The following is a 144,179-nucleotide window of genomic DNA, read 5'->3' on the forward strand; positions in this document are numbered from 1 at the left end:
TTTTGTTCTAATTCTGTGAAAAATGCTGTTGGTATTTTGACAGAGATTGCATTAAATGTGTAGATTTCTTTGGGTAATATAGACAATTTAACAATACTACCCTATGATCCAGTAACCACACTAAGTATTTATCAAAAAAATACAAAAACACTAATTCACATGGATACATGTACCCCTATGTTTATACCAGCATTGCTTGTGATAGCCAAATTATGGAAGCAACCCAAGTGTCCATTGATAGATTAATGGATAAAGAAGATGTGGTGTATATACAGAATGGAATATTATTTAGCCATAAAAAGAAATGAAATCTTCCTATTTGCAATGACATGGATAGAGCTAGAGAGTATAATGCTCAGTGAAATAAGTCAGTGAGAGAAAGATAAATACCATATAATTTCACCCATATGGGAAAAAGTTAAAAAAAAATTGTGAGAGACAAACCAAGAAACAGACTATGAACTATAAAAAAGACTAATGGTTACCAGAGTGGAGGTACAGATAATCGATTACACAATCAGAAATCAATTACAAAAACTACCAGTGAGAAAGGAGGCTTCTCTTAAACAAGACTTATGCCAATGGGGAAATAAAAACTGAAAAAGAAAACCTATTTATACACAATGATACTGGCCCAAAAAAGTATACAACAGAAGAAAATTTATATACTAATATCAATAATATTTTAAAAATGAAAATAAATTACACAGCTACTTTTTTGTGTATATGTAACTTTATTTTATGGTTTTATATAAAGTATTTGTGCTCAATGCTGCTTGCATACTAGAATCAACTCAGAATGTTTTGAAAAATGTTAATACCTGAAAAGAAAATATGTAAGAAATGTTAACACCTGGTTTCCAATTCTAGAGATTTGGATTCATGTAACTGTACATCAATAAAAATAAAATCCAAGTAAAATAAATTTTAAAAGTATAAACTTTTCTCTCTCCTTCTTTCTTTCTCTTACTCTCTTTTTTTAGAAAAAAAATTTAGGAAAATGTCTCCATTATCTCAAAATAGCTTGCATTTTAAGCAATATTTTAAAAATGGAACAATCCAAAAGAAGAGATAATTTGACATGTATATGAGGATTTTTAAAGTTTTTTTTATAAATGGTAAAAAAAAAATTGACAAAAATGGCCAATAATAGCAGAATGCTTAAGTAAATTATGTATATATTTTCATGTATACATATGCACATATACACATACATAGGAAAATTAAGAGCCCTTTGTACATTGTGAAAAAGGCTCAATATTTTTTATTTTATTTATTTATTTTTGTTTTGTTTTGTTTGGCTCAATATTTTTTAAATGTTCAAAAAATAATACTAAATAAAAATGTAAAAGATATATATTGTAAATCAGCTATAATCCTAATGTTTAAAATCCACATGCATATATTTATACACATAACAGAAGAAAGTAATATCAAAATTAGTTTAGTGTTGATTTGCAGGCAATGGAATGAGTGCTTTAGCAAGCACTCATTCTAATTTAGTTTTTGACTTTGTTTAGTTTCTTGTGTAGTTTTTGACTATTCTCTTTACCCCAAATTTCTCAAATGGCCCTGTATTCAGTCTGTTTTCTGAAAACTATGGACATTAGAGAGTGTGAGCTGTTCCACACGTTGTGAAGCAGTTCCACTTTGGCTCCACCTAGCCAGTCATGATGCTATATGATTAGATAAAACCAAATTCTGCCTAGATACAGTGGATTCTCATATCCATGAATTTGAGCCTCCGCTCTGCCAAGTGGGCAGTAAATTGTTATGTAGAAGACAGCCTGAAAGGAAGTGTGTTCCACTAGATAGAATTAAACACTGTAATGACAGGAACATGAATTATGTTCATAAGGTAGTAACTTACTTTCTGTTCAACTTTGAAAAAGTAATTTAACTTATGTGTTTCAGTTCCCATTAAATTGATGGTAATAATCTTTCTTTGTTAACAAAGTGCTTTGAAATCACTGTGTGACAAGTAATATATTACCAGAAAGTATTCTTATTTCACTCTGCATTGTAACCTCTCAGGAAAAGGATCTATGCATCATTGTGAGTATTTCAATGTACAATGTTGGAAAAATGAGGATATGATTGAGAATGATATAGAAAATACTATAATGCTCTTCTGTAAGTCAGCGTTATGAACTCACCTTGAATGTTGAATTGACTAATAGTACGTTTACATCAATGAAATGACAAATGTAAGGAAGTTTCAGAGAAAGCACAGTGGCACCCTATTTGTGAAGGAGGCAGGGAAAAATAGAGGATAATAGAACTTAGTACGCAAAAATAGGACTATATTTCAAAATAGGCAACAGAATTGCAGGGAATACATATAACTGAAGGGAAAGAAGGCTATTTCTATCCTGTGAAGACTTGGAAGTTTGATTGAGGAACTTTCAGTGTAAATAAATGGAAGTGCCATTTTACCAAGTTAGTTCCCATCTCTTGAAACTTATTGTTCAAAAAAAAAAAAAAAACTTATTGTTCCCATCTCTTGAAAAAGGAGAAAAAAATGTAAATTGTAAAGAAAGCTTAAAATATAGAGGTGTACACAAATATGTCTAACTCTGTATTTGAGTTGCTAGTGATACAGACTTCTCTCTTTGGCATGAAAGTCAATGGAGAAGAGTCATGTTTTATATCAAGTCATTAATTGCTTTGATATGTTCTTGGTAGAAATAAAAGCCCTGGATCCAGAAGAACTATAAAACTGAGCAGAAGCACTCTTGAATTAACTACATATCCCTATTGCTCCACTGGGGACTTATGAAAGTTAATAAATATTTATTCATCAAATGTGATAACATAGGACAAACAATACAAGATACCTTATCTGCAAAAGATCTGTAAAGCCTAAAATACTATATAAGTATTTCTGTACTCTTGCACAACCTCTTTTGGAAATCCAAAGATCACATTTTTTTATTTCGAAGATCATGTTCTTTTCCTTGGTTTGGTATGGGAGCTGCACCTAACATTATGAATCTAAAACATCTGTCCCACTACAGTTCTCAAAAACTTAGGAAATAGCCTTTCCTTCTCATTCGTTTGGTGTAGCATATTGTGTGACATAGTGTCACAATGAATTCTGATAGATTTGACTTCAAGTTCAACCCACCATTTACTATTCTGATCAAATTTCTGATTAATTTTCAGAATTTTTCTAAGATCCTGTTATATCAAATATAACATGAAAATAAGACACCAAACTTCAAGTCTGCTTGGAGAAGTAAATAAGGTGATATATGTATAAATGGCTAACAAAGTTGGAGACATTTAAGATCTGTCAATAAGTATCACATTTATTAACAAATAGGGGATTTAGTGGTTTATCTTTGAATAGTGTGCAGCTAATTACAGAATTGTCTAAGCAGCATGTTCCCTCATATGTATCATCAGGATAATAATAGCAAATTCATATATTTCTGAGATTATTGTAAATAAATTAGGGATCATCAATAACATTTATTACCACCTTTCTTCCTGCCCACATTCTTCACTAGTTGTACCAGTAAAGACAACAGCACCACGTTAAACATTTACAGATTGAATTAGTCACCAACTGCTTAGTGCTCAATCTGTTTTGCTTATTTTAATGTCTGAAATAATAAGACTTGGCAATTTTACACAAGTAAATTACATGAACCATTTAATGCTGATATAGTCATTAGTGGTCAACTTTTGTATAATAAGGTATACTGAACTCTCATATACCCTCAACATTGTGTTTTTATCTTTTATATGTCTATGGTTGAAGGAATAAAAACAACAATTTTGAAATACTTCCAGTTTCTGGTTCTGCATGTAAGGAGCTTGAATGTCACCATTCTGTTCTAACAACAAATAAAAAGCTGAACAGATGGGAAAATCAACCACTTTTCTTGGATCTGTAAGAGAGAAGAGGACATAGAGCCAACTGCTACTCCAGAGCTTGGGGAGACAGACGGGCAAATACAGGTCATCATAGCGTCCCAGAGCAGAGACTCACAGTGGAAACTGCCATAGGGACCAGCGCCAGCATGGGAAAACCTAAAATATAATTGATGAATTGCTGGAGGGTCAGTGTGGACACAACTAAGATTTAAAAACACCAGGAAAACCCAGTCATAGGGAGGTCCCCACAATCTTGTGAGATTTGTTTCCAGAATCTCAACCAGTTTCCCTGGTAAATATTGGAGAAAAGTCTCTTGATTCTTCTGGCAGAGGGAGGAAGAAGAGAACCATTTTGAAATTCTCCAGAACATTGTGTTCTTCTTAACAAGGCCTGCCTTCAGAGGAAACTAGTTAACCAGAGCCTAACTTGCCTGGGTGTTATCAGAACCTAACTGATATGGGGGAAGGGAAATACCCAACTCTAACCAGCTCTAGCCTCCCACATGGAAAGAGGGAAATACTGAATTTGAGCCTATTCCAGTAATTCTGTTACACCTAAGGGGGGAGGAAAAAAATAACCTGATAAGCAATTGTGAGGGACACCTGGATGGCTCAGTGGTTGAGCATCTGCCTTCGGCTCAGGTCACGATCCAGGGGTCCTGGGATTGAGTCCCACGTCGGGCTCCCCACAAGGAGCTTGCTTCTCCTTCTGCCTGTGTTTCTGCCTCTCTCTGTATCTCATGAATAAATAAATAAATAAATCTTAAAAAAAAAAAAAAAAAAACCTCCGTTGTGAACATTGCAGTCCAGAGGGATAGGCTCATTAAAATATTGAGACCAACTGTAACCACCACATTACTAAAGGACTATTTACAACAGTTATGTTTAACAGGGACACTATGTCTAGCTATCAAGAAAAATTACAAGTCATGCCAAAAGGCAAAAAACACAATTAGAAAAGACAGAACAAACATCAGAACCAGACATTCAGGGATATTAGAATTATCAGCCAGGTATGCTAAGGGCTCTAATGGATAAAGTAGACAGCATGCAAGAACAGATGGGCAGTGTAAGCAGATAGCTGGAAATCCTAAGAAAAGAAAACAAAAAAGAAATGCTAGAGATAAAACAACAACAACAACAACAACACAGTAACAGAAATGAAGTATGATTTTAATGAACTTATTAGCAAGAATACAGCTGAAGAAGTAATCTCTGAGATAGAAGATATATCAGTAGAATTCTTGAAAACTGAAAAACAAAGAGAACAAAGACTGAAAAATACAGGATAATATCCAAGGACTATGGGACAACTGCAAAAGTTGTGACATATGTGTAAACAGGGAAGCCAGAGGAGAAGAAAGAGAAAAAGGAACAAAAAAAAAAATATTTGAAACAAGAATGACTGATAATTTCCCTAAATTAATGTCAGACACCAAGCTAGATCCAGGAAACTAAGAGAACACTAAGGTAGATGAAAGCAAAAACTAAAAGCAAATAAACAAAATCCCATAACTGGCACATCACTTCCAAACTACAGACATTTGAGGAAAAGGAAAAAAATCCTGAAAGAAACCAGAGGGAAAAATACCTTACCTATGGCAGAGCAAAGATAAAAATTATATCTGACTTTTCAGAAACCATGTGAGCAAGAAGAGATTGGAGTGGAATATTTGAAGTGTTGAGAAGGAGTAAACACCAGTCTAGAATCCTGAACTTTGCAAAATATTCTTTCAAAAATAAAAGAGAAATAGACTTTCTTAGACAAACAAAAATTGAGGGAATTTGTTGCCAGTATACCTTCCTCACAAGAAATATTAAAAGATCTTTAGAAGGAAGGAAAATTATAAAGCTCAAAAACAAAGATCTATATAAAATAAGGAAGAGCATAGGAAGAAGAAATGAAAGTTCAAAAAAACCTTTTATTTTTCTTATTCTTAATTGATCTATCTCATAATAGTTTATTCAAAATAATAATGCCAACAGTATATTAGATCTTATGCTTATATAAGTGAAATGCGTAACAACAATGATATAAGGGATAAGAGGGAGGAATTAGGGTAATTTTGTTTTGATAAAGTATTCATACTACCTGTGAAGTAATATAGGTTTCTTTGAAAGTGAACTTGGATTAGCTGTAAATGTCTATGACAAACTCTAGAGAAACCACTGAAAAATGTTGAAAAAGAAGGGTAAATGATATGCTAAGAAAGGATAGAAAAAGAAATCATAAAAAAATGTTCAATTAAATCCACAGAAGGCAGAAAAAGAGAGAAAGAAAAAAATAAAACCAAGTAACCAGGCTAACAAACAGAAAACAGTAACAGTTTTTTTTAAATATTTTATTTATTTATTCATAGAGACACAGCTAGAGAGAGAGAGGCAGAGACACAGGCAGAGGGAGAAGCAGCCTCCATGCAGGGAGCCCGATGTGGGACTCGATCCCGGATCTCCAGAATCACGCCCTGGGCTGCAGGCGGCACCAAACCGCTGCGCCACCGGGGCTGCCCAGTAACAGTTTTTTTTTTTGTTGTTGTTGTTTTAAAAGATCTTATTTATTTATTTTTTCATGAGACAGAGAGAGAGAGAGAGAGAGAGAGAGAGAGGTAGACATAGGCAGAGGGAGAAGCAGGCTCCATGCAGGAAGCCCGATGTGGGACTCAATCCCGGGACTTTTGAGATCATGCCCTGGCCAGAGGCAGGCGCTCAATTGCTGAGCCACCCAGGCATCCCCCCTCCTCTTTTTTTAAGAAAATAAATTATTAGGTAATTAATTGGTTTACAACTGTACTAGAAAAATACTTTGTGATAAAATGAGAATCTTTTCCAGTCAGTCAAGATAATCCAGATTTGGCTATGGTGTATGCTGGAGCTGGCTCTTATCTTCCCAACCTTGTGTTCAGTGAATGATGTCTTGTTAGTAGCTTGAAATCCGTCACAGCAGTGGTATTTATACCGCAGAAATAAGAGGTTCTCTTTCCATTTTGAAGACCTGTTAAATATTTCCCAGTATACTATTATTATTCCTTTAAAATACAATTGAATTCTTTGTTCATAAGAATCTTATTTTGTATAAATATGGTAGATATTAACCCAACTACATCAATAATTAATTTGAACATCAGTGGTCTAAATGCACTAGTAAAAAGGCAAAGGTTGTTCAAACGGATCAAAAAATAAAACACACCTTAACCGATTTTAAAAGAATAGAAATCATACCATACCTATTCTAAGATCTCAATAGAATTAAGCTAAAATTCAGTAACAGAAAGATAAGTGGAAAATTCCCCAATACAGGGAGATTAAAAACATACAACAATAAGAACACATACAACCCAGTTAAAAAAAGTTGGCCAAATAACAAACACCTGACCAAAGAATATCTACAAATGACAGAAATATGTGTGAAAGATGCCCCAAATCATATGTCATCAGGGAAATGCATATTAAACAGTGCGATAACACTGCTCATCCATTAAAATGCCTGAAATCTGGAACGCTGGCAACACCAAATGCAGGCCTGTTTGTGGAACAATAAAAACTCTTACTCATTACTGGTTAGAATGCAGAAAGGTACAGCCACTTTGAAAGTGTAAGTAACATTTTGTTATAAAACTAAGCGCATACTTATTGTACAATTTAGCAATTGCACTCCTTGGTATTTACCCAAGGGAGCTGAAAATTGATATCTACATAAAAACCTGCACATGGATGTTTTTCACAGCTTTATTCACGAATGCCAAAACTTGGAAGCAACCAATATGTTCTTCAATAGACTAATAGATAAACTCTAGTACATCTAGACAAAGAAATATTACTCAGCACTAAAAAGAAATGAGCTGTTGAGCCACAAAAAAGACATGAGGAAACTTGAATGAATATTACTATGTGAAAGAAGCTAATCTGAAACTGTTACATGCTGTATTATTCAACTACCTGATATTCTGGAAAATGCAAACTTCGGAGATAGTAAAAAGATTAGTCATTACCAATGGTTGGTAGTGATGAATAGGTGGAGCATGGAGGATTTTATTTTATTTATTTTTTTATGTTTTTTGAGCGTGGAGGATTTTTAGAGCTTGAAAATACTCTGTATAAAACTATAATGCTGGTGCTTGTCATTCTACATTTGTCCATACCCATAGAATGTACAACACCTAGAGTAGACCATAATGTAAACTATGGACTTTGGGTATTATGATGTGTCAATGCAAGTTCATTGGTTGAAATAAATATATGACTCTGGTGGGGGATCTTGATAATGAGGATGTTTTACATGTGTGAAACTGGAGATATATGGGAAATACCTGTCTTCTTCAATTTTTCTGTGAACCTGAGACTGTTCTTTAAATTGTCTTATTAAATATTTCAACAAATTATGTGTAATGAGCATAAGTTTGCTTTTAAAACTGTAGGCAAACTATTTTGGCTGCAACACAGGTATTAATTGATTATCAAAATACCAAGTTATTTTAGGTCCATCTGGATTTGGTGTAAGGTTGAAAAAAAAAAACCTTGGATGTCACAGAAAAGTTTGAAGAAATTTTCAGAAATCTTTTAGATTTAACTATAAATTGTTTTAAATTAGAAAGCTATTTTAATATCATAGGGTGCTGCATTTTGAAATTCCAACAATTCTTCCTGGAGCATCCAATTCAGATCTCTGTTTGAAAAATAAACACCAAATTGTTACGGAATGGAAAATGTTCTTTAAGAGAGATAAGGAGATAGAGTTTTTACTAATTCCAAGCACTGCTTAGTGCAACATACGGTGAGCCTCCATATAAACCTGTTTCCCATTCCAACAGAATATATCACAGAAAGAACAGGTATAGTGTAAATGGCTGCCCTGTGCTTTCATAATAAATAAGATCGTTAGAGCTGTAAGAAAGAAAATGGCTTTCTTTTAAATTGTATGAGGTCATTTTCCTCTATCATAATACTTAGAGACTGTTATTTTATGCTACATGGATCTACTTTGAACCAAACATATTTTAATATAAGCTGCAATCCATACTTGCTTCTTCAAGACGGAACTCCCGAGATTTCCTTACTGTGGATCTCTTTGCAATTGTGTGCTCTTCTCTATTCGTCAGAAGGTGGATCAGTGTAAATAAAATGAAATTATCTCCAAAAGAACTGAAAACCAGTCCAAAGAGCTGTGAATTAACACTCTAAAGGATCCTAGGATCACCAAAAGTTTAGGCTGCCCAAGCTATTGGGTAGATAGCTTCCTATGCAATTGGATTTCTGTTGTAACAAAAAGTGTCCCAATTAAAACAACATCTGTCTAAAATTCCTACCATAAATTCTCTGATTGAGTGGCTAAGTCACTCTATTTCCTAGAAAGGACGGCAACTTATTTCATGTATTGCCAAAATTCGTTTCTCTGTTTTCAGGCAGAGTAGAAGGTGCAAGAAAGTGAAAGGATCTGAGAAAGGAATCAGGAAGATACCAATAGGTGAATGAAATATTGTGAGAGAAGGAAAGAGAGGTCACTGACAACTCAGACTGTACGAGGGCATTGGAATTTATAAAAAGAAAAGTACCAGCCCATTTCTGGTTCTAAAAGGCAAATGAAAATGATTCAAGGGAATGTGATCATATTTCATTTCATTCAGACATAATAGTTATTAAAAAGAAATAACAACCTTGCTTTATGACTATAGCAATTTATGATCTACCACCTTTTCTCTCAAGGAATTTAAAACTTAGCTGAATTCACAAGCATACACAGAGTTAAAAGCTAATGAAAGAGTTAAAGAGAGTGTAAGATATTTGCACATGTCACTCCATAATTAATGACAAATGAAGAATACAGAATACATGGGCTCCATCTTCATTATTTAGTGGCAAAGGTCAGGGCAGTCTTTGGGGAAGTGGCATTCCTTTTGACTCCTCTTAGAAAGCCAGCAACTGTAGCAGCTAAAAATAAAAGAAGAATAAACAGAAGAAATGTATTTTAAATTAATATTCAAATGATTTTGAAATATTCAAGTTGAGCTACTGTGAGCATCAGTAATTACACCAAAAAATGAGTAAATGTTATAATTATAACTGCAGTAAAAATTATCCAGCAGTTTCAAGGAGGAGCTCTGCACAGCATATTGATCAGCAGTTATAGGGCTTTTCTTAAGGATGAAAACAACCTAAAGATAACTTAAATTTAGTTTGTTCACATAGTGGAGGTTCCAAAGGCTGAGCCACAAGACCATACAAGTAGCTAGCTTCACAAATTCCGGCCCCTACTGTTTACATCAAATGTAATAATCTTATATTAATAAGTTTTCTGGATTATACCAGGGGGAGAAAAACTGCTCTCCATAGTTCTCTAAATTTCTTAGTTCAAACCAGTTAGCTAAGGAATTTTGGGTTAGAATCACAGCTCTCCATTTATTAGCCCCAATACAATTCTAAACGTTAATCACACTGCAAATATTACATCTAGGATTATAAATTCAGACTTATAATAGTGATTGGGAGAAGGAAGAACAAAACCCCCTGTTACTCTGCCTCTATTTACTACCACTCTCTGCACCTTGACTCCACCCGAATCCTGCAACTCACCCTAATCTTTAGCCCCAACCTCAATCTTAAAGATACCTAGATTGTTTTTATGTATTTGTTCATTTGCTTTTTAAGATTCCACATAGAAGTGAGATCATAAATAGAGAAAAAAAAAACTGGTGGTTGCCAAAGGGAAGGGGTTGGGGGATAAACAAAATAGATGATGGGGTTAAAGAGGTACAGACTTCCAGTTAATAAAGTAATTTAAGTCATGGGGATGAAAAGTAAAGCATAGAGAATATAGTCTGTAATATTATAATAACATTGTATGGTGACAGATGGTGACCACATTTATCATGGTGAGCATTCTGTAATATATATAATTGTCGAATCACTTTATTTTCCACCTGAAACTAGTATACATATGTCAACTGTACTTCAATTAAAGCAACAACAACAACAAAAATCTAAGCTGGCTGCTAGTGGTCCAGTAGACCACTAGCAGTCTCTGCCTATTCACTCTATCCCAATCTTACATTTTATGTCTTTATTTAGAAGGTGGTACACAGTTTCCTCTCAGGTTAAGTCAAACTCCTCAGCATTGCATTCTAGGTTCTCCATCAGACCCTACAAAAATACCTAATGATTTTCATTCAGATACCCTCAGATTTCATTATCGGCCCTATTTACTACTTCTACATATTCCCTTCCTCCAATCAAATCAGTCAACTCCCTATAGCCTCCTCACATTCAACACTTCTGTGACCACTTTCCTGATGACAACACACCCGATCAACCCCTGGTCTTCTGAAAAGCTACCACCATCTGTAAATACAACTTTGTGCTCTCATTTACACCTTCTTCTCAACTAATTTATTGAATTCTATCTTGCCTCCCCAGCTCTAATTTTATGTTCTCTGGAAGAGCTGTTTCTAACGTATGTTTGCAGTCCCTACACCAGCCACCATTCTGGAATGGGTATAAAGTTGAATATATTGAGCACAGATACACGGGGGAATTACTGAGTCTCAGGAGAGCAGAGGACTCAGAGATTCTTGAAAATTTAGATGTCTAATAATAAACATTGATGTATTGAGAAAATTTGCTTTTTGTATTTTATAATTGCTAGCCTGATTTATTGCAGCATAAATTCACTTATTTGTGCTGGATTTTTTTTTAAGATTTTATTTATTTATTCATCACACACACACAGAGAGAGAGAGAGAGAGAGAGAGACAGGCAGAGGGAGAAGCAGACTCCATGCAGGGAGCCTGACTTGGGACTCGATCCCAGGTCTCCAGAATCACACCTTGGGTTGAAGGCAGCACTCACTAAACCGCTGGGCCACCGGGGCTGCCCTTGTGCTGGAATTTTAATGGAGTTTGTAATCTAGTGGAGGGAGAGAGAATAAACAAGTAAACACCCAAATAAGATGATTATCACTAATTTTTGTTAAATATATAATACATGTTTTATATTACCAGTTTATAACATGTAAACTATATATCATTAATATATTACCAGTTTATTGATATTATCAGTTTATTGATGATTCTAAATTATGCAGTAACATTTCAATAGGAATCTGTTCCCCAACTACTGGTTTCAATGCTGCTCTGCTAAAACTCCCTTTCCTGCTCTCTAACGACATCGGGCAGAAACCACAACTTTCTGGTTGATCTAGCTATAAAAACTCAAGCCATTTAAAAACATTAATCTGTTTTTTAAGTTTTTATTTAAATTTCAGTTAACATACAGTATAATATTAATTTTAGGTATACAATATAGTGATTCAGCCTGTGCTCATAACAAGTGCCCTCCTTAATACCCATCACTTATTTCACCCATCCCCCCACCCATTTCCCCTCTGGTAACCTGCAGTTTGTCCTCCATAGTTGTTTCCCCTCTCTCTTTCCTCTCTTTCTGTCTTTGTTTCCCCTTTGCTTATTTGTTTTATTTCCACATATGACTGAAATCATATGGTCTTTATCTTTCTCGGACTGACTTATTTTACTTAGCATAATACACTCTAGCTCCATCCATGTCATTACAAATGGCAAGATTTCATTCTTTTTATGGCTGAGTAGTATTCCAATATAGAAATAGAGGTAGATAAAGATATATCCCACATCTTCTTTATCATCAGTTGATAGATATTTGGTCTGGTTCCATAATTTGGCTATTGTAAATAATTCTGCTATAAACATCAGGGTGCATATATACCTCTGAATTTGTATTTTTGTTTTCCTAGTAGTATAATTGCTGGATCATAGGGTAGTTCTGTTTTTAACTTTTTGAGGAACTGTTTCCAGAATGGCTGTACCAATTTATATTTCCACTAACAGTGTAAGAGAGTTCCCCTTTCTCCACATCCTTGCCAACACTTGTTGTTTCTTGTGTTGCTGATTTTAGCCTTTCTGACATACATAGAGTTATATCTTATTGTAGTTTTGATTTTCATTTCCTTGATGATGAGTGATGAGCAGCTTTCTTGTGTCTGCTGGCCATCTGTAGGTCTTCTTTTAGAGAAATGTCTATTCATGTCTTCTGCCCATTATTAATTGAATTATTTGTTTTTGGTTTGTTTGGTAGTTTTATAAATTCTTTATGTATTTTGGATACTAATCCTTTATCGGATATGTCATTTGCAAATATCTTCTCTAATTCTATAGGTTGCCTCTCAGTTTTGTTGATTGTTTCCTGGCCTGTGCAGAAGGTTTTTGTTTTGTTTTGTTTTGTTTTTTTCTTCCTTTTTTTTTTTTAATGTAGTCTCAATAGTTTATTTTTTATTTTATTTACCTTGCCTCAGGAGACATGTCTGGAAAAATGTTGCTACAGCTGATGTCAAAGCGGATAACTGCCTGTGTTCTCTTCTAGGAATTTTTTTAATGATTTATTTATTTATTTGAAAGAGGGAAAACACAAATGGGAGAACAGAGGGAGAGAGAATCCCAAACAGACTGTGCTAGGTGCAGAACCTGACATGGGGCTCTATCTCAGGACCCTGAAATCATGACCTATGCTGAAACCAAGAATCCAGAACTTAACCAACTGTGCCACCCAGGTGCCCCTCTTCTAGGATTTTAATGGTTTCATGTCTCACATTTAGGTATTTCATCCATTTTGAATTTATTTTTGTGTATGGTGTAAAAAAGTGGTTCAGTTTCATTCTGTTGTGTGTTGCTGTTCAGTTTTTCCAACACCGTTTGTTGAAGAGACGTTTTTCCCATTGGATATTCTTTACTGCTTTATTGAAGATAATTCACCATATAATTGTGGGTTCATTTCTGGATTTTCTATTCTATTCTGTTGATCTCTGTGTCTATTTACGGTATACCAGTACCATACTGTCTTGGTCACTGTAGCTTTGAAGTCTGTAATTGTGATGTCTCCAACTCTGTTTTTCTTTTTCAAGGCTGTTGTGGCTATTTGGGGTCTTTTGTGGTTCCACATAAATTTTAGGATTGTTCTAGCTATGTGAAAAATGCTGGTAGTATTTTGATAAGGATTGCATTAAATGTGTAGATTACTTTGGGTAGTATAAACATTTTGACAATTTATTCTTACAATCTATGAGCACAGAATGTCTTTCCATTTCTTTGTGTTATCTTCCATTTCCTTCATCAGTGTTTCACAGTTTTCAGAGTACAGGTCTTTCAGCTCTTTGTTTAGGTTTATTCCTAGGTCTCATTGTTTCAGTGCAATTGTAAATGGAACTGATTCCGTAGTTTCTCTTTCTTCTGCCTCATTATTGCTGTATAGAAATGCAACAGGTTCTGTATGTTGATTTTTTATCCTGTGACTACTGAATCCTAGCAGTTCTAGCAGTTTTTTGGTGGAGCCTTCAGGTTTTCTATATATACTATCATGTGAAAATTTTATTTCTTCCTTGCCAACTTGAATACCTTTTATTTCTTTTTGTTATCTGATTGCTGTGGCTAGAACTTCCAGTACTATGCTGAATAAAAGTGATAAGAGTAGACATCCCTGTTTTGTTCCTGACCATAGAGGAAAAACTCTCAGTGTTTCCCCATTTAGGATAATATTAGTTGTGCATTTTTCATACATGGCCTATGTATGTTCCCTCTAAGCCTACTTTGTTGAGGGTTTTTATTGTGAGTGAATGTTGTACTTTGTCAAGTGCCTTTTCTACATCTATTGAAATGATCATATGGTTCTTATCCTTTCTTTTATTAATGTGATGTAACACATTGATTGACTTGTAAATATTGAAACACCCTTGCGGCCCAGGAATAAATCCCACTTCATCAAAACTTTAATCTTAAAGTCAATTTACATCCCATTTCTTTCCCTCCCTCCAGTATGATCTTGAGCTGAGGATCTAGACTCAAAGAGTAGAGGAGACAAATGTATGGTATGGCTCTGATAGCCCTCAGCCTGTTCTGTTGCTGAGGTGTTTGTATGACTCAATCCTGGATACCTTTTCAAGTATATACTTACGTGGTGAAACTTCCCATTATTGCATGGTGAAGAGATTACTTTCTCTCCTGGCTCTGCCATTTCTTTCCAATTGTCTCCTCTGTTCTTTTAGACACAGGGGCAGCTCTCAAGTCTGTTGCCTAGGGATACATTCTTAAAGTAAACAAAGTAAACCCTATTTTATAGGATGGGTGCTTTTGAAGTCTCACTGGTATCTGAGAGGAAAAGGTAAACCAGGTGAATCTTTTCCACTTTGAACATATCATTCTTCTTTAAGAGCAGCCATCTCTGGGTACCTGGATGGCACAGTTGGTTAAGCATCTGACTCTTGGTTTCAGTTAAGGTCATGATCTTGGGGTCATTTAAACTTGCTATTTTTCTACCGTATCACTTCTCTGTCTCCCAGTTATAATCTCATCTAGTCTGCATGCAAGGAAAAAAATTCTTATTTTAAAAGCAAGCATTCAAGTATTTCCATTTTGTGCTTTATAGTTTCTTTAAGTCCTTGGTCCACTTGACAATCTTTTCTTCTGAGCTTTGGGCACTAGTCTTCAATGCTTTATCACCAGGAAATGCCCAAATCATTACATCTACTTTCTTTCTCCATCTTCCCTTCTTGTCAAGTTAGCAAAGCTTAAATTTCTCTTCAGTGTTGTTATTTGCATGGCTATCACCATGGTGACAGTAATCCAAGATACCAGTATATACAGACCGAGATATAGAGTGATTCAAGACCTTGACTACACAAAATTATCTCCAAAAAGCATCCAAAAAGCATCTCAGCCATACCTTCCACCATTCCCCCAGACCCATGGAGGCATCACTCTGCAGATAGGCAGCACGATTGGGAGTAAGAATCCTTTTGAGTCTTTGGGGAAACTTTGTTTTCTTGGGCATTTGTAGCATCGGAGATGATAACTGCCCAACAGCCTGCACAATAGTAGTTCCAAGTAACTGATAAAATCGCAAGTCATCACAGTGAAGCTACATGTGTTGAAATGCAGTCCTAGCCAGATTGCTGCCTTTCCATCCATACCAGTGCTTTCCGGCTGCCTCTCATGTAGTCCTATGTACCTTTACCATTTGCTTGCAGTCAGACTCATGATTGGTTTAGCAAGTACATTGTTCTTGGCACATGAAAAAAACAATGATGAACTTTTCAATAGTGGCAATAAGCTGACATTAAAGTGCAATTTTCAGAGCACAACTATAACAACTTCAGCCTGGAAAGGGATGACTTCTTTTGCTGTTTGTTAGAAGTAAAAGCCAAGCAAAGAAGCAGGTTTGTTTTTCTTACACTTATTTCCTCTCTGAATCTTTTCACAAGATCATAATCTGATTTAAGTGACATCATGTCTGCCAACAAAGGGATTAAGATGAAGTGAGTTACACATATATTAGTTACACACCAGAATTATCCAAGATAGAAAAACTGTTTTCCTCAAATGTATGAGCAGTTAAAATAAAAGCATGTGTATTTACCTTACTTTAGCAATAATAACAATTTTGTAGATGAGCACTGAATATTTTACATTTTGGGGGGACTACTTAGTGATTTAAGTAACTGGAGTCAAAATTGATATAGAAAACCAGTGAGAGGACACAGTCAAATGAGCAATTAATTTTTCATGTCTATTTGAAAATAAAATATCTGAATGGATGAGCACATCAAAGTAACATGTGCACAGAGGTTTCAGTATCTAGTATACCTCAACATTTTTATTAAGAAACGTGTAGATCATTCTATGTATGAAGCATTCTTATTTTGAGACGAGGATTGATAAATGTTAACTCATTTGATCTTTATACCAACCAAATGATTTTGGTATTATCATTACTATCCCCATTTTACAAAATAGGAAACCAAAGCAATAAATGTTAAGTAATTCCCAAAGTTCACACAGTGAGGGAAGCATGGAGGCTTGACTTGAACACAGATAGTCCAGCTCAGATATGCAGACTTTCACTTGTGCACTAAGCTACGAAAAGACCAGCCTCTCAGCCACAGTCTTGGCATTGCTGCCTAATAGAGTATGTGCTGAGCTGGGCTCTGAAGCCAGACAGGCATGTGTTTAAAATCCTGGCTCAGCCACACAACGGCTCTATGACCTTGGGCAAGTACCTGCACTGCTCCATTATGTATATTCCATTTCTTTTTCCTGAAAACAAGTTTTATTTGAATAAGGGTTTAAGTACATAATGTAAAGTTAAAACTGATGGAAAAAATAAACCAAAAACCAGTTACTTCACGTGGCATTGGACAGCTGTAGCGAATAAGTTGCAAGCTCTACAGCTAGCTACATGAGTGATACATCAGTCTGAAGTCTGTTCCCTTGTCAAAGTTTAACTTGGATAGAAGTTTGTTCTCACATTCTGGTGTTTGGACATTGATTAGCTAGGATATGTCTGGTCAAAAAGACCTTGGTGCGAGCCAGATGTCCTGTCACACCTCACTAGAGGGAAGGTAGTTTCTCTAAACTCTACCTGCCTGGTTAGTTTGGAGACACCAGGGATCTTTTTTGACTCCCTGTAGCAAGCAGCAAAGCTGCTGTTGCTGTCTCAGCCCATCCTGTCCTCTCACTTTCACTGTGGGTTGTTCAGGTGCTGACATTCTCTTAGGCCAGGAAACACTGAAGAGGGAGTGCTGAGGAACTGCTAGCCAGACATGGCCATCTATGATCTTGGGGCTTGACCAAAAAAAACATCACATTACTGCTTGGTTTGAGGTGGGACACGGCCAGGTGCCTACTGCTTGACCTGTGTTTAAATGAGGTCTTTAAGACTAGACAGCATGGATCTTTTCAGTTTATTGCATGAAGGAGTTAAACTAATCCAAGTTAAAAGCAGACCCCAAATGGTTACATTATACAAGCTGTGAGGTTTTTAAACTTGTGACCAAGGACAGAAGGGAAATTCTACTCATTGCAAGGAAATCCTCACTTAAGCTTCAGTGAGCCAAAAGCATTTAAAACCCATGAACTGGGTTTGGTCATCCTTAGCCACTCCAGTCTCTACGAGGAACTGGCATATGTTCTTCTTTTTTTTTTTTTTGGCATATGTTCTTGTGCTGGTCACCCTGTAGCTAAATTACTTCTCGATATTCTGGATGCTCAATTACAGTACCATTGCAGGCAAATTTCTTCTTAAATACCTTCACTAGTTTCTTTTTATTGTAATCATCAGTGATCCCTTGGACAGTAATAAGGGTCTTCCTGCTGTTTCCCTGGTGAATTCTTATATGAATATGATCCTCAGTGTCAACAAGAAGCAGATCATCACCCTGACTTGCATCAGCCAAGGACTTGAAAGAGTGGAGATTTCTGGATAGCAAGATATACTATACGATTCCTTTTCCTTGGTAGAAGTGGCCTGAAGAAAGCAGGAGCTGGAGAAGGTAGGAAAGGGTCAGTGAGTGGCACAGAGGGAACAGAGGGCCAGGAAGTGAGGGGGCACAAGAAAGAGGCCACTGAGTCCTTGGTGGTGGCTCAGTGAAGCGCTGTGTGCCTTATAATTCAGAGGGTTGGAGGGAGGATATAAATGCACAATACAGATAAGGCAAAGCACTTAGAATTATGTTTGGCACAGGGGCAGTAATAAAATGGGTTATTTATTAATATTTCTATTAGATAATAATAAAGAACATGGAGTATGACAATTACCACCCCCACCAGTCCAGTCCAAGCAATCACATCTGTTGCCTAGACTTCTGCTCCTGACTTCTAGTTTGACTCCCCACCTTCAGCCCTACCTCTGGCCCAAAGCAGATCCTTTTTAAACTGTAAATTTGATTGTGCCTTTGTAAGTTTAGGTCATTCAGTGATTTTCAAGATTCCTGTGTTGCAATACAGAAGCCTTAATAGGGCTTACATGATCTGGTACCTCCCCACATTTCAGTCACATTTCAACCATTCTCTTTCACGTACTTTGTGCTTATAGGTAAAGAGAGACTAGTGACTGACCCCAAAATCAACAATCTCCATATTGCTCATTAATTCTACAGGCATTTGTTGAATGCCCACTCAAGTTATAGGTGCAAAAAGTACAAAGTGGAAAGATCCAGGGGTCTGTTCCATAGATGTAAACATTAATAGAAATTTATACAGCGTTCATTTGTATGGCCCCATCTTTCCTTTCCTTCTCAAGTATACTTCCTGCCCATGTCTGCTTTTACCATATCTTCTTCTTCCAGCTGGCCCTCTTTTGGCTTAATTTTGGCTTTTGTCTTAACACCACCTCTCAAACTTTTCTCACTCAGATTGTAAATGATATCTGTGGCAGATTCCGATAGTTGTCTTTCTAATACCCATTTCCATTTTCTTTTTTACTAAGAGAGAGAGAATCTTTACAATATTGAGCCAGCTTAATTTAAAAAAACTACATTACCCACATTACTTGTCAGCTTTGAAGCTATAATAGGCAGTCTACAGAAGATTTCTGGGAAAGATGTGTTTTGCTGATTTATATTTTTTTAAAAAAAAGTATTACACTTTTCCTCTTGTTGTTGTTCCTTCTTCCTTTCTATTTGTAATGTAGATGTGAGGCTAGAGATAGACCAGCCATGCTGTGATCATAATATGACCTAAAGATGAAAAACTCTGGGTAGAAAAGAAAAAAATGAAGACACCTGAGACATTGATGAGGTTGTGAAGCCCCTGCAGGAGTCCTGGAACTTTCTATTTCTAGACTTTGTTACATGAACAACAGGTTTCTGTCATATGCATCCAAGCATAATCTATAACTGATACACAATCCCAATAACCAAGTGTCCTAGCCAATGTTTGCTTTTATATTTCTGAAGCATTAAGGTATTTGTTGCTGCTAATTATGTTTTATCCCACTTGAATCCATTTATACATCTGATTTTTGTGTTACAACTCTTTCCTAGATCTTTCCTTCCATCTTCCTGTGATGACTTTCTTAGTCTCTATTCTAGGTTCCTCTTCTTCTGACCATGTATTGTATATTGGTTGGCACTTCTCTTTTTTCTATAAGGTGTCATTTAACTTTTTATTCCCTGCAATTTTACCTGAAGAATGACATCTACATCAAGACTTTTACTGCAAAATACATATCTCAAACTTACAAATCTTTGTGTTTCTGGTCCAGTGCTTTTTTCTTAACTCTAGACTTAAATAACAAATGACTTGTAGAACATTTATACCTGGATATCTGTAGCAACTTCAAACTTAGAACTTCTAAGACTGATATTGAAATCTCAAGTTCTTGCCACAATTCTGGAAAGAATTACCTTCCTTTTTGTACCCTCATTATACCATGTGATTTTTATTGCAGCATTTACCAGATTTACAGTAGCATTTTATTATAACATTTACCAGATTTACAGTTTATGGCACACATAAGAAGAAAATGCAAGTCAGCATGGCTTAAACAAAAGGAAATGTATTATCCCTCAGAACAAGTAACTAAAGGTTGGGAGCTCCACAGTTAGTTAATTCAGCAGGTCAGTAATGGTATCAAGAACACTGGTCATTTCAATCTTATCTTTCTCCCATCTTCGTTGTGTCACCAGATGATTGACATGGGTTCAGGCATCAAATCCAAACATGTAAAATCTAGAAGAAGAGAACATGTTTTCCCTTTTTAGAACAAAGAGAATGTTTTCATAGAAAATACCAAGTAGACTCACCTGCATTATCCAGAGTTATAAATCATATCCTTTTAAAAAAATCGTTAGAAAGGAGGATGAGATTACTGTGAATGGCTCAATGAAACACATGGCAGATTAGAGCATGAGGGATTAGCCAAATTTAGTTGGATTTGGGGTTATGTACTGCATTTAGTCAGGGTTCTCCAGAGAAACAAAATAAACAATATATGTATAGATGGATAGATAGACAGAAACAAATATACATATATATACAAGAGGATACATACACACATACATATACATATGTACATGTACATATTATATATACAATATAACACATATATGCAGTTTATATAATAGGATGCATATATAAAGAATATATGAAGAGATTTATTGCAAGGAATTGGTTTGTGTGATTATAGAGGCTGAGAAGTACCAAGATCTGTAGCTTCCAAAAGGCAAAACCCGAAGATTAATGGTGTAGTTCCAGTCTTAACCCAAAGGCTTGAGAACCAGGAGAGCCAATGGTGAAAGTTCCAGTCTGTGGGCCTGGCAGATTTGAAACCTAAGAAGAGCCAGTGGTCAGTCCAAAGGCAGGAAAAGACTGATGTCCCAGTTCAGGGCAGTCAGGCAGAAGAAGTTCCTTCTTTTCAGCCTTTTTTATTCTCTTCAGGTCTTCAACGAATCTGGAGAGGCCTACCCACATTAGTAAGGGAAATCTGCCTTACAGAGTCTCCTGATTCCAATGTTGATCATTTCTAGAGACACTCTCACAGACACACCCAGATTAACATTTGACCAAATATCAGGGCATCCCATTGCCTTAGTTAAATGATATATACATTTGACCTTTAATGAAACTAACAGTATCTGCTCCCCCATTCTATGCTTCTATTGTGTATTTATGTATTTATCTATTCTTCCTATTGAATTCTGAGTTTCTCATGACTAGTTTTTATTTTTGTCTCGATCACATCTTGCAGTATCCCCAGACATAGTAGATATTGAGTAAATGTTGAATGAATTAATTTTGATCTGAAGGTCTGAAGAATAATCTGACCTAAAGAAATTGACTTTGGATATATATATATATATATATATATATATATATATATATATATATACCTGTTATCTGACATGGAACATTAACAAACTCAACTCAAAATAAAACAGTGATTTAGAACTCTAGAATTAAAGTAATCTTATCATAAAGAATCATAGAAGATGATCTTAATATTGCGTGATATTGGTGAAATATCAAAAACTATGAAATCTTTCATGGAATAGAGTACATCCTGACTGTTTCTTGTGCAATTCCATTGATGAGAAAAATGTAAAATAAACTTAATTTCAGGATGTCAGTCAATATGTATTTAGTGAGTACCTATTATTTTTCACTCTTCTATGCAGAACATCATTTGTTGTTATTAAGTGGTCCCTTTCTTCATGAAATGTACTTGTTGGAGTGACAGGATTGAAGCAAAGGTAAAAAGTTGAGTGATGACATCAAATATTGATAGATATTTATCAAAAACTTCTAGGTACAAAACATTGCACTAGGAGCTGTGGAAGTTCTAATGGGATGAGGAGATTGGCTTTGGACTCAGAACAATTGCTTATCACTTACCCTTTGCCCTTGGTCAAATTTTTCAACATTTCCAAAACTCAATCTGTCATCTATAAAATAAGGGTAATAATACAGGTTTTATAATATTTTCAACAAGTGCTATTTATATCTACTTTCCATCTCTATGCCAGAACCTCTCAGATGTGCATTTCCAGCACCAAAAAGATAACTCAAACTAAATAGAGGCATCTCAAACTAAATAGAGGTATAAAAATGAACTGTTGAGCTGGCTCCACAGTTTTATTCCTCTGGTGTCTCCTTATTTCCATATATTTTGCTACTAGAAGATCATATTGAAATATGTCTGTCACTCTTCATAGTCAATCTATAGTCAATACTATGTTTTCTTGTGCTCAAATATATCTGGTCTGATTTGACACTTCTCCATCTCTTCCAGCAGACTCAGAAAGTAGACTGGCATTTTAGTCTACATAAATATTCTGTCATTTTATTGATGAAAATGCCTTCATTAGCTCTTACCTAAACTTCTATAAAATATTCCTTGCCAGATAAGACAACTTTTCCCCTCCCCACTACCACCTTCTATCTCCAGACTACATAAGTTTATTTAATACAATTTTCTTCTTCTTAATCCCTATAGATTTTTATTTCACCAAAGGCAAAATCCAAAGCTCTTGGTATGATTTCATTAAAGCAGCCTCTCCTTACCTTCCAGGGCTAACCTTGAGCATTCCAAGACCCTGTCTGCTCAAACCTTTCACACCTGCTGTTTTACCACTCCCATGTGACTGATCCCTCCTTTTGGTAAATTTCCCTTTCTCAGAAGGGCCTTTTCTCACCAATCCTCTCCCTTTTCTCTCTCTCTCTCTCTCTCTCTTTCACTCAAATTTTACCAGACATTCAGTTTTCCTTGTCTCACCCAACCTTTTAGTCTTTCCTAGCAGTACTTATAATGATAAGAGTTTAAATATTTATTTGGTTATTTAACTGTTTCTCCACTGGAACCAGTGTGTCAGGGAGACAGACTGTTTCTATTGTTCACAGCTATATTAGCAATGTTAGAAGAGTGCCTGGCACAGAGTATTAACACATAATAAATATTCATTAAATAAATGCATTAGCATAGAGGAATCAGTGATTTTATTACAGATTGGAAAAGCTAGATTCTCCATTTAGATAATTGTGACTTACAGAAGCCAACCAAGCTCTATCTTGATTGTGCATTGGTGATTACAAGCATGCCACATAACTGGGAAGGCAAACAAACAAATAAAAAAATAATTTATCTGTATTTACCTAAAACAAAAGCTACTGGGCAATAGCCAAGGTAGTTTAGCAAAGATCACACTGTACCAGAAAAATTTAATTTTCACAATTAAAGACTTGTACTGCATTGGAGCCATGCACTCATATTCTAAAATGTAACACTTGAAAGTAGAACAATTGATATCTTGAGCAAACCACTTAAAGAAGTGCCTCACCATTCCAGTGAAAGTGATCATTTTACTATGCTTTAATAATTACAATAACAAGTACAATTCAAATAACAATAATTAGCTTATGTGTGATATGTTACAGTTCACATAGCATTTTTATTTCCATCATCTCATTACTAAGCAGGATATGTTTCCGATTAAATTTCTTTCTCAAAGAATACTGTATTCTCATTCTGGCACTTCAAAATACACATTCTTGCATAAATACATTTGCATGCAAACAAAATACATACACAAATATACACATTCACAAATACATATGTTATATACCATCTATCAGTAGCCAGTAGAATGCTAGGTTGGTGTTTTAGTCTACATGAATATTTCCTTTTATTGGTAGTTCTTGTCCTCATTAAAAGTTCTTGGACCCTTTCTTCCCAGTTCTCTGATACACACAAAAATACATTTTTTTTAATCTCTGGAAAAATGTTAAACAATTCTTGCCCTTACATTTTTTATCAAACATTTTTTATAATGGCAATGTATGAATATATGTATTTTAATTAAATAAGTCAGTTGACTATTCTCACACAAATATTTAAGTACATAAACAAACCACTATTTATATAAAATATAATTAATTTGAAAATAGAGGTTCATATTCCCTATGCCAGGGGGATACTGATGGGTATTAGCCGATTGATGCACATCAACCATAATTCATAACTGCAAACGAAAAGTGCAAAATGGCAATTTTCTCTAACATTAATCTGAAGAATTTCCTCTCCTAGAGTTTCAACATTACCATAGGCCAATTTGGAACGTTTAAAAAGTTTCTATATTAAGTGGAAGGAAGGATGGATCACTCTACTCTCTTAGTAAAGAGGATAGGGATATTCTCAGAGGGCAGCCTCTGGCTTTTGAGTGATGTGGTGATGATAACAGCTCAGAGTTGTCCTCTTTCTGAGTGAGCCAGGGACTCTAGGGCCAATGGACAATTGTGTTGCAGTGAAATATTTATTTCAAGACCCAATGTCCTGGGGAAGAAACAGCCTGCTTCAAGTTTAATGATTGGAAGTTCAGTTCTTTTTAAGTGTTTGGGGAAAAAGTCGAAATTACAATTCTTCACTCTCTTCTCTCATTTACCATTATATGTAGGTGAGTGGGGGATAGTGAACAATAAATTGCACTACTTAGAGATATAGGCTAAGCCGTTTTTTTCAGCAGCTGTGTCAATAAAGTACACATATAACATCAGTTTCCTATTACACACATCATTCAGAGTCATATATTACTCAGTATAATGGAAAAAAGGGAGACCAAAATCTAAAATGAAAAGAGAAATTGAAGTACAACCAAAGCAAGTAGCAGCTGAGCCAACAGCAGCCAGCACAGCGAAACATTTAGTCAGTTCTCCTGGAAAAGAAGTGCTTCTGGCATTAATGACCCTCCATGTCACGTCTCAGAAAGCTGACGAGCAGCTGGGGTGCAAGAATATTGGAAGCAAATTTTTCTTGCTATTCTCAGGTAATTGGAAATAAATAGACGACTGCCCCCACACATCGCCCTGCAGATTGTGATTTAGTTCAAGAGTTTTGAAGGTGAATGTTTCTGTCTGTTTGCATTGACTTTGATGTGGATTTTTCAAAGTGGGTGTGATAGGACAGTCATTGTGAAGGTATGTCATGGGTGCAAAAATGAGTGTTTCTTGAGACTCAGATTGCTGGTGGTGGGGAGGGTCATCTGTTCATCCTTCCATTTCTCTCTACACGCAAATCTCATCACACTTCTGCTCAGTTGTTGTCAGAGGCTAACACTGGTTCCAAGATGGCTGGCTGTTCAGTCAGCCCTGAAACCAACATCCCAAGAGTGGTGAGCCTTCTTCTGTTTTACTCAATAGATAGACTTGCAAAGAGTTGCAATTACTTATTTATTCTCTAACTATAAACAGAATCTGATTTTTTTTTTTTGCCCTGAGAAGGCCAGTTAAGAGTAGCATCTTTCTAGAGGCATATACAAAATATGCAACAGGATACTCATTTTGAGGGATTGCTATACTTTAAGTTTATAAAAAGGTTTGCAAAAGATGGCGCTGGGATTATTATGTCAGGTCTGTCACATAAATTTGGAAAGATCTCAAACATTGTTTGTGAACAAACATTGTTTCATTGTTTGTGAAAACCTGGATTTTTATAATTAGATTAAGAGGGTCTAATAAATTAAATTCTTATTTTCTAAAGGAATTTTCTGATAAAATTTAATTTTTATTACACTTTCAGTTTTCAGTGTTTCTTAACATATTAATGTCACTATATCATATGTGTTTTATTTTATATTTGTGAGTTTTCAATCTGTTTCTTTTCATTTTTAACTTTAATATTTCTTTTTATGAAGGAATGTTTTTAGCACCCAAATATGAATGACAAGTAATTACAATTTCCAATTACTTTCACATTCTTTTGTCCACCCTCCAAAATTAGTATTGTGATGGATTACATGAAGCTTAATGAATTTATATGAAAGTAATGTTAAGAATTTTATAGTATGGCATTAGAAAATATTCTTATGCCTCTGTCTTGGTATTTTTAACTTTATAAATAATTATTGAGACCCCTGTACCATAGAACAGAGGAAAACAAACCATTCTTTTCATTCTTACAACTCTTTTTTTCTTCCTTCATCTAAAACTTTAGTTATATGTATATGCATATATATAGTTATGTAGTTATAGTTATATACATATATATGGTTTTGTAAATATTTGAGTCTTTTTACCTGTAACTTTCAATAATATACCCATATTATTTAGTTATAAAATTTTTAAAATGTCTAATAGCTGAGTAATATTCCATTGTATACATAAACCACATCTTCTTTATCCATTCATCTTTCGTTGGACACCGAGGCTCCTTCCACAGTTTGGCTATCATGGCCATTGCTGCTAGAAACATCGGGGTGCAGGTGTCCCAGCGTTTCATTGCATTTGTATCTTTGGGGTAAATCCCCAACAGTGCAATTGCTGGGTCGTAGGGCAGGTATATTTTTAACTGTTTGAGGAACCTCCACACAGTTTTCCAGAGTGGCTGCACCAGTTCACATTCCCACCAACAGTGTAAGAGGGTTCCCTTTTCTCCGCATCCTCTCCAACATTTGTTGTTTCCTGCCTTGTTAATTTTCCCCATTCTCACTGGTGTGAGGTGGTATCTCATTGTGGTTTTGTCTATATGTCTATTGACTGTCAGTTATCAAAAATTACAAAGGAGTCAGCCTACTTACACAGAATCTGACCATTTCACACCTCTTTCTTCATTAGTTATATTTTTATTTCTACATTGCTTTCATTTATATTATGTAAGATATATTTTTCTCTAAGCCAGGGACAGATCTCAGTTTCATAGGTCCCAGAGCTTGAACAACTTAGCTTCCCAAAATCTAGGGACATTGTATATTTTTATTAACAGTCAGACAAATCTTCATAATACATTTGTTCTTTTATTTTTTGGCTACGTATTTTGACCACCTTTTCATGTGACATTGATTTTATAGTATTTTCTATAATATCAACCAAAATATAATTCATCTCTTTTCTAGAATGATCAAATGATATTTTTATAGCTAAAAAAGTTTTTGGCAGCTTCATAATTTGTTTTTGGTAATGGTATGCAAATTTATATTATATACTTATAAAATTTAGGATGATCTTTATCAGGTTATCTTTCATAATAAGCTGTACGATTTTAGAGCATTTACATTTTCTTGCGCTGTGATTAAGCACTCTGAAATAATAAAGTCTCTTATTAATCCATGTTTTGTTTGTGTTTTATGTGCTGCACCAGTGGCCATTTTCCACACAATTTCATCTGGAGCCCTTAGTGATAAGGGCAATATATGTCACTGTGTACACTAGGACACAGTCCAGCATCTGAGTTCCCACACAAACAGGTTTACCAATTTAGCATTGATATAGATAATGCTCTATATGAACAGGGTTTCTCTTTCACATAATTCCCATAAAAAATGTTAAAAATGAACATAGTGCATTTATAGTTGTGTATGCTTTATGAGAAAACATGCAGTTTTTTGACTAGGTGATGGTGAAAAAATGTTTGATGATTGAAAAGATTTTTCAGGAACTAGGCCCAGCCCCCATCTTTTTCAAAACTTGTCCTCTTTTGCTACTCACACACTTCTGGGTGCTTAAGCACTTACCTTGACAAAAGACCTTTAGCTTTACAACATTTTAACTTGACACTGAGTGGTGGGAGTAAGACAGTTCTACCATAGTCTGTGGAAATGACAATGAATCACATGAATATATCACATTAAACTCCAACTAAAAATATTCGAAGATCAGTTTTCCTTTAGCTGGTCCAAATAATGTCCATGGCTTTTCCAATGGAAGGGGAAATATAATAGAAAGGGAAACTGAAGTAGAGACCAAAGTGTCCTGTCTATTGTAGCCAAAATGTCGTTTGATTGCAAAATTTAAAATCCATGACCACATGTGAATACAAGACTAGAAAGCTCTGACCCCAAAATACATGTACTTGGCCTTGGAAAATTCATGAACAAGTAAGAGGTCCTGAATCAGGAGCAGGCAGTTGTTCCCACTTTCTTGTTACTTTTAAATGAATTCTCTGTTCACCATCTGTCCTTTTACGTGTTTTGCTGTTTACTTCTTGGTTGGATAAACATTTATTTTTTAGTTCTTTAATAAGATTTAATGACTAAAGTTTGAAAATATCTATCAGTTGACTGAACCTATGTGATAGTTCTGGCTGAAAAGAAGGCACAAACAATGTAATTTCTGAAAAGAAAATATAGATAATATAGATAATAATAGCTCTACCTTTGAATGTAAGGAGAGGTTTGCAGCCAGTTGCAGCCAGGCAACTGTTTCTGTCTTTACAGATTAAATTGATTTTTTAAATTGTTTTGTCTTATATGCCCTTAGGTTTCTTTCTTTACCATTAAAGTCCAGTTATATTACTAATATATATTAAATATATATATATATAAATATATATATATATAAATATATATATATATATATTTCCAGGGTGATACGTACCAGGTTTCCCTGGGACATAATTTTCCTTTTCAACTGGCATATTTTTAGTCTTTACTTTTCTTCTTAAAATTTTCTTGAATTATATCTTTTTTTTTTCTCATTCATTGGTTGCCCTTCTACCAGGACATCAATTATATATATAATCCTTTATTTTTCCTGTATTCATATCTAGCTTTATATCACAAATTCTTTCAACCTTTTTTAAAAATTTGATTTACTTTTAATCCCCTTTTCCAGCTTACTTTCATGCCCTTGGCTGTGTTTTTTAATAGTAGTCATTCTCCTATATTGTAGCTTCTAATATATTCTTAATTTTATTTTTTCCCATACCTTTCTAGTTATTAAATCTATTTATACTGTCTTAGTATTTTGTTCTTAAAATCATTTGTATCTTCTTCAAGAGTTTGTTTCACAGAGGGTATTTGTTTTGTTAAAAATCTTCCAGTTTTTTTCAAAATATGTCTTCACAAATTTATCTGCTCTGTGGAAATGTTTCAATTCTTGTTCTCATTTGTTTTCAATGGATTGAATTCCTGTCCTTTGTAGAGGTCCTGTAAGTATTCACAACTCTTGGCATAAAGGTCATTCTTCCTGGGCCTGATGTCTGGTGAGGGAACAGTGAGCCTCTGAGCCAGGTCTGTCTATGCATGTGTCTGACTGCATGTATGAGAAGATTGGAGACTGGCAGAGACAGAGGCAGAAAGAGAGAATAGGTTTACAACTTCTCTTCAATAACCAAGTGTGGCAGCTGGAAGGGTCCTCACAAAACCCCCCTGTAAAAACGGCAAGGTATTCAAGAATATCATATTGTTATGTTGTGTCTTTCTTCCTCAGCTCTTCTATAGTGCCAAGTGAGGCCCCAAGAATTTTCAGCAATCAGCCTGTGTACCCCTAAATCCCTTATTTCCAAGACAGAGATGTTCTTCCAGTCACTGCATTTTACTGTTTTCTGAAAAGAATGTTCTTTTCGTCAGCTCTTTTGGGGATACACAGTTATAGGTAGCCTCTCATAGCATCTTGCCCCACCAATCCAGGCAGTGCAAGGCTTGTGGTAGCCCTTTCTCCTACACTGATTTGGAATTACAGATGACTCTTAAATTCATTACAAAGATGCTCATTTTTCCTGTGGTTTTCATTTGTTTTGAGGGTGTAGAAGGAGAGGGAGCAGACATATTCTTACTGTGCCAAAATAAAGCCAGAATTCTCGATGGAATATTTTTGGGGAATAACCAAAAGACTCTGCTCTGGATCAAAATTCATAGAGAAACCTATCTTCTCCTTCATTAATTTTTTTCAAGAGTACATAGAGGTAATCACTCGATCTTCTCATTCATTTTGCAACAACTAATGAGAAAATATTATAGTGTTTTGGAAGTTCTTTTCTTTTTCCTTTTAAAATATTACTATGTATCTAAAGTAACTTAGAATGTCTATTTCTTTCATACCCTTTTGTTCTTGTCTAAGATTCTTATTTTCATCATTGATATCTTTCTAAAGAAATGAAGAAACAACCTTATTTTGTACATTGAGAAAGGTAGGTTCCATTTTAGTCAAATGTGAAAAGCACTTCAAGCACTTTTTTTTAGTTTAAAATAACAGTAATAAGTTAAGAAAACCTCAGAACTATTATACTGGATTTGGATGCAGTGATGTCTTCTGAATATGAGCAATGGAGACTTCAAGAAACATTTGTTAGAAAATTTGGATACTCACTTTGAAAATAAAGGATTAGATGTGTGGTTTAAGAAATTTAGGTTATATTTGCTAAGCAATTACATATGAAAAGTAACTAGAATAGTGTCTAATTTAATAGTATTTGATCAAGAGAAGCTAATTCCTTTCCCTATTTGGTGAAGCTTAACCTTTGTCTTTGGTGGGAAAAAAAAAAAAGAAGAAGAAGAAGAAGAATGCCAGAATTGGGTGATTCTGTCCTAGGATATATGATCAAATTTCAACATGATTAAAGAATTAGGCAACACTAGTAAGAACAGGGAGCACAGAAGAATATTCCTTGTTTCTTCTTACTCAGTACTTCAGTAATCTGTTTGCTGTGAACCTCTGAGCTCTCACTCTTGTATGCCAATTGCCAATTCACAGGCAATGTTAGGGTTGATGCTAAGAAGACCTGACAGCAGAGAGCAGAAAGGCACCAAAATAATCTTATGCCCTTGAGTGGCCCTGTGGACATAGACACTATAAGACGTAGAAATGAGGCCATAGAGCAAGAAGGCATCATTTCAGTGTCCCTGGGGCCTGTAGGAGTTGAAATAGAGCAACTGTCAGAACAAAAGGTCTTTCTCTATTGGCTTGTATGTGATGCCATGGCAATTTTGATTGTAATTTTTTGCCATTCCTAAGTCTGTATTGCAAAGAAAAAAATGTTGAACTACCTTCTCCTAGTATATGTGATCTTTTTTTTTTTTTTATCTGATACCCTCCTTTTCTTCCACTACAGCCTTGCACCCTTTTAGAAGATGCATATGGTGTTATAATTATTTTTGTGGATTTATTTTACTAAAGACTGAGGCTGGGTGAGCAGAATCAGTAGATGGGAGAAAAAGAAATACAAATCATTCTAACACCAGATGATGCTAAATGGGCTTATGGTCAATATCTTAAAATATCTTCCATGTGGAGACTTCCATTAAAGAAATGTATGTGACAATGAACAAACACTAGGACACCTGTTCTCTACCTGTTAAATATATGCAATAGCATCAAGTCATGCTAAAAAGACAAAAATTTTAAAAATTAAAAAAATTTGAAGTTATAACTCTCTTCTTCAAAGAGTTTTCAAACTATCAGTAGAGTCTAGATTAAGTATGCAAAATTATTACAAACAATATTGGGTAGCTACTCAGAATTATTTGATTCTCAAGCATACAGAATAAAAATGAAATGGTTATTGATATAAGCTTGACAGATGCATTGCATTTGCCTCTGTTTTTTTACAGTTTTAATAACCATTATTATATAATCAGAGAACCCAAGATTTCTGAAGGGTCCATTTGATAACCACAGTAACCCAAGATAATTGAAATATTCCTCAAAGAACAGTCATTTAGATATCACAAATCTCTGCTTACATGAGTCTAATGACTTGTTTGAAAAGTTTTAAAAAATGACCTGTTCTAGAAATAGATTTTAGCTCTGTCAGTCTAGCCAACCCAGTGCTTGTTATTACCTAAATAATTTCTTAAAGTTCTTGTGTGTTCTTCACATAATATAACATGCTATTAGATATTCTTAGAGTTGATATGTGATATATCAGGCAGCCGCTCATAAGCCCACAAATGGTCTGGATTTAAACTTAAAAGTGTGTGAAGAATAGGTCCTCAGTGACACCACTGTAGTGCTGGTTGGTCTGTGAAATGAGCAAGTAGCTTTTTGATTGAAAAATGTATTCATGACCTCACAAGATGCATGCACCAGGGAAAAAAACACCCTTTCAGATTATATAGATTCTAATTCAGTACATTAAGTGGGTTAGAGACATAAGCAAAACATGCCATCCTGTGCTTTCTGCATTCATGGGAGTGGAGGAGGCTAAAGGCAGAGGAATTGTGCAAATCGAGTTCTATTGCTAACTAATTGTAATACAAACTGGGTTGTATCACCCTTGATTTTATAAATACTTTGAAATAAAGTGTAGTGATTGCATAATAGCCCATCAAATGGGTGGTTGATTAGTTCAGTCAGTTTTATATGCAGTTTAGCTATTATTTTCTATTAGAATGGAAGAAACTGAGCAAAACTGTCACCATCATGGTGATGCTTTGCAGTTGGGTACCAAGGATCAGTCCCACTTGTAATATGCAAAATCTGAAGAAAGTAATAATTCTTTCATCTGATCCCTGATTTTCAAGTCAGTATCATTTTAGAACCGTATTTCCCCAATTATTAAGTCGGACACATAGAGAACATGACCCTCCTCACTTGAGTTACTGTGTCATGCAGGTTCCTTTATCTTTTATCACACAGGCTGTTTTGGATGTTATAACATTTTTGTTCTAGGAATTTTCTTTTAAATGCAATTCATTATTTTCTTTGAACTTCAGGGTGTCTAGAAAATGGTCTCTTCTCATTCCAACACACACACCCAAAATTCTCTTCCTCAGTAAAAGCCTTTAAGGTTCATGTCGTTAGTGTATGTTGCTTGCTTCTGGTGAACAAGGGACAAAGAAAGTAGTGACTAATATCAGAATCATGAGTGAAGATATGTTTTATTCATAAACTTTGTACCTCCAGTGAAATTAAAAGCAAAGTAAAGGGTCGAAGCTGTGAACCCTTTTTCCTAGAGCCTGTAAACCAATAAAGGCTTTATATTAGCTATCGATATCTATCTCTGAGTTGCCTTAATAACATCTTATTCCCTGTTTTCACCAGCCATCAATAATATTTCTGCCTGCCCGCTCAGGCCCCTATCTCTGCGTGCAATTGCATTATAAGGGTCTATAAGCCCAATTTGCTTCACATTCTTATTTTTGGAAAAGGCTGGCTGGCTTTTGTAATGAGAGCAGCTGCCAAGAAGGCTTGACAGAATTTGTGGCCCATCTGGCTTATAATCTTCACTCAATATCGCAGAGGCCTAAACTCTGAGACCTGCTGATAAGCCCAGGCGTCCAGGCAAGCGATGGCAGCCTTCTCTGTGATTTCTCATTAAGGGCAGGGACATCTCTCTGGGAATCTCTCATATCCTGGATATCACATAATTCCTTTTTTCATTTTCTAATAAGTACAAGAGAGTTGTATTTTTTTTTATACTATAGTATCTTCGTGTACCCAGATATGAGTGAACAGCCATTTGGAAAATTTTGACATTTGAGTGTTCAAGTTTCTGAAACTATTTGTTATTTTCTACCCCCCTCCCCCGCCACACACACAAAAAAAAACACTAAAGAAAATGCCATTAAATAGATCAGACTATATTAAATAACCATGTATACATTTTAGTATTTATAGCTGATTCTTTTTCCCACTATGTATTTATATACATTTTCTATCACAATGCTATGTCATGTGGCACCAGTAGTTTATGGCAAACGGGAAGAAAATCAATAACATAGCCACTGATTTACCCAGCATTGATTGGCCTGTTTTCTTGGTGATTGAACAAAAGGAGAGAAAGATAAAGAGGAGGCTGTTGAGGGTGGGGGGGTGTTAAAGGGGGTTGTACTGAAAGCACCTTCCTCTGCCTTGTCCCCTAACTTGCCTATTGAAGATGAATTTTAGAAATTATGTATAATGATATACTGTATAATAATAATAATCCTGCCTATCCTGCACATTTTTTTCTGATCTCTCATATTGTGTTTATTATCCTTTGTGATACACTGCTAAGAATGACAGAAGAAGGTGATATATTCCCTGCCCCTATAAGTTTGCAACTAGTGGGTCTGAATTGATTGACTTCTATGCTACAGTTGGGGAAATTGTTATGTCCTCCAGTAGGGCTGCAGAAAGGGATCCTGTCCTCTGACGGATCTACATCTACCATTGCGGTTCAGTTTTGAAGATTGGCAAGGCTTTATTTACTATGCCATTTATCTTCTCTTCCTTGCAGAAATTGCTTTCTATATTTCCTATATTTTACAAGTATTTTTTATAAACTGGAGGTGGTAGTGATAATATTCTAAACAAAAAAGATCCCATGAGAAGAATCTGAAAAAAATAACTCCTCAAAACAAAATCTGGGCAAGGAGTAGGACTGGTTACTTATAGGACAGAAGACTAGATGATTCCTAGAGTCAAGACATATCAGTCAATTTTTTTCTTATCAATTATTCAACAAACATTGATTAAGCACAAACTTTGCATCAAGTGTTATAAATGCCCTGAAGGAATGCAGATCTGCATGAGGTAAGATAACAACCACCTGTTTTGCAAAAATGAAAGAACAAAGGCTAATGGAAACTTCGAATTCTAGCTCTGCTGAAGTGTGGAACTACCCTTAACAAAATGCTGATGGGAACACATCAAACAAAACAAAACAAAAACTCTGAAAAGTATATGCGAGACATTTCAATTGAGAGCCCAGTCAACAAATTGCCCAGTCAACAAATTGTGTCCTGAGACCACATGTGAACCAATATATATCAAAGAGAACCTGAGGACACCAAAAGCAGAAAGAATGACCGACATCCTCAACCACAGCCAGAAACAACTTCTAGGAAGGACTAAGGACTCTGTCATCCTAGCATTGGAACCAACTCACATGTAGCAACTCATTATCTTTGCACAAATGGAGCTGGAGAAAATCTGATTGCTGAGTGGCAGAGCTTACAGGGACTTCAATTAGGTACTAGTGGAACCTAAAGCCAGATTTGCCATTGAGAACCAGTTTCTACACTTCTTAGTTTTATTTTACTCTCTCTTTTAAATTACTTAGTAAAAATAACTTCTAAAATACGTGTCTTAGCTGAACTAAAAACAAAAGGAATGTTACTCAGTGTTATGTTAGGGAGAACTGATAGAAGCTGTTATGGTTGCTGCCATCATTCATTGGTTAATCTCTCACCATTTACACCACCATCCACATTCTCAAAAACCTGGTTCAGAGGTCACTAACTCCTTTTGGTGTTCCAAACCATCAAATGCTCCTCTGTTACTCTGGATATTAACAGCTTATTTTGTTGGAATCATTCATTTTCCTGTCCCTTGAAAATAAGTTATTTAAAATTTTGTATCATGTGAAAAATAATTATTAGATTTTTCTTTTCCTCCATGTATCCCCTTTATATTCTCAATTAGACCATTTTCTATAGATAGTAACTCAGTATTTTGCCCTTAGTAGGTATACTGGAAGCAACTATCAAACCATTGGCTAATTCGCTGATTGTTTACCAAATGCAGAATATTCAATTTGTAGAGCTTTAGACTTAGTGAAGAGTCCCACCACAAAGAGTCCTGAATCCTCATTGTAAAAGAACAGCTTTCTAGTAATGACCACCTGCAAAGTTACTAAATGTAATTAGAATGATTCTGACATTTTACTAAATAGGTGTGTAAATAATAGATATATGGAAACATCCTTCCATACCTATAGGTAGCACAATTTGTATCATGCTCATATATATTCCACCCTGTTTTCTGATGTGGGTGTGGATGACATGGAAACTTTTGAACAAAGTGAAATATGAAGATCTTGGATGAAGGAGTATATGAGAGAATGTCTCTTCCTCTGTATGTATATAAGTAAAATCCAGTAGCATTTGACTGCTCAACCTCATGCTGAAGCATTAATTTCACACTTTATTTCCCAGAAATTGAAGACATTTAATTGACTTTTTACAACTGGTATTGAAACTTTTTTCTACTTCATGCCTCATGGGATGGGAAAACTGTGCTGTTAGTGGGGCTCAATGGCTTGTCCAAGAAGAGGTGACCACTCAGTAAATAGAAGACCCACATTAGATTCTATGCATTATATGCCCTGTTTTCATTTCTGTAGAGATTTATTGCAGTTGAAAGGACTTCAGTAAAGATCACAATTTGGTTATTTTTCTTCAGTGATGTAAATTTTCTTAAATTCACAAAAAATGTTGGAGCCTAGAGGGGACTTTAGAAAGTGACATTCAGAGAAGATCAGCTGTTCATGTAATAAAAGTCATCAAACTGGAATTCAAGAAAAATTCTCATGATCTTTAACCTTTTGCAAGATAAAACATAGAAAAAGAAAGAAAGAAAAGAAGAATCGAATTAGGGATCTATTCTGATATTCACCATTTGCCTACTGTGTGCCTGGCCCCACATTAGCCACTTTTATGTTTTTCAGATTATTCTTACCTTCTAGCTACAAGTTAAGTCCTAAGGTTTTCATTATTCAAATAAGGAAATTGTCAGAGTTGTGCATATTACAGGTAGGACCCAACATGACTAATGTAGAAATCCATAAACCAGCCTCCACTTACCCGATTAGTCTGAAAAGATTTCCCAAATATAGTAAACATTAGGAACTTACTAAATGAAATAAAAGAACTTTTCTGGCAAGTATTGTAAGAGTTTCAGAAACAAGTTGCTTTTTGACAAAACACTTAAACAAAGCCTGATGGGTATCATAAAGAATTTTTTTAAACAAATATTCTAGCTCTGCTTTCCCTCTAGGTATATGTCAATTTACAATTCTCCATACCCCTGAAGGAAGACAAGAGTGGCCATGGGACTTGCTTCTCCCCATTAAATATAGTAACATAAAGCAGATCTAGGTGGAAGCTCTCAGAGGTAATATATACCTTGCCACCTCCCTTTTCCCTGCCTTAGTCATGGAAAAGTTATGTGCTGTGAAGGAGCCTCTGTCAACTTAAGTCTTTGAGTGACGTGATAGTAGAGCTTAGCTGGTTCTGACTCATCTGGTGAGCATTCAGAAACTTGCCTTGATGGAGCAGGGTTTCCTAGTTGAAATAATGTAAATATAAAGAACACAGTTTTGGTTCCAGAGAATTTTGGTTTTTAATACCTGTTTCTGCCACTTATTGCCTGGGTGACCATGGAAAATTGGTTCCCTATCAGTTTCTTCACCTACAGTGTGGTCACAATGACCTCTATTTCACAGGATTATCTTAAATTAAATATGATGTTGATACAGTGCCTGTCACATGCCACTGAAAGTTTAGAAGTATCAGCAGTAGCAACCTCATCAGCACCCGCATCAACCAGAGGGGAAAGAAACATTCTTTCTCACCATATTTTCATAAGGGGCTTTGAAATGAAGGAGAAAAACTTTTGTGTCAAATGGAGACTGAGAGGGATTCACAATAATAGCTTCCAAATGAAAAGACAGGAAGAGCGACACAAACCACAGACCTCATACAGGACAGACTCTGTGAGTACTCAGCAAACTAGAGATGAGTTATAGGCTCATCTGTGGGAATAGGAGGAGGTGACCGTCTTCAGAAAAACATATGAAGTCCAAAGTAGTACCTTATAAGTATTATTTAGTTAAAGTACTATTCTTTTGGAAGAAAGAAAGAAAGAGAGAGAGAGAGAGGGAGAGAGAGAGAGAAAAGGAAAGATGTAAGGAAGGAAGGAAAGAAGAGAAGAAGGGAAGAAAGGAAGGAAAGAAAGAAATGTTTCTTTTAAGAAGGTGAATTAGAAATAAAATGCCCATATATTCCTTTGTCTTTTCTTCCTAAGCAGTTTCAGAGTCTTGGGAATGACTTGAAGCTGCTTCAGTTGGATTGAGCTGAAGACACGGGCATCTGAATATGATTCTGGTTTTGACTTTATGAAACACTAATGGAGGAAGATGTTACTAAAACAGAAAACAATAACAACAATATCATCAAGGAACAAGTGCCCTGCAATTGAATGTCAGAGATTTTCTCAGAGTTCACAGCAGGAAGCCTCCCCCAACAAGCAAAGACTGAAATCAGTTCCCAGGAGAGTGGCTCTGAGAACCTGGATGTGCTCTGAACAGGTGTTCCAGCAAGTGCTGCCAACTGTATTCTTCAAGTCACGAGAAAGCCTCTGTAATTATTCTGAAACCTTTAAAAATAAGGCATTCGACCAGGATCTGGGAGAAAGAACAGCATACAGAAGGAGAGAGAAAAAATCCCAACTTACATAAACTAGTAGACTATCTGTGTATGTATTCATGTTCTCTATGTAATTATGATTTATTACCACCATTTTACTCCCTTTGTTTTTTGAAGTTTCTCCCATTCTTTAGGTTTTTACTAATGGACCTGAAGCATAGAATAATTAAATATCATTTTAAATTCTTGAAAGTATCTCTAAAACTGTAGAATTATTTAATCCAGTAAGCAATTTATCTCCTAAAGCAAACCCCATATTTGATAATAAACCACCAAAGGTAACCTCTTCCTATAGATAGAATAATGTGAACCAGTCAGAAATGTTTGGTCACTTCCCATCGAATTCCATAGAGCAGTAGTAGGAACAAACAGGACATGACTTACTAAGAGGACTCTTATTCCAGTTAGATCTCCTAGTTATTTATGTGTCTCATAGAGATCACCAAACTGTCCTGAGAATCAATGTCTTCATCTGTAAAAAACAAACCAAAGCAAGACAAAAAAAGAACCCGTTGCACCTAAATTACACTTTGGTTAAAATAATCAAGTGGAATGATGTGCAAGAAAGCTTTTAAAAGCTCTAAAACACTATTATTATTACTGCAATCCGTTTTGAAATAAATGAAACCACATTGAACCTGTAGCACCTCTATACTGCATTTACTCCCCTACTCCCTCTTACATGTATAGTCTATAGTATACAATTATCGACGTCTTCCAGCATAATTCTGTAAGGTTCTCTGCTGCATAAGGCAAGGGTGAATTGTACTGTGTTTTGTTCCCTAATTATTACATATTATATTATATGTATATTATACATATATATATTTCCTTTTTTGCCTAGTGTTCAGAAAGTGCTCTCCATTTTAAACTAGAAACTAAGAAGAATATTGGGATGCCTGGTTGGCTCAGCAGTTGAGTGTCTGCCTTTGGCTCAGGGCATGATCTTGGAGTCTGGGGATCGAGTCTCAACGTTGGGCTTTCTGCATGGAGCCTGCTTCTCCCTCTGCCTATGTCTCTGCCTCTCTCTCTCTCTGTGTCTTTCATGAAAAAATAAATAAAATCTTTTTAAAAAGTAGCATATTGAGAAGATTAGATAAAAATATATAGAAAATATACAGAAATATGGTAGAAAAAGTTCCCCACTTGTCCGGATATAGCAGGGTGAAGTAGAAGATGCTCTCAAAAGAATACCTAGTTGTGAGTTTCTAGCTATGTTCCAATATTGTGTAGCTTCGTAATAAAGTTGCAAAACATGACAATTTTTAGTCAAGAGTTTTATGGGTTGTTAGCAGTTGTCAAAATGCATGGGGTCAGTTGGAGATTAATATAATGTATGTGTCGTATAGAAAGACTGTGATATCTTTCTTGGAAGACCTAAGAGATGAGGTAAATACCTATTCACTATTCATGATTTGCTGCTATCTTCCCCTCCTATCCAGAAACAGAAAATTAGAATACATAAAAAACCCTTTCTGTTACCCTCTCTTTCACACACAGACACACACACTGTTTCGACTCTTTAATTTGAAGACTAATTTCTGAATCAAACCCCTTTCTTCCTGTATCTTCTCACAAACACCAGTCTGTAGCCCTTTTAACACTAAGATGTAATATTTACAAGAATGGATGTTCCCTGTGCAATCTGTCTGTTTCACAGTCTCAAGTCTATTACTGATGGGTATGTCACTCATTATGCAAATGTGGAATAACAGGGAGTTGGTGACCTTAGGTCAAAGCTAAGGGTAGAACAAGCAGTGTGGCCAAGAACTGTAACCTTAGCCAAGCTTAATGAGAGACCAGCCCACACCTAATTGCCACGTACCTCTCTGCAGCATAAACTTGGCTGGGCATGATAGCAGTAACTTGTCAGGAAGGGCTCCCAGCTCAGCTGGTACGCAAAGACTTTCAGAAACTGTTATTCCTTATTTGCCTAAAACCTGTGGGAAGCAAGTTGCTAGAATTTCCAATTCTATGCCTCTGCCATCAAAGGGGAACTTCTACTAATACATACTTTTAAAAGGGTTTTGAAACTTACTGTGTCAATTGGGTTCTGTTTTAAGGGTAGAGAGATACTTAAACATGCTTTGAAAGAATAGTAATAAGAGCCATGATTTGAAGGCACCAACTGCAAACACACTTCATTAAAATTGCCACAAGACAAACTATTAATACACTTAATGGTAGTAATAGTCACAATTTATCTAAACCATTTATGTAAATGGAGCTGACATATACCATTTATGCAAATGTTAGCATATGATACCATCCAGGGCATATATGGATTTTTTTATTCATCATATTATTTTCTGTGATCATAAAATTTTACTGAGTTAAGATAAATTAAATTTATAGGTTACCATATATCTTTGGGTTCTACATGTTCATAAAATTATACTTAAAAAGAGCTTGTTGCAATTGTAAGGCATGCACTTACTTGATTTACCCAGTGCTAGTACAAGGAAAATGCCTTTAAGTGTGGGCACCTTTATGATGAGCATCTATGTTAAAAATATCCATGGGTATAAACAAATACTGTACTATAATACGAAAGTATGAAGAAAGTGATTGTATTAGAATTTTTTGTTACTCTAGTTTAATATGTCGTTTTTAATGACAATATATTTATCTTAGTCACTTTGGGCTGCCATAACAAAATACCAGACTGAGGGGCTTAAACAACATAAATTCTAGAGGCTGGAAGTCCAAGAACAGGGTGCCAGCATGGGTGGGTTCTGATAAGAGCCCTTTCCTGGCTTTCATAAGGACCACATTTTCACCGTGTTCTCACATGGCAGAAAGAGAGAGAGACAGAGAGACAGAGAGACAGAGAATGTATACTGGTTGGGGAAGAGGCAGAGGGAGAAGCACACTCCCCACTGAGAGAGTGCCCTACATGGGGCTTGATCCCAAGACCTGGAGATCATGACCTTAGCCCAAGGCAGATGCTTCACCAACTGAACCACCCAGGCGCCCCCAAAATAGAAATAGTTTTAAAGTGCTGCTGAAATCTAGCCAATTAGGACATTTCCATTTTAAAAATATATTTGAAATAATTTTCTTAAGGTGAGCTTTAAGCAGGAAGAGCTAAACTTAAGTATGAAATGAACAAATATTTCACTATTAGTAACAAAAAGTATTCAGCATATTTGAAATAATATGTAGCTTTGTTCTTACAGTGAGATCTTGCCAGGTGCTGTTTTCCAGCACCTCTTCAGGGAATCCCTATGGCAAATAGACATCATTATCCCAGTACTGGTTGGTGTCTATTTTTGCTTTTGTCATTCTTTTGCCACCTTACTGCCTCCCAGGACTATACTTCACATGATACTTCTGTATTCCACTAAGAAAGGCTGCTGGGAAGATAAATATATATTTATATATATATATATATATATATTTGTATGTGACTCAGGGAAGAGTTACAGTTCAAATCCAAAGACAGTCTACTAGCAAAATTACTTTTTGCTCTGGGGAGGTCAGTTTTTGTTCTACTAAGGCCTTCAACTGATTGAATGAGGCCCATTCACACTAGGGAGGGTAATCTGTTTTACTCAAAGTCCACTCATTTAAATGCTAATTTCATCTAAGAAACACTTCCACTGAAACCATCCAGAAGAATGTTTGGCCAATTACCTGAGCACTGTGGCCCAGGTAAATCAACACATAAGATTAACCACTATGGTCACTTCACCACAGGAACTGCCACTCCTCTTAATTGTGTTTTTTTTTTTTTCTTTTTTTTTTCTTTTTTTTTTTTTCCAACTCCAAACAGATTCAGGTGAATAAACATTTTTTTGAGCACTTATCATGCATTAAGTGCTGGGGCAGGTACTTTAACACTCATGATTTTATTGATGCATAAGCCAATCTTGTGGGAAAAACTTTAATATTATCTTTATTTTACAGATAAGAAAATTGAAACTCAGTTGGTTTAATTGATTATGTGCAAATCAATATCCAGGTTACAACTCCTGGGAGACTCTATTTTTATGAATTTCTGTGAATGAAATTCTATGTCATGGCACAAGAATTAAACACCTTCACATCCCATCAGGAAAAATGAGATTGTGTGTGTCTGGAAGCTACCATCCTTCTTCTCTCCACACATCTTTCCATCTTTCCTATCACCCTCTCCTTCAAACCAACTCTGTTATATTCTGGTTGTGTTTCTATTGTTATTATCAATTGTCACTATTAAAATGAATTAATAGCTGCCAAATTCTAGGATTCTAGTGCCTGTGTTATATATCATACTGTAAGTTTGAAATGCATCCTCTCATGTCATTCTCTGACACGTACATACACTGTCACACACATGTGTATGAACGTACCTATACAATATACCTATGAAGCAGGTATAATGTGCAAAAAAGAGAATTGAAGTTTAGAGAGTTTTAAGTAAATTTCTCCACATCTAACAAATAGTAAGTAATTAAAGTGAGGTCTAGCTACTGCCAAAATCCATGTATGAGACTGTTATTCTGTGCTACCATTCCACATGTTACTATTAACGAAAACCAGGGTCCCATCAACCTTCATGTCAGCTCATTTTCATCCCTATAAAAATGTTTATCAGAATGGAATATTCATTTCCAGAAGAAGATGGGATGTATAATTAAAATGACTGTTGTAGATCCAATTTGGGGCCTCAATAACCATTCTCCCCTCCTCCTTTGGGTACATACCCCGTAGATTTAAATGTTACTCTGATTGCATTCTTTGAGAATATTCCAGTTCCCCAGTGAAGGTTGAACCCAGGCTTCTTTTCCTAGAGATTGGACTCTATTCCTACTGACCCCTAGTAAGAAAAATTTGGAGTCTTGTTGTCTGTTGATAGAAATTATTTTATGAGATTACATCCATTTGTGCAGAAAATAAGTGCCATGGACACCAAAGACTTCTGTATTAACCTCTCTCTCTCTCTCTCTCTCTCTCTCAATTTCTATATCCTCAATGTTCATAACAGTGCCTGACACATGGAAAATACTTAATATATATTTTTTAAATGAGCTAATTTATGTATCATAGATTAAATGGATATTTACTGTCTTCCCAGAATATTATAATTTAAATAGTTGACTTTCATCCTCTTTGGGTCAGTGTCTTAGCCCATTTGGGCTGCTTTAATAAAAATACCATAGACTGGGTGACTTAACAGGTATTTCTTTCTTACAGTTCTGGAGGCTGGAAACTCCAGGATCACGTTCCAGCAGACTCAGTATCTGGTGAAGGTCTACTTCCTAGTCCATACAACCATTTTCTCACTGAAAAGTCACATGGCAGAAGGGGCAAGGGAGCTCTCTGAAGTCTCTTTTATAAGGACATTAATCCCATTCATGAAAGATCTATCTCTTTGACCTAGTCATCTCTCAAAGGCACCAATTCCATGTACCATCACATTGGACATTAAAATTTATGTAAGTCTGGCTAGGCTTTTATCAATATTATTAATTTTTTCAAAAATTCAGCTCCTGGTTTCATTGATCCATTTTTTTTTTTTAAGTTTCTATGTCATTTATTTCTGCTCTAACCTTTATTATTTCCTGTCTTCTGTTGGCTTTAGGCTTTGTTTTTTTCTTTTTCTAGCTCCATTAAGTGCAAGTTTAGGTTGTTTATTTGAGATTTTTCTTGCTTCTTGAGTTAGGCCTCAAGTTGCATATACTTCCCCCTTAGGACTGCTTTAGCTGCATCCCAGAGGTTTTGGATTGTGTTTTCATTTTCATTTGAATTTTAGGGAAATAAACATCCAGTACATGGTAGTCAGTTGCATATTCAGTCTAAACTCTCTCTCTTATCCACATAATCCTAGCTAACATATGCCTCTATGCCAACTCATATATTCAAGTCATGATTCAACCTGCCTTTTCATAGCAGAGTACATTCCGGGTTTTCATCTAACAATGTCATCCTCACTAGCTGTAGATCACTTTAAGCCCTGTAGAATCTCCTTGCACATAGGAGTTTGGAATCCATGCTCTTTGATACCATCCTGAATGACAACTGTTTGTCTTCTTGAAGATCTTCAGTTTCAGCTTCCATTTGGCTTCAAGGTGATGTTTTATGGTAGTCTATTTTGAAGTACAAGAAGGTAGAAAATTAAAAGAATAAAAATGCAGTGCTCTTTAGAATAGTACTCAGTATCCTATTCAGTTTAATCTAGAACTATCTTCTAACAGTGTCTTCCCTGACCATTCTGCAAGCACTCTCCAATTTCAATAATCTGAGTTTCTTCTTATTTTCCACAGTAATTGTGTTTCCCTTTTGCCCGTACTCATCCAAATCCTGCCTTATCTCTTAATGTCACTCCAATACCTCCTTCCTCTACAGTAATTTTCCTGATTAGGAAATTTCATTTGCCTTTTTTTTTTCCCTATTAAATAGGTACTTCCAATGTACCAAGATAAACTCTCACAAGTAGCAGTGGTAAAGCAGGCACAATCTTAATTTTCAAGAAGCTTAGAGCCCTAGGGCAAGTGTAAAAAAGTGAGAGGAACCACACAGATTCAGAACTGTAGGGAATTCAAAGGAAGGGGAGTTGCTTAATTCTTGACATTAGAAACCATCTTTGAGTAGAGTTGTGAAGAAAGAAAATGTTCTTGATTACGCAGATATCTGAAGGTCATATCAGATGGAACAGACTTTATGAAAAAAATCAAAGCAGAATTTGAGGGACTGCAATTCATTTGATTTGACTAGTCCTTTAAAGAATTCTGAGAAAGTGTCAGTCAAAAGGTTAGACAGGTTAACTAGAAGTAGTTAATGGAGGAACATTAATGCCATTCTAAAGAACTTGAATTTTGTTCTGGAGACATGAGGAAGCAGTGAGGAAACACCTACTTTAAAATAAATGGGATGATATAAAAGGAGCGGTGCTTTGAGTGAAAAATGAGAACAGGATGGAATAAACAGTAATCTAGCTTCAGGTTATAAAGAGTATCTAAGGCTCGCCAACTCTCCTAACAAGATTACCCTTGCAGCTAAGACACCCATAGTCTATGTCATTCCTGAAACCTGCATAAGGATTTAATTCTGAGGGAGATCATAAAGAAGAAACATTCCCTTGAGGTTTCAGGTATTGAAAGACAGTACCATTGAGTGTGACAGGTCTCACATCTCTTTCTTCAATACCAGCTGAAGTATGAGCCTCCCAGGTCCTCCATCATCACTCAGGCTCACATATGGTTTGCCTAATATATTTTACTATACAATGTAACTCTTTTCTCCATCTCCCATCTCTTTCTGACCCTCTAGATCATTCTAATACGTTCTTTGGAGAGTGCATGCTGCCTGGTATTGGATCTTACCTGGCTGCACCACTTAAATGTTGTGTGATCTTAAGCATGTTACTTAACATCTCTGTGCCTCAGTTTCTTCATCTATGAAAAAAAATCAACATACATGATAACATGTCTGCTGTAAGTATCCAAATTGTACACATAACACATTTGGAACAATAATAGCAACAACATAAAATTATAATAACATCCCCCTGCGATTGAGTGAGTGCCCAATGAGTGGTACTTACTATTATTAGTATCTTCCCCCAAAATTCCCATATTATAAAATTTGAACTTTTTTGACCTTAGTAAAATTTTACTATCTTCTGAGAATATTACTTACACTGTTGGAATCTCAAATGGTGTTTTGTTTGGCTTTGTTTTATTTTGTTTTGTTTTTCTTCTCACACACACTGCATATCTCAGGTGTCTTTTTTTAATCCTCTTGCCAGTTCCATATTATTTTTGTTTTGTACATTCTCTAAATCCCCAATCCTTTGAAGTATGAGCCACCATACTTTATTACTCACAACTCTTTCTCATTACTGTCTTCTACAGATCTTATAGATCACCACTCCCTCCTACACCATTAATCACTATGTTTTCCTGGCTTCTCCATTATTTCTCTAGCCATCATTCTTGGCAATTCAATATCTATATTGGATACTTTCCTGTCAACTCCTTGACTTCTTCTACTCCATGTTAGCCTTGCACTCCCATGGTTATAGTCTGGATTTTGCCATTATCAACTACAGCTACCCTAGAAACTGATTTCGAGCACAGCACTTTCTGACCTTTACCTTCTCTTAGCTACCTTTTCACTCTACATCCTCACTTCAACAGCTCATATGATATGCTACCATTTGCTCCAACAGTTCCTTCTCTTTTTCACAAATCTTTATTTTTTATGTATTTATTTTTAAAGATTTTATTTATTTATTCATGAGAGACACAGATTGAGAGAGAGGCAGAGGCATAGGTAGAGAGAGGAGAAGCAGGCTCCATGCAGGGAGCCCGATGTGGGACTCGATCCCACGTCTCCAAGATCATGCCCTGGGCGGAAGGTGGCGCTAAATTGATGAGCCACCCGGGCTGCCCCACAAATCTTTAGACAAATTTTTTGTCTAGAAAAAAATCCTTCTGAGAACCCATCCCTTACTTCACCATCCAAGAGATCTGCACTTCCCCTCATTCTCCTTCATCTCAATCAATGATTGTATGTGTGATTTTCGCACATTTTAAACATAGATCACCTGGAGTAAATGTTCTAAAGTGTAAATCATTTAATGGTACTTCTCTGTCTAAAATCCTTCAATAACTGGCTATTACATTTTGCATAGAATATTAACTCCTTTCTTTGACCTACAAGGTCCTCCATGGTGACTTCTGTTCACTCTTTCCCCTTATCCCTCAGTCACAACGACTCACTCACACTGGCCTTCCTGGTATTGGTAAGCAGCTTAATCCTGCTTTTTTATCCTGTCTAAAGCTTTATCCTTGAGGTTTCCTTACCTAGAATCATTTTCTCTCAGATTTTTTTTAAGCCTTCCTTTTTAGCCTCTCTCAAGTCTTTACTTAAATGTCACCTCCTCAGTGAGGCCTTCCCTGACCACTCTTGCTAAAGAAACCTGTCCTCTACCCCATTATTACTTTCTTTCCTCTCATTCTGTTTTTTGATCTTGCTCTGACTTTCGATCTAGCATTTATTAAAAGAAATAATACTCTTTATTCCTTCTACCTCCATGAGAGGAGCAACTTTCATGGTTTACCACTTTATTTTTGGTATATGCCAAGAACAGTCACTGCCACCGAATAGGGTTCAATTAACACTCTTCTTTTTACATGACTGACTTGCTGACTGGCTGAATGAATGAGTAAATGAATGAGATTATAGAACAGATTATTTAGGAGACTCTTGTTAATACTCTTTTAACTGTTACATCTAAAAATAATAGCTTTTTATTAATTAATTATATAAATAGCATTTTGTGACTTTTTCTGTATTATCATTAGTAATTAACTTGTTCTTTTTTTTTAACTTGTTATTTTGATCTGTATGTGTGCAGATCAAATATCTTCAGCTCTAGGACAAGCACGCCCAATATCTTTTTCTTCTTGATAACTTTAAATATGAGGCTTATACTCCTCTGGGCACAAGAAATATTTATTGAATAAATCAGTGATTAAAAATTGGATACAAAGACAAATTTGGAGGATGTGGAGGAAGTAGCATACAAAAGAGGAGCAGAAACATCTAAAGGGACAAAGAAACAGTTGCTAGAATTGAATTATGTGAGAAATAGAAAGTTATTTGGCAAAGAACAGAATCTTCTAGCTTTAGTACTATTGATGCTAGGGACCAGATCATTCTTAGTTGTGGGTAGGGCTAATAGCCTTCTCCCTCATTTGTAGCAATCAAAGATGCTTCTAGGTATTTTTGAATGCAATCCTAGCAGGCAAAAATCATTTCTAGTTGAAAACCACTGACTTTTGTAATAACTGTTGAGAAAGGCAGTCTTATGAATGTGCTATTTAGAACTCTGCTAGGTCATGTAAGAATGGCCCTTGAACCTGAACCCTTCCTTTAATAAGAGATAGAGTCCACACAGCCTGTGCCAGGCTTTTCACCTTGGTCAGGCTATTTCATTTTGTGTGGGAATGTCTTTCCCTATTTCAGACTCTGAGTGTTTCTTTGTTCTGATCAATTGTGCCATCCAATGACCCTCAGGCACACCCTCAACTTTCAGTATTTCAGACTCTATGGGAAAGAAGTGAGTCCTTCTGCCACAGCACCAGAGTGGTGCACATAGGACAAGGGACCTACATCAACTGTTGGGGATAATCTGCTTGTCATAAGGGGCCAGTGCACACCATTGAAACTGATCTTGCTCTCTCTCCTCTTTATTACTAAAAGCATTTTCCTTCTGGTGTTAGATGGTAGTGTATTTTTACCAGTGACTCCAATACCAAAGTGCTATGGGCAAAACAATCTCTAATAGCTGGTATTGTGATGATTTTTGTTATCCTCCATGTAGTTGAAGTTCTCTTCTGACATTGGTTATGGGTGCATAGTGTTCTGTTTGACAATAAGCAGCAATGGCACATGGCTCCTTGTTGCCAAGCACATGGTTGAGGAAGAATTTGCAATATTTACTAACTTCATATCACTGGAAATAAATATGACTTACTTTGGTAAATGAGATGAGACAGAAGTGATGGTGTTTCAGGGCCCAGGCCAGACCTCAGGAGGCCTCATTGTTTCAGCTTGCTCCCTTTCATCCCTACCAGTGCCATGAGAAATGCTTGCTCAGGATAGCCCATTGATCTAAGGAGAGGATGAAAGACTTGTAGAGCTCAGCTACGTGTAGCCCATTAGCCTAGGTCAGCTTAATTTTTTTTTTTTTTTTTTGGTCAGCTTATTTTTAGTGAAATATATGTCTTTTCATACTCATGGCAAGGTGACTCACCTAAGGACCCCATCTAAGTTGGTCGGCTATCCCATAAACTCCTTTGAGCCCCACATCTGCAACTTACTCTGCCAGTTAGACTTAAACACAAGTGGCAGCAAGGAGCATTTCACATCCACTTGAGACAAAATTGGATTTGGGGTAATTGTAGCATATTAACCATTTGAGTCAGGCCATGTTTTTATTCTACTTCTTTTAGAGTATTATCTCTAGACTATATCCCTTGATTTATGACCTCAGTTGCAAGGCCAAGACTTGAGATGGATAAAGCACACACAGAGATCCATTCTCAATTCCACCATACAGTGGAATCCCTGCTCTCTGAATCCCTAATAACAATTGTTACCAATACCTAATACTTTATTTTCTCCATTTCTTCAATTGTTCTGCTGGTCTCCTCCCAATTAGATGCCCTATTCTTGACACTAATTTTAAAATTTTATGATTCTCCTACATCATTAGTAGTATACCCATTAATTAGTACAAAATAGGTGCCTAGTATATAGTCTTTATTAATTTTATATAAGTGACTATAATATTTATGCAAAATAATCTGATGGAATAGCTACTGGCCTGAGTCAAAAAAATAAGATGACTCCATTTCAAGGTCACAGTGGTGACAAGGAAAGTATATATACCTAAGACTGAAGGTATGGCTGAATTTGTGTCAAATTGAGATGTTTGGGGAACCGCAAAATCTTAGCTATGTTATTATGGACATCTGCTAAGAATGCTAAAGGTAAACAATCACCTGAAAGATATATTTGCTTGCATGTAGTGGAAAACAGCAGCTCATTAGCTCTCTGCTTAGCTCGTTAACTCACCAGCTCGTTAGCCCTCTGCTCGTTAACTACTTAGCTCTGATTAGCTCTGCTCACTTCCTCCTCCTATCACTCACAGTGTGAATGAACTGTAAATCTGCCAGAGCAACAGATGGCCATTCCAGGTCCAGGGAGGGAGTTCAGGAGGTGGGGGATGAAGCATTCCCAGATTTTTCTGACCTTGAAAAGATTCCATTTTGTTGAAGTTTGTGAGTTATGATTTAGCTTCATCAATAAAGAAGCTGGCACAGTTTTATTTTAAGATGCAGAAGAGTTCACTTAAATGGATTCCCTGGGATGACGCAAATGTGCAATTACAGAGCCATGTTAGGCTTGTCGGCAGTGGTCTACACAATACAACGGACTTTAACCAAGAGTATTTATAATGAGTATTTATTAATGGCTTGTCCCATGCTCAGCCCTGTGCTGGACACTTGTGAGGAATTCAAAAGATGCTTTTTAAAAGAACATATGAAATATTTATATATACAAACTACTAAAGCAAAATAAATCTCAGTTGTTAATTAGGAATTCAATTGTATGGTATAGGATATATGCACTATGGGAGTTCAGAAAACATTTTGATTATCAATACAAAAAAAAAAAAAAGATTGCCCAATATGCAGAAATTACAGATGTGGCTTCCATTGCCTTAGTAAACAGATTGCCACATTATCAACATGGCTGTAGCCAGGCCAGCTCTTTAAGAACACATTTGATTACCTGCACAAATAATACCCCACATCTACTTGCTACCAGCTATGAAAGAGACTATTGATGATTCATGTATTTTATTTTTTTAATATTTATTTATTTATTTGAAAGAGAGAGCACGAGCAGGAGAGGTGGAGGCAGATGGAGAGAGAATCCCAAGTAGACTCTTCACTGAGCACAGAGTCCAGGGGTTTGATCTCAGGACCCTGAGATGATGACCTAAACTGACACCAAGAGTCGGACACTTAGCTGACTGTGCCACCGAGGAGCCCCTGGTGATTCATTAATTACAGCAAAGTTATTGTGCCTCCAGGTAGCCAAAACTTGAAAGGCATATATTCTCTGGAAATGATGGCAAATAAAACAATGTCTTGGAGTCTTTTTTTTTCATCCATCTGCATATCCATTTATCTATACCTGTAATAATTCACAAAGCAATTGAGATAGTATCTACTACTAATAGGCTATTCTAAATGTGTTAGTTATATTAGTAGGTCAAGTAAGCAGAGGTAGTAGAAAGGATAGTTAAGTTTGATAAGGTAGAAAAAGATACAGGAAATACAGAGCTAGGATTGGTATACTGGGAGAAAAAGCTGGGTAGGGCAGCCCAACAAAATTCCTGCACATTGAAGAACAATTGAGAGCCTGGACACCTAAGTGAACCTGTCTTGTCAGGGGTGGGAGACAGACAGAAGTGTGGAGGGTTCTGGTAGCCATTTTTATTTGCCTGGCCTTGCAGTGGACGTCTACTCCTATCTGCAGGGATGGGCTGCCACCAGCCAGGTCGCCTTTGCCTGCTCGGCAACCCCCTACTGATTTTCAGCCATGCAGATACAGTCTGTTTTGTTGCTACCTCATCATCACAAATTTTTTCTTAAATTAAAAAGAGAAAGTAGCAAAAATGTGAGACCTTTCTTAGATGCCTGGGGCTCTCTTACTTCTGCTGCAAGAACTTTTGAAAAAGAAAACATAAACAAAATATATTTCCTGTCTGCCCATAACAAACAGAGACTAAAAATACTGTTACAACTGTACAATAGTTTAAGGTCAATGTATTCCCTCTTCGTGGCTATGAAAACCTGACCCGCATAAGGCATTAAAATTCATAACACATGAAAATTAGGGAGTCCTGGAAGCACTTTCTTCTATATAAGTACAAATTTTCTCTGCCTACATCTAGCATTTAAAGGAAACCATCCAGATAATTAAAATGCCTATAAATGAAATGTCAAAGTTAAATGTTTTTTTTAAGTCTTAATGCTTAGGCAAAGTGAAACCTTTATTCTAAAATAATACACTTTAAATACTAGCAGTATCTTGTGAGGGAGTAGAATAATTAAGGATTGCCACAGAAAATGGGTCTACAGGTCTATGTGCCGCTCCACTCAGTAAGTAACCTTTATGAAGGAATGCGATAATCAGTGTGTATTTTTTGTCCTTAAATACTGCCATTATTTTAAACATGAATCTAGCTCCTGTGGATAAAGCTAACCATACAATGCACAAGAAGTAATTAATCACACAAATAGAGAAAACAGAGTTGTTGAGTTAGGCAGATTTTGATTTGGTTTTTGTGTATCTGACTTCATTTTCTTCCTCCCTCATATTGCATGATCATTGTTGTTTGTTTGTTTTTTTTTTTCTTTTTATCTTCTTGAGTGTGCCCCCGTCATCTGAGGATAGTCACTGTGTGAGAAATGCCCTTGTGAGCTCTGACTAGGTTTGGGGCATGCATGATACATCTGAGCTGGGAGACAGTTGTAGTATAATCCAGTCCCTTGGTCATGATGTAGATCAAACAGGCTGTAGAACAGGCAATCCCCTTTTCTAGATTCTATAAGGTTTAGGTCAAACTTTTCACACACCACACTAATACAAAAACCTACACTTCAACTCTATGGCTAGCCCTTTGAATGCTAGGATAATTGACCTTTCCACCCTTTGCTCCAGTAGGTGAAGCTCACTAACCATCAAAGCTGATCTCATTCTCAGCAAAGAAGCCTGACATAGGCCCAGGGTAGAGTCTGAGCAGAAGATAAAGAACTGGGATGGTGTAATTACTTAGATAGTTTGTTCTGGGATGACACATATCATCTCAGGCCCCACTGATATAGATATTGATGTGCTACTGCACTGGTGTGTCCACTCCTACCTCTCTGTGATGCCAATAAGACAAGACTACAACTTGCTCAGCTGCTAGGAGCCAATAGCAATTGACTTCTCCAGTGTTTTGTTCGTGGATAGTGGACTTCCCAATAGGAAGGAGCAAATAGTTTGGGGGACAGTCCTTAGTTTTTCAGAAGATAATCCTGACTAAAACTGGTTCTTTCTTCATCTAGACCATTTTCCAGTTTCCTCTTGATGGCAGCATCCTGGAGATCAGGTGTAAGACCAACATCTCTAGTCATCAGTGAGAGGATCCTGTCTCTGGTTGAAGCATGCTATATATATTTCTGCAATTATATTTTATCTGTTTGTTTAGAGTTACTTTCACTCACTCCTCCTTGAGTGGAGATGGTAAAAATGGTCAATTCTTCTTCCAGGCAATGCATTAAAAAGTGAAGTCAAGCCAGGTGGTTTTGAAAGGGAGATAAAAGGTCAAATATGATACCTAACTATTAGCAGTCTACTTGACGTGAGTAGTAAGGGCTGATCCTAATAAATAGGGACCCTCTCCATGGGCCCCCAAACACAAGCATTTGGCTGATTCAGCTCGAGGGGGCCATAAGTGGTACTGTGCATCTCTGAACTAAAGTTGTGCATGTTTAAACATGCGAGGGCACAGAGATAATTAAGTCTCAGCTTCTGGCCTCTTTTTCTATTGAAATCACACTTCAGTTTTGGCATGGAAGAGCCTAGAGCAGATATTCTTTTTTTTTTTTTTAAGATTTTATTTATTATTCATGAGAGAGAGAGAGAGAGGAAGAGACATGGGCAGAGGGAGAAGGAGGCTGTCCACAGGAGCCCAATGTGGGACTCGATCCTGGGCCCTGGGATCACGCCCTGAGTAAAAGGCAGACACTCAACTGCTAAGCCACCCAGGTGTCCCTAGAGCAGAGATTCTTAAGAGCAGAATGGTATCCCTTGATTCATGTGGAGCCTATAGAATGTCTCCTCATCTTTCGTGTCTCTACCCCACTTACTCTCCAACAGACAGGCTGTAAGAACTTGCAGTGAATACATACCCATGTGCCACTTACTACCTACTTTGAAAGACTGACTAGTGAAATCTCAAATATGAGAGGGGAAGAGATTATATATTCACAAAGAGTCTGGAGGAATTATCTTCCTTGTTAGGACTTTTAAGGTGGCCCTAATTCTTGGTCCCATTCATTATCTTTTTCCTTTTGGTAACATTCAGGAATGACATCCTTTGATATCTCTTCTAGAACAGATATAGCAGTGTTTTAAGATAACTTGATGGATAATGGAAAAATTAGTCTTTACGGGTTTTGTTCAGTGTTGAGAGGTATGGCTAGCATTTCAGAAAGGTCAAAATTCAAAAGAATTCCAATGATTTTATTTACTTATTTTTTTTAGATTGTATGTATGTATATATTTATTTGGAGCACATGCTGTGCACAGGGTTGAGGGGCAGGGGAAGAGGGAGAAAGAATCTCCAACAGACTCCCTCCCCACTGAGCATGGAGCCCAACATGGGCTCAATTTCATGACCTGGAAATCGTGACCTGAGCCAAAATCAAGAGTCAGATACTTAACCAAGTGTGAGCCACTCAGGAGCCCCAAAACAATTCCAGTGATTTTAAGGCAAACTGGAAAAGAAATACACAAGAAGTCACAGCAAAATCTACCTGCTTATGCTGCTCTTCAAAGACAGCTGATACAGATTGAAAACTGGATTTTTCTACCTTTTGTATTTGCGTTTTGCTTTAGTTTTGATTAAGGAGAGAGTAAAGAACACGTAATTACTCATAAGTTTTAAATTATAATTTTACTCACTATTTTAAACTCAATTATCACTTCAATTTTTTGTAAAGGCTGTTCCTCTTGCTACTACTCTGTGACACATGGTTCAGTAAACACTTGCTCTTCTAAAAAGTGCTAGAAGCAGGACACTAACGTTTAGATCATGACCTCTGCCAGTGGCTTATGAGCAAGCAGTTAGGTGATTTGGAATGATTGCATATTGGATGTCATATTGAAACCATCATCCTTCTGGACCTTCCCCCACTTCTCTTCCCGTTCCTTACTCCTGTTTCCTTAATTACTGAATTCTACCTACCCAATTTAAGCCAGAAATCACTACAATGTCTTTTACTTCTTAACTCCATACAACTCACATCTAATCAGTTACCAAGGCCTATAAGTCTTAACTGCCAAAAGAATCTCAGCCTTTTCCACTCGGTGTCATCCCTGTGACCAACATCCAATCCAGTGTCAGTCCATCTCCAGTACCATCACCAATTACTAGATTCTTCCAAGGCCTTTAATTTATTGCTTACCTTCCTGCTCGGCCCGCCTGCAGTCTTCTTTCTATAACCAGGGAAATCTTTCCAGTCTTTCTAAAATGTTTCCAACACCTGTCAAAGGTTTCCCAAAGTCTAGGAATCAGAACAAAACTTTGTAGAAGCATTTGTAGGACCCAGGCTTTGGTGTCCTACAAGATGTTATGTTTTCATATGTCTCTAGCCTCATTATTCGTCACTACTTATTTCACGCTACCTGATAACATACCATAGGATTTCATATTTCTCCAAAGAACCATATTCTTTTGTTCTCATTTATGCCTATGGCTCCCTCTGCCTGGAACACATTTCACCTTTCCATCTCCTCTGCTTTGCCCACTTCAGGTCTCGTATTCAGGAACTTTTCCCCTGAAAAACCTTCCTGATTCTCCCACTCTGCTTCATTTCTGGAGTAGCTACCCCTTTTATGTGTTTACAGGGTCCATGTGTTTCTCTTTTCATATTCACATTATTCATTGTAGTGCACCTGTGAACAGAGTATGTGTAAAGACCTTGTTATCCCATTTGCTCCTTGTATCCCCAGTGGTTAATCCAGAATAGATATTCACCAAATATATGTGTATAAATTAATAACCCCACTATAAGCTCAGGATCCGCCAAACACTTCCTTTTTACTGTTTTCTTGAGTCCTGAGAGAACAGACACTCTTCAAACCCAAGTAATTCTTGTTTACCTAGACAACCCCATTAAAACAGGTAATCATATAATAGTAATAATAATAATAATAATAATAATAATAATAATAATAATAACAGGTAGCTCGTATAATAAAAATAGAAAAATTATTGTAATCCTTTGTCAAGGATTACACTAGATGCTTTTGATTGTTCTATCTAGTGCTTAGTAGGATGAATGTACTCTCTATTTCATCTCCAAGTACTCACAGCACTTCTGCTTTGGAACTAAAACACAAACTCATCTGACTGACTCTGAAGCTTAGGCTTTTAATATTCTTTTTGCTGGGGATCAGCCTAAGTCCCCCTTCTTTTAGTACTGCTGACAGAGTGAACAAAAGGAAACATTGAAGAGCTACAAAAGCACAGGGCTCAGGATCAGAAGACCTAGCCTCTAATCCTGCTCATGAGCTGAGGTAAACATTCTCATCTCTTACAATATGAAAACTGAAAGAAACATAATGATTTTTAAAAATTTGTTCCTCAAACCATTGTTCTATATTAACTAGCCCAAATGAGACCATTGAAAATATTTATTGTCCCAAGCTCACAGGTTTCCTTACTGTAAGTTTCCAGTTTGGGCTATAGACAGTGTGTACCCATCCTGGGCATACTCCCAGAGCATGCCTTCCCTGAACCAATTTTTGGACACTCTGCTTATTGCTTTAGTATTAAAACAATATTGTTTATACCTTGTTGATCCACACAATTCTAGAAGGCAAATATGCTTATGCTTATGTATTCTTCTAACATCCTGCTAAGAGCTTTGTATTGAAGAAGTATTTATAAATATTTATTGAGATACTGATTATTAGTAAAGATTCTTTGAGTGCTAATATCGGCTGAGAAAAAAAAATGACCATCAAAATACTCTTTGAGCTCCATTCTTGAAGAAAACCAGTAGTAAGAAAGCAAAGCTGAAATAATTTTTGAATTTAATGTATTAAAATGCCCTCAGCAGTGATCAGATTTCTTGGTTTCCTGAAAGCTCCTTAGACTCTGTCATTTGGCATGTGGAGGCATTTTGCTAGGCAGGATTTGCCTTGTTCTTCTGCGATAAGCCATAAAAGAGAAACTATTTTGCTAGCACAATAAAACTCTTAGCATAAACATCCTTTAAAAAAATCTTCCATTTGATTGTAGAGAAATTATTTCAGTATTAAGATGGATTTTTTCCTAATAAAAATGCTACAAAACTTCAAAAGTTATTTGCCTCCTCTAAAAGTTACTTCCATTAGAAGTTCAATTTTGCTGGATCATAAGATAATTTCATTCTTTGTTTGGAATGTTGGTGCAATAAAAGAAGCACTTAACTGCTGCACTCTGTACCCAAATCTTTTGCTGTCTTTTGCCAGTCATTTGTTTTCTCAGGGCTCTATCAGGCACCATCATTCACAAGCCCTCTAGATCAAGGTGAAAAGGAGAAGCAGATAATGATAACATCTTTTGATGAAGCTATCTTTGTCCCAAATCGGTCCCTGATTTAAAGGAAGAATTGGTTAAACAGTTATAGATTTTAAGTAGATACGTAATTTTCTAATTTATTGGAAAGGATTTGAAACAATAATGCAGGAAATTCAGGGGAGAAAAGAGTGAAGGATGACAGCAGAAAGATTCCTGCTTGAGTTAGAAAGGGCAGAATATTCGTAGGAATCTTTTACTGTTTTAACCCATGCTTTTATTTTTTTTAATTTTTTTTTAAAGATTTTATTTATTTATTCATGAGACACACACAGAGAAAGAGAAAGAGAGAGAGAGAGGCAGAGACATAGGCAGAGGGAGAAGCAGGCTCCATGCAGGGAGCCCGATGTGGGACTCAATCCTGGGTCTCCAGGATCACGCCCTGGGCTGAAGGCGGCACTAAACCGCTGAGCCACGCAGGCTGCCCACCCGATGCTTTTATGCTGTGTAGAATAGAAATCCATTGAGCTTATGTCATTGGAAATGCATATTGTGACTCAGTGGAAATGACATCAATTTGGAAATGACCAGGATAAAAAAGGTAACATGACACATTAAAGCTCAAATTATTTAAAAGATGTGAAATAGGTTCTTCTGTCTTTTGTCCATATTGGTTTCTTCTTTCTCCTCTTCCTTCTTTTTTCTTATGCAGAGGTTGAATTCCAGAAACTGACCTATACCCACCCCACCGAATAGAAATGAACTTCTCACTTTTCATAAAATGTTTGGAGAACTTTATTGTTTCTTTATACAGAGCACTTTTATACCAAGGAATCATTGAATTAGGGAAAAATGCTTGCATTTTGGATTTAGTTAGATGTTTTGAATCCTGAGTTAATTGGGTTGTTATTTGGAGCAGGTCACTTCACTACCTTGAAGCTCATTTTTCCTGTTTGTGTAATATGATTAATAAATTCTACTACCATTCAGATACGTATATACTAGTGTTTAATAAATAGGAGCTAATGCAAAAGAGAAGAAGCCCACCTCTGCATTGATTGAAGGGACCCTGCAGGCTTTCATGGCACTCTATCACACAAAATGCCGATTAAATAACAAAGGAAAGATAGATGTGCTACTGCAAGAGTGTAAAACTGAAAGGCAGAGGACATCGGGCTGTAAAGTCACTATGAGGCACTGGCTTGATTGGGGTGGGGAATACCATGGGTAGACAAACAGGACAGCTGATGGGTTCTAGAAAACTGTGTCAACTTCCCAATTTCACCGCCCTAATTTCTTCCCATGGGGCCAAGCCTTGATCTCATTGTTGCTTTCTGGCCTGGCCATACTCCATGCAGTGCCTACACAAGGGCTCCTTGATTGGTGCATGAGCCACTCCAGAGCAGAACAAACCGTGTCACTCTGACAATGCTCTGTACCGTAGCAGTCAGCTTTGATGTTTAAGTTCCTCCTTAACCAAATTATGAATGCTCTATTTCTCTCCATTGCCACTGTAATGAACTTTAGCAATAATTATACGCAATGCTCCCTGGACTAGATTTGTTGTCTCCTTTGCTGCCCATGATGTCCTGAGTATTGCAAACCCTGGAGACAATGTGCAATATAGTCGGGTGCAAAGACAAAGTTTCACCCAATTGGGAAGTGCTGTAAGGAATAGAACAGATCAGAAACTGGTTAATGAAGATAGAGGAAGAGTGGCTTATGTTTATATAATATTTGGAAAGTTTGAAAAATAACCTCAATTTTAGTTGCATTTTCTCAAGTCTTTGTGATGTCAGTTTCAGGCAGTAGACTTATCAGTGTAACTATGATTGGATGCCTTTGGGATAGCACATTCCCTGGCAGTTCTGTGAAATCTGTTTTACTGTGTCTTTCATCTATATGGTTTCAATGCACTTTCACCTGGTACAGATCCCTCAGTGCATTTGTGACAAAAAGCACAAGTATCCTGATTGCTTATTCAAATATTTCCTACTATATCCCACTAGAGGTAGAGGAGGTAAGGCATACGTAATACAAAGAAATTATTGTCAATTTTGACTTAATTTATTAATATTTGAGAGTTAAAATCTATTTTAAAAAATAAAATATAATTATTAAGAATTCAGCTTCCATTGTCCTGTTCAAATTTTGTCATTTACTAGGTGTGTGATCCTTTTTTTTTAAAAAAGATTTTATTTATTTATTCATGAGAGACAGACAGAGAGAGAGAGAGGCAGAAACACAAGCAGAGGGAGAAGCAGGCTCCATTCAGGGAGCCCAACGTGGGATTCAATCTTGGGTCTCCGGGATCAGGCCCTGGGCTGAAGGATCAGGCTAAACCCCTGAGCCCCTTGGGCTGCCCCAGGTGTGTGATCCTTGATGAACTAGTCGCCAGTTTCTCATCTTTTAAATGGAGATAATATAATCCACTTCAAAAAACAGTAGTGAGGGATCCCTGGGTGGCGCAGCGGTTTGGCGCCTGCCTTTGGCCCAGGGCACGATCCTGGAGACCCGGGATCGAATCCCACATCAGGCTCCCGGTGCATGGAGCCTGCTTCTCCCTCTGCCTGTGTCTCTGCCTCTCTCTCTCTCTCTGTGACTATCATAAATAAATTAAAAAAAAAAAAAAAACAGTAGTGAGGTTTAGAGCACTGAATATAGAGTCTGGCCTATATTAAGAACTAAGAATATGTTTCCTATATTACAATGTGCCTTGACTTACTAGACTTACCACCTCTTCCTTATTCTTTTTTTTTTCCTTCTAATTTCTCTACATTTCTTTACTCTTCTTTTCAATGAAACTCTAATAAATGGTGGCTAATATCATATACATTGCTAAATGATTTTTATGTGCTAATTTAATACGATAATCTCACAAGTTAGTGCTATCATTATAAAATTTTATAAATTGGGTAGTTGAGGTACAAAAGTTTTTGCTTAACCTGGATGAACACTGATTTGCATTCAGGAAGAAATACATAGTTCTGCTCATTAGTATTATGCCATATTGCTTCTCACCTTAATATTTTTAACTTCACAGCAAGGCTTTATCTTAGGTTATAATGCAACATTTAAATCTCATTGGAAATGTGATTTAGAGCTTTAATTTTTTTTAATAGATTGTGACAGAAAGGAGAAATCATGCATGTCTGAACTTCATGAATGAGGTGATGATAATTAAGAAAAAAGATACTAGAGGCTATACCAAGTGTTCCCTGAGCCTGTTGTAGGTGACCAGGGCCTTCTTTGGATGAAGGCAATGGACTCTCCCTCTCCAAACAAACACACTTCTCCCAAGGTTATGAAGATAAAACAGCTCCATACACAAGAAGTGCTCTAACTGTCCTTCCTTCTTCCAGTCAACCACTGCCAACCTTGCAAATGATAGAGTACCATTTTAGCACCTGCTTCAGGCTAGGGAAATTGTGTCCCCAGCCCTGTCTTTCAGTGATTGTCTTGTCTTTCTGGAATTTCATATGACTGCTGGAGGTTTACTTAAGTCTCTTCCTGTAGGATATAGTTATACTTTTGTCAACTCAACGGTACATAAAGTTTGCTCACTCTGCAAGAAGTTGCCTAAAACAAAGCTTCAGATGTTGGGGAGAACTGAGATGCTGATGTCAACAGATGACAAATTAGATGCCTAACAATGCAAGAATCCTTACGGTATAGATTTTAACATAATTATCAATACATTCCTTTCAGCTATTCTCCCATTTTAATTGCACACAGTTTATGTCTTTGTTTTATGTAGCTATTTCTATGAGAGGAGAATGGAAGTAGCAAGATGAAAATGAAAGAATTATGCAAAGGAATCGAAGTCTTGCCAAATACAGAATTTGTGGTTTCTACTTTGTGCATGATTTATGCATGATTACATTTTTCAGTGTATTATCCTGCAAGCTACTTCATTGTATAGTCCCAGTTTGTCTTTCTGGTGTCTGTATTTGGATTGAGACAAATATGCTTCTTTTATTTTTATTCTTGAAGCCAAAAACTTTTTTGGAGAGATATGGAGTTTCCTTATTTTAGATTTAAGCACTATCCTTGATTTTTAGTATTATTCTTATTTGACCTGATGTTAAACTATCTCACCATCCTGGTTGATCTCTTCCTAACCTATGCAAAAGATAAAAGTGGATTCACTTAAAAAGCTGAATCCTCTTTTCTTCTCAGGATTAAATTCAGAATTTTTCTCCTTTCTGACTTAGGTGGGTCAGCAAAGAGGAAGGGGCCAAGACTAGAAACTAGGTTGTACCCCTAGGTACTGTAGGAGGCATGGCTGGAAAAAAAGACTGATGGTAGAGAAGATCGTTAACAGCACATTTCACCACCTAGATTTAATAACTACTGGGCTGAGGAAGGCAGGTACAACAAAGTTGTATATTGAGAAAAGGGATGTTACCCCAAAGTGGAAAGAAACACATAATTGAGGAAATAAATAAATACAAGCAGGCAGACACTCAGGATTAAGGGATATGTTTGTCAACAGAAAACAGGATAGGCTTTAGGAATCCTAAAAGGGCTTGAATACATCCTGCCTCATGTCAGTATTAGTCTTGGCATTGGAAAGAGTAGGTATAAAAGTTAGGATCTAGCATGGTCCAATGGGAATTTTCTAAAACTCATCTACATTCTAGAGATAAAATCATGAGAGAAAATATCCGCAGTTGTCTGACCTTCAATTATTAACTGAAAGAAGAAGCCAGGAACTAATGTTCTGTAATCATACTTTATATCACCAGTTTGAAATTGTTATGAAAAATGCAATATTCATCTCCTCTCTCTGCCTGGACAGCCAATGGCCCACTCCCCTGGTAGCATGTCTGTTCTTTTTTTCATTACCTATGTTCATGTGCTTAAATTATCCTTACCTTCCAGTCATGACTATTCATGCTTATCTATATCTTCTTGACCTACATTAATAACACTTTTCTTAATAATCATATTTTTATTGAAGTAACATACCTATTCTTTGGTGCCTATTGAAGACCCATGCCATCAAACCTTCTTCTCAGGTATATTTCTCATTAAATCACTGGAAAAGTCTCATGTTTTATTTTCTTTGCCTATATGTCTGTTTTGTTGTTATTGTTCTTTTAGAGCTCTGGAACATCCAGATAACCTTTGTGAAAATGAATTCTTTCCTATACTCAACGTAATTCAAGACCTAAACTTAAGAGAGACTGAGAGCTACCCAAAATTCGCACGAGGACCAAAGGGAAGGGAGATACAGTTCATAATCTGAGTGGCCTGTAGTCATCATGCCTGGGTCTCATATTCAGATGTGGGGCCCAGGCAAAACTAGTTTTTCAAAGTCCCCAGATGATTCTAATGTTAGTTAACCTACATCAAGGTTAATCCCCATTCTTAATTTTCTCTGAATATGTTTAGACTGAAAAGATTCTTGTTAACTAGCTGAAAAGATCAATTGACCAAATCCAAAGAAAGAATGGACCTTCATATTCAGTGTCTTATATTGGAAAATTCGACATATGTGTATGTGTGTGCACACACCTGTGTTTGGATGTGAATGTTATGTGTTTCAAAGAAGGTTTATAAACTACTACAAGCAACAAAAATTGAAGAAAAAAAAGTTGATTTTGAATAGGCAAGTGCTACACTTAGATATATGCAACCAAAATCTCGAAGCATCAAGGCGTTGCCAGGATGTCAAGCTCCCCCATTTCACACCGTAATAATTAGACTGATTATTCACAACACCTGCTCTAATTGTTGTCCTTAATGCTTCTGTCTGCTGGGGTAAATAACTAGTATCTTGATATCAAAGAGCTGACACACAGCAACTCCAGAAGAAAGATGGAACATCTGCTTTTGTTTGGGTCATGACTAACAAGGGTGTAGCAGGTTGATGAAAAAAATTGAACTCTGTTTGCCCTATCTCCCTCTCACTTTCTTTCTCAAAGATTTTTTCCAGCATTTTGTCTGCAGTGGGGCACATATTTTCTCTTTAAGTGTCATGCATGAAACAGAGCAGTGAGACCTCATGTAGGCTGTATACTAAAATCCATAAGCAGAAATAGTGCTCAGGAAATGGGCTGATGTCTCTGACTGCAAGATATGCATGGTGAATTATGGCCATCTCCAGGCAGGAGCTCAGGTGTCAAAGTGGAAACATGTGGTATAATCTTATTAGTAAAATTTCAATTCAGTGAAATATTGGATTCATCTATACTTTTGCTAAATGCAGTCTTGCAATGAGAGCAAACAAAATAGTAAGAGAAAAATATAGGCAAAAATAATTTAAATGCACAGTGAAAAGAGCAACAGTAGCAAACATACAATTCGAAGGTATAAAAAAAAGGATACTGGAGTAGGGAATTTAAAATAAAAACATAATAGAGGAGAACAATCATGTCTTCCTTTAAAAAGAATCAAATAATCATTTTGCAATTTTTATTCAAAATGTGAAAAGGAAAAAATACAGAAATTCTGGTTATTTAGAGAAAATGAACACTAAAATCTTAGGGTTCTCATCAGTTAGGGTTCAACCACAGAAATAGAACCAGTAGGATGTATAAAGAGATTTATTGCAAGGAATTACATTATATAATTGTGGGGCTGGCTAGGTAAGCCCAAAGTCCTAAATGGTAGGCCATTAGGCAGGGCAGATTTGAACATTAGGGCATGAGCAGAAGATGCATTTTACAGGTAGTTTCTTCTTCAGGGAAAGATTTTGCTCATAAGGTCCACTCAGATTATACAGGATAACCTCCTTTAAAGCTAAGTGGTTACAGATACTAATCATACTTATAGATACCTTTATGGCAATACCGAATTTAGCATCTGATTGAATTAGCTGGGGATTATAGTTAAGTTGATACATAAAACTGACTATCTTAGTCCACTTCTTGCCAACTTGGTTCTCATGCACATCTTCTTAAACTATATTAAAACTCTAAATAAAGGCAATAACAAGATCATATTTCAACCTAACATGATGCTATTGCTCTACATACATTGAAAACACACTAACCACTTATCCCAGAAGAGGACACAAAGTTCTTCATTCCTGTTCTTTTCAATATTCTGTAACTTCAATACTGTGATGTAAAGTTAACTATTATTACTACACCTTATTTTAGATGATAAGAGAATAAAAGAGAAACTTTGCTTAGTATATATACTGATTTATAACAAAATAAGGAAGAAATACTCATATCCATTACAGTTTTCATTTCTGCAAAAGATCACTGCTTTTCGATTTAGTTAGATGTTTTGAATGGAGTTTGCCAGTGGAGTTAGCAAAACTCTTCATTCTGGAAGAGTCGGGGCCATTAGAACTCCTCCCTTAATTAAGTTAATGCAGTTTTCCAATGCCTTTAATCCTAGAATGTGGTAGTTTGAAAAGATGCCTTAAGAATCTTCTGTGTTGTAAACATAATATTCCTTACCTCTATTTTGTAGTGGCAACCCAGTTTCACCCTGATAATAGGATCAATTACTCCTGTCAATACGGTAACTTCCTTCTTTGCCTAGTGATTCAGAGGCACAAAGAGCCTAAGGTGACCAGGTCACAGTCTCAACTTTCAGTTCAAAAAACCATTATTTTGTGCTCTGATAGAAGCATTCTTCTTTTTGGTACTATGACCTCTAGGTAAGCACAGTATAATTTCAAGAGAAAAGGAAGCAAACATTTTAATAAAATAAACATTTTTAAGTTATCAGAAAATATGAAATATAAAATATCAATATTGCCTCTCTAGATTCTTAATAGTTACTCTTATCATGATATATCTATCTTTAACCTTTTATTTTTGAGGTATCGGGTTCTTTTATTGAAAGTGTCTTTCTTCTAGGTAGCATGGAGTTCTGTTTCCACTTTTCTTCAATACGGCAATCTTGTCCCTTTAATTTAGATATTTAACCTACTCATAATGTTATTATTGATCTGGGGTCATTTAAACCAGTCTTTTTGCTATATGCTTTTATTGTGGTATATTTTTTTCTTTGCTTTCTTTTCTTCTCTTTTCCTACCTCCCATTAGATTCCATTTTATGGATTCCATTTTATGTTTTTGTTAGCTCCTTAGCTATAATTTGGGGAAGGGCAGTGTTATTCTTGTGGTTGCTTTTTCCTTTTCCAGCCTTTGGATTATTGTTGTTATACATTTTATTTCTACATATGTTATAGATTACACAATGCATTTTGTTATTTTTATTTTAGATATTCGATTTTTAAGTATTTATTACAATAGTTACCATTTTTAGTGCTCTTTATTATTTTTGGCATATCTAGATTTATTTCTAGTACTATTTTTCCCTGTCTGAAGGAATTTCTTTAATATTTTTTGAAGTCCAGGTCTGCTGATGATGAATTCCCTCAATGCTTGAATTTCTGAAATAGACTCCACTATCATTTTTGAAAGATATTTTTACTGGGTATGGAATTCTAGGCTGGAAATTTTTCATTTGGTACTGTTGAAATTTTGCTGTGCTGTTTTTTGGCTTGAATTGCTTCCAAACAGAAGTTTCCTGTCTTTATTTTCTTTATTCTCTTTATTCTTTTGTATATGATGTGTCATTTTCTTATTACTTTCAAGTTTTTTTTTTCTTTATCACTGGTTTTAAGCAATTTAATTGAAACATTTGGGCCTCACTTTTAAGCTTTGATGTTGGCACAAGAGCAACATTTATCCAAGACCTTATCGTTTTCCCTTTATTGAGCCAAATCCTTTTTCATTACAATTGTCCCATGAATTATGAGATTTTTCTATTCTGGCTGGCTGTGATAGGATCTGTTTCCACACCTATGAAAGTTTTGAGTATTGTTTTCTAAAATCCTTTTGAGCATTTCTTTCCTCAGTCTCTGTTAAGTTTCCTCAAATGTAGTTTCAGTTCTCAGCTGAAAACATGGTAATAACCCTCTGCAGAGCTTCAAAGTTTTCCTCTGTGCATCTTCCCCCTCTGTTGTATACTACCCATAAATCTACCTGTGTTATCCTCCTTACCTTCTCAACTTTTTATCATCCACTTAGGAAGACTTCAGGGCTCCACCATTATTCACTTTTCCTATGCCCAAACCTGGAAAAATTTTTCAGGAAGTGAGCTGAGACAGTTATTAGGGCTCACGTCATTTGTTCCCTGTTCCCTATGGATCACTGTCCTTTGTCATATTCTTTTTCTCAATTTGTAATTGTTTCAGGTAAAAGAGTAAATCTCATCCCTGTTTACTCCATCTTGACCAGACCTGAATTTTCCATAATTAAATTTTTACATTAAAGATATATTTTGAATGTATTTTGAAAGAAAGAACCCACATAGATTTCTTAAAAAGAAAAAAAAAAAAAAGAGGGACTCCAGGGTGGCTCAGCAGCTGAGCATCTGCCTTCGGCCCAGGGCATGATCCTGGGGTCCCAGGATCAAGTCCCACATCAGGTTCTCTGCATAGAGCCTGATTCTCCCTCTGCCTGTGTCTCTGCCTCTCTCTCTCTCTGTGTCTCTCATGAATAAATAAAGATCTAAAAAAAAAAAAAAAAAGAAAGAAAAAGAAAAATCTTGGTTATTTGTACTGTCTCCCATTATATGGAGGTGGCATACATATTTTAACAGTCGTGATTTGGGATTAATTTTGATACTTTTAATAATATTTTGGTGGACACTTTTCTATGTACATAATTGTTAACAAGTCCAATTATTCCTAATGGGATTTTTCTAAAAGTATATTTGCTAAAACAAATTTTAAGGCCTTTAACACATATTGCTAAATTGCCCAATTTGGTCAACCTTCAGATGATTTGTGAAGAATGAATAAAGTGGTTATATTTGTGTTTGAGAAAGAAGAAACTCACAGTTATGTTAAGAGCTATTGATGGTCAAGAAGCAGGGAGACAGAGAAAAGAATTTGAGTTAGAAAACCAAACAGCATGAGAGATGATGAGAATCTGAATTAGGTATTGCTTTATGAATGCAGAAAGGAGGGAGGGATATTGGAAATATCCTGAGACAGAATCCACAGGTTGTGAAATTAATTGGATGTTGGAAATCTCTATATGATTTGGCCATGGACTAAAATAGGAATTACCTAAAGCAAGGAAGTTTTGTATGTGGGGGAGCATCCGTTTGTTACTTATTTAATCTTTGTTGGAGTTAAATTGCACAGGAACTACCCATGGTACAGTCCAATAGTGATGGCTAATAAAAAATCAGTTTAGGTGTGAGATCTAAGCTTGAGACATTATTTGAGTATCTACATAATTTGAGTAAATACATAGAAATGGAAATCAATCATGATGTCCACCACATAAGTGTCATTTTTACTGGGTAAAATGTCTGGAGTGAAAAGAGAAAAAAGGCCAAGGAAGGAATTAAAGTCACACATACATTCTGAGTATGAGTAGAATCAAAGAATGCTGAGAGAACGTAAAAAGAGGAACCTGGTAAGCAAAATCGATGGGAGGAAAAACAAAAACTGAAAAGGGATACACTGTCCATAATATCAAGTACTTGTCTAGAGTAATAAGTACCAAGGAATATCTTGGGATTGGGCAATTAGCTTAGCAAAAGTAGTATCAGCTCATTTGGGCAGGCATCTGGTTGTAGGAGTAGATGACAAGGCTTTTAATATCAAGAATGTATTAGTTGTATGGGACAAAAGTCAGAGAGATGGCATTGTTTCATGTCTGTCAGGTCCTAATGTCCACCATGCCATTCTTGTCATGGTGAACTAGGATAAGCTAGGTCCTGGTCTGATAGGCTGGTAGCATTAGGGTCGATGCTGAGAGATTTAGGGTAGAATGTTCAATGTAACTTCAATTTGATGACAAAAATTTGTGGTGACAGGTTTTTTTTTTAATTTTTATTTTTATTGGGTAGAGGCTGCAGTGCACATAGATGTAAATGGGTCATCTTAAAGCTGTAGAATCTGGAATACCGAACTAGATTCAATTAAAATAAGATATCCTGAATATTAAATAAAAAAGATTACTTTAATAAAAAAGGTGGGGGGAGGGAAGGTAAGGATAGGAAGGCAGAGAGTGAAGGGACAAAAATGCTCCGAGTAGTTCTGAACACTTATTTCTTACAATCCATGTAATGAAGGAAAATTACTTATGAATAATGAATTCATATGATCAGGGTATTTTTTTCCTTTTTTTTTTTTGGAATTATAGAAACTGTGTATCAAAAAAATTAAAAGGGATGGGTGGGTAAAAGGTAAACAAGTATCAAAGCGGTTTTCATTAATTAGAGAGGCTTTCAGCAAAGGGCAGCCAGTTGTCAGATTCTTATTATCAATTCAGCAGATAATGTTCTAAAATATACAGCTAATTTTTAGTCATCATTTTAGACATGTCACTGTAAATGTGAATTTTAGTGCAATTACGTGTCACACCTCAACCACCTCTGTATCCCAGGAGTTCCCTAATGATCAATGTAATTCCCAAGATTGCTAAAGGAATTAATAATAATTACCTACCTATAGCCAGAAATGCAGATAAACCACCTGCTTTTCCCCTTCCAAGTTCATTTCTTTCTTTTGTTTAATCACACAATGAAACAATTATCTTCCATTTATGACATCACAGTCACTCCCATAGCAACAGGCATCTTCTATCACTTCAGTATGGGAATAATCAGAAAGCAGATACAAATTTTTGAAGGAGAAAGAATGTATTTATATATAAATACCCTAACAACTAGCAATTTCTAGGAGACAGAAATAGAAAAGAATAGGAATATCTCCTAGATAAGGGTTTCCTTTTAAATGTTAATTTTTGTTTGACTGTAAACTTCATCTTTTAAACCCTTTCTCCCATTATTATCATCATACCTTGAGTGCTTACAGCTGAACACCAGTTCACTGTGACCTTTCTGAAATCGCAAGCCATCCTTTCTCTTTGTCACTGTGATAATGGAATGGATCAGATTCTTCCTGCAGACATTATAATGGAGTTCAACTGTCTATGGCATACACTAATGAAAAATGTTAAACCTTTCTTGTCTCCACCATGTGCCGCCACAGCACACAGCAGATGCCCTGCCTGGAGAAGCCCATATGGCAGGCTGGTATTGGTGATATTTCCTGTAATGTCAAGGGAGCCTGTTGTATGGAAAGGATGTTGTGTGTACCATTTGGAGGCTTAGGTACAAGTGCATTGAGTGAGAGCCACTTTATCTGTCTGCCTGTCCCTCCCTCCACAGTGCTAGCTAGAACCTCACTGGCAGGCAAGTAGGCCTTTCTGCTGTGTGATTCAGAGACACTGGAAGCCCTTTCACTGCCTCCTCTCCATAAACACAAATAGTACCTACCTCCTTATAGATGTCTGATGATCCTTTAACAGTCTGTAAAATTTTTTCACTGAAACTGAAAAATAATATCTTAAATGCAAACATTGAGGCATGGACACATTCTGACTTCAATCCTCATTATATAGATATCAATATAAATCATGAGTATTAGTTCTGTTCCTCAAAGAAAAATACATCATGGGCTATGTGCCATTAAGGGAATGGGACAGCTAAAGTAGGGTGAAGTGAGGAGAGACAAAAATGTTCTTTTAAAATTCATACTTACAGCCACTGCGTAACAATTATGTTGTTTCACTATCAGGTACTATTACTCATTGTCCACATTATTAAGCTAGGCATTTAAGGCTTGTGAGGTGATGAACCCCATGAATGAGAAGGACCAAGAGAAATGAACAGATTCCATTAAACACAGGGAGTATCGTGGGTGGACACTCAGGACCCATAGATATTATATCGGTTACAGTTTACTTAATTGAGCCAAGGGGATACATATTTAATAAAGGATAATAAATTATATAAAGCAGAATGATGGTGATGATGATAATACAGTGAGCATGCTTTTGCTAGTCTTTTCTAACTCCTTACTGGAGACCCTGGATGCAGAGGATAGAAGCTAAACCAAACCTCTGGTACCATAGCATTGTTACCCAGAAACATGATGACATACAGTTTCCAGACTTCTCTGGATGAAAAGCATATATCCAGAATCATCATGGTCTGGGCTAATTTTATCATTACTGTTCCTCTAGCCCCACATTGTTGGTATATTATTACAACCTTAATAATAATGGTCTGCATCTAGTCCAGTCCCATCATGATGTGGTGACTAGCATGCTGCCTTTTTCTTTCAAACCACAATAGTCCAGGAGGGATTGACCTGGCATGCTTTGTCACAACTTATCAACTACACTGTGGTTTAGTTTCCTCTTCAGAGACAGACTCAAATTGCATGTATGTTTGCCAAGTCAAAAGGCCAAGTAAGGGAACTATGTGAATAATTCCACCTAAAGTTCCACTGTTGGCAAAATAGTACGCATAACTAAGGTGTTTGCATTTGTTTTACCTATGTTTATGGAAGTTGGCATACACAAGCATTTAAGACTCAAATGTTTAGTCTCCTTTTCTCTGATCATGTAATTGAATTAATGCTGCTTTGAGATTATATCCCCCAAGTGTTCAACTAAATATATAGTACAGCTTATATTTGCAGTTGGCAAAGAGGTTGGAAGCTAAACCCTGCGGTGATTAACACACAGGCTTTACAATAACACAGACTGTGTTCCATCCCCATCTGAGACAAGTTTTGTAACTTGCAAATGCCTCAGTTTCCTAATCTTCTCAAAAGACATAGTAATAGAAATCCATAGCATGGCTTTGTTATGGAGGTTAAATTAAGTAATATACATGAAATATGTACAAGAATGCATGGTTCACAGTAAATCCTTTGTAAATTTATTAGTTAACTCCAGGTTGCAGAAGGAAGCCAAGACTGTTGAACATGAAAATAAAACTCTTTGGAGACTGAGACTTTAATGTCCCTTATACACGTGTACATACACACACACCCCAGAAAATAGTTTAGTGCCTAACACAAAACTGGGATTTATGATAGTTCAGTGGTGTCTGTGTTCTGGAATCCCTAAACGAGGTAGGGTTTATGTCTCAGGACTGATGGCAGAGTCTTTTGCTTGGCATTTCTCTTGAACGACATTTCTAAGACAATAGGCAGATGAAGTACCAACTCCTAAAGTTGATAACAACTGAGACACTTCATAACTACATACAAATTGCCTCTGATTTTCTGCCAGTGGTTTTTTTTTTTTTTTTTTTTTTTTTTTTTTTTTTTGGTACATTGGATGAAGATTTGATTGCCACTTGGCAAGTGTATTGACTTGATGTGTGATTCCTGAGGTTTTAATCATTTGTATCACATTCTTGTCTCACTGAAAAGTGCAATTGTTGGCAATCACTCCTTCCCTCGTTACTGCCAACTGGCTCTAGCCTGCTGTATTTCTTTCTTGTATTGCCTCCTTACTCTAAGTTTTCATATACAAACCGAAAAAAGTCCAAGCACCTTGTCTATATACCAGTCTCAGTCTTGGCCATCAGGAGGATCCTCATTGGCCTAATACATTTCACTGAAGTTCACTAAAAAGAAACTCAATAATTAATTACCTTTCTATACTATCATCATACCTATTGGGTCAACTATTATATTTAACTATTATATTTATATAATATAACTATTATATTTAACTGTTATATTATATAATACAACTATTATTATATTTCTGTTGTGCATAAAAAGATACGACGTTTATATTCATGTGGGCAATCATGTACCTTTTGATTCACTGATTGACACATTTATCCAACTAACAGATCTTCACTGAATGCTTAATATGTACCAAGTATATTCCAAAATACTGGAAATACAATGTTGAATGAAAGCAATTGGAGCCTTGATCTCATAGAACACTTGTGCTAATAAAAGACAACACACAAACCAATGTAAAACTAACAATGAGAATGCTCTAAAGTTGATGTGCATGGTTTCATGAGTGGCAGGATTATTTGATCCATTCAGAGAGGTTAGTGACCTTTTCCTGAAGAAATGACTCCAGAGCAATGAGGGTAATAAGTGATGATAGAGAAAAACATTTCATGTTAGAGAGAGAGTCAGTGCCATGTTGCCAATAGGAAAGGGAGATTTGACCATGGAGTCTGAAAGGAGCAAAGAGAAGAATTGAGTAGCTGGAACTGAAAGAGTGATATAAAATATAAGATAAAGCTGAAGAGGTAGAGATCAGATCAGATCAGATCTTGAAGGCCAAGTTAAAAACTAATCAAATGAAGTTTAAGAACAATGAGATTTTGATGATTTTTTTTCTTTGATATTTGGATGATTTTAAACTGAAAAAGGATATGCTCCAGTTTTGGATATTGAGAATAACATGAGTTAGAATATGGAAAAGAGATACTGTAAGTAGAGAAGTGGAGAGATAAGGATAGACTGATAAGGTGCCTAATATAAAAATCCTAGAAAGGAAAGGTAGCAACCTGGGCAAATGCTGTTGAAGAGGACATGAAGAGAAATAGATGGGATGAAATGATACTCAGACAATGATATGGGTAAGGCTTGGAATCAAAGATGCACCCTTAGTGTCAGAGTGATTCCTAGTTTCCAGATTGTATAAATTGAATGAATGTATGGTGGGACCATTTGCAAAGATGAGAAACATGTGCAAGGATTATATAAGGTTTATTTTTAGCAATAACGAGAATGAAGTATCCTGGAAATATTTAGGAGGAGGTATCTGATGAGCAGAAGACTAAATACATCTGAAAGTCAGCAATATCTCACTTGAATATGTTTATTTGTATTATCTTCTCATTGGTAATTCCAGTAGTAGCAATGGATGAACTTGCTGGGGAAGGGAGTGTGCATGATAAGAGAAGTAGGGAAAAGAGTAAACTTGTAGAGTTTGAAAAACTTTGTGAAACCTAAGTACCGGGCCTTCCCATTAAATTGGTGAATCATTATCTAGGATGACCTATATCAAATTAGGGGAAGACCTAGACAACTGGATAAAAAGTATATGGGAATTTGAAGGAGTATAATAGATTTTCTAGTATCTACAGTCATTTATTCTTACTGTAGAATTGTCTGAGTAGATTTATACTTTGACAATTACCTCTTGACCTTTATTTAACCCATCATGTATGTTAATTTTCCACCCCCTTTTGCCTGTAAATAGAGCTATTAAAGATATTCATAATGTTGCTCGATGTCCCTTCTACATAGACTTTAGTGAGAAATTTTCCTCATAAATTTTGTTGGTACTTAGTTCAGAAGGCTTCTGACAAGGTAACTCGTTCTGCTCTCCAGTAATCAGGTCATTCTTTCCCTTAAGCTAAATCCTAATATCCCTTTATTTAAATGTAAACTTCTTTTATTTGGCTTCAAGGCTCTCTCCTCTTTGCTCATGTGTGTATTTGTTACACTCAGAAGTCTAGACTCCCCACCACACCATCTTTGCTATCTTCAAATCAACTTAATGATATAGGTCATTCTTTCCTCTTTTACTAGTGTCTCTCACTTTCTTGAATCCTCTCACATCTTCTCCATTGGGCATTCCTACAACTCAGATCTTTCCCTTTTTTTTACTCTTTTTCAAAGGTAGGATCTTCCACTAGGGGTTGTGAGATATACCCAAGACTCTGAATATAAATTTGTGAATGCAGATGCAAACTGAACTGGTTAATTATCCTAATGCATTGTGGGGATATATAACAATAGGTAAACACTAAGTGTTCCTACCCTCCAGTTTTCTTATAATTTATCTTGAATATAGGGTATATGTCAGCCTTTAATAAAAATATAGGGTATATATCAGCCCAAATAAAAATGTTTTTTTTTCCTTTTTTTTAATGGAAGGCAGTATGATTAAGACAACTAGGGCAGCCCCAGTAGTGCAGCGGTTTAGCGCCGCCTACAACCCAGGGCATGATCCTGGAGACCCCGGGATCGAGTCCCACATCGGGCTCCCTGCATGGAGCCTGCTTCTCCTTCTGCCTGTGTCTCTGTCTCTCTCTCTAGCTGTGTCTCTATGAATAAATAAATAAAATCTTTAAAAAAAAAAAAAGACAACTAAAGAGATGTAAGAAATGAAAGTATTGTCTATTTGAAGTCCATCCTCTCCTTCCCATCCCATTTTTTTCTAGTCAGTCACTTCTAATCTCCCTTATCTTTCCTAAAAATCAAGCCTGTAATAATGACAACATATTTTATATATTTTTATGTAAATAGTCATAATGTCAATAATGTTGATGGATTTTGAAGCATTAATTGATTGCTTTGAACATTTGTGCATACTCGAACTCATCATATAACATGTGTGGGTCTCCTTTCCCCTTCAAAGATTGGGGCAATGCCTTCTTCCAAATCTCCCTTGACACTCAGTGCTAGGAAAAGCTGATATGTTAGTTCTCTAAACCATTCTTAATTAATTATACTTGAGTAAAAATGACTTCTACTCTAACATTTCAGTGCAGTAGAAATACATATTTATTTTTAGTTAAGATATGATATTAGTTTGATGTCTGTCAATTCAAACAAAATAAAACATTAACCCAACATTCATGCATCTCACAATATAAAAGAAAGAGGAGTCCTGGATATAGGTAGCTTTAATACAAGCTAGAACAGAGTTTGTTTTGGAGAGATGCTATGAAGATTCATTGAAGAAGGTAATATCTTTCACTGGAGGACTTGAGAAGTTTCCCGATGGGAATGGGAGCATTACAGAGGTGAACATAGGCATAGGAGAGTAGAAAGAATGCACTATGTCCAAATATCCTTTGGGTAGTGGGAAAAAGAGAATGCACTCCTAAGTACAGGAAAATGATATTGTAGGGTGTATAATGCCTCGGAAGTAGAGTGGCATTTATCCTGGGATGTCTGGAATAGTTAGTGCCCATTATGATTAATGGCACCCTTTTGTCTCTCAAAAGTATCTGGTTTAGATCACAGATTATGTGACTATCCTGTACATATGGAGCTGTGACACTGTTGTGTAGACTGATGCTTCCCACAGTGCATCAAACAATACAAGTTTATAGGGACTCTGAAATGGGTTCTGTAGACTTTTGTGAGAATATTGTATACAACTTATGTCCATCTTAAAGATTTGCAATGTATGTTTACAAGTTCTGTAGTATAGAAACTTATTTGAATGTTTTAGCAATTTTTGACCACAGATACCTTTTCATAGGACACAAAGTGACATATCATGAAAGTGGTAATGATTGTCTATTGGAAGAGTGTTGTAGTACAAGTGTTATGCTATAGGAAGATCAATCTGTAGTAGGCTGCATTGGTTTGTTCAAATGGCAAAGACTTGAGGTGGCAAGAAAATTATGTTTTTAATATTTTTACTTATATATTAGTATAATATGAAAGATTGTACTTTCCAACAATGGATGCAGTAACATCCTTCTGCATTGTACACAGTCTTCCAGAACCTTGCCAGTCTCCCACCAAGAGGTGGAATCTACATCTCTTCCCCTTGAAACTGAGTCAGCCTTTTGTGGCAACCTCAGCTAATAGGATCCTGACCAAGATCTGTTCCGTGATTTCCCAGTTTAGGTTATAAAAGGTGCTAAATATTTTACCTGACTCTCAGGATATGCACTTTGGATCCCTGAGCCACTCTAAGAGATCTAGTTACTCTGAATCTGCCAGGCTGGTGAGACTACACAGCAAAAGGAGAGAGATACCTGAGGATCTCCATGTTCTTCTGTCTGCCATCTGAGTCTTCCTAGCTCAGATGTCAAATGTAGAAGTGAGGGAGACTTGGAGAGGACTCCGGCCCCAGCCATTGTCTGATGACAAGTGCATGAGACAGTAAGAACTATCTAATTGTTCCCAATGGGTCAACCCCCAAAATTGTTAAAAGTCATAAATGTAGTTAAATAAAAAAAAAGGAGTGGACAAAATTTAAACAATAAAGTAAAGGTAGGAAAGATAAAATCGGGCTAAATGTGAGATCAACCCATAAATCATGATATAATTTCCTTAAATTGTTTAGAGGTGTACCCAAGTGAGACTCTGCATTTTCTAACAGTGTAGCCACTTGGATCTGTTGCACCACCAGCACTGACCAAGTGGATGGGCGGAGTCTCATGTTAGAGAATTGTCCCTTTAAAGGGTATGGGGGGGAATAGGCAATGAACACAATGTAGGGGAGATCAGTCAAAGTTAATGGCAGACAGTGATACTCAGAGCTTGCAGCAGTAGCACAGCAAATGAATCAAATAATATTGGATATGAACAAAAAACATTATAAAGGAAGAGGGTTTTAAAATGGCATTCATTTAACTTGACAAAAGAGAAGAAAGAGGGACACCTGGGTGGCTCAGCAGTTGAGCATCTGCCTTTGGCTCAGGGTGTGATCCTGGAGGTCCAGGATTGAATTCCACATCGGGCTCCTTGCGGGGAGTCTGCTTCTCACTCTGCCTGTGTCTCTGCCTCTCTCTCTCTGTCTCTCTCTCTCTCTCTCTCCATCTCTCATGAATAAATAGATGGAATTCTTAAACAAAAAAGAATCGGAAGAAGAAGAAGAAGAAGAAGAAGAAGAAGAAGGAGGAGGAGGAGGAGGAGGAGGAGGAGGAGGAGAAGGAGAAGGAGAAGGAGAAGGAGAAGGAGAAGGAGAAGGAGAAGGAGAAGGAGGCATCAAATATGATTCTGAGATTATGAGCTCAGGTAACCAAGAGAATAGTGCTTCTGTTAAACAATGAGTATGAAACAGGAAGAAAAATGACTGCAAGAACAATTTTATTTGAAGTTTGTAGATGGTTGAATAGTAATATTCAACTCAGTAAGCAGACTGAAAGGGAGAATGGGATGCAGAGAATCAAAGTGTAGCAAGTTCTAAAATTTCTTAATTTTCTCCTTGGAGGTGAAAGTTCAAACTCTGACCATCCATTAAATTGGGGAAAATATTTGAGGACAGGAGAAAATGTAAAACACAGAATCTCAAGTACATATGGGCAAGCAAAAGACCTAGAGAAGAAGATGAAAAAAAAAAATGGAACTATAAGTCACACTGTTAGTTAATCATTATCCCAGAATTCCCACTGCTTTAATGATAAAGGAAGATGAGAGAGAAGGCAGCATAAAGAAGGGAAAGAAAAGAATGAAGAAGAGAAGCAGTAGTAGGTGGATACTGTTGCCTTAGACTACAAAATACTGACCTCTCCAAATCCTCCAGCAAACTCATAAAGTTGGAAAAAATTTTGATTAGGGTTTAGGAGAGTGGGGTGAGGGGCGCCCCTTCTGATGCTCACTGGAGCCAAGCAAAGAATGTCTCACTGTGTAGCCCTGGGCTGAGTTCATCAAGCTGGCTCTGTAACCACAATGTCGGCTGTGCCACTCTGCTCCCTTAATGTACAGCACAAACCCATTTACTTGTTTGATTTTGCTCCTTTTTGGTAAATAATTTACATAGTTTTGCATTAGCTCAATTTGCAAAAATTGAGCAAACAGTGCAATTTTCTGTAATTATGCCAGTGCAAGACAGAAGTAAAGTCTGGCTGAGAGAGGCTTTATCTGAACTGAAAAGACATTTGGTGGAAATGGAGCATGAGAAGAAAATGAAGATCTGCTTAAATTGGCTCTGGCCAAAGTGAGAAAGAATAGAACACAATTCAGCTAACACTATAACTGAACTAAAAGTCTTTGTTTTCCCTCTTCTCCTCTAAAAGTTGTCAGGTGGGCATATGTACACCATACATATGGTGGTACACTTGTCCTCCCAGAGAGGAAACAGTTACTGTTATAAGGGCTGCCTCTGTGATTCCCTCACTCATAGACACATGTACTACTTTGAGCTTCCTTGTTCTTCACTCTGACCCTCTTATTTTGCACATCTTGCATTAACCTAAGATCCCAAAATAACCTACAGGTACAAAATGAAGAAATTAAAAATTGAAGTTAATTTTGTTAAAGACCAACCAAATGCTTGCTTTCGCTGGATATTTGTGATGGAATTTGAGAAGCCTCAGATATATGTAATTGTTTACAACTCCAGGCATGGGGCAATAGGGTATGCATTTCAATCTCTGAATTGTGGAAAATTGGTATAACTAGATCTTCCAGTCTTTTCTCATTAGAATGTGATCTAGAAAGGGATGGTTTGCTTCTATAAATTAAGGAATGAAGAGGAGACTTCCCATTGCACTGTTAATTTGATCTAGTTAGGCAATGGGTCTGGTTGAATCTAATCCCAAAGTAGTCTTTTTGCTTGTTTATTTTAATTTACATAGTCTGGTCTGGCTGGGCCCTGTCAACATCTAACTGTGGTTTTGACAAAATCACTTTTTATCTTGATGCCTCCCTTTCCTTATCTTTAAACCAGTGTGCTATATTATGTGATCCCTAAACTCTCTGGCAATTCAAGAATTTTATCCGAACTTCATTACAAACATTTTAACCAAAATACAGATATTATTCCTATAAATATCTAATAATAAAGTAAAAATAATTACTTTCTACATTGAGTATTAAATAAAAAGATGCCTTTGTACTCTGGAACTCAAGGAATGGTCTCCCTTTCTGAAAACTTATGTAAAGGGTTAATCTGAATTTTTTTTTTTCAAATGGATAAACTTCATTAAATTCCATTCCACATCTATTTATTCTGTGGACTCATGTAATTACTGGTTTATGTAATATGAAAGCATATTCATTATGTAGTATTATTGTAGTGGACATTTCTTGTTTGAGGCTGCTCATCATTAATTGCTTTTTTGCTTATAACAACCACTCATTTGCCTTTTTGGTACAATCTTGACCCAACTCCACATAATTCTCCTGAAATTGTCAAGTCTCTTACCCCCACTTTCTCAACACATGGGATCATCTAGGAATCTAGGATTATTAATCTTATACACTCATCCTGGATCTTAGTGATTGATATGGTGCTGGGCATATTAAACTAATTAATTAAACTAACATATTAAATTAATTAGTTAAACAATCAGAATCTTCTCTGAGTTTTGATGTATGGATTCAGTGAGAGGAAAATTCTTTTCCTTGGGGTAATAACACATTACAGTATAAGCTTCACACTATGAGAGGCTGTATTTTTAGTCATGTTGGGAAATATACCTGACAGTAAAACCAGCATACTGAAAGATCAGGGATGGGAGATGGAGAGAGAGCAAAAGAAAGATTTTGCTCTGATCTGGATCTGTCTATGCACAGTCTACTTTACTGCCCTTGAACTTCCTAGATACATAAACCAATATAATGTACAATGTAGAAAATTATATTACTGTTCAAAAGTATTCCTTCCCGGGATCCCTGGGTGGCGCAGCGGTTTGGCGCCTGCCTTTGGCCCAGGGCGTGATCCTGGAGACCCGGGATCGAATCCCACATCGGCTCCCGGCGCATGGAGCCTGCTTCTCCCTCTGCCTGTGTCTCTGCCTCTCTCTCTCTCTCTCTGTAACTATCATAAATAAAAAAAAAAAAAAAAAAAAAAAAAAAAGTATTCCTTCCCTTTCTACCACCTATATGAGAGGGGTATACTTTCCCTGTATTTTGTTGTTGAGTTTTTCCTCATGACTTGCTTTTTGCCAATGGGAAGTGAAGAGTTGTGATACAAAGAGACTTAAAATATATATGCACCATTGGGCTTATTCTCTGGTGCTTCTTTCATCACCATGAAAAGCGCTACTCATTTTTTCAACCTGTTCTTCATAATTTATATTCATGGAACAGACAGTTGCCCAATCCATAGTAAGAAAAAAACCCAGCTATGTTTGCAGTTTAAAGCTGAGCTATTCAACTGAGACCAACAGACCCAACAATTCTTAAAATAAAACAAATCATTGTTACTTTAAGCCACTGAGTTTTGGGAGTGGTTTATTACAGACCAATAGCTGATATGTAGGTTTTTAAAAATATAGCCTAGTTTAAGCCAGGAATAAGTTGCTTGCTGTTGAAAGAATTTTGACTAATATGGAAACTTCCATTTCTTTGAAATAAACTTGTGAAATCATAGCTAATCTGAGCTTTTATAAATGAGAAAATTCCAAGATATTTCACTTTGGAATTTGAGATGCAATAAATAAAAAAGAGGTAAGAAGAGCTGAAAAATGAACCCTGAGTCATGGAAGTATTGAGAAAACAAAGGAGAAATAGAAGTGATATAGAAGGGTGAAGGGGCTAACAATCAGTAATTCTAGCTACTGATTCCAAGTTCATAAAACCTACACCATAACCTTGGATATGGCTAGAAATTGCTCAATTTTCCACTCACCTTACCTATGCAAAAAAACAAAAGTGGAATGTTAAACCTATTGAAAAAAAGCAAAAACAAAAATTACTTGGAAGAAAAACTGAAAAAATGCCCAGGTGTTGTCTTTATGATCAAATGAGAGTGTTTTGCTTTTCTTTATTTCATTTAATGCATCTTCCCAGTGGTCATGATAGCTAATTGTCACATAACCAAGTAGACTGTAGATTGGCCCATGGAATTCAATTGTTAATTAAGATCAGTGAAATAACCAACTTGACAGCAGAATTGTTTTAACAAGAGAAAGGGACAACCTCATTGATTTTTTTTTTCCTGGTCAGCCTCTGAATAGTCAATATGATGCCCATGCAAAGTGACTTGTTTTTTGTTTGTTTGTTTGTTTGTTTCTTGTTTTTTAATTCATAGGTGTCTGGAGCAAGAGTAGCCATATCAAACTTATAGACACTATTCTGCATCTCTGGGAGACCCTGGACTTTAAGCTGCAGCAGAAGGGGACTTTAAAATGATCTTTCCTTAAAAAAGTAATAATAATAATAATAATAATATAATCTCTCCTATGGGAAAAGGACCATAGGAAAAACTGGAGATGAATATTTGATGTTCATTAAATATTAGGGAGATAATTCATGGAAGCCATTTATGCTATTTAACCATGCCTGCTCCTCCTCCTCCAGGAGTACAGCAAGTCTGTACTCTCCTGCGCACCTGAAGCCAGGGCACACCAGGTGTCTTACATTGGGTAATAAAATCTTAGCAGATGCGACTTGTTACTTTGAGACAAAAGTCTTTAAAATCTACGTGCAACTTGCTATCTACCTGTCCCCTTGCAGGTGACTAGCAATGTTCAAAATGGTGAAGTCTCCATTTGAGCCTGATTGAGGATGACATGAACAGAACAATGTGCTGACCATAGGTGGAGACATAGCATGGGCAAGAAATACAACTTTGGTTTTTTTGAGACACTGAAATTGAGGAATTATTTGATACTATAGTATATTCAAGCCCTGCATGATAAAAAGGGGTCTTCCTCCCTAAGCAGAAAAGCAGTAATATGAACTAGAATCTGTTGGTCATATTCTGCACTGAACTTTATATCCCTTTCAGTTGTTGCCTTTTTCACTGGACTGTAGATTTTGAGACTTTAAATAATCCTACCCCTTTTACATATAGTCACAGTAAGCTTATTCTTTTTTTGTGCTTCTCTTTTAAAATAAATTTTAACCTTGAAATACCTTGTCTATGTGTGTGAATGAGAAAAGGTGACAGAAGATGAGGCTTTATTAATTTTACTTATTCCTTCTGCTTTCCCTATTACTGGTGTTTCTCCTTCGCCTCCTCCTTGGACAGTAGAGAAAGAACACTACAAAAAGCAATCTTTCACACTTAAAAGAAAACCGATGCCCTGTCCTGGTGTGTTGTCAAGAAAAAAATAAGCTGTGTCTTTCCAATAACTGTGAAATTCCTTTGCCCCTAGAGAGGGCTGCTTCCTGTACCTTGGCCAAGTCATGACTTTCTTTCTTTATAAATGCAGCCAGTGTGATCTCCAAAGAGATAAATGATGAATAAGGTGGAGGCTATTTATAGTCTGGCTAGGAAAAACAATTTCACTTAACAAGGATGTCGGTTAAAATAATTAATGTTGATCAAGTGGACATGTGAATAGAGGAGCCTGTTGGAAAGTGATTAAATAGACAGTCTGATCCAGGAAGAAATATACCACTCAGATACTGGGGAATCATTTCTCTCTGTGCAGTTATTGGTTAGATGCTTGACCAAGGCCTTGAAAGACCAGGGCAGTGCTTTACTAGATTTCGTCAAATGTTGCATATGTTAAAGAAAATAAGTGGGTTTGTGTTTAGAAACTCTGGTCTATTCAAATGTGTTTCCTCATTTTAGATCTTTCCTTGGTTTTCACTGAAAGATAACACAAGTGGAATGTGTGGCTTTTATCTGGCAATAACTTATTGAGTACCTTTTACATGTTTACCATGGTAATAAGGTTTACCATGGTAATAAGCACTCATGCCACATAGATACATACTGTCCTTGAGTATCATATGTTAAAAGGAAAGCAAGAAAGCAGAGAAGTAAGGCAATGAAAACTAAATGTTCATGTAAGCCTAAATAGGATTTCAAACATAAGATACAGCAGTCTGTGTAGGTATGGTCAGAAAGGAATATATAGAAAAAACTCATCCTTGAAGAATCAGCAAGATTGATAGGCAAAAAGAAAAGGTAGAGATCTCAGGCCTGTAGACTAGCCTGAGAAACAAAACAATATCATTGTGAGCACACTGAGCACACTAAGATGGTCATCCACTGGAGATGGGGTAGGGAGATTCCCATCTGACTCCTAACCTGGCCATCCAAACCTAGGTGCAACTTAGAATAGCCAAAGCTAAACAGTGTGAAGATCTTGGAGAATTAAGTTTAATCTACCAAAAGTACAGTGTGTTTGGGTCTCTATCTCCACCCCAACTTAATTGAATGCTAATGAAGTCATAATACTATGGCTACCTGATTACAGAACAGTGAAAATCATAACACTCAGAGTTTCTTTTTCCAATTTGGCTTTACTCATACCCACATATTTCTAGAGTGAAATGGAAACACTAATCTCAGAACTATTTCTTTTTTAGCGCTTGTTATTTTTATCTCTAATGATCTCTATTTTTAGAAGGAAAAAATATTCTGAAGAATTTTGCAGAAGGCTCTACCTCAATTTCAAGGAGCGTGATGATAGCAGCATGTGCTGTATTTCACGTTGGCAGGGTAGCCTGATGAACATCCCTTATTAATAAGGACAAGAATGACTATAAAAATCATGCAGATCTTATAAGGAAGTAGAACCAAATGGCTCTGAAAGGGCTTTACAGCCCTAGTATTCTATGATTCTCTAACTCATAACTGACACTGTCAAATAAGTACCAATACAAAGAGCAGAGTTCCTTGTAGATTCCATTTTGGGGTGGGGACAGGGGTAGGCAGAGTGTGGGGGTGGGTGGGTGAGGGGAAGAATTCCACAGCTGGTATGGCATACCTCAATGCAGAGGGAGATCAGACTTACAGACTGTGATTCAAAGGCTCCATCCGCACTTCTCTAGTCTCATGGGCAAGTTATTTAAAATCTCTGCCTCAGCTTCACTATCTAGAAATGACATCTATTGTGGCAGATAATGGTGAGGTAACGTTAAATAACATATACAAATAACCTAGCAATAATAGAGGCTTCATAAATATTAGCCAGATTCCTACTCAGCCTGGAAATCTGTCAAAGAAGAACTTGACTAAGCATCTTTAAAGTCAAGAACTTCACAGCCATCAAGTTTCCCTTTTTTTCAATATTTATTGTACGACATGTGTTTTATTATTTTTTAATTTTTTATTGAGGTGTAATTGACACGCAATATCCTATTAGTTTCAGGTATACAGCATAGTGGTTCGATATTTTTATATATATTTTATATGTTACCATCTGTCACCATACAAAGTTATTACAATATTACTGACTATATTCTCTATGCAGAGAATTACATCCTCATGACTTATTTATTTTATAACTGGAAGTTTTTTTCTCTTAATCCCCATCAAGTTTTAAAACAATCAAGTTTCTAAGTATTCACAAACATTTTCATCTGGACAAGAATCTGTCTTGGGTATGGCCCCTAAATTCCTGAATGGAATGAGTATTTTTACAAATAACTTACAATAATTTCAAAATTTAGAGTGTCTAATTCTGATACAATTTCTTCATTTGAAGAGATTAGCTCACTGGTGCACCTGGGTAGCTTAGTCTATTGGGCGTCAGACTCTTGGTTTCAGCTCAGGTCATGATCTCATGAGTGGTAGGATCAAGCCCCACATCTGATTCCCACTCAGCAAGGAGTCTGCTTGGGGATTCTCTCCCTCTGCCCCTCCACCCAGTCTCTCTCTCTTTCTCTCTCAGATAGATAAATAAATCTTTTTTAAAAACGGCACACTTATCCAAAGACACAAAAAGTAAATAAAATTTTTGGATTAGAAAGCAGATCTCTTGACTTTAATCTAAAACTTATCTTCCAAATATAGTCTGCATGGGAGAGTTAAAGGCAATTCTGTGTCTGAATCTGGTCCTCCATTCCTCCCTCTGCTGAATTCCTCTACTCTATAGAAGGCTGTCAGAAGTAGCTTGTCCACAGAACTGCCAGATAGCCAATGTTGAGAAGTTTTCTAGAGCAAGAATCTGTTTCTTAATGTGAGGAGAGTTGGAAGAGTCAATGCTACCCAGCCTCAGCAGGTGGAAGCCCAAAATTCAAAAACCAAGTGCACGGAACCACAAGTGTAAACTGCTTGGAGCAGAATTACTATTCTGGATTGCAGCATGATTTCAAAGTTTAATAAAGATTAGGTTAGAAATTTTAAAGATTTCAAAGTTTAGTGGAGATTAGCTAGAAAGAGAAAAGATTTGGAGCAAATGAGGGAGTGGCAGTGAAATTGCAATAAAATTCCCAAAGCTCATGTGAGAGTGTGTTGGACTGCATTAAAAGACCACAGGACAGACAAACAGCAATGCTCATATTAGTACAAAGTATTTTAAGCAGGCTGTTTTCTCCTAAGCTAAAGTAGATTACTTATTAATGAGAAAATTGAGATTTTAAAATAGTGAAAGTATATGGATAAATGAGTTGTTCGGGGGCATGAGGTACTATGGAGGACAAGGAAGTATAGATTAGAATGAGAGGCATCATAGTAGGAACTCTTGATAATCAAAAGATTTCATTATTGTGGGAATGGGGAATACAAGGAAGTGGGAGGGGAGATAAGAAAGATCTTTATCCAAAACAATAATTTCAAATGATTGCCCAGGTTCTTATACACGTATTCAAGCCAAGCATTCTGTGATCTTTGTTCCTCAGCTTATTACAAATTATTTCCATGGGTGGCAAAATAGTGTCCCCTTTTTAAAATCAAGAGATAGAGAAATAGTGTTTAAGCAAATTTCTGTAAACTGACATGGATAAGGTTTTTTTTTTTTTTTTCTTTTTTTTCCAATGGCTGATTTAAATTAGAGTCTTCCTGCTAAAGCAAAAAATAAAAATAAAGAATCATGAAAATGAGGGTTTCCAATTTCACAACTTCCAGCCCACGCTTTGCCTCACCACCCTGGTTTCCTTTTGAGAATTTGTCTCAGACAGATGGTAGTGAGTTAACAAGTCTAGACTGTGGGAGTATATATCTGCATTTGCATCTATATGATTATATAGAATAATTTTTCACTGAAATGGCATGCATCATTGGGATGAGCTCCAGGACTTTACGACTTCTCTCTACTCAATTGAGTATGGCATGTGTACAATTCACTCTGGCCACTACAAAAATTCCACCACAGCTGGAATGAAGAGCAACAGCTGCTTGCCAGCACACAGCAACATGGCACAACAGTTTAGAATCATAAATGAAGAAGACAGCCTTCAATAGACACTGCAGGGGGAATTTAAAGCAAGAGGAAGCAATTAGCTGAACTGGAACAGAGCCAGGAAAGCAAAGCAAAATTCTCCCCAACTTTGGGAAGGAGAATGCAATGTGTGATGCATAAGTATGTTCCCAACCTAGGCTCACCAATAAAGGCACTGGGAACAAGGATGTGTGCGACATAAAGTGATCCCATTTAGGCTGGGAAGGTGGAATGGGTTCCTGGGCTAACCAGAATACCTTCATTTTTCCTCAGTAGGCCTCTTATCTGAGTACACACCCAGCCCCAACCTTGTTTGGCTTATGAGATCTGACAAGACCACAGTTTGAGGGAAGAGGTCTGTAACACTCTCTGACAGTGGTTGACTTGGCTTTTAATAGAAATGGGCAGACATGTAGAGACCTTGTGCATTTGAACACATGAGATCGGCCAGCTTTCATCGAAGAAGCTTCAGAGCCTCTCTGTGGCAGCTGGAGTGGAGACCTAGGAGCTGATCTGGAAAATGCGTCCTTTCTTTCTAACAGGAGCCACCACATTGCGTTCCTTTAATTACATCATGTCATGTCGTGTTCCCGTGTGAAATGACACAGAGGAACACGTGGTGACCTGGGATAACTGTGATGAATTGCATCCTGAACAGAGGCCGGCTTTGAAAGGCATCTGATGTGGAGAAGCAGGTAGTTCCTCTGGCTGTGGGAGTCATGGATGATTTTCCCATTGCAGGTCTCAAATATTTAATGATAAGATTATGTGTGAGCAATGGAGGCTTTTTGCCAACTTTTATTTTTATTAGTGAAGCATCATAAATTTACACTGAAAATAATAAAAATTATAATTATTAAGTAAATAAAAGCAGCCACTTTCAAAGGGATTAATCTTTCATAATCGGATTAGATGATGGAACTAACATCAGAGAGGAGTTCGTTCTAATAGTTGTTTGTTTCCTGAATTTGAAATGAAAAAAGAGCATGAGAAAAAGTAACAATTGTCTTATCAGCCATTAGTTAGGATTTTTTTTTTCAGTAAGTTTCTTTGAAGTTCTAATAAAGGCTAAAAACAAATAATCTCAATCAGCCCTGTACAATACAGTAGCCACGGGTCACAGAAGGCTATTTAAATGTAAATCAACTAATAAAATTAAAGGTTCAGTTCCTTGGTTGCAGTAGCCACATTTCAAGTGCTCACTGGTGACATATGGCAAGTGGATGCTTTATTAGGTAGCACAGATATAGCATATTTCCATCATCACAGAAAGCTCTAGAAAACAACCCTGAATGAAAAGAGCGGTAAAAAAGCTATCTCTATATTTCCCATTTCTTCATATACATTGACATGTAGACTAAATATCTGGATGATTAAATGGATTTTTTTCATTGTATGCAGTCTGTTCATGACAGAAAAAGTTTCATCTTGCTACTGTAGAATTACATGCTTATTTTCTCATAGCCTACTATGATTTGTGAATGCTGTTTTTCCCACTAAAATGTCATAAATGCAGATTCCCGTGGAATGCAAATGAGAACCATTGTTAGGTAAAACCATTTGGGAATTAGTTTCCTGTTCTCAACAAATTGGAAACCTTTACTTGTCCCCTGTAGAAGTATCAGGGTACTCATTGACTTTTTAACTAAGAAGGACCCATTCATATCTTACCATTTCTGAGTTATGTCATTCATACCTTAACTATCAAGGTATGAACTACCAAAAATGTTAACACATCAGTCCATTTTTTCTGTAATTTATTTGTTAAATATCCCTCCATGCAATACAAACAAATTTTTGGAAATCATGTCCAAGAAAAAAGAAAGAAAAAATCCCACATTCTTTAAAAGTATTCATATTTGCTCCCCATGAGAGCTTTGGAGATAGTTAGAAAAAAAATTTTTTCCCAACTCATAGAGAGTAAACAGGGTCCTCCCTCCTCTTCCCCCTGAAGTTAAGTCAACAGTAACTGTGCTAGTTGGTGATAGACTCAGGACTCGAAAACAGATATTCTGATGCAGATACAGCATTCTTCCTAGGTAGACTGCATTTGCCACCTTGAATCTAGCTCTGGGAATCTCAGGAGCATGGGATCTGTGCACCAAAAAAATGCGGTTTTATGAATTGAATAGTGACTAACTCAGCTATTGTCTTCAGACTGCTTTCTTGTCTGTGGAAAGGCTTATTTAAGACCTTGGCCATAGACCTTGACCCAAGCAAGGGTGCTGCTTCTCTCTCGCGACTCATTGTCAATAGCATTATTTTATCACCAAGGTGTGGCTAGCTTTTTAATATACTAGGCGAGTATGGGAAACTCTAAGACTTACTGTGCCTTTAACGTCTTATATTTACAAGCTAGAAACTGGAATGTGGTGGGTAAGGGTAAAGCATTGTACTGTAGCTGGAAAAACATCAATACCTGCTCCCAAGATAGGTTACTTGACCAGAAATGATATTGCAAGATACAAAAGAGCAGATATGAGATACTATTTCTCTGAAGGTTTTTCTTCTTCTTCTTCTCCTCCTCCTTCTTCTTCTTCTTCTTCTTCTTCTTCTTCTTCTTCTTCTTCTTCTTCTTCTTCTTCTTCTTCTTCTTCTTCTTCTTCTTCTTCTTCTTTTCTTCTTCTTCTTCTTCTTCTTCTTCTTCTTCTTCTTCTTCTTCTCCTTCTCCTTCTCCTTCTCCTTCTCCTTCTCCTCCTCCTCCTCCTCCTCCTCCTCCTCCTCCTCCTCCTCCTCCTCCTCCTCTTTCTTCAATTTCATTGCATCAGCGGCACAGAACACAGATTAGGTAGACCTACAAAGGCATCATAATTCATTGTTGATTTCTTGAGATTATGTGAATTTGTATGCATTGCAAATCATATATTAGTTCCTGAGATAACCCCCCCCCCCAATCTGGGAATTAACATTGTCTTAAAAATTGGAATATGCTGTCAGAGGTCATTGATTGAACTTCACATGGTAGCCTATGTAATCTCTCACTCCAAATTAACCTAGTAAATTTGGCCAAGTTATTCAGTCTCTTTGGGCTTCAGTTAACTCCTTGAGATAACGTAATATAAATATTAATCATTAAATTCCAGCCCTACAATTCTGTGATTTTTAAAATTTTCTACATCAATCATCCCTTCTCTGTCTCCTCTTGCTTTTTGGGAAATGTTGGGACTCAATTAGGAATCTCTCATTCAGACTCATGCCTAGATTTACACCAGCACATGCCAAACAATACCTGCCCAGCCCACTCTTCCTTTTTGGCAACATCTGCAGGCTGAGTGTGTCTTTCTCTAGAGGGCAATTTTAATGCCAAACTCTGACCTTTTCCTCCTGCTCAATTTCTATTAGATTATCTTGTCTTAGATCAAAATAAATTCTGAGCTATTGGCCTAATTTATAAAAATGTTATTAAAAGACATCAAAGAAGATCTAAATCATAGTTTGTAAGAGATATAGTCCCATCCCGCAGGACACTTCAGACTTTTGTGGTGGTGTTTTTGGTTGACACAAAGATTAGGGGCACTATTATATGTGAGGGTCAGGGTTCAGAGATGATAGTTTTTTGTCATAAGAGTATTTCTCCCATATGAACATTTATTGAAGAAATGGAATGACCATTTTGATAGCCAAAAAGTAGTTTTCAAAGCAATGGATATTACTAGAGATAATAATAGTAATCAAGGAGTTTACTAAGAGGACATAATGATAATACATGTTTGTATAACTAAAGAATATGCAGGAATCAAACACTGATAAAGCTGGGAGGAATAGACAAAATTATGGTCATAGTGTTATCCTAATACACTACTCTTAACAATCAAAAGAATAGAATATCAAATGGACTTAAACAACACTACCTATCAACTTAATCTAATATTTGTAGAACATTCCACCCAACAACAGCTGAGTGGCTATTCATTTCAAATGTACATGGATCATTTGCCAAATAGATCATATACTGGACCATAAAACAGGTCTCAATAAATGGAAAAGAATTCAAGTCATAAATTATTTTCTCTGGTCACAATGGGATTAAATTAGAAATCAATAACATAAACATGTCTGGAAATTCCCCAAATATCTGGACACTAAAAGACATATTTCCAAACAACCCAAGGGACAAATAAAATAAAATAAAATAAAATAAAATAAAATAAAAATTATAAAATACTTTTAGTTAAATGAAAATCAACAAACCTATCAAAATCTGTGTTAAAATTTGTGTCACTAAGGCATGACTTCAGGAGAAACTCAGAGCACTAAACAACTGTATTAAAAAAAAAATTGCCCATAACTAAGCTTTCACCTTCAACAGCATGCAAAAAGACAATTTAAAAGTAAACAAAAGAAATAAATAGTATCCATGAATATGCAAATAAATGAAATAGAAAAAAACAACAATAAGCCAAAGTTAGCTCTTTGAGAATATCAAAATAATGAATTAAACTTTAGACAGACTTGGGCAGTCCCGGTGGTGCAGCAGTTTAATGTTGCCTGCAGCCCATTGTGTGATCCTGGAGACCGGGATCAAGTCCCACATCGGGCTCCTTGCATGGAGCCTGCTTCTCCCTCTGCTTGTGTCTCTGCCTCTCTCTCTCTGTCTCTCTCTCTCTCTCTCTGTGTGTGTCTCTCATGAATAAATAAACAAAATCTTTAAAAAAAATAAACTTTAGACAGACTTATTAGGAAAAAGGAAGATAGGGAGGGAAGACCCAATGTACCAATATTATGAATGAGAGAGATATCACTATATATTCTACAGATATTTAAAAGACATTAAGGAGATATCATAAACAACTTCATGCCTATAAATTGGACAACTTAGATGAAGTGGAAAAATTCACTGAAAAATATAAGCTACCAAAAGTTTCTCAAAAGAAAATAGTCTTATTTATAACAAAAATATTACATTTGTTGTTTGAAACTTTCCCACAAAGAAAACTATAGACACAGATGACTACTTTGGTGATTTCCAAAATATTTAAGGAATAACTGATTCAATTTTACACAAACTCTAATAGAAAGTTGGGAATGACTGGGTATTTTCCACCTCCATTTATGAGGATAGTGTTATTTGATGAAAACACAAGACAAAAACATTATATAATATAAAACTACAAATAAGTATCTCTGATAAACATAGATGAAAAGATTCAAAACTATGAAACATTTAGAACATAAAAAGACTTCTTTGTGATTTGAGTGAGCAAAAATTTCTTAGATTTAATACAAAAGAACAAAATATAGAAGACAAATTAAACTGGACTTGATCAAAATTAAGAACTATGCTCTTTGACATATACTGCTAAGAAAATGAAAATATAAGCCCAATTTTCTCTTGGGAGAAAATAAAAGCAAAACATATCTCTGATACAGGACTTCTGTAAAAAACACACGCCAAAAAAAAAACCCTCCTCGAATTCAGTAAGAATGGAATAATCAAGTAAAAATATGGGCAAATGATTTGAATACACACTTCACAGGAGAAGATGTATGGTTGACAAATGAGCACAGGAAAAAGTGTTTAACACCATTCGTCATTTAGAAAATGCAATTTAAAACCACAATGAGAAACCACTATACACCTATTAAAATGTCTAAAATTAGAAAAAGATTAATCACGTGGTAGAACTGAAACTCTCATACATTACTTGTGAGGATATAAAAAAAGGTTCAACTACTTGGGAAATAATCTGGCAGTCCTCTAAAAAGTTAAGAGTGCATTTACTATATAGTCAAGACATTTCATTCCTTAGTACCTACTCATGAGAAATGATGAAAGCATATGTCCACACAGGGACTTGTATGTGAATATTCATATCACCTTTGTTTTTCTTTTCTCTATTTTTTAATTTAAATTCAATTAACCAACATATAGTGCTTCATTAGTTTCAGGTGTAGTGTTCAATAATATATCAGTTGCGTATAACACCTAATGCTTATCATATCATGTGCCTTCCTTAATATCCATTACCCAATTACCCCATCCCTCTACACACCTCCCCTCTAGCAACCCTTAGTTTCTTTCCCAGAGTTAACAGTCTTTCATGATTTGTCTTTCTCTCTGATATCTTCCCATTCAACTTTCCCTCCCTTTCTCTGTGATCCTTTGCATTGTTTCTTATAATCCACACATGAATGAAACCATATAATAATTGTATTTCTCCTACTAACTTATATTTCACTCAGCATAATACACTCCAGTTTCATCCATGTCAGTGTAAATAGTAAGTATTCATCCTTTATGATGACTGAGTAATATTCCATTGTATACATATACCACCTCTTCTTTATCCATTCATCTGTTGATGGACACTTGGCTCCTTGTACAGTGTGGCTATTGTGGATGTTGCTGCTTTCATATCAGCTTTATTTGTAATAGCCAAAAAGCTTAAGTAATCCATATGTTCCTTGAAAGGTGAATGGTTAAACAAATAGTGGTATATCTATACAACTGAATACCACTTAGGAATAAAAAACAATGAAGTATTGAGGCAAACAACATCAATGACTCTAAGTATGCAGAGTGGAAGAAACCAAATTAAAAAGAATAGATATCATATTCTTGCACTTATATGAGATTTTAGAAAATTCAAACTAATTCACAGTGAGAGAAAGCAGATCAGTTTTTACCTAAGGATCAGCCAAGCCCAGTGGGAGAAGAAGGAGGAATCTCATAGGGGCTCAAGGATATTTGAAGGAGTGATATATCTTGATTGTTGTGATAATTTAATTTATGTATATGTATTTCAAAACTTGTCAAATTGTACATTATAGATATCCACAATTTGTTTTATGCTAGTTGTAGATACTCTATACAGTTAAGAAAGAGTGAATACTTTCCAAATCATTTTAAAGTTTAGTATTATCTCTTATTCAAACCAGAAAAGAATAAATGGTAAATGTTAAGAAAGAAATTACTAACAATAGGCATATCTAACTAAAAAAGAATTAATAGAAGATTCCCATCAACAGTGCAAGAGGGTTCCCCTTTCTCTGCATCCTCTCCAATACCTCTCCAATTCCTGTGCTAATTTTAGCCATTCTGATGAGTATAAGGTGGTCTCTCATCATGGTTTTGATTTGTGTTTCCCTGATGAGGAGTGATGTTGAGTACCTTTTCATGTGCCTATTAGCCATCTAAATGTCTTCTTTAGAAAAATGTCTGTTCATGTCTTCTGGCCATTTCTTAACTGGATTATTTGGTTTTCGGGTGTTGAGTTTAATAATCCTTGATAAATTTTGGATACTAACCCTTTAGCAGGTATATCATTTACAAATATAGTATAGTGGTTCCTCAAAAAGCTAAAAATAGAACTACCCTATGATCCAGCAATTGTACTACTAGGTATTTAGCTAAAGGATACAAAAAATACACATTCAGTGGAGTACATACTCCCCAATGCTAATAGCAGCATTATCAATAATAGCCTAACTATGGAAAGAGCTCAAATGCCTGATGAATGGATAAAAAAGATGTGGTACACATACACACTGAACACACTGGAATACTATTCAGCCATCAAAAAGAATGAAAGCTTGTCATTTACAATGATATGGATGGAGCTAGAGTATATTATGCTAAGCGAAATAAATCAATCTGAGAAAGACAAGTACCATGTGATTTCACTCATGTGGGATTTAGGGAAAAAATGGATGAATATTCAGGAGAGAGAAAAAAAAGAGAAAGGGAAATGAATCATGAGAGACTTAATTCTTTCATGGGGGAATGGGATAGATGGATGATAGGTATTAAGGAGGGAACTTGTTATGATGAGCACTGAATGTTATACATAAATCACAAACTACTGAACTCTATTCCTGAAATAATTATTGAACAGTATGTCAACTAACTAGAATTTTAAAAAAAGAATTAATATAAGAGTTCATTAAGGATGCTTGTTTCTGACACAATATATAAAAATCAGTGTCATTCATATATACTAGCAATTATACCTTATAAAATGAAAATATTATCTAAGATAACTATGATCAGTCATATCTGAAAATATGTCAGAACTTCATAGAGAAAACTACAAAGCTTTATTGAAGAAAACATTTATTATAAGATTGAATTTCTCTACAATTATTTATTGATGGCCTCCCAAAAGAAATCCAACAGAGTTGTAGATTTATCATAAAATTCACAGGGTAGAACTAAGGTGCTTGAATACCCAACATAACTGAAGAACAAGGCTAGTACTGGATATCAGCACTTAATATGCCTGATTTCATCAAATCTAAGACAATTATATGTCTGTCAATTAAACTATATATACCTCAGTGTTTTCTAATGTCACACATGTGCACACTTAAAAATATATTTTTTAAAGATTTTATTTATTTACTCATGAGAGACACAGAGAGAGAGGCAGAGACATAGGCAGAGGGAGAAGTAGGCTCCTATGAGGAGCCTGATGCAGGACTCGATCCCAGGACTCTGCAATCACAACCTGAGCCAAAGGCAGATGCTCAACCACTGAGCCACCCAGGTGCCCCCACACACTTACTTTTATATTTGATGAAAGAATTCCTTTAGGCTTACATGTATGCATGCACGTGTGTATGTAGATACACACATATATTTTATGCATACATACAAAGAAAAATATAAGTGGAATACATTGTCTAGGGTAATACTAAAATGTTTTATCATTCAGAGTCTGAATCTTCTGAATGACTTTTCTATTCAGAGTCACCTGTGTCCGTGTTTACCTTCCAATATTATTTTTCTATGTCATCAAGTGCTAGTGATTCTCATTTCATTAAAAGTGCTTCACACTTGGGCACCTGGGTGGCTGAGTCTGTTAAGCATCTGCCTTTGGCTTGGGGTCCTGGGATTGAGTTCCTCATCAGGGTCCCTACTCACCGGAGACTCTGCTTCTTCCTCTCCCTCTACCCCTACCCCCTGCTCATGTTCTCTCTCATGCTTTCTCTCCCACCCATCTCTCTCTGTCTCAAATAAATAAATATTTTTTTAAAAGTGCTTCACTATTGGGGTGCCTGGGTGGCCCAGTCAGTTAAGCGTCAGACTCTTGATCTTGGTTCAGGTCTTGATCTCAGGGTGGTGAGATCATCAAGCCCCACATCAGGCTCTGCACTCAGCAGGGAGTCCACTTGAGATTCTGTCTCGCCTTCTTCCTCTGCTCCTCCCTCTCTCTAAATTAATAAATAAAATAAATCTTAAAAAAAATAAAAGTGCTTCACTATTATCTTCACAATATTTACGTAAACTGCAGATACCTGTTCTATAAGTTTTAATGCTGGTATTTTGCTGATCCAACCCAAAGGTATTGATTGAACACTTTCAGACAACTACTGGGACCCATATTCTTTCCTCAAATTCAGCATCAGCCTCTATATGCTCATAGACCACCGAACTTTTGGGATCACTTTAGGAGTTAAAAAATTTCTCCACACACTCCTCTCCATTAGGGATTGGGGCTGCAGTTTCCATAGCTCAAAAAGCCTGTAGATGCCAGTCTCTGTAAGTAATCTCCCAAGGCTCCCCTCACTAGGCATCTCTCCATGAAGAGCGGAGGTTCTAGCTACAAAAACTGCACTTCCAGCCACTACTCCATCAGCACCCCTCCACAACCTTCTGATGTTAGCAGGAAGTAAAGTGGCTTGCTGAGTACTCTGGTGGTAGCAGAGCCCAGTTTGCCACCTCAGTAAGCTCTGGAGAATGCCTCTCCTTAATTTTTTACTGCAGCTCTTGTTGGATCAGCATTAACAAAATACATCAATTTGTCCCCAGATTTGGGACGTGCTTGCTAATTCTAGGATAGTAAGAGAGATTCCAAATTATCAGCCTATTCCACAAGTGTACATACCTGACAGAATCAAGATTGGTTGTGTATTCTGAGGTTTCTTTGGATAAGAGAAATTTGGAGAAAGCCAAAAATTCTGAATCCCAAGGACAAAATCCTTAATTACCTACAACCCAGAGGTAGCTGTGCTAGACTTCCCCAAGTATATCCATTGTTGAGGACAAAACATTTTGAGTTAGTTTGGCCCTGAACAAAGAGCTAAGAGTGTGAGTAAGGGGCCATTGGCCAAAATGGAATCAATTTACTTTCTCATTGTATGGATATCAGAACTATCTAAAAAAGATTCATTTCTCCATGTACTCTCCAGTATTTTCTTTTATATATTGACTTCCTCATAAAGAAAATCTTTTTAACCCCAAGCATTTATAGTTCTCATAATTCTAGTATAGTCACTTGTTTTTCGAACAATTATTTTGGTTTTTACCTTGAATATTCTAAATCTCAAATTCTATGATATATTAAAAAGTTTAAAGAGAGTTATCAAAAACTCTCTTCAAATAATAAAATATTTTTGTTGATAAACAATGGAACTTATTTTATCTATATACTTTATGAAACCACTTAAAGGTTAATGTGTCTAAGCTTGTGTAATAAAGTTAATCATTACTAATTTAATTTGAAAAAACTATTTTCTAGAGGCAGAAAAAGAGTTATGGGGTCAGGATCTCTATCTCTTTTTTCTCTCTTCTCACTCATATATTATATATTTATATACACTTTGGTTTTATATATAATGTATATATTTGATTCATATAATATAATTCATTTATAATTTGATAATATATGAGAGAGATAAGACAGAGGGAGAGATCCCTCCTTCAATTCTAAAACAATCTACTAATTTTCAAATTTAATTAAATGATAGATATTTATTAATGTGGCTAAAATAGTTTCGATTTATAAAAAATCAACTGGCATATACTTTCTGAGTAAAGTACCTATTGTATTTGGGATAGAAATATATTCTAACATTTTATGAAAAATGTTCCACTTATTAAAGTATTCTTCTTAATTCCAAATTTATCCTTCGATACATGCTCTGCAACAAGGGATGGACTTTCTACCAGCCTTTCTCCTTTACAGTAGCACAATGTTAAACTTTCTGATGACAGTGTGCTGAAGGGACAATGCAGGAGGAAGGGGCTCTGTTGCTGGGTTTTGACACTCTATAGGTTGGTCAGCAGTGTGGATGTAAGGACACTTTGTGGTACACTGGCACAACCATGCACCCAGAACATGCAGTTCTTCAGCAACTTTGCAGCTCCAGGCTTGGCCTACCTCCATTCTGGGTCCTCTGCTCTGGATGGAGGGCTGACAGAAACAGCCTAGGGAACCAGGGTGGAGGAAAAAGCCAAGACTGAAGTTGGAAACAGTAATAAAAGACATGGAGCCAAAGAGGCAATATATGAGGAAAGAAGGGTAGAGTTAGGTTCAGAAAGGTATAGCTAAGGAGTAAGAAGAGACTGTTTAGGTAACTAAGTGTAAGGACAAGCTGCAAATTGAATCTTTTATTTGCCATCAGGGCACACAGGGGCTGCTCATCAAAGGAGCTATATCTAACTGAATGAATCCTTTACTGATATTTGCTGAACACATATTTTGAATAAGAGATTATACTAAGTACATGACAAATTCTCAGTTAACAAAAAAAATGGGACAGCCAGAAATCTCTTGAAATTACATCCAGCAAGATGTATAATTCTATTAAAAAAAAGAATTGCCATATGATCCAGTAATTCCACTGCTGGGTATTTACCGAAAAAATACAGAAACACTAATTTGAAAAGATACATGCAACCCCTATGTTTATTGCAGCATAATTTACAATAGCCAACTTATGGAAGTAGCCTGTGTCCATTGATAGGGGAATGGATAAAGAAGATATGATATGTATATATGATGGAATATTACTCAGCCATAAAAAATAATGAGATCTTGCAGTTTGCATCAACATGGATGGATCTAGAGAATATAATCCCAAGTGAAATAGTCAGAGAAAGACAAATACCACATGATTTCACTCATATGTGGAATTTAAGAAACAAAACAAATGAAGGAAGAAAAGAGACAGACCAAATAACAGTCTTAACTATAGAGAACAAACTTATGGTCACCAGAGAGGAGGTAGCATGAAATAGATGAAGGGGATTAAGAGTATACTTACCATAATGAGCACGAGTAATGTATAGAATTGTTGAAATCACTATATTGTACACCTGAAACTAATATAATACTATATGTTAACTATACTGGAATTAAAATTTTAAAAAGATTTGTAATTGTATTTTGCATTAATAATAACTAAAACAAGATTAAAATAGGCTATGACTTTTAACACTTAAAATAAAAATTCATAGAAATTTATATCTGAATATGATTTATTTGAATAGTATACCGCAAAATAAAAATCCCCTGGTAAATTGCCAATAAATCATACTTTGCTCTTTTTAATATAGTTTCTGTATCTTAGGTTTTACAAGTACTTACATGAGACATGGATCTGACCACCAAGGGGCATAGAATTGTATGGAGCAAGATAAAGGTCAATGTAATAATCACAAAGTGACTTGTTCAAATAATATATATCAGAGGAATTCAAGAAAGAAAGCTATTATTGACTGGTATAATTACAGGAGGCTTCACTGAAGGGGCCAAAGGTGTGGGAGGATTGGGTTGGATCTAAAAATACTGGAACCTGGGGAAAAATTAAATGTCTCTGGAGAGCATTGATTAGAAATTATGGAGGGATTGCCAGGACACCATCTGGTCTGTAGAGGAAATTATGGAAAAATCAGATTGGAAATATATAATGGATCCACACAGTGGAAGAGATTTTTTTATACTGTTAGGAAAATTCAATTTATCATTGTAGCTGGCTTCAGTAGCTGGACAGTACTGTTTTCTACATTTTCTCCCTTTTTTATTGGTTTTTCCGTTCTTATCTCTAGATAGTACCTTTGCTACAAAGGGTTATATAGCTCCAACAAGCACTCGATGTTTATGATTCTCTTTTCGTTTATTTGTGCATTGGCATCATTCCCTCCTCCATTTTACAAGCAGGACTGTGGTAAATGTTTGGCAGCCATTGCAAAGGCCATGAGATCAGCCTCTGTGCCTGTGTCTCCAGATCACATTTAGATGGCCTTGCCTTGAAACATCTCTTACCCTTAACTTGGCTGAGTGTGAGTTCCCTTGGCCTTTGATTTCACTTTCTCTACCTGAGACACATGGCTGTGGATTTGGCTGACTGTTTAGCACTTTGCCCTTACCTATTAATCTTGCCCTGGAAAGCAAGGCTTGCTCTCTGACCTCAGATGCAAGTCTTTCAGGGTGAGCCTGCCTCTTCCCTATGCAGGGGATATCTTTTTGCTTGACATGCCCATAAAGAAATCAATGTGACCTGCAGAACTGCTGAGGCTGGAAGATGGAAAGGGTCTTCATTAGGCCAATCCAATCTCTAATCAGATCTTCTTGAGCTGGCAGCAGGTGATGTGGAATTATTACTGGTTTGCTGACCAAGGAAGCTGAAGGAATCCTGAGGAAAGTAAATGCTTCTCTCCCTCCTCCTGTTACCAAGACTGGCCTCCCACCTAGCCTCACCTTCCCACTGATTGCCAAGACCCTGCTCTTCCTTTAGCTCAGGCAACTTCTTCTGAAAGTGCCAGCCCCCAGCCCCAAGAAAACCTTGTTTCTAAGTTCTCCAAAACTGTTATGTTCTTTGTAGAAATCATTTTTTGGAAAAAAATGTCTCTCTGAACCGATTCTTAACAAAATGGCATAATTACAACCAACTTTGAATTATTTTTTAATGTCCAGTTATATGTCAGTAAAGCAATCCCTTTCATGATTGTACAGCTGCAGAGGCTCCTAGGCACTGTGGAATGTTCTTTTAAATATCTGCATTTGGGGATCCCTGGGTGGCTCAGCGGTTGAGTGTTTGCCTTTGGCCCAGGATGTGATCCTGGAATCCTGGGATCAAGTCCCACATCAGGTTCCCTGCATGGAGCCTGCTTCTCCCTCTGCCTATGTCTCTGCCCCTCTCTCTGTGTGTCTCTCATGAATAAATAAATAAAATCTTAAAAAAAAAAATATCTGCATTCCGCGGATGAATTTCAGTTTTAGAAACATCGAAGAATTATGTATGGTCGATCCTGATATGCAGCATAAGGAATCTAGTGAAATAATGTAATTCTAAGTTAAACACAGATTTTACTTAAAAAAAAAACATGATTGAGATTTGTAAATTGGCAGTAATTACGTATGTGTCACCATTTCTAAGATTCTGCATCTCACTCCCACATGGCATCTGCAAAATTCTATAATGCAAGTAGTGTCCTGGCAAAGGGCATACCTATATTGTAGCACTTATCATATTGTGTCAAAATTTATTTTTTACAGAACTTTCTCTCCTTTCAGACAGTGAAGTCTCAGAATTCAGTAAATATGTCATAGCCATCTTTGCACAATGTTTGGCACTTAAAATATGCACAACAAATATTTAGTAAACACATAAAATATTGACCAGGAATTATTTCCATAAAGGTGAGAAATTCAAATAGATCTGTGGATTTTTTTCAAAATGTATTTATTTTTCCCCATATGTAATTTTTATTCGTTTGTTTCTCCTGATTATTGTCATTCTCTATTTCCCAAATTTTCTAAAATAAAACATCTGTTATTCTGTTAAACCAGAGAAAGGAAAGTTAAAAGGTAAAAAATACACCTGTGTAATATAGACAGTTTTACCTGTTCTTGACCATAATTAAGAGAAAGTATCTAATATAAGCATAAGTATGAGAAAGTATCTAATATAAGCATAAGTATGAGTAAGCATAAGCATAAGTTTAGAAATGTGAATGGTTTTGCTGCTTCTTTTTCTCTCTTGCTAGCATTACGTATAGAGAATCTATAAGATACATGATCCACAGATGAGCTAAATTAAAGGAGGGTTTCAGCCTCAGGTATAATTTCAAAAAGACAGGGTAAAATTTGGAAAAGGGGGACTTGTAGATGAAGAAACAGCATGCTCAAGAAGGTTTTGTTTTGGGAGATATGACTAGACTAGTGTAACTGGTGCAGAGGATTTAGTTTGGAAGATAAGTTCAGGTTCCCTGTGAAACAGTATGCAAATATGACAAGGTCGTATGCGGGGGCAATGATGGCATTCAAAAAAGCCAGGCTGTCAAACCATTTCTCTGTCCTTGCAAAAGAGCATGTCTGTCAGGGAGTTGTAAATGAGTTGAATTTGTGTTAAGTCTGGGCAGACAGGAGACTTGGAAACAATCCAAGGCCTGCGATTGAAGCTTGCCATCCATGGCTATCTTGATGCTCTTTCTTTTTTTGAGAATGGTTTCCGACCTCTGCTCTGATTATCTCCATCCTCTCCCTTCATACTCTAAGGCCCATCTCCTCAGCATCACCTTCCCTAACTGCTCTACCCTCAATGATCTCTCCATTTTCTGAATGTCATGAGTTCTGATGCTTGATTAGAGAAGATTTAAGATTAATTTAGCAGTGAGGCATTCCATGAAGTAAAAAGGGCAACGCAGAGTGACACAGAGGCCATTTAGAAGGTGATTTCCATATCCACATGTGAGGTGATGAAAAGATGAATGCGGGTAAAGAGATTGGAAGTGGAAAAGAATATGTTAAAGAATCAACATGAATTGGTTACCAGATAAGGCGCAGACAAGAAAGGAAGAAATCCAAAATTAGTTTTTAAGTTTTAATAATCAATTTGATACCATTATGGTTTGCCTAAGGAAGCAGAAGTATAAAGGAAGGAGTCTGAAGGAGTGGTTGGAAGCAAAGACCCAGGATATTAAAAAGCAGTACACTGGGAAGGAGTGGGGGGATGTTGAAGCTGTGGGCATGGACTGGGGTAAGCAGCTGGGATTGTGGCCCATGGAACTTCCAGAGATAGGGCTTCACTTGAAGATAGGAAGTTCATCAGGCTGGTCAACCACTCACTTAGTTACTGTGCGTTAATTGATTTATAACTATGGCTATACTGTAGCTACTATTCTTTTTGACTTAAAGGGAAGCCTTGACTCCTTGCTGCAACATTTCAAAATGTTGCAAAACTTCAAAAACCACCCCCAAAACTGCAACACAATCTATACTGCAAAGTTTGGGCCAACAACATTTCCATTTTCTTCCTTTATATTCAGTCATTGTTGAGGTTTTGATTCTAAAGAACTTTTTGTCCCCAACTCAGTAAGTCCAATATCTAATTTTAATGTTTTTAAGAATTGAACCTGAACTCTTGAACAAACAGCTCTGTTTCCTGTTACTGTCACCTGATACGAAGGTTGATGGTTTAGGCTAAACAAGGAAGCAGGGGGTAGTGACATAGGTATGTTTGTTGTCTTTGTTGTTTTAAGTCATTCTTTTTGATCTATATACTTTTCCTATCTTGTGCTCTAAATATTAATATACTTTTCACACACGCAAAATACCTCCACACGCATAATAAATAAGAAGTCCCAAACTTAAAGCTTTTTGGGATTTCAATTTGATTATTTTAAAAATAAAACTGCTGTCAGCTTTGTTTGTGGAGAGGGTTTAGCAGCTCTGTTTACTCTAAAAGTAATCACTTCTTGATTCAAACTGCTTCACCAGTAAATAGAATATCTTAGGACATTAATTATATGGGAGAGAAGTCAGCAAGAAGTAGCTGTTACAATTCATTACTGTACAAGAAATAGCAAGAGATGGGAGAAAATGTAAAGACGGAGATAATTGTTATTGCTTGGTTGTGAATAGGATTGGGATAGATGGATTGGAATTGGTTTATCTTTCTCCTTCATGATAAACTGGAACACAGGCCAGTGAGGGAGGTTAAGTAACAGACACCCACAGGTTTAATGCTCTGGAATACTGCAGACAAAGAGACATCTGGCTGCACCTTTTGAACATATATACACACACACACATAATGTATACATTAATATTTTTATATAAAACGATTTATTTCAGCTCATATAAAGCAAGACCCCATGAACTATTTTGCATTAGCTTTACAAACTTGCCTTTATAGCAGTTCTTCTCAAAGAAGATCTTATTGGAGACCAGAATATATAAAACCTGTCTGGGTGACATTGCAGTACAACCTGGTCATTAGCCATGTACTCACACCCAATCTTCCTCCCTTCACTCACTCCTCACAGCCTGAGGCACCCCGACACCCTACAGAGCACAATATAAAGACTCTGATCTAGCTGTCTTAGTCCTCTCGTTTTACAGGTGCTAAAACCAAGACCTAGAAAGAGGCAGCTTTTTTGCTGTAACTTATTTCACTAAATTTTGAGGAAGCTAAAAAAAAGAGAAAAGGTTTTTTGGTTCAGGCCTGTTGTTCTTGGTCCTATACCTTGACTTCTCATTTCAGGACAATAACATCAGAAGAGAGTTTTAGTGTCATTAACTCAGCATCTTCCAGCCGCATCTAACACCTCCTTCACATTGGCCCAGGTCTATACAGTAACTCACCTGGTTCGATGTTGGTATGGAAATTGCTGATAGCGGACAACACTTTAGAGACAAAAGGATATAACTCAATGGAGGTTTAAGTACAATGGGCATCAGGCTGGAAATGATTTCAAAAGAAGGCATAATGTATCAGTAATGTCCTTCTGGATGCTCCTGACCACACGGAGAGAGCCACATTCATTGGTGAATAATCCTGGTGTAAGCACTCACAAGCATATGAAACCACATTGGTATGTGAAGATGATAAAAAGATTGTCATGAGACATCGCATGACCAATTAGAGTGAAAGCTGTAAAGTGCAATATAGGCAAGATAGGCAGCTTTGTAACTGTGGTTTTGTAAATGAAAAGAAGGGATCTCTTTATAGTTTGTAATTAGACAAAAGCTTTTTATTATAGGAAGTTTCAGAGCTATAGAGGGGAAGGAAAAAGGAAATAAATAAAATATAAAGGAGAGATTATTGCTTGAGCAGCATGGTTATGAGAGAAGACTTAGGGAAGTCAAAACAAGAAGAGAAAGGAGTCAAATACCAGTGACACCAGGAAAGAGTAGACACTCCTGCCATTGTCTGTTATTTGGGGCAACATAGAAGCCTATCAGATATGTGGCAGAGAACTCAGGAAGCTGGCTTTGACACTTGAAAGCAAACACCTGGGTTCTGGAAGTGTTATAATTGAATCACTGTGTCTGCTCCTCACCTTGGTGAGTAGAGCCTGGGATGAAGATGTGGCTCCCACCTATAAACACAGAGAACAAATCGATGGTTGTCAGAGGGAAAGGGATGGGTGATGGGCAAAATGGTGAAGAGGAGTGGGAGATATAGCTTTATAGTTATGGAATGAATAAGTCACGGGAATAAGGCACAGCATAAGGAATGCAGTCAACAATATTATAATAATGCTTTATAGTGACAGATGGTAGCAACTCTTGTGGTGATAGCATGAGGTATAGCGATGTCATACACCTGAAACTAATGTAACATTGTGTGTCAACTATATTAAAAGAGGAATATAGAAAGAAAAAAAAAAAAAAGATGTGGTTCCTAGGCCTCCATTAAGAAATGCAAGGCCTCATACTTAGCTTTGAGTGATTTGACAGATGCGTTACCTTAAGCCCAAGAACCTGGAAACCATTTTACTCAGGCCTCTTTTTGATTTCCCCAATGGGTTACACTCTTGCTCCCACCCTTTTCATTTCCCTCTTCCTAGATATGACACAGATCTCAAAGAGGAGAATTAGACTGCTCAGGGAACACCAATTAATACCTCATTTTTCACTGTAATTGATGCTAGCTGCAAAGAGAAGCATGCTGTGTCTATGCTCCATATGTGCTGCATGCCATGGCTATTCCTTGATAGTTCTCTTTCCTGATGGCTGCACACACCAGTCATATGGTAGCATCTCAGGGAGAAGGGTACTCATGCACAGTGCCATCTTCCCCCTCACAGCAACTTCCTCATCATAAACACTCCACCACCTTCATTAAAGTGTAGAAACTCTCAGCAAGTTATCTAATGTCAACTACATGAGTTCTTACCCTGCCTTTCACATTAATTCACTAGATGAATTTAATAGGTCATTAAATTTATCCTGACTTTGGGTTACTCTTTGGGATGATGTAATAATTCATAATCTACTAATCTGATGTAGTTATTTATAGGATTGAGTTAGAGAAATACATGAAAGTTTTTTTGTAGAAAGGCAGAGAATATATCTTAGGATAGACTCTTTATAAATCAGTATTTCCTTTGTTCAGTTCTAGAATATACGTATTATATAATTTTGCAAGTTATTGCAGTTTAATTTAACTTGCAATATGTTAGGCAAGGCAAAATTACAAAATATGTGGAATCACATACAATCTTTATAGTGGTAGATCCCAGCAATCCATGTAACCTACCCCCTTCCTTTATGTAGAAATATCTTAATCACCACACATAGAGAGTCATTCATTTAACAACTAGACAGCCACTAATTTACATTTATCAAATTCAAGACCTTCCTCAAACCAACCACTTTGTAAGTTTCCTGTTATCAAGGAGTATCTATGAAATAAAGTAGCAAATTATTATAATTAAATCTAATAAGTAATTTCATATAAATACATGCATAAAACTGGAAGCCAGAGTGAAACAAATTGTGACTTATTTCTATTGTTAGCACAATTTAAAATGAAGAGATAAATTTAGGAAAATTTATGGTTTGTCTTCAAGTCTAAGTCTAGGCAGAATTTTGGAGCCTTATCATCCTCCCCTAATCTCAGTTTTCAAATGTGGTAAAATATACATAACAAAATTTTTCATTTTCACGACTTTCAAGTTTGTAAGTTGATGCCATAAATTGCATTCACAATGTTATGCAACATGACCTATATATATATTTACAAACTTTTCATCACCATAAATGAAAACTCTACCTATTAAGCAATAACTCCCGGCCCCAGTGCCCATTCCCTGGTAACTTCTAATTTATTTATCTATTAATTTGCCTATTTTACATATTTCTTATGAATAGAATCATACAATATTTGTCCTTTTTGTCTGGCTTTTTTTCACATAGCAAAATAGCACATTTTCAAGGTTCATCAGTGTTTTGTTTTTTAAGGTTTTTTTGTTTATTTATTTGTGATAGAGACTGAGACTGAGACAGAAAGGGAGAGAGAGCACAAGCAGAGGCCAGGGCAGAGAGAGGAGAAGCAGCTCTCTTCTGAGCAAGGAGCCTGAGGCAGGGCTCGATCCAGGACCCTGGGATCATGACCTGAGCCAAAGGCAGAAGCTTAACTGACTGAGCCACCCAGAGGAGGTTTTAGCATATATAAGTGCTTCATTTTTTTTTTACAGATGAATAATATTTCATTATATTTATATGCCACATTTTGTTTATTTATTCATCTGTTGATGGACACAGGTTGTTTCAGTTTTTTGGCTATTGTGAATAACACTGCAATGAGCATGGGTGTATAAATACTTATTTGAGTTTCTGTTTACTTCTTGTGTATATATACCTAAGTGAAACTGTTGGGTCATATGACATTTCTATGATTTCCTTTCTTAGGGACTACCAAACTTACATACAATGGTGGCACTATTTCACATTCCAACCGACAATACACAAGAGTTCCAATATCTTCATACCCTTGCCAATACTTAGTATTTTCTTTTTTTTCCTTTTTGTTATAGACATTCTAGTAGGTATACAGTGGCATCTTATTGTGCTTTTAATTTGCATTTCCATGATACTTAATGATCTTGAGCATTTTTTCATATGTTATTTTTAATTTGTATGTCTTATTTGGAGAAATATCCATTCAAGCCATTTGCCCATTTTTAAATTGGATTGTTGTTGATTTATAAGAGTTTTTATATAGTCTAAATATTAAATCCTTAGAAGATATATGATTTGCAACTATTTTCTCCCATTCTGTAGGTTGTTCTTTCCTTTCCTTGATAATGTCCTTTAATGAGCAAAAGTTTTTGGCTTTGATGAAGTCCAATTTATGTGTTTTTTCCTTTGTTACTTATGCTGTTGGTGTCATATCTAACAATTAATTGCCAAATCTAAAATTATGAAGGTTTACTTCTTTAAAACTGTAAGTTATAGAAAATGGAAGAGCAAGTAGTAGTGTAATGATCAAGAAGCACAGAGATGTGGTAGAGATATATTACATTCTGGAAGATGTTATCCCCAAGTGTACTTTAGCATAATAGAAACAAGGAGAATTCTGGAGGTAGAGTATGCTGGGTACTACAATATCTCACGAGTCCTGTCTATTCAAAAAGATAGATGGCCAGATGATAGAAGGACAGGGAGCATTCCAATTCAGTTCCACAAAACCACTTTCCACACTATATACATGCCTGGTACACACTAGAAATTGGGTGAGGAGCTACAGCTTGCAATCTAAAATCATCCAGTGGATAAGAGAAGAGGATTTTACCAAAACACACGGGGAGACTAACATTAAGGAAGTCTTACAACCTATCTATTGATAACCTTTTTTTAAAAGATTATTTATTTATTTATTTATTCATGAAAGACACAGAGAGAGAGGCAGAGACATAGGCCGAGGGAGAAACAGGCTTCTTGTGGGGAGCCTGATGCTGGACTTGATCCCAGGACCCCGGGTTCAAAACCTGAGCTAAAGGCAGATGCTCAACCACTGAGCCACCCAGGTGCCCTATTGATAATCATTAAATCTGTTTATATCTTTCTCAGATATGAGTTTTAATAAAAAGAAATAAAGTATAATGAAAGATGTACTTTACTATAAAGAAAGAGGAAGCATATACAAACACTTAGGAAAACACATACTCTTTGCCGAGACTGTATTACTGACCTTGATTTTTCACCTCTTTTTGTATACATGTCTTTTGCTACATGATTTTAGAGCCTCTTCGACAAAGACAGCATATGTTTCCCCACCCCTTGACTTTGGTCTAGTCCAAAGTACATTTCTCTATCCCTTGATGTGACCAATAGAACGAGGTAAATATGGCAATATGTATGCCAGTTCTGAACCTAGGTCTATGAGGGCTTGTATGCTTTGACTTCCTCTCTTGCATAACTATGACCATGAGAAAAATATGTCTGAGCAAGCCAATTGGTCAGAAATAGGATAAAGTATAAGTAGAGCAAAGCCTCTTCATCCAATTTACCCCATTTCATTCCAGTCTATGTTAGCCAATACCCATAGGCAACCCACAGATGCATGAGTGATGATGACCAGTTTTTGTCTGATTCATTAAATTTTAAGATGGCTTAAATAAGCAGTTCTTGAGCAGCCCAGGGGGCTCAGCGGTTTAAGTGCCTCCTTCAGCCCAGGGCCTGATCCTGGAGACCTGGGATTGAATCCCATGTCAGGCTCCCTGCATGGAGCCTGCTTCTCACTCTGCCTGTGTCTTTGCGCCTCTCTCTCTCTCTCTCTCTCTCTCTCTCTGTCTCTCATTAATAAATAAATAAAAATCTTTAAAAATAAATAAATAAATAAGCTTACTAAAGCAGACTCCTAAACTTATCTATTACAGGAATCAGAGGGGAAAATGAGATAACTGAAGATTTCAAAAGGTTGTAAGATAATTTGACTTCCATGAAATATAAGCGGAATGTATAAGCAGGTAACTCGTGAGATTAAAAAAAAATTGGATAAAATAAAATGAAAATAGGAAAAAAGACAATTTAAAGATGCGTTTAAATAAACTGATCATGCAAGAAAAAATGAAAACATTCACTGAGGATAAGAATTTAAATTCATGGATAAACAAAACTTAACTATCTCAGAATGCACAGTAAAATTAAGTAAATATATTAGATACAAAGATGAGAGACATTTGTAATATGAGTCTTTTAAAAAGGAACACTTTAGAAACTAGAACAAAGAAAATCTTGCTAGAACAATGAAATTTTACCGTAATCTCTTGAAATCAATAACAAGAAACCACTTCTTCATAGATTCTGACAATGATTTTAGTTGCAAAAATAAAAAATTTGCACAAATAGCCATGAAGAAAAAAAAAAAAAAAGAGAGAGAGAGAGAGAGAACCAAAAATTTTTGTCCCAGACTTCTCCTCTCCAACATTAAATTTTGGAAGATAAGAGAATAAAGGTTGTACTTCATCAATTCATGACAATTTTGTGTTTCAAAATTATAAAATAATAGAAGAATATTGTAAGGTGAAGACTAAGAGAAGGCTTTAAAACTTAATAATTATTAAGTTGAAAAATGAAACAAGACTAAGAGCTCAAGATCAAGGCCATCTGGGTGTAAAATCCTGTAACTACTTGTAATTTTTGTGATTCTCAGCTTAGAAATTCAGTTGAATTATATTATAGATTATAAAGTAGTTTCTATAGCCCCAGGGAAAAGCTTAGCCCTTTAGTTTCATCTTCTTTTTTGATACTTTCCTAGAATCAGAAATGAGGTTCTTTCAGCATGAAAATATCAAAGAAACAAAAAGTAGTAATAATTTTTCACTCCACTAATGCTGAGGAATTTGAAAAATGATTTGAAGATTTTAAAGGTAAGTAATGGATAACCTAAGACTTTCTAGAATTTTTAAATAAGAGTAGACCAATGACCGTAGAGATGTCTCTTATCCAAAATCCTGTCTATAAGTTGCACATTATCAAATAAATATGCAATTATACTCTTTTTTTAAAGATTTATTTATTTATTCATAAGAGAAACAGAGAGAGAGAGAGGCAGAGGGAGAAGCAGGCTCCATGCAGGGAGCCTGATGTGGGACTCAATTCCGGGTCTCCGGGATCAGTCCCTGGGCTGAAGGTGGCGCTAACCCGCTGAGCCACCTGGGCTGCCCTGAAGTTATACTCTTAAACACAAACAACAAAGCACACATTATTGTGATGAATGTACCAATTTTGTAACATTAGTTATTTCTGTATTTCCTTCTTTCTGCATTTTTGAAAATATTATATATTTGAGAGAGAGAGAGAAAGTGAGCCAGAGAAAGGGAGAGAATGAGCAGGGGGAGGGAGAAGAAGAAACTCTGAGCAGGGAGCCTGATGCAGGGCTCAATTCCAGGACCCTGAGATCATGACCTGGGCCCAAGGCAGATACTTAACCAACTGAACCACCCAGCATCCTTTCTTTCTGCATTTGTACATTTTTCTACATTTCTTGGAAAAAACAGGAATTATTTTTGTAATAGAAAATATATATATTTTTAAAAGATTTATTTATTTATTTATTCAGAGAGAGAGAAGCAGAGACACAGGCAGAGGGAAAAGTAGGCTCCATGCAGGAAGCCTGACGCGGAACCCCATCCCGGGTCCCCAGGATCACACCCCGGGCTGCAGGCAGCGCTAAACGCTGCACCACCAGGGCTGCTCAGAAAAAAATATTTTAAAAGAGGAAGGTAGTGTCTGTATAGATCTACCTGTGTCTGTCTTGTAAGATTTTTATGTTATCTAATGATGACAGTTTCATATTTTAGTACAGGCTGCAGCTCCTCACCCAATTCCTAGTGTCTACCAGGCATGTATGTAATGTGGCATGGGGTTTTGTGGATTGCATAACCCATCTACAAGAAATGATGTGAGAAGAACCAGGTGTTTCTTTAATTCTGCTGTGAGTCCTATATTTTTTTGAGCCCTATATTTTAATGTACATGGGACAGTTAGCTGTGCTACTGATTTTATTATTTCTTTAAAGATTGTATTTATTTATTTGACAGAAAGAGAGAGCACACACAAGCAGGCAGAGTGGCAGGCAGAGGGAGAGGAAGAAGCAGGCTCCCTACCAAGTAGAGAGCCTAACATGGGGCTCCACCCCAGGACGCCGGGATCATGACCTGAGCCAAAGGCATACGCTTAATCAACTGAGCCACTCAGGTGCCCTGTGCTACTAATTTAAAACCCCCTAATGTTTAGTATTACTTGTCAAAGATAAGACATACAAATCAACAGTATGGTAAAATTTTAAGATATAGTAATCATGTCTTACCATATTATTATTTGTAACTGCTCATGTTTCTATTAGTTTTTCCATGAAGAACATGCATATATATATACATATATATGTATATTTATACATCCATATGTATAGCTACTATTTCCAGTGTCATTATAATACCATTTCCAAAGCCATTTGGCCCATTCTCTAGAAATAGGAAGTTAACAGAGTTTGAACCTCCAGAAATTATGAATTGTAACTAGAAACTTCAGAGCAGCATTTGACCTACAATTATTGCCTTGGACAAAATTCCCCTGCACATTCTATCTCCTATCTGTGATATTCATGAGCCTGCAGGTGGATGGTTCACTGCCTATGCCAATTACTTTTAAATAGTTTGATACATCAAATGTAGTCTCAGATAAAGTTTCGTCCTGGAATATTTGAGAATTCAACTCCAGTAAGTACCTAATTGTTAATTTGCAGATGGGTTGTTGGAATAATACTAAATGCTAATGGTAGCTGTGAAATTGGGAAATTACTGGTGGTATATTTCAATCACGGTTTCCTTGGACATCATCTTTGGGAACAGTACCTAAAAAGACTGCAGTAAACTCTTGAGAATAATTTTAAAATAAAACAAAGCACTAGCACTGTTTTCAACTTTATCAGTCAAACCTCTAATGAGATTGGAAATCTTATTTTCATGTATTATTATTTTTTTAATTAATTTATTTATTTATTCATGAGAGACACAAGCAGAGGGAGAAGCAGGCTCCATGTAGGGAGCCTGACGTGGGACTCGATCCTGGGTCTCCAGGATCGGGCCCTGGGCTGAAGAGGGCGCTAGACCGCTGAGCCACCAGGGCTGCCCATCATGTAGTATTAGACATTAGGATGACACTTCAATCTATCTCCTTCTTTCCTCCGTGATTCAGATTTGTAGTTGGTTGTCTTTCCCTATTGCACATAAGTTATAGGATTTTAATGGGATTCTATAAGTGAATCTGTTTTAGAAAGCTTCTGTCTAATGTGGCAGAGAGGTAGTCAGTGAGGATGGAGCTGAAGCTGCTGTTTAAGACTGCAGCAACTTTTTAGTTCCTCTGCATAAATGTTTAGAGTTACCTATGAACTTAAGTTATTCCACTGTTGTAGGAAGATGGGTAGTAAGGCAATTTAAGTAACTCTTTTATTTATTGAAAAAAATAAAGACTTTCTCTTTTGAATTAGGAAAATTCTAGAAAAGAAATAAAAATTATTTGTAAAAAAATGTAAAAGACTTGTTTTTCTCATGAGAGACAGAAACTGGTGAGTGACAACAAGAAGAAGACAGTATATTTTTCCCCTTCTCACTGGTCCTCAAAGGAGTGGGAGAGGGGAACTCAAACTATGGGTATGGGAGCATAGAGGTACATCCATTAGAATGATTACCTCCCTCTCAGACATGGAAACAACTGAGCAAAGTAAGAGGGGTGGTTGGCAAGGGACGTTTTTGGGATGAGTATGGCCTGTGACTCTAGTGACGTTCATATCTAGTAATCAATAATCATTTGATTTCATGCCTTCCAATTTCCTTCTATCGTCCTGAGATCTTTGGTGAAACTCTCTTAAACTTTCTTGCCTTTGGTGGCCTGGTCTGAACTTTGGCCTGGGATGTTCACAGAGTCCAGGAACAAATTTGAGGAGAAGTGAGACATAAACAGAATGGAGAAACTAGGTGAAAGGTCACTATAATTATGATCTTCAGGGAGTCGAGTGGTTACCTGCAGCAAAACACCTACACATCTAGTTCCATCTAACAGAGAGGTTAAATTTGTAGGATGCATAAATATTCCTTAGAGATCACCAGACATACTTGGGAAGTGAAGCTCAGGGCAATCCAGTAAAGGTTAAACTTCTTACAAACATGTCCGATGTGGGATCAAAAGATTGTTATACTGACACTGAAGGCATCTGACTCAGAAAATTAAAGAAATTGGAGACTTTGACAAAGCAACATAACCAAGACTGTAAGAACAAGTTGTAGAAAAATCTACTTAAGGTGTGAAGAGCAGGAAATGATTTTGATATTTCTTTGTTAGTTCATGTTGCATAGCTAAACCTACATATGATTGCATATTGCTAGAATTCTGTGTCTGTGTGCGTATGTGTGTACAAATAAAAAGAGAATCCTCTCATTTAGGATGTACACATTTATTCAGGATTGAAACCATTTGTTTTCTAGACATGTTTCCTTTTCCTGTATCATCAGAAATGAAAAGTTTGTATAACCTTGGATCTCTACCTTCGAGATTTTACTCTTCTTAGTCATAGAATACAGAAAGTAGGTTCACATTGTCTAATACCTTTGGGCATAAATCTACAAATATGTTTGCTAGTAAATAAGGGCTTATATTTTCTGGTAGGTGAAAAGCTGTGTAGGATTTAATTCTTAAGGGATTTGCCCAAGAGTGAACAATGTGCTACTGGCCAGGAGTAGTCATAATCTTACCTTTCCATCCCCAAAGTTCATTTTGGTTTGCTCATCCATTCATCAAATGTATATTGAAACAGGATGTTTTCCCAGGCAGTGTCATAGGCAACAGGTTTCTGGAGGGAATGAAGTAGTCTTCCTGCCCTTAGAGAACTCAGAGTCTAAGATAAAATAATACTATAAGCTGATATTTATGTCCACCTAATATGTGCTAGGCTCTGTTTTAATGCTAGCCCAAAGTCAGGGCAGAAGAGAAAAATGATATTTGAAGTGAGCCTTGAAGGACAAGGAAGACAAGGAATGGAGCACATTCCAGATGGAAGGAGCAGTATGTACAAAATCATGCACATATGAATAAGAAATTGTGTGAAAGCAACAGGGAAATTTACTATAGCTGAATAGATGTGATGAGGAATTGTCTTAGCAAGCAGCATCCGCTAGTGCTGGTGATAAATTAGAGAAAGTAAGCAGGTAGGAAATTAAAAATTGAGCCACTTCTGTGGCAGTTACTATGGTAGAAGTGCTGTTCCTATTACTCAAATAAAACTTTAATTAATCTTTACAAGGCATCTATTATTATCATCACTGTTCCACAGGCAAGAAAATGGATAAAAATAAATGCAAAGCATTAAGTATCTTATATAAATTCGCACAACTAGTCAGAGAGAAAGAGACTCCAAAAAGTTTCTTTTCTTGTTGATGTGCCACACATAAAGGATGCCATCTGGCATCCTAGGGAGTTCAACCTTAGACCACAGGCAATGGTGGACTGTCATTACTTAGAGCTATAGTGTTCATCTTTGATTCATTCATTTATACAAAAAATGATTACATCCAGTTATGTGCCTGGAATCGTTCTTAGTGTCTGTGCATAATCCTTTAGAGGAAGATAGGTATGGGAACGTATGCATTCAAGACAAACTATGAGGCTGCGATGAAAGCATGTTGATGCATTATCCTGTGCAAAAGAGGAAGTGGCAAAGCCTAACATGGAGGCAAAAGATAAATGTGTTAGGAAAAGCTATATAAGGAAATGATGCTTGAGCAAATTTTTTTAAAGGTAGTAAATTAGTAGCTGTTATGAAAATCCAACACACATTCTAGACACACTAAGAAAAATAATCAGAAGAAAGTATATGTAATTCAGTATGATAGAGTATAAATGGGTTGGAGTATTAGCAGTGGGATTCAAGAGGTAGTCAGGGGCTACATTATGAATAATCTTATATTCCAAAGGAGACCTTTGAACCACAGATGGTGGCCCAAATTCAGATGGCAAATGTACTTTTTAAAAAATTGCTCACACAGTATTTTCTAAAGTAAAATTAGTCACAAGAAGAAGAAGAAGAGGGAAGAAAGAAAAGAGAGAGAGAGAGAAAAGAAAAAGAAAAGAAAGAAAAGACATCATAAAAGATCCAGATTCCTGCCTTTTGAAAACTCAGGGGAGGTGCCAAAATAGGGCCTAGATTACTAGATAACAATAATTGATTGAAGCTGAAAAACAGTTCCCTTCTTGAGATGGCCATGTTCACTTCCCAAACTTCTTCTTGTGTTAATGGATTGGTGGTCTGCTGGCTTTGTGTTTATGAAACTTGTTTGAGGCTTTGGGTTCATTCAGGATCACTCACATTGCTTTTTATTTCACTCTAAAACCCCCTGACACCTACTTACTTTTTTTAAAATTTAATTTAATTTAAACTCAATTAATTAACATATAGTATATTATTAGTTTCAGAGGTAGAGGTCAGTGATTCATCAGTCTTATATAATACCCAGTGCTCATTAATCACGTGCCTTCCTTAATTCCCACCACCTACCCCCACAACCCAGAAACACTCAGTTTGTTTCCTAAAGAGTCTCTTACAGTTACCCCATACCCCCACAACCCAGAAACACTCAGTTTGTTTCCTAAAGAGTCTCTTACAGTTTGTCTCCCTCTCTGATTTCATCTTATTTTATTTTTCCCTCCCTTCCCCTATGATCCTCTTTTGTTTCTTAAATTCCACATGAGTGAGATAATATGATAATTATCTTTCTCTGATTGACTTATTTTGCTTAGCATAATACCCTCTAGTTCCATCTACATCATTGCAAATGGTAAGATTTCATTTTTGATGGCTGAGTAATATTCCATTTGGTATATATACCATATCTTCTTTATCCCTGACATCTACTGCTAACACAGTGACTCTTGCTGAGGTTCATTATGATTTTTGCAAATGTAAAAATTATGGAGGTGGTTTTCTAAAGAAGACCTAAGACCTCAGATTAAAACTAGAAATAGAAGCAAGCTGAGGGGCTTGAGATGCAGTGATAGTAAAGTGAATAAAAGATCTACTTGCATTTAAATGTTTTATTCCTTTTGTTCTACTTGCAGTGCCTAACTCAAAGGTTAGGTGCAGAATACTGTGGTAAATATGTTGAAACAGTTTTATAAGATTATTTTCTAAAGTATCTGCTAAGATTGTAAGGTCCCGTGATATTCTCCCCAAGGAAAGAATCTTGGAAAATTAAGTGTCTTTCTCTTGAAGATTTTTTTTTTTTCTCTTGAAGATTTTGAATGCACTTTAATATATCAAGATATCACAGAAATTGCATTTTTTCCAAAAAAAAAAAACAAAAACAAAAAACAAACAAACAAACAAAAAACTAATTCTCTTACAGCAACCTGGTGTCCTACAATTCAACTTAATTCTGACACTAAATACCTGGAGTTAGTGCAGACCCCAGGTTAAGGGCTCATTGCCACAGGACCTCTCTTCAGACACTAGCCACAATTCTTGGATATCCCAAGGTTACTCACACTTCTGTCCTTCAGACTACAAATTTGAGGGTTCCCGTGACACTCCCCCCACAGGTTGATAATTCTCTATAATGCTCACCGAACTCAGGAAAGTGCTATACTTAAATTAGAGTTTTATTATAGAGTTATATTATAAAGTATACAACTCATGAACAGCCAAATGGAATAAAGCAATAAATAGGGATCCCTGGGTGGCGCAGCGGTTTGGTGCCTGCCTTTGGCCCAGGGCGCGATCCTGGAGACCCGGGATCGAATCCCACGTCAGGCTCCCGGTGCATGGAGCCTGCTTCTCCCTCTGCCTGTGTCTCTGCCTCTCTCTCTCTCTGTATCTGTCATAAATAAATAAAATAAAATAAAATAAAAAGCAATAAATAGGACAGGGATAAGTGGAAAGAGCCACAAAACTTCCATGCCTTTTCCAGGAGCTCCATCCTTCAAAGACATTGATATGTTTTTGAACCTAGAAGCTTCCCAAACCTTGTTGTTCAAGAGTTTTTATTGAAGGTTCATTATGTAGGCATGATTGGTTAAATCAGTGACTATTGATGATTGAACTCAGTACCCAGTCCTCCTCCTCTCCCCAGAGGTCTGGAGGTAAGGCTGAAAGTTCTAACTTTCTAATTGTTTGTTATTTTCTGGCAACAAAACCCCATACTGAATCTATCTAGGGGCCTCAAGAGTCACTTCATTAATATAATGAGACATTCCTATCTCTTAGGATATTCCAAGGGCTTTTGAAGCTCTGCTCTAGAAATCAGGGCAGAGACCAAATATATATATATATTTCTTTATTGTACCACAGAAGTCCTTTAAGAAACATACCTATTTATTTTTGTTTAAATTGGTGTTAACCATACAAGTTTGTTATAAAAGCATTTTTGATAATTGACATATTACATGAAACAAAATTTTTGAAATGTTAATTTAGAAATGGCAAAGCACTCAATGGAATCACTCAAAAAATGTATTATTTGTTATAAAATTAAACAGAGAAACAACAAAACAAAAACAAAACCTGCTCGTGTCACTGAATTCAACCATTTATGTGTATGACCAAATGGTGTTTAGCTGACAGTGTACAGTCCCAGTGCTTTCTGATTTTAAGCCATACCTAGAAGAAAAATAGTGATTAAAACATTTTTTCAGCCTTCTCTGTTGTGCTTTAGAATTCTAATTTCTGAGTCGAGGACCAGGTACAGAGTAGGCAGTAACTGAGGGGCTCTGAGTGGTTCTCCCCCCATGGTTTTCCTTCTAGACCAGTCTGTACCTACCATCCAGGATTGGGATCTCCTTCTATTAGAGTAGTTTTATCCAAAGAACAGTAACCCATCAGGAGGGGTCAGAACACACATACATACCATACCTTCACTGTCTATAGCCTACGTCCATCATACTGAGAGCCTCTTCTGTCTCGCAGGTAGCAGTGAGGTTTGGGGAGCTGAGTCAAGGGTGTTCTGTGGAGTTGTGTGTGGAGCTTGAGGTTTCCCTTGGCCAGACTGTTAGCACACAGCTGAGCTCATGGTCCCAGCTGCTTTACCTCCCTCTAGACATAAGGAGACTAACAGTTCCAATATGCACAGTAAGTGGTTTAATTTTCAAATCCAATGAGGAAGCATTTTGATTTGTCTATAGGTACTATAACTTTAAAACAAATAGAGGTATCTTATCTTCTTTCCTTTTGTATTTCAAATGCTTACCTTTAAGTTGCCTCCTTTTGTAATCCTAACCCAGATAGCTGAGTATTACCAAGTGGCCAAGAACATAATAACTGGCTTCCAACCAGCTTCTGTATTAATAAAACCAGAATAATAATATCACACCTACTTACCACAGCAAGTTGGAGTATGTGATAATCAATATTTATCGAATTAATGTTTATTTAGATCCCTCTTTGTAAGTGATCCTGTTTTGAGTATCATCTATCCATTAGCTCACTGCATACAATAAATAAAGGACACACTCCTTTTATTCTTGCCATTTCATGGTTAGAAAACTAAGATAGACAATGTTAAATAGTTTTCCCAAGGTCACACAACTAATAGCAAAGTTAGAATTCACACCCTGCCTATCTGGCTCCATTGCTTACACTTTTACCATTCCATTCGGACAGCTTCTTTAATGAGGAATAATAAAGAGAAGTGAAAGCACTTGGGAAATGCAGTATACTTTGTAAAATTACTTTCTGACATGTAAAATCAAATGCTTAACAAAGCACCCCATGTTTGTGTGTGTGTGGATGTGTAGATACATGCACATATATATATATATGCATATGTGTATCTGCGTACCCACACACATATATATGGGGTGTGTGTGTGTGTGTGTGTTTGTGTGTGTGTGTGAGACTTGAAGAAAAGAACAATAAGGCCTAAAGATCTAACATTAATCTAAACAAGTCAAATTATACTGAGGTAAAATACTATACAATTATACCTATTTGAATATTCTGACATAATAGCAGTTTTATATATATATATATATATATATATATATATATATATATATAAGATTTTATTTATTTATTCATGAGATACACACAGAGAGAAGTAGAGACATAGGCAGAGGGAGAAGCAGGCTCCCTGCAAGGAGCCTGATGCAGGACTCAATCCCAGGGTCCTGGACCCAAAGGCTGATGCTCAACCACTGAGCCACCCAGGTGCCCCTAGATATTTTTTCAAAGTAACTTAAATTCCCAGTGAAATAAATAATCCCATAAAAGAGCCTTCTTTTAAAAGTTATTTTCTTCTCAGCATTCAAGTCTGTTCTTTAAGAATAGTTGACTGATCATTTTCTCAGATACCCCTGTATCAGGCCCCTCAGCCCCTTTGCCAAGTTGAAGGGGGTGCATTAGTATCACCTCAACATCTAAAGCCTCCTGTCCATCCCTGTGATCAGCTCCGGCTACCAGAAACTCTTCCTCCAGAGAGTTCCTGAACTGACCACTCTGGTGGTTTGCATCCCTAAATATACTTATCTAAGGTTCCTAACTCTTTGTACCTTGGTTCTCTTCCAAAATCCTAAGTTGCTTGAGGACTGAGAGGCTATAAGAGACATTGTATAAATAAAAGGGTATCAATAAACTATGGACTTATTATTGACCTTCCACTTGCCTGTTGTGACACTTTAGACAAATCTTCTACTTGCTTTTAGTTGAAGCCTTCCTCTGTAAAACAAAAGGGCAAAACTAGAAGCCAGTACTACCCTGAGGACTTTGTTTGGAGCACAGAACTGGTTACACCAATGCAGAGGAAGCACCAGAATGGCTGGTTGGAGGACATCCCATGGATGTACTGTGTTCAGATGAATTGCATTTAGGTCCTGCTTCTCCTTGATGGGGGTTACTGTCCTTTGGGTAAAACTGCTATAATGGTGAGAAAGCCAGAAATTGACTCACTGCTCTAAGAACATAACAATGGCACAGATCTAAGCATTGGGGTTCCTGGGGTGTCATCTGTCTGAAATCTCTCTATAATAGGTTAAGGTCAGGAAGGCAGGTAGCAATTATTAAGTGCCTGGTATGGTCTGAACACTATGCCAGGAATTTTCAATTGTTATATAATTTAAGCCTCACAACAACCACATGGATTATGTACAACAAATTATCCATATTGTATGGATAATAAAACTGAAGCTTATTTAGAAATAACCTAGTTAAAGTCAGCCAGTAAGCATTAAAACTGACACTCAAACTTGGGTTTATGTCACTTGCAACCTTGCATTTGTTTCATTTATTTTGCATTATGCTTCTCCAGATATAGAAAGGACCCACTATAATTGTACTCATTCGGAACCAGGGGTCATAATCTTCACCACTGCCCTTGTTTTTTTTTTTTTTTTTTTTTTTTTTTTTTTTTTTTTTTAATGATAGTCACACAGAGAGAGAGAGAGGCAGAGACACAGGCAGAGGGAGAAGCAGGCTCCATGCACTGGGAGCCCGACGTGGGATTCAATCCCGGGTCTCTAGGATCGCGCCCTGGGCCAAAGGCAGGCGCCAAACCGCTGCGCCACCCAGGGATCCCCTGCCCTTGGTTTTCTTAAACCTGGCTTAGCCTGTGGCACCTTTGCTATCTTTTTACAAATAAATTTGCTTATGAGCCAAAGAACAAAGAAACTCATATATAAAGGAAAAAAAAATTTAAACCAAGGCTTAAAAACTCAGGAAAGCTGGTGCCACAAAATTTCATTTCACCAAAGTACATATTTTTGTCTGTGATACTTCTCTTTTACTTAGGCTTTGAGCAAAAACGTTCACTTTCCTTTCTCTTCATATGTGCTAAAATGCAATAGAATTAGGTTTAAAAGCAGTGTATTCTTTGAGGCAAAATAAATTACAAGCAAGTCTTGCAGATAGTTGCTAGGTAAATTGATTTCTGTATACAAAATGTTTTCTCTCTGATTTGTTGATAAAATTTTAATGTTATACATGTTAGAACTATTAAACACATCCTCCAAGCATGGGGCTTTTATTGGTGTCATGGTTTCCCCTTTTGTCACTTGTTTTTTTAAGGCTTTCACATTATGTTGAAAATTGGGCAGATCATGGTGATGTGAAATAGGATACTAACTATTACCAAAGGGATCTCATTGCATTATCTTTACTTGCTGCTCTGAGCATTAGGTCAGAGCATGGAAAATAACCAGGCTGTTCTAGGTACACTGAAGGAAAATTGATGAATAGAACTTCGGAGCCTGTTAAAATTTGGATTTAATATCAAGGCATGATGTTTTTATAAATCTAGAGTCTTACCAAAAAAGGAAATATAGGAAGGGCTGCTTCAGCAGATGGCTAAAATTACATTAAAATCTAAGTAGTGGTCAAGTGAGATCCTCTGGCCAGGGGTAGCTTCTGTAGATCATGACTGAGCAGAAAGTGTGTGGCAGGGTTAGAGGCAGGGCTTAGATTAAAGCAATTTACCTCACACAGATTATTTGCAGCTTTTAGTCATCTATTTAGATTTATTTCCTGTAATCCTTTTAAGAACATGGAGCACTGAGTTATTTGTGGTTGTTGTACCATACTCTGAACACAAAATATAGACATGCTGGTATCCTGGCCTTATGTGCTCCCATTTTACTGATCTGAAATGCCCGGCTCCCTATTCTCCAGCACCCAAATCCTTGTCATTTTGACTGCCTAGATTGATATCTACCTCAAATCAATCAATATGTAGCAAATGAGCATCCATTTCATTTGCCAGGCACTACTATGGGGACATATTAAAAGGCTAAGAAGAATGCTAGAGGTAAGGAAGCCAACTGAGTCCACCTTATTAAAGCAGGCTTCCAGAACAGGTGTGACTTAAATTGCAGGGAATTTGGGTTGGCATGAGGTTTTCCAAATTTCAGATTTTCTGCCATCTATATGATTATTTATTTTCCATGGATAAAAACAGTGTTGTTAAATCAATTTAATCAGGAAACTTCATATCCTTGAAATCAATTTTTATGTATATATTTCATTTTTTTCCCTAAGCTTAAGCTGTTAAAACAAGAATGAAGACAACAAAAATGAAGCAATATTTCAAAATTGGAGCTCTTACCTATTGTCTGCCTAAGGCTCTGAATCTAAAGTCTACTTCAATTTTGTTAAAAAAGTATATTAGCTCAGATATAGTGACCTCCTAAATCCCAAATGAGACTTGTCTTCACATAATCAGCGGCATTGAAAGAGAATTGAAAAGAGAATAAATATCTCGTTATGTGATTCAGTGACATTTAATGTCTTACACACATCCCGCTGGAATGAGTACAAATCTTACACTGGAAGTCGTGTTGTGTAGTATTAGTTTAATACAAACTACACTTTGAATGTATTGAATAATTAGGAAGATGAAAAGGAGGAAGTTAAATTAAAAGAAAAACAAAGCCACAAGCTGACATAGTGGGAGTCCTCCACCAAGGTGTTTCTGGAAAACCATTCAGCCCTTCTAAGCTGGACTTGTTTCTTCCTTTAGGTTCTATTGCATTATAATCTATGTTTAACTTAGATACAACTTATTTCCCTCAGGATAATGTAGTCTCATTTTGTGTAGAAATAATATCTGACACCTCTGTTACCCCTTCACAGCAACCAGAACAAATGACATAATGTAAACAAATGAAATCTTCTTTACCTAAAGTATATGTTGAGTGAGTAGCTGTACTCAAATAAACTAAAGGAAAATCATGTAGGTAGCCATTTTTTTCCCCATTTATTCATCACTCCATGGGTGAGAGTATCTGAATAAAGAATGCATGGGTAGGACTGAAACCACAATCGAGTTGGCTTCCTAATCCCAGACATGATAAGGGCCTCACCTACATTTGGAAGAATTAGCGCAAGAACTAATCTGAGTCCAGTACTCAGGACTCTTCTCAGCATATTCACTAGATGTACTTGGAATATGTTGTATCTCTTCAGCAGTCTTTTCTGCCATTGAATGGATACTAATATAATTATTGAATTTTTAAAATACTATGAAATTCACTGATGTGGAATTTTGGGTAAAAGAACCAAGGTCATTCAACGTTTGGAATGCATTAAAAAAAACCAGACTGGTGTACCTTAAAATGATATAATTATTCTTATAGAACCACCTTTGAGGGAATAGATAAAGCTATACATATTGCATATAATATTACATATACTTTTACACATTCCAATATAGATAATGATTATAGATATAATCATTCAAATGGAAATAGTTATGCTTTGAAGGAGAGCATAGAGGGAATAAACCATGGAAAGAAAATGAAAAGTACATCCTTAAGCCCAGTCGGACCCATACTACTGTTCTCTGCCTTCTGTACATTCTTGTGAGGGACACTGATGGATAGTTGTCTTACATGACTTTCTAGAAAATGTAATAGAAAGTGCTACTAAAGTTTAGAGAATAAGCTCACATATATGCTCATGAGTGCATACACACACACACACACACACACTGACTGGCCTGAAAAATCTTTCATGGAGAACCTAACAATGAAAACCCTTCAACAGCCTTTAGCCCCCACCTGCACCACCCATCTTGTCTCTGCTGTCCATCCCTAATGTGATCTAGCAGAAAAGGAAAGGCAGCCTGCTTCCATTGTTCCTCTGTTTAAGTGAGATAAGATCCTCACTCTGTACATATTTTCCCTTTATCTCCACGGTCCTTGTGTCTCAGCTTGTTCTTTGAGTTTAATGACTTTTTTTCTTGCTTTGTTTTGCTTCTTCGTATCTCTTTGGGTTAGGAGATCTTTACTGATTTCAGGAGTTGGTACTTTTTTTCTTCTTTGAGTCTCTTTGTTCATTGTTAACTGGCTGACTTAAAAAAAAAAAAAAGTGTCCAAAGCATATGGAAATTCTATTTCTCCTCCTTTGTTAGCTCAGCTTTCCTTTAGAAACTAACAATTGAAATTTATTTCCATAGACTTGTTTTGGCCACTTAGTGATATCCTTACATTCATTCTCCTTCCCACAAAGACCTAAATTGGCAGGTTCTTTTCATAAACAAAATAATTTGGAATTAATGTAACAGTATATGATGTGTCCATAACTATCTTACATCTTGTTACTTCACCAGTGAGACACACCTATATCCCTCATCTCTCTATATGCATTGTGTTACTATTTCATATAAAGAGATAATTTGGGGGAATAAAGCTGACTCATCTGTTTCAAAATCGGCACAGGTTTTTTCATATCACAAGTTAGTGTCTGTGAGCCAGCCATAGCTCTCAGGGCAGTGAACCAGGAGAATAATAGTAAATGGAATGAAATACAAGAATGGCTTTTAATTCCAGAATTAGAGGATAACCTAAGTGGGAAGTTGTCAGTGCATAAATTATCAAAACCAAAGGCCTTGCTTGGATAAGAATCTGAATGAATAATCAACACTTAAACATGATGACCTGATTAACCTGAATTCAAATGCAAAAACATATAGGACATATACTTTATGCCCAGAAATGTGGTAAGTATATCAAGGGATGAAACATAATCAACATATATTATCTTTGGCCCTATAAGAACTTATGATCTAGCTGAGAACCCAGATTTGAAAACATGAAGCCAGAAGATAATTAATCTAATAGGAATATAATTAAGTGGGTAATGTACAGTGGAGTCAGAGACAACAGAGATTATCACATGTGTCTGCACTGTCCGAAAAGGCGCTGTGGTAAGCAAAGGAAGCATGTAGAACATGGTCGTATGAAGGGGGCACCATACTGATACTGCTGGCCCTGAAATACCTTTCATAGGCATAACTGGTGGGGAAAAAATATAAAAATTACAACTAAGATATAACACTGGACTTAAATCTTCCCATAAGCCAAAATCAAGGAATTTAACCTTCATAAAGCTATCTTATGATAAGACATTAAAATCACAATTAATGTGCCTATTTTTAAAAAGGCTACATAAATATGATTAAACAAAAATCTATCATGCTCATTTTATCTAGGCTACTATAAATATAATTTATTCCTGCCTGATATAGACTACTCCCTCCCTGAGGAATAAATGCAGTCATTGTAGTCACATGGAGTATATAAGCTATTCATGTATAGTCAAGTCTTTAATGGCACCTTGTGTTCCTGAGAATGTGATATTAAATATGTACTTAATTCTAGTATTGTCCCCCTCCAACAAAATATCTTAATCTCCTCTTCAGATTAAAAATAATGCAAATAAATAAGGTTGGTATATAATGCTGGATCAAGTGCTCTAGATGTTTGTATATTTAAGTTTGGATTGCAAAATAAAAGTTTTTATTATAAAGAAAAAGATGCTAGAAAGCATGGTCTTACCTTGGAGAAAAGCATTTCCATATCCGGGGTGGTAAAAGTATATGATAATGTCAAAAAAGCAAATGTCTGAGCAAAACCTAACTGTGGATGAACCCTGCACTGGAGTTTTATGAAGCCCTGTTCTTGGTGTTCTATTGTTCTATCTTCTGATGATGGTTGGAAGTACTCTTCAGATGCTCAAGTGACACAAGGCTGGCAGGGATATTGACCATCACAATAGCCTAAAATGATAAATGAAAACTGAGAAGATGAAATTTGGTTAAGAATATATGTAAAGAGTCAGCGGGTTCTTGGGATTAAAATAGATGACTCGAAATAATCACAAAGCTTAAAAAAATCTATAATGTCAAAAATTAAAATGAATATTTTGTTAATCAATGATCTCTGCATCTCTGAAAATATCCAAACATTGGATGATACTTAAAGAATTTTGTGCTAAGAATCTGATATTAGGTAGGAAATCAGCTATGACTATCTACTGAAGCCACTAACATCACTGTGTTCCCTTTGCATCGGGGTAAATTGAATCATTTCTGTGCTGCCAGCCTTCCCAACCCTGGGGCTGAAAGATTTAGAACACTTTGACATGAAAACTGGAATTAACAAAAACAAAAAACAAAAACTTAATAAGAAATTACCCCTGTGAACTTCTAATGACCTTCCTCTTGCATTTCATAGGACAACCATCCATAGTCACCTTATTCCCATGGACATGCTTTACTCCTGTTGTGGTTGGGAACTTCAGTAGTAAATTTCTTGTTTATCATCAGGTTTGTACAGAAGTAACCACATTCAAACCACCTACTCAACCAATATTAGTAATGTCCTTTTACTTCCTGATTAAAGTGCAAAGTGCTTTAAACATTCAACGTAAACACATTTGTTTATTTCTTTCTTAATTTGTGAGGCCACTTTGCTGGCAGAGACCAGAGTAGAGGAATCCAAGATGTATTGATTTCTTTCTTCATGACTATTTAATCGGTTAAAGTGTGCGCCACTTGCAAGTGCCAAGATGCTGGTTACATTTTAATAAATGTCCTCTTTGGTCGATCAATACTTCTCAGCCCAAAAATAAATAAATAAATAAAAGTGCTGTTCTCTCATAAGTTAATGGGGAGAAAATCTTTTTACTATCGTCAGTCATCATGACAAACAAGAATATGAAAAGTGTTAATGAAATGACCAACTGTCTATAAAATAAAAGACTTGCAAGACAGTCTCCTTTCTTCCCTTAATTTGATGAAACAAAATGGAAAATTACACTAGTGCCCATCCAGCGTGAAATGATGTTAACAAGCAGAAAACAAATGCTATAATGAAGGACTTCTAGGATGTACTATGTATAGTCTTACTTGTAAAGAGGGAATTACTGGGCAGAACTCTAGCCCTGAGCAACATCCCACCCCCTACTGAGGAGAATCACAGCTACCATCACGTCCCTCGGGAAGTAGAGCCATTCGGCACAATAGGACAAATTGATGTTCACAGCATAATAATTATCCATGTGCTGCAAACAATAGGCCACACAATTACCAACCAGGGCAATGCCCTACACAGGCAAAGTGAAGTTGCAAAATGAAGTGATTGTACAGATAATTGAGGCAATAGCCCCACAATAAAGGGATGTGCACAACTTGTTATTTATTGGGCTTTGTTTGGAAAGGAAGAGTTACAAATAACTGAATTTTCCAGAACACCAAAACTTACCATTTGAGCACAAAATGTTTCATTTTTAAAATGCATTCATTGCGAATGGATATCTAACTTAAAATATATTACCAATTCTCTTGCCTTTTTAAAGACTATACATATATGATTGTATTTTGATGGCTCTCTTGATTAAACAAACACATTTTTTGCTAAGGAAAGGTAACCCAGAAGCTACTACCTGGCCTCTCTACCACATTCATGTAACATTTCCCTGTCTTCTGCATAAGGGTAACACAAGATACTCTAGAAACACTATTTATAAGCCCTCAGTTGAAAGTTTAACAAGTTCCTACATAAACACCACAAATACAAAGCAGCATAAACCAAAGCATTCCTAAAATTAAAAGAGATACCACTGAAGATGGTTTAAATAGTTTGATGACATGCTCTATGAATTTGTTTTGTTTTTCTTATTGGAGCGCAGCAGGAAGATTTGGGATTGAAGAAGCAGCCTTAGACTGTGGTCATGTCACTGTTGGTGAAGCTCCAGTTGCCTGGGCTCAAACTTCATCTAGCATTTAATAACCAAGTGTTGCTGGAAATCTTATTTGGATCTTTCTAAAAGCTTGGATTCTGTCTACAAAACAGGAATGGCTAAGATCCTTGCATTGTTGGAATTTTTAAATAAGATAATGCAAAAACATTTAGCCTCTCCATTGGAACTTATTAAGGGCCTATAAGTGTTAGTAATCTAAGTAAAAATAGAAGAGGAAAATTGACTAAATAGGAATCCAGAGATGTGTATATAAATGATAAGCATGAGAAAGACTATAAAAGGCAGTGGAATTTTAGCAAAAAACTAAAGGAGTAAAGGAAGGAGCAAAGGAAGAGAGAATTCAGGGGACACCATGGCCCTGACCATGAAAAAAAATCACTATTTCAGTATTAATAAATATTGATTGAGCAATGCCATAGACTATACACAATACCAGGTTCTATCAATTACACAAGATAGCCTATTTTGCACCAATATGTTTGAGGTGGAATTGGTCATTATCATTGCATACATAAGGAAATCAAACTGTAGGTACTATGGTAAGACTCAAGCATATTTAAATATATTGTCTTTTGGCTCTAAATCCATTGTGCATCTCACAAAGCCTATATACACATATATTTTCTTTTCCTTCCTTGTTTCTCCTCTTTCTGATCCAATTTGTCCTTCACCTGTGTTTTCTGAGCACTCCCTATGTGGGAAGCACTGAAATGAGAAGATAATTAAAATTAGGTCTCTACTCTTAGAAATTTTACAGTCTTATTGGAGGACAGAAGCATGTGAAAATATGCATAAAATATAACAGATGACTTCTCCAACAGGGACATGAGTGAAGTACCATTGTTTCTCATATCAACCTCTCTGCCTGAAATGCTTTCTCTTCTTTTCCAGGCTGATATCCAGATCCTGATATCCATCTTTCAAATTTCAGGTCAAATTTATCCTCCTCTTCCATAATTCTACACACACAGTGATCTCCCAATTATTTAAATTCTTTCATGATTTATGGTCTACACTGGAAGAGCCTGCCTGTTAGATACACAGCACTAGGATCCACTCCCAGAATTTAAGATTTAGTATCTGGGATGGGCCCTGGGAATTTGCACTTTAACAAAAGTTCTAGATGATTCTGAGGCTGCCCATCCAAGGACCATGCTCTGGGCACCACTGGCTATACCACTGGCAGCCACCAAGCATTCCTTTGGCACTTGGTAAATATTTCCTCCTGTTCTTACCTAATGTTCCTGTTGTATATGCCCAGTTCCCTACTCAGTCATTTTGTCCCTTGAATCCAAGGGATATTTCTTTTTATTCTTTGTACTTTCCACAGCTAGTAGCATAGTATGACAGTCAATAGCAGGTGTCTAGAAAATATGTTTTACTTGACTGGTTGATTAGTAGACTGATACACTGAGCGCTAGGTGGCTGTTTGTCTCCCTGCACTTCCACCTCTCATGACAACTCCACCCAGAGTAGCTATTGTGTACAAACTCAGATTACTATATGGAAATGGAGGTGAGCATATGTAGATATTTGTATTATCATATCTATCAAATAAGATCTCTCAAATAATGATACTTACAAACTTTTCCTCATGCTTATTTGCAAGGTAATACATAGACAGTTGCCTTGGAAACACTCACTCTGAATATTCTAAATTTTCTATAAAGGAAAATCTTGCCTTTGCCTTATCACTTACACAGTCTCCCTCATTTTTGTGTTTTGCTGAGAATACATAATGAGATCTGAATGCTGATAAATGTCATTTTTGAGGACATAATTATTGTATTCATCTATTATGCTTTTCATAAACCCATTTTTCTCAGTCAAGCTTCTGAAGGACAATTATCTAATAAAAAATAAATTTTTAACTAATGCTATTTAAAGCTGTGTTTTAACTGACCTCTCTATAGTGTCCATTTCTTTTTTACTCGTGCATTTAAAAATCATTTTTTATTAGTCCTTCCCTCTATAAATCAGAATTAAAGTTGACATTTTCACATTTGATTTTGAGAAACACAAGTAGAATTAGACAACTTTTCAGGACTTGCCACTGAACACAGATTTGCCTTAACAGTTCTGAATATACTGATATTCAGGAGTTGCATTTTCTACTAGACTCAGCAGAGTCTCCATTAGTTATTGTTACTGTTTACTCAGTTTTGAGCTAAACTCTCCCAGAGTGCCAATTACGTCCTGAGAGCAAGTCCACACACCACAAGGTGAAGAACAGGTTTGACAATTATCCTATTAATTTGATCTATGTTTACATGTAGACGGTCAAACCAGATAATTCAGTACACATAACTCACCCAAAGGACTTATTATCTGGACTGGTTATCTACATAGATCAAATTATACCCTAATAACTCCCAAACCTCCACTTTACTTTATGTCCTATAGACATAACCAAAGGTGATTCTACCTGTTATAGCCCATGCACGGCAACCTATCTATCTGTGAGAAAGTGGATTCAACTTTCAAAGTTATCACATATTTACAGAAAAGTTCCTGAAGTCTGAAGATGTCAAAAAAACAGCTACTAATGGGTTATTATTACATTTATCTTCCTGAGATCTACCAGAATGTACATTTTTGTTTGTTTGTTTGCATTACCATGATCTTTTGTCTGCATAGCATGAACCCTGAGATTGGTTTAAACATCCATCTCAGTCAGGGGCCATCCGACCACATACATACAGATGCCTCTACTTGTCAATGACAAGTGTTTTACACTTGATCTTGTCTTAGCTATAGGAATCTACTGGCAAGAATGTTAAATCAATCTAAACATATACTGTTAAAAATAATTATTCAGCATCCCTTCTTTTAGAATTGCAATATCTGGCCACTGCACTCCTCAAAGATAAAGAATATTCATGTGTGTATCAACAGAGCCTTTCTGAAGCATAGTAAGTATCTGATAAATGACTGAATAAATATGAATATTACAGATATTAAATATAGTAGGAAAAAATAGCAATAAAGAGGAAGAAATATAATAATAACATCACTAATCATACCACCCTAAGGTAACCACTTTGACGTTTTCGTCCATTCTTCTAGAAAGGGTTTAATGCATACTTTATGTACTTTTAATATTGCATCATGTCCTAGAAAGAGCTTTGTAAACCTTTTTACTAACCAGTATATTGCACTCTTCTCCATATAAATAAATGTACTCTGTCACTGTGAGAAACCTGGTTTGCAGTATCGCTAATACATCTTTTTGCCCAGTGCCATGCTCCCCACCCGTGTGCAGGTGTCTACCTCATTCCATTTAGGCTTTGGCACCCTTCTATGAAGTTACCTCTGCTGCTCCTCCTGCTTGGACTTTAACACTTTCTGCCAGGCTGCTCCACACTGAGATCTGCTTGGGCTCCAACAGGGATTCTCTTATTGCACTTGGGCTTTGACAGCCATTCTGGGATTTTTTTCTGTGTGAATGTCCTTTTCATCCTGCTCAAGCTCTGGCACCCTCACCTGGCCACCACGGCATGTGCACAACCTTCTCTCTTGCATGGGCCTCTGACTCCTCATATTGGACTTCCCTCCTTTATGGACGTACTACTCACCGTATTTGAGTTCTTAGATTTCCTCTGAGCCATTAGTGGCTCTTCTCAACCCCCGTATTGATGCTTACCCTATCCAGTCCCACCTAAGAGATTTGGGACTGAGTTATTTAGGAGGGGAGGAGAAGAGGGACAAATAAGAAAAAAACCTCTTTTTACTTAAGAAAAAGTTAAATTATTAAGAATCTGTCACTGTGCTAAGTGTTTTGCCATATTATCTCATTCAAATCAAGATATGCTCCTCCAGAATATGTACCACAATTACTCTTACCAATTATTATTATCTTATTATTATCAATTATGTAACTGATCTTACATTGATCAGGACATTGAAAGGACCTTCCTATTATCAGAGTATAAGTCATAAAGAGAATTTGAACACTCACTTGTCTAATACCAAACCATGTCCTTAACTATAAGCTATAATGCTTCTCCTTCTGTAGTTTTAACCCTTGGTTTTTATATCGCTGCTATAAAGGAAAAATTACATCAATTTTTCAATTTTAAATGTGTGATTTGGCTAAATTAATGCAAGTTAACAATTCTACTCCTTTATTTTTATTATGCTATGATAATCTCATTTAATTATTTTCCTTTTCACTTTTATTGTCTTACCTTGTCTCTTAATGTATCTTATTTACTTTTAATTTTTATTTGGCCACTTAATCTTATTTATTTTATACCCCTTTCTCTATCTTGCTATTTTATCTTTTTAGTATGTTTTCTCAAGCACTGCTGCCCATTCTTAATACATTTTTACTATATTTCTAGTAATGGAAAACAAGACAAAAAATCACTCAGAGACTCTGAGGGTAGAACAAAATCTAGCAAGAAGGTTTTCTCTTGGCCAACTTTTTCTGCTGTTCACCAGAACGTCCCTATTCTCTTCATATGTAAGCTACATTATTGATTCAAAATCAATATGAAAAGCAAGCAGGTGGGGGGCGGGGCAAGATAGCGGAGGAGTAGGGTCCCCAAGTCACCTGTCCCCACCAACTTACCTAGATAACTTTCAAGTCATCCTGAAAACCTATTAATTTGACCTGAGATTTAAAGAGAGAACAGCTGGAACACTACAGAGAGAAGGGTTTTCCCTTTTAACAAGGTAGGAAGGTGGAAAAAAAAAAAAAAAAGAATCAAATGGGGGAGGGGCCCTGCGAGGAGCCAGGCTAAGTCGGGTGGCGAGAGTCTCGGGGACAGGAAAGCTCAGCCCCGGAGAAGCAGGAACTTTAAAAATCCGCACCAGATTCTTCTTGGGTGGAAAAGCGCTTAGCAGGAACTCCGGCAGAACCTCAGGAGGGGAAGTGGAGCCTCCAGTCTTCTGGAGACGCTAACAGAGGAGGTTCACCCAAGGGAGAGCGCCCCACACCCTGCGGCCGAGCTCGGGGAAGGGCTGGAGCGCCCCGGCGGGGCCTCGGGAGAAGCCGCTGGGTCGGGGGGCTCCGGGGGAGGGGGCTGCACCTGCTGCCTTCGGGAGCCGAGGCCGGGAGCGCGAGTCCAGCGGCGCAGGCCCCAGACCCAGGGCGCGGGGGACACAGCCCAGGGCCCTGCGCTCCCCCCGGGACAGGGAGGCGGGGAGGGCTCAGGACAGCGAGGACGCTCCTGCCAGGGGCCCCGAGCTGTGCAGATCGGCGCCCCCGCCCCGGGAGCATCCAGGCCGGTGAGGACTAGGACTAGGAGCTGCGGGAGTTACTGCGGGAGCGGACTCCAGGGCTGGGGAGCTGCCGCCGCCAGTGTGGTCGTTCCTCCTGGTGTCACCTTGTGCCTGGGAGAGGCGGCACCACCAGGGAACAGAGGATTCACAGGGTCAACAGCTCCCACTGAACACAGCCCCCAGCGGGGGGCGGGGCAGCTCCCCCAGTGCACACGCCTGAGAATCAGCACAGCAGGCCCTTCCCCCAGAAGACCGGCTGGAAGGACAGCAGAAGAGCAAGTTCTGGACCAAGAAGCGCTGGAAAGCGCCAGGGGAAGTTGAGGGATTTACAGAATACAAAACCAGAGGGTACCCTTACTATGTTTTTTCTTCCTTTTTTCCAGGACAACCCATTTTTATATCAGACTGTAAATTTCCTTCTTTTTTTCTCTTTTCCCACCTTAACTACAATATTTTACTACCTCTTCATTTTTAAGATTCTTCTTTTTTGACTTTCATATTTCTACAATTACAGGCCCTAGATATGTTTTCCACTTATAGATTCCCTTCAACATACTCAACTTAATTTGGGGAGATATACAAGATATGTTTTTTGTTTTGTTTTGTGTTTTTTGTTTTCTCTGCCTCATTTTGTTCTACAATGGCAGAAGTTAATACCTTCTAAAACATGACCGGCATGCAACCAGAACCAAGTGGTATACCATGCTGGCTCATTCTGTGAGATTCCTCATTCCCATTCTGCCCCCCTCTTTTATCTCATTTATGTTTTGGTGGTCAATGTTGGGGTCTTTTACAAGTATTTATGGTTTATGTAAATTTGGGACTAAGCATCTTCTAACATACAGAACTTAATATACTCAGAAACAAGAAGATCACACTCTAGAATTTCTCAGGTAGACTACATTCTCCTTCCACTACAACTTCATCACCACCACCATCTCCCAGCCCCCCACTCTCTTTTTATTTCTTCTCCTTTTTTTCTCTCTTTTTCCTTTATTCTCTTCTTCATTGGGATTCTTGGCCTTTTATTTTTTGCTACTTTGATTTAAAATTTGTTTTTCACTTAGTGGTCCCTTTGTTTTATTTCGTTCTGATCTTTGTTTTCAATTTCTGGTCTCAGACCTAAGCAGAATTATCTAGGGTGAAATTTACTTTGGTCATGGTTGATATTCTTGTTTCAGCCCACTCATACAGCCACTCTACACTGAGCAAAATAACTAGAAAAAAGAACTCACCACAAAAGAAAGAATCAGAAACAGTACTCTGCCACAGAGTTACAGAATTGGATTACAATTCGATGTCAGAAAGCCAATTCAGAAGTACAATTATAAAGCTACTGGTGGCTCTGGAAAAAAGCATAAAGGATTCAAGAGGCTTCATGACTGCAGAATCTAGGTCTGATCAGGCTGAAATTAAAAATCAGTTAAATGAGATGCAATCCAAACTGGAGGTCCTAACAATGAAGGTTAATGAGGTAGAAGAAAGAGTGAGTGACATGGAAGACAAGTTGATGGCAAGGGAAGAAAAAAAGAGAAAAACTACTAAAAGACCATGAGGAAAAGTTAAGGGAAATAAATGACAGCCTCAGAAGGAAAAATCTACGTATAATTGGGGTTCCAGAGGGCGCCGAGAGGGACAGAGAGCCAGAAAGCATATTTGAACAAATCATAGCGAGAACTTCCCTAATTTGGGGAGGGAAACAGGCATTCAGATCCAGGAGATAAAGAGTTTCCTCCCCTAAAATCAATAAAAACCGTTCAACACCTTGACATTTAACAGTGAAACTTGCAAATTCCAAAGATAAAGAGAAAATCCTTAAAGCAGCAAGAGACAAAAGATCCCTAACTTATATGGGGAGAAATATTAGATTAACAGCAGACCTCTCCAAAGAGATCTGGAAGGCCAGAAAGGGCTGGCAGGGTATATTCAGGGTCCTAAATGAGAAGAACATGCAGCCAAGAATACTTTATCCAGCAAGGCTCTCATTCAAAATAGGAGAGATAAAGAGCTTCCAAGATAGGCAGAAACTGAAAGAATATGTGACCACCAAACCAGCTCTGCAAGAAATATTAAGGGGGACTCTCTAAAAGAAAGAGGAAGCCCAAAGAAATAATCCACAAAAACAGGGACTGAAAGAAAAAAAAAAAAACAAACAAACCAGGGACTGAATAGCTATTATGATGACACTAAATTCATATCTTTCAGTAGTAACTTTGAACATGAATGGGCTTAACGATCCCATCAAAAGATTCAGGGTTTCAGACTGGGTAAAAAAGCAAGACACATCTATTTGCTGTCTACAAGAGACTCATTTCAGACCTACGGACAGCCTGAAAATGAAAGGTTGGAGAACCAATTACCATTCAAATGGTCCTCAAAAGAAAGCAAGGGTAGCAACCCTCATATCAGATAAATTACAGTTTATCCCAAAGACTATACTAAGAGATGAAGAGGGACACTATATCATACTTAAAGGATCTATCCAACAAGAGGACCTAACAATCATGAATATTTATGCCCCTAATTTGGGACCTGCCAAGTATATCAATTAATAACCAAAGTAAAGGCATACTTAATAATACACTAATATTGGGAGACTTCAACACAGCACTTTCTGCAAATGACAGATATTCTAAGCACAAATCTCCGAAGAAATAAGAGCTTTAAATGATACACTGGACCAGATGGATTTCACAGATATTTACAGAATTTTACATCCAAATGCAACTGAATACACATTCTTCTCAAGTGCACATGGAACTTTCTTCAGAATAGACCACATACTGGGTCACAAATCAGGTCTCAACTGATACCAAAAGATTGGGATTGTCCCCTGCATAATTTCAGACCATAATGCTTTGAAACTTGAACTCAATCACAAGAAGAAATTTGGAAGAAACTCAAACACATGGAGGTTAAAGAGCATCCTGCTAAAAGATGAAAGGGTCAACAGGAAATTAGAGAAGAATTAAAAAGATTCATGGAACCTAATGAAAATGAAGATAACAACCATTCACAATCTTTGGGATACAGCAAAAGCAGTCCTAAGAGGGAAATGCATTGCAATAGAAGCATCCCTCAAAAAATTAGAAAAAACTCAAATACACAAGCTAAACTTGCACCTAAAGGAACTGAGGAAAGAACAGCAAATAAAACCTACACCAAGCAGAAGAGTTAATAAAGATTCAAGCAGAACTCAATGAAATAGAGACCATAAGAACTGTAGAACAGATCAACAAAACCAGGAGTTGGTTCTTTGAATTAATAAGATAGATAAACCATTAGCCAGCCTTATTAAAAACAAAAGAGAAAAGACTCAAATTAATAAAATCACAAATGAAAAAGTAGAGATCACAAACAATACCATGGAAATACAATTTTGAAAACATATTATGAGTAGCTATATACCAATAAATTAGGCAATCTAAAAGTAATGGAGACATATCTGGAAAGCCATGAACTACCAAAAATGGAACAGGAAGAAATAGAAACCGTGAACAGGCCAATAACCAGAGAGGAAATTGAAGCAGTCATCAAAAACCTCCCAAGACACTAAAGTCCAGGGCCAGATGGCTTCCCAGGGGGATTCTATCAAATGTTTAAAGAAGAAACAGTACCTATTCTGCTAGAGCTGTTCTGAAAGATAGAAAGGGATGGAATACTTCCAAACTCATTCTATGAGGCCAGATCCCCTTAATTCCAAAACCAGAAAAAGACCCCCACCAAAAAGAATTATAGACCAATATCTCTGATGAACACAGATGCAAAAATTCTCACCAAGATACTAGCCAATAGGATCCAACAGTACATTAAGAAGATTATTCACCATGACTAAGTGGGATTTATTCCTGGAATGCAAGGCTAGTTCAATACTCATAAAGCAATCAATGTGATAGATCATATCAACAAGAGAGAAAACAAGAACTATATGATCCTCTCAATAGATGCAGAGAGAGCATTTGACAAAATACAGCATCCATTCCTGATCAAAACTCTTCAGAGTATAGGGATAGAGGGACCATTCCTCAGCATCTTAAAAGCCATCTATGAAAAGCCCACAGCAAATATTATTCTCAATGGGGAAACACTGGGAGCCTTTCCCCTAAGATCAGGAACATGGCAGGGATGTCCACTCTCACCACTGCTATTCAACATAGTACTAGAAGTCCTAGCCTCAGCAATCAGACAACAAAAAGAAATAAAAGGCATTCAGATTGGCCAAGAAGAAGTCAGACTCTCTCTCTTTGCAGATGACATGAAACTATACATAGAAAACTCAAAAGACTCCACCCCAAGATTGCTAGAACTCATACAGCACTTCGGCAGTGTGGCAAGATACAAAACCAATGCACAGAAGTCAGTCGCATTTCTATACACTAACAATGAAACTGAAGAAAGAGAAATTAAGGAGTCAGTCCCATTTACAATTGCACCCAAAAGCATAAGATACCTAGGAATGAACCTAACCAAAGAGATAAAGGATCTATACCCTAAAAACTATAGAACACTTCTGAAAGAAATTGAGGAAGACACAAAGAGATGGAAAAATATTCCATGCTTATGGATTGGAAGAATTAATATTGTGAAAATGTCAATGTTACCCAGGGCAATTTACACATTTAATGCAATCCCTATCAAAACATCATGGACTTTCTTCAGAGAGTTGGAACAAATCATCTTAAGATTTGTGTGGAATCAGAAAAGACCCCGAATAGGCAGGGGAATATTAAAAAAGAAAACCAGAGCCAGCGGCATCACAATGCTGGATTTCAAGTTGTACTACAAAGCTATGATCATCAAGACAGTATGGTACTGGCACAAAATAGACACATAGATCAATGGAACAGAATAGAGAACCCAGAAATGGGCCCTCAACTCTATGGTCAACTAATTTTCGACAAAGCAGGAAAGACTATCCACTGGAAAAAGGACAGTCTCTTCAATAAATGCTGCTGGGAAAATTGGACAGCCACGTGCCGAAGAATGAAACTAGACCATTGTCTTATACCATACACAAAGATAAACTCAAAATCTAAATGTGAGACAAGAATCCATCAAAATCCTAGAGGAGAACACAGGTAACACCCTTTTTGAACTTGGCCAGAGCAACTTCTTGCAAGATACATCTATGAAGGCAAGGGAAACAAAAGCAAATGAATTTTGCTTTGAATCCCAAAATGAATTATTAGTATTAATCAAGATAAAAAGCCTCTGCACAGCAAAAAAAAATAGTCAACAAAATTAAAAGACAACCTACAGAATGGGAGAAGATATTTGCAAATGACATATCACATAAAGGGCTAGTATCCAAGATCTGTAAAGAACTTATTAAACTCAACAGCAAAGAAACGAACAATCCAATCATGAAATGGGCAGAAGACATGAACAGAAATTTCACCAAAGAAGACATAGATTTGGCCAACAAGCACATGAGAAAATGCTCCGCATCACTTGCCATCAGGGAAATATAAATCAAAACCACAATGAGATACCACCTCACACCAGTGAGAATGGTGAAAATTAACAAGACCAAAAACAACAAATGTTGGAGAGGATGTGGAGAAAGGGGAACCCTCTTGCACTGTTGGTGGGAATGTGAAATGGTGCAGCCACTCTGGAAAACTGTGTGGAGGTTCCTCAAAGAGTTAAAAATAGAGCTACCCTGTGACCCAGCAATTGCACTGTTGGGGATTTACCCCAAAGATACAGATGTGGTTAAACAGCAGGACACCTGCACCCCAATGTTTATAGCAGCAATGTCCACAATAGCCAGACTGTGGAAGGAGCCTCGGTGTCCATCAAAAGATGAATGGATAAAGAAGGTGTGGTCTATGTATACAATGGAATATTACTCAGGCATTAGAAATGACAAATACCCACCATTTGCTTCAATATGGATAGAATTGGAGGGTATTATCCTGAGTGAAGTAAGTCAGTCGGAGAAGGACAAACATTATATTCATTCATTCACTTGGGGAATATAAAAAATAGTGAAAGGGAATAAAGGGGAAAGGAGAGAAAATGAGTGGAAAATATCAGTGAGGGTGACAGAACTTGAAAGCCTAACTCTGGGAAAAGAACAAGGGGTTGTGGAAAGGGACATGGGGTGGGGGAGTGATGGAGTGACTGGGTGACAGGCACTGAAGGGGGCACTTGACAGGATGAGCACTGGGTGTTATGCTATATGTTGGCAAATTGAACTCCAATAAAAAAAAATTTAAAAAAAGACACCTGAGAGTTTTAAAATTATCAGATCATAATTTTTAATGATAAAATTTCTGTTTTATTGTTTCATATTTTCTAATTCTCTACTGAAATTTCTATTTTTTTATTTGGGACATAATCTTTCTTACATTATTTGTTGGTGAGAGTTATAATAGCTCCTATAATTTTTTGTTTAATAAACTCAACATCAGAGTCAAAAAAAAAAAAGAAAAGCAAGTATATAATCTTTATATCTATCTACAAAATGAGGATAAAAACATTATTTACTCATTTACTTATTAACATAGGAACTCACTTTCAAAGCAAATCCTACATGTAGATGGAGCATGGAGCCTAGAAATTACCTTAAGGTTACTAGGTTAAGTTATGGTTAGGGGAATAGATGGGAGATCTAGAGACCTACCTCTTCTAGGCCTCCACCCTGGTCTGCCTCCATAGTGGACTCTGAGATAGTTCTTTATTAATCCTAAAATCTTTCCTTTATACTATTAGAAAAAGCTTGTATTAAAATTCAGTGGTTCTTGAACATGAACATGCATCAGAAACAGCTAGAGAGCTTGTTAAAACACAAAGTCCTTGACACTCCCTCCCCCAGAGATTCTGGTTAAGTAGAGTTGGGATGGAGCCCAAAGATCTGTGCTTCGAACAAGTTCCCAGATGCTTCTGATGCTATATTCCAAGGACCACACTCTGAGTAATACTGTGTTAGAATATTATCTAGAACACTCAAGCCACAAAATACTATGCTATATCTTCAGCTTCTCTTCACTCTTCTCTCTAAGTAGTGACAAAAATATTTATTCTCAACTTGCCCTTTATGCTCTGGTCATTATAGCATTTTTGCCTGGGTCTTCTGAAGCCAGAAGAATAAAATTGCCCAATATCTATATTCAGAGATGAAAGAGAAAATGGTGACTTGATTCTAAATTTGATTTTACTATGATCTCACAATTTTTTCTATACTATGTATAGCTAAGAGAAGAAGCAAAATGCATTTGAGCCACTAATGTTTCTATTACTCCTCATGGGTCCAAGAAGACCAAATTATGAAATGTACTGAGTTTATGCTAGTTTTTAATATAATAGATTGTATATGGCACATATTCTTCCCCTATAGAACTGTATAATAGCCCCTACAATGGAAAGATAGTCAAAAGTGTACACTCTTATAGGTTCATCTGAACACCTGAAGCATCTACCAGACAATGTCCATCATCCCATTGAAAGGAAGTACAGTAAGAAGTTCTTTTGTCCATTTCCAAATCTTGGTTATTTTTATTTTTAAAGAATTTATTTATTTATTCATAAGAGACATAGAGAGGCAGAGATATAGGCAGAGGGAGAGGCAGGCTCCCTGAGTTAAGTCTGATGTGGGACTCAATCCCAGGACCCCAGGATCATAACCTGAGCCAAAGGCAGATGCTCAACTGAGCCACCCAGGCGTCCCTTGGATATATATATTTGGAGAGTAAACATTACAAATTCTCTTTCTCACATTGAATTTTAATTTCCTTTTGTTGCAATGTCTTTATCTTTCATTAAAGACTGTTATACCCATATAATTTTATGTGGAGTTTACAAAAGAAAATGAGGGCGGTGTTTATAGTGGAGTATAGGATCTGCTTCACCTCTTTGCCACTCACCAAAGGACCTTCCCTGCAGTGGGAGGAGCAGGCAAAGCAGCTGAAACCATACTTCATGTGTTCTAGCAATTCGATGACTGTCAGCATAACTAGGTCATTGGTGATCGGAAAGAGTAGCCCAGTGAGTGCTCCCTGGCAAGGGAATTAACATTCTTATAAAGGACAACACTTCCACCAAGAGAAATGGATGACTAATGACTGGATTTCAGCTGGGGATATACATTGGTGCTGGAGGGATTTTAGAGTTGGAGGCCTGAATCAGAAGGAAAAAGAATAAGGATACTAAGGTAAAACCAACAACTGAGACATTTAATCCTGTTTGGCTCACATGTCAACATACCTAACTGAAGAACCTGAGGGATTATGGGAGTCCAATGCCACACTGGTGGATTCCAATCCCGACTGAATGGGAGTTGTTATGAAAACCCGCCTGACTTCACACCTACCTGCTAAAAGATGTTATCACCCTGCCAGCCCTCTGAAGGAGATAGGCCGTTCTGGGAGAAGGAGAGCAGGCTGACAGCCCTGAAATGTGCCCTGGGTTTTGCAGCTGGAAAAGACATAGATCAGAGTGGTGATTCAAGAAAATCCTGTCCCACATGGATTCTGATAAATATGCAAGCACTGAAACATTAAGCTACCTTTGTCAGCAATCTTAGATCCTATTTTTTTCCTTTCCTGCTAAGTTCTTTTATTAGCCACAATGATAATGATGCTAATAATAATCTACTTATTCCAGCCTCTGGAATGATTCTTAATAATTTATGATCTCCATTTTCGTCTAAAATTCAGCACAATTCAGCCTAAAAAAAGAAAAAAATGAAGTTACACACAGAAAATGAATTATGCACCAAATTGTAAATATTCCATTTCTTTTGCTGATCTGAAACTCCCCAAAGAAATATGAACACTTGATTTAAAATTCAGCTGCAGTGACATTTCCTAGCTGGAAAGAATACTTGCACAAATTCACAAGTATTTGCAAAAGATAACTTTTTTGGTGGATACTAGTACATTCTAATGTGTTTTTAAAAACTATCCTGTGCTTATATTCCCAAAAATGAATAAAATATTTCTTGGTGGAAGCTTGTTCTGTGAATAGACTTTTACAGCAGCCAGAAGGGACTTTGCATTGCTAGGGATAACTTCGTGATAGTAAAGAGGTATGTGACAGCAACTTCCTGCCTGGCAAGAGTCGTATAAATGCCTACTATTTTGCACTGCAGACGTCACCATTAGGTGTCTTGTCCAACTGATATGTCACAACTGAAAACTATGAGTCCGCTAAAGTCTGAAAGGAGATAGGAAGCTTATGCATTGTGTTTTCTCCAGTTTCCAAACATAAGGAGTCAAGTAAATTAAGCTCAGAAAACTGTCTTTTCTTCTAGTAACTTCTTTGTTTATTATTTTATGTTTTGTTTTCTTTAAAATGCTGCTCAACTATGAAAGGAGTAGCTTCCATTCTTGTCCTGCTATGTTAAATGATTTCTGATGACTCAAATATGCCAACCATCCAAGTACTTTAGTCACATGGGAGAATAAGCAGAAAATGCAATTGAGCCAACATCTTTCTTTATTTTGATGATTTTGAAAACACACAGACACATAAAACACATTATTGCACCTGAAGTATCTTAACACTGCAGTGAATAGTTGATGTGAACAATTTGATTTTCTTTGCATATTAGTAATAACTGGTACATCACTGGTAATAGCTTCCACTGATATTAGTTGATTTAACATTCATTCAACACATACATAGTGACTGTTTATTTCACAGCTTTGTCATGCACTTTAATTAATCACACAGCCCTGGGAAATGGCATGGCAGGGATAGTTTACCTCATTTTTTTCTGTGGATAAACTAAGGATTATGGAGTTTATAAATTAGAATTCTAAGTCTTGCCTCTTGCCATTAATCAAATTAATTGTCACTCAAGAGGAAGTCTAAAGATTCTTGGTGTTGGAATCACCAAAGGGTTTTTTAAAATGCATAGTCTAAAACTCTAACATTACCAAATCAGAATATGTGGGATCAGGACCTAAAATTACATCTAACAAGCACCTCAGAATGACCTGCTTCTAGAAACTTCTTCCCTAGATAATCTAGAATTTGTTTGTTTGTGTCATCAGTATTACCTAGTATATCCATAAATGTTCTTTTCCTCTGGAACAGGGCAACAGAAGCATAGGCCTGCCTAGACAGCCCAGATTAAAGGAAAAGATGATAAGCACTGGGAGGCACTTTACAGAAAGAACTCTGTATCTGAAAGAAATGGAAAGTCAGACAGAAAGTATAGACTGAAGCAACAAGTTCCCTGTGTAGGAGATCCAGACAAGCACAATCCCAGAGGTCTCATATTTCCCCAAGCTCCAGAAAACACTGCTACTTCGCCAAAGAATTTCATATTGGGCAAAAACTAGTGGAATGAAAGTGGGTGGATATTTTATTTTATTTTACTTTAAAAACATGTTTCCATGAGACATGTCTACATCAAAACGTAAGTGATAAGATTTGTTTTAAAAATTCTTCCACTTTCCCTTCAAACCCCTTCTTGGTTTGATAGCTGCATACTCTAGTCCTGCACGTTTCACCATTGCTCTGACAGCCTTGAAGAACCCAAATGATAGAATCTCTAATGGTGAAGTGTGAACCTAGTGATTGCCATTGAGGGATTAAATACCACCTTTCAGGTGGAGGTATCACTCACTCTCAAACCACCCAGTGCCTCCCATCTGCTGGGAAGATACATCCAGAGCCTTAGATTTGTGGCCAAACCAGTCCTGCCTGTATTCCAACTTAGTTCAACTTAAATCACTCTCTGATTCACTGCAGTTCATATGTAGGGCCAGGCTGGGAGAAGATTGGAAGAAATCTCATCTCTGGTCCTTGCTTTCTGTACATTGAGATGTGTCCCCCAGGAGCTGCCAAGTCAAACTTTTCAGCTAGGTTACATTCACCCACAGTGAAGCAGCAAGTTGCAGGGAACCTACAGAGCTAATCAATTCTGGCAGGGGAAAAAAAATCAATCACAGCGTTTTTTGTTTTTGTCATTGTTTATAAAAGAAAAATAACTAGTAATTGACCTTTTTCACTTTTTCTATAGTTTTGTTGTCCTTAAAGAAATAACATTGCTGAAAAACAAAAAGTGATCAATCAAAATAAAATTCCCATGCAGGTTTCCATTCTCTCTTCCTACTAATATTTTACATAATATGTCATTGTTAGATAACAGAAAGCATTTATCACAATGCTAAGATGTTATGCAACACATACACACGCACACAATTTCTAATGAAAAGCTGGCATTATTGCAATTGAAAAAGTAACCAAATGCCATATTGCAATATTCCTAAAAGCAATCAAGCCTTTGCTTTTCCCATGAGGCATATCTAACAACAGTACTCTCCCTGTCTCTCCTTCCTCCAGTCACCCTCCCTTTTTGGTCTCCTGGCTTATCAATATATCAAAAAGCAAATGTGATGACTCCTCCATATATCTGCTTTTCAGATTTCATTCACCTCTGACCTATAATGTTCCAATTTAGCTCAAGTACTTTTATTTATGCTATTCCTTAGACCTATACATTTTGATCAAAGAAACGACACTCGCTGTTCAGTGCCTTCAGAGAGCACTTTGCAGGTACCATCCGTTCAGAAAAAGCAGTCACCCAATACATGAGATTGTGACAAGGTATAATGTAATGGTAGTTATGCGAACCTCCAATAAACCAGTGCTACTTCACAGATTACTTGGAGAGAAAGTCTCTTAGCGTGCTTGAAGAAGTATGAAATGAATTTCATTTCCTTCTCATTTGCCTTGCTTCTGAAAGGTTTCATGCAAGATATGTGACCAACTATTATAGTACTAATCCATCCATGACAGAGCTCAATTTTCTCTGAGAATTTACTTCTGAATGGGCTTCCGAAATACTTGAAAGCTCAAAATTAAAGTACACTGAACAGAGCAGCCACTGAGCTGTGGACAACTGTCAGTCAAGAAAATCAGTCGGAACAAAATGTAAATTAGATTTTATTTTATTTTATTTTATTTTTTTAAAGTGATCTATAATGATGAGGTGGTAAAGTTTTATAGCCCATTTCCAAACAAGAACAATAAGGAGGGAAGTGGCAAGAACTGTTGTTGTGAGCTTTTCTCATTACTGCAAATGAAAATGGGAGCTTGTGTTATGGAAACTCCAGGAGTGATGTGCAAACACTGTGGCTTGTTGCATGCACTCTTTGTTCTGGTGGCTGAGAAAGTGGAATGAGGGGAACTGTCTGCCAGTCACTTGAGATAATGTCTATAAAACAACTGACACTAGGAGTGGCGTTCCAGTACTTTGTGAGGAGAGGTGGTCAGAGATGTCATCCCTGATGTTAGCTGTATCAAGGATAGTTTTGATCTATTGAAAGACAAGATTGTTAAAATCCAATATTGTTTTGACTCCGAAAGGTTAGAAAGTTAGGGACCCATTGGACAGAAGTGGAAAACTTGACTGGCAGAATTTCCAATCATTCTAATATGTGGAGGTGTCTCCCTATATCCTGAGATCAAAAGCTTATGTTTGGTGCCTACCCTGCTCAGTCTATAGAAGAGATACCAGAACAAGTAAAGGTTCTTTATTGATCTGAAAACCTAATCTTTCTAGTAATAGCACAGAGGGGAGAGGAAG

General features: G+C 36.6%; 1 long non-coding RNA gene and 1 pseudogene across 4 annotated transcripts; both read right to left on the minus strand.

Annotated features, from left to right (window-relative positions):
- Nucleotides 1-17,769: 17,769 nt before the first annotated feature.
- LOC144315359 (eukaryotic translation initiation factor 1 pseudogene) lies at nucleotides 17,770-18,809 on the minus strand (annotated as a pseudogene).
- Nucleotides 18,810-20,213: 1,404 nt separating this feature from the next.
- LOC144315670 (uncharacterized) lies at nucleotides 20,214-69,333 on the minus strand. Of its 4 annotated transcripts, none has more exons than XR_013381414.1 (8): nucleotides 69,182-69,333; nucleotides 68,349-68,488; nucleotides 65,884-65,956; nucleotides 54,811-54,909; nucleotides 45,373-45,444; nucleotides 43,930-44,136; nucleotides 22,065-22,114; nucleotides 20,214-20,402 (listed from the first exon to the last, which is right to left on the minus strand). It is a non-coding gene; the product is annotated as an uncharacterized LOC144315670 (long non-coding RNA). The 4 variants fall into 4 exon arrangements; XR_013381412.1 differs by lacking the exon at nucleotides 54,811-54,909 and adding an exon at nucleotides 48,534-48,670 and having other exon boundaries at nucleotides 69,182-69,330; XR_013381413.1 differs by lacking the exons at nucleotides 54,811-54,909; nucleotides 65,884-65,956 and adding an exon at nucleotides 48,534-48,670 and having other exon boundaries at nucleotides 69,182-69,330.
- Between the last annotated feature and the right edge of the window lie 74,846 nt (nucleotides 69,334-144,179).

The sequence above is a fragment of the Canis aureus genome, chromosome 6 (genome assembly GCF_053574225.1).
Source record: "Canis aureus isolate CA01 chromosome 6, VMU_Caureus_v.1.0, whole genome shotgun sequence".
Classification (NCBI taxonomy): Eukaryota; Metazoa; Chordata; class Mammalia; order Carnivora; family Canidae; genus Canis; species Canis aureus.